Source organism: Perca flavescens, chromosome 2, assembly GCF_004354835.1.
Source record: "Perca flavescens isolate YP-PL-M2 chromosome 2, PFLA_1.0, whole genome shotgun sequence".
Classification (NCBI taxonomy): Eukaryota; Metazoa; Chordata; class Actinopteri; order Perciformes; family Percidae; genus Perca; species Perca flavescens.
The window spans coordinates 41,665,780-41,770,348 of NC_041332.1; the positions used below are offsets into that span (position 1 = coordinate 41,665,780).

General features: G+C 40.7%; 3 protein-coding genes across 4 annotated transcripts; all 3 read right to left on the bottom strand.

Annotated features, from left to right (window-relative positions):
• Positions 1–8,628: 8,628 nt before the first annotated feature.
• slc43a1b (solute carrier family 43 member 1b) lies at positions 8,629–47,720 on the bottom strand. The gene is made up of 15 exons (XM_028567320.1): positions 47,520–47,720; positions 39,160–39,318; positions 37,254–37,437; positions 37,077–37,132; positions 34,931–35,007; positions 17,141–17,233; positions 16,663–16,796; positions 16,149–16,291; positions 15,124–15,270; positions 14,860–14,895; positions 11,298–11,430; positions 10,854–10,983; positions 10,656–10,729; positions 9,561–9,684; positions 8,629–9,353 (listed from the first exon to the last, which is right to left on the bottom strand). The coding sequence occupies exons 2-15, from the start codon at positions 39,311–39,313 to the stop codon at positions 9,117–9,119; spliced, it is 1,722 nt and encodes a 573-aa protein (XP_028423121.1). The 5' UTR covers positions 39,314–39,318; positions 47,520–47,720; the 3' UTR covers positions 8,629–9,116.
• A 5,067-nt stretch (positions 47,721–52,787) lies between these two features.
• si:dkey-28b4.8 (sarcoplasmic/endoplasmic reticulum calcium ATPase 2) lies at positions 52,788–90,523 on the bottom strand. 2 transcript variants are annotated; one of them, XM_028567270.1, is made up of 24 exons: positions 90,357–90,523; positions 88,112–88,231; positions 87,138–87,155; positions 86,863–86,945; positions 86,518–86,622; positions 80,023–80,161; positions 74,743–74,909; positions 72,498–72,653; positions 72,103–72,244; positions 70,181–70,347; positions 66,916–67,004; positions 66,624–66,726; positions 66,174–66,305; positions 63,669–63,794; positions 63,364–63,585; positions 63,097–63,208; positions 60,348–60,586; positions 60,019–60,239; positions 57,944–58,146; positions 57,718–57,803; positions 56,793–56,926; positions 55,246–55,363; positions 55,020–55,154; positions 52,788–52,966 (listed from the first exon to the last, which is right to left on the bottom strand). In XM_028567270.1, exons 1-24 carry the CDS (start codon positions 90,385–90,387, stop codon positions 52,805–52,807), a joined length of 3,210 nt encoding a protein of 1,069 aa, XP_028423071.1. In that variant the 5' UTR covers positions 90,388–90,523; the 3' UTR covers positions 52,788–52,804. The 2 variants fall into 2 exon arrangements, with proteins under 2 accessions (XP_028423071.1, XP_028423081.1); XM_028567280.1 differs by lacking the exon at positions 90,357–90,523 and adding an exon at positions 89,661–89,900.
• A 1,825-nt stretch (positions 90,524–92,348) lies between these two features.
• pold4 (DNA polymerase delta 4, accessory subunit) lies at positions 92,349–99,895 on the bottom strand. Its single transcript, XM_028567395.1, has 5 exons — positions 99,768–99,895; positions 95,984–96,099; positions 95,481–95,564; positions 93,732–93,843; positions 92,349–92,578 (listed from the first exon to the last, which is right to left on the bottom strand). The coding sequence occupies exons 2-5, from the start codon at positions 96,087–96,089 to the stop codon at positions 92,554–92,556; spliced, it is 327 nt and encodes a 108-aa protein (XP_028423196.1). The 5' UTR covers positions 96,090–96,099; positions 99,768–99,895; the 3' UTR covers positions 92,349–92,553.
• Positions 99,896–104,569: the final 4,674 nt, after the last annotated feature.

The window sequence follows — 104,569 nt, forward strand, 5'->3', positions numbered from 1 at the left end:
ATGGTTTGGTCAGTCAGTCTGGTTTGCCAATATGCTAATGTGTGAAGAAGAAATATTTGAATGACATTACAGTGAGGAATCATGCAAACCGTTAGCCTGGAAATCCAGACCTAAATCCAAAAGATTAAGGGTCTGCTATTGAGTAATGAAAATGGCCCAACTCGAGGGGCGGCACCAAGCATGCATTTGAAAATCTCACTGCACGCAATTCAAGATTCACTGATTCTTGGGAATTGGGATAAAACAGGTTTTAATTTTGAAAATAAAAAGTTAGTTAAATTACAAATCTGAAGGTATATCATTATAGACCAAAGTGTTGGCTGTTCAGCAATGTACTGGTGCAACCTCCTCATTTTGTGTTTTTTTCATAAAATAGACGGTTTTCCAGTTATTACTTTGTTTTTGTCAACACCGTCAGACACAATAAAAGCATATTATGTTTTATTTATTTAGTCTAATATGTATTTAGAGTTTTTAAATCATTATCTGACATTTGTAGTACATAGATATGCTGTTAAATGTTGAATATTCACTTTTGTTGATTTTTTTATACTGTTTCACGTGTACTCCTTTAAAAGATCTAACATCATACAACGTTTACTTTAAGCCTAAATAGAAAAAAGTAATGTTTTTTATTTAACAAACATATATTTGTATTAAAAGAGACTTTTACTTTAATAACTCAACAGCACTGAAGAAACATATTGTAAGCATATTCATTTAAAACAAATAAAACTCCCTCTGACGGTGGTGACTTTAGAACTGACGGTGGTGACACTAATCTGGTGACAGTGGCCTCATAACAACATACAATTCCAAAATGTATACCACACAAGATGGCTTCTTGCTTAACAACTTCATTTAAATATTGGGTCCAAAAAATAACAATCCTGAGCATGCATATCATGTGAAAGAGTAGGTTTTTGTCACCACCGTCAGACATCACCACCGTCAGGTTTTTTGTGACGTCCAGTCTGACGGTGGTGACAAAAACCTCCAAATGGTCCTTAAAGGAGGCTCGAATATAATTGTTGATCACAGTAAATACGGGCTCACGGCTGTGGTTCGGCCGCAGCCTCGAGGCTGAACCACAGCCGTGAGGATATCCACCAAAACCCGACGGTGGTGACAAAAACCTACTCTTTCACATGATATGCATGAGTTGTTCACATTAGCCACTTCAGACCTCTTCTTACTTACTTTATACTTTATTAGTCCCATCACTGGGAAATTTGTCTTGGACACCGTGCATAGTCTAGTCATGCAAAGCAACACGATCAAAGTACATAAAAACACATGATCAAATACGTAAAAACACAATAATAATAAATCATTCACACAATACAGCGTCCATTAAAAAAAAAAAAAAAAAGCACAAGAAGGCAGTTCACAGTATTTCATTTCTATTTAGCGCCTTGATTGCATTAGGAACAAAAAGTATACATTTATGTCATAATCTAATCTAAGATTTTTTTTACAAAAGAGACGGTGTTGACATGTTATGGTGGCGACAGTAGCAGTGTCCAAAAATATGAACAAGTTTAAGAGAAAATAGCAAATTTAAGGGAGCTTGAGTGATCTTGAAGCATGCAGTAGAGCTGAAGGTTTGAAAATGGGGTCCTCAGGAATGTAGTTGACCTTTTAGTTGCCTGACTTTATTGCTTTTTATAAATATCTGACGGTGGTGACGAATATGTCGGACACATTTTGAGCAACCACAAAATAATAGTAAATATTGTTAAAATCTCACTGTTTGCAGTTTTTAAAACATATTACAATGTACTATTTCATGTGGTAAAGATATTATTCAATTAAATTATTACTTTATGTTTTTTTAATCAAGTTGAAATGATTATCTCCTATCCGAGGACAACTGATTTTGTAGGCAATGGGCCAGCAATTAATCATTAAATTAATAAAAATTAAAGATAAAACTATAAAAGAACCTTACATGTGTGTAAAGGACCCCCTGATTATAACCTAGATTCTTTTTATTCATGAAAATGTTATTAATTTCCAACAGAATTGGCACTTTTCTTAGTGGGACATGTTTTTGCCAAAGTTTCAAGAATCACTGGATTACAAGATTCAATACTTTATTGCCATACAACTCGGTGCAAGTTGCTAGGAATTTGCTTCAGTGTGCTCATGACAGGACATCAACACAATAAAAAAAAAAATAGAGAGCTAATATATACACATATGGTATCCCACATGGGATCACACTTAACACAGGCAGATAAAAAAAGGCAGATAAAAAAGGGGACACCGATCACTACATACCTGGATGAAAGTCCAGGAGGCTAAAATAACAGATGTCAAGTTTAAAGTGACAAATGCATAGCGCAAGGCCGCTGGCTACTTCCTCAACCCTTTCCTTCATCATCTGCAGCCCATTAACATGGCTACATTCTCTCTCTCAGTCACGATGAGATGATTATTTTATTTTCCACAACTTTGCAATAAACACATAAAATATTGCTAGTGGGTGGCATAAAAAGTAATATTAGAAAACTGGTGTGAAGAGATGTACAATTTATACAGGCACCTTAGGGGAACCTTTTTTTATGAGATGCTGGTATAGAGATGGAGAGCTGTTAAGAGATTTAATGGCTCTGCAGTATGTGCTGTTGAGAAAGCGGGAGGTTCTTGTCTTAATAGCTCTCAACCTTCTCCCTGATGGGAGGATGGGTGAAAAGGGAGTATAAAGGGTGAGTCTCATCTTGTAGGATATTTAGGCCTTTCCGGTGGACACGGGCCTCGTAGATCTCACAGATGGGGGAGAGTTTGCAGCCAATGATTTTTGAGGCTGTTTTGACTATCCTATCCAGCTGCAACCTCTGCTGGACAGTAGAGTTGCCATACAGACAGTAACAGAAAAAGTAAGGACACTCAAGATGGCGGCTCGGTAGAATTGTAACATCCCCTCACAGGCTACCCCAAATTTCCTCAACTGGCGAAGAAAAAAAAGCCTCTGATGGGCTTTTTTGGTAATGTTGGTAATGTTATCATCCCATTTTAAAGATAATGATATTGTTGTACCTAGAAACCTAAAACTGTCCACCCGCTCCACCACTTCTCCATTGATGTACAAGGGCTGGGACGGCTTCCCACTTCTGTGGAAGCCGACCAGTAGCTTATATACAGTAACACTACGACCAATCACAACAATACAAGGGGTGACGTATCCAGAGCCCCATACGCTTAGCTACCAGTGGAGCTAACTGGTAGATTAAACTCTTAGCTACCAGCGGAGCTAACTGGTAACTTTGCTGGCCCGCCTATAGCAGATACACCAATGTGATTGGTGCAGCTCGGCTCCAAGGGCATAGTTAATGAGCATCATTACTCAATGCCAGAGTGACTCGCTGAGCAAATTCAAATTGTGCTCTCGCAAGAACTCTGGATTTCCAGGGTAGCACACTGTAGCGTTGTGGGAAATGTATTTTAAACCTGAAATAATAACAGGGTTAGAGATTTTCACAATTTTATGAGATGCTCATGTTTCATTTAGCTATTTCAGTTATTGTTATTGTTCAGCGTTTAAGGCTTTGACTTAACAATATCAGTCAGTCAGCAAAAAAAACAAAAGCTGAGTTATAATTCTAAACCTTTATAGGTTTTTATGAGGCTATGTTTTTATTTATTAAATAATTCTTACATTTTTCTCAGCCATCCTTGTCACTTCCACAACATCATTATAGTGTGAGGTTTTACTGTTATCTGGTGTCAGGATTTGTGCAGGCTTGGACTCAAAAATGCAGAGTCAAGACGAGGAGGCAGCGTAAGGCTTTCAAGGTTTATTAAATTAAAATGGCCACAACAAAAAGTGTCCTGAAGCAAGCAGGAATATCCGAAAACTACGCAGGGAGGGAAGCAGAAAAAGACACACGTAATGAAACCAATCGGACAAAAGACAAAGAAAACAGAGACTAAATGCACCAGGTAATGAGGCTAACGAGGTACAGGTGACAACAGGGCTGATGAACAGGTGAAACACATTGGGAAGTAAAACAAGACATGGCACAGGAGAAACATGAGCCCTTTCTCAATTCCCAGTTTGTGCATCCCCGATTCCTCGATTCCTCTCCTCGCGTCTAGTCCCGCCCCCACAGGAGATCCGCACCGAGGAGTCGAGGAAGAGCCTCGAGGAGAGAGGAGTCGAGGAATCGAGGCATTTAACAAACACGAGACATCTCTGCCTCTGCGCCGTCATTAAAAGCCACGTCAATTAAATATGACGTGCAGCACCACGGCATCAGCTGTCTATCGTTTTGTCATACGCTGCATTTCATGACAACTTCTATATATGTACTTTCAGTTCAATTCACAACGTGGCAAAATGTGATAAGAATGTACGGGGGTCGTACATTTGTTGTAACACACACACACACACACACACACACACACACACACACACACACACACACACACACACACACACACACACACACACACACACACAGGCCTATATATTTATAATAGCCTATAGCCTACATACACAATGGCTATAGCCTTTATAGGCTATTTTAGTGTAAAACACTAGAAATGTTTGTATGAAAAGAACTATACAAATATAAAGGCCAGGCCTATATTATATACACACAAACGCACTCTATTAATAATGCGTGGATTGGCTCTTTATCCAAATCCGCCTGTAAGCTTAACACCTTCCACCTTCCACTCACCTGAATGAATTATTTTCTCAGATTTAATAACCCACATGGACGTTTAACTGGCCCTTCCGCAGTCCTTGCAGGCTCCGTTGCTTTTAAAATGATGTAGGCTATTGTATTGTATTGTGTGATGAGTGTTTTCTATAATGATTTAGCTTACTTTAATGATTAGAGATGCAGCTTGTAAACGTTTTTATGTGCACAGCTGCAGCTGATATCGTCCAATATTTAAGCAGCAAAACTAACTGTAGTGATGAACTGGACAGAGGAAACAGAAATAGACCTTTACATTCTGAAATAATCCTAATGAAGTTGCTGCTGTTTCTTTTTATTGTTTCTCAGACACACTTACTAATGCTGTCCGACAGCAGCTCTGCTACGTTCACCTTTTAGAGAACGTTAATAATATTTTCCACGTTGATTGTCTATTATTTCACCCAAACGCGTGATGGGACTGCCTCATAGGATTAGAGAAGGAAAAGGGAATGACATGTAGGAAAGGGCCACACGTCAGAATCAAACCCTTGCTGCTGCGGCAAGGACTGAGCCTTCAGTACATGGTGAGCATATCGCCGAGTACACACCCCAATACACTGGTAATAGTAAACAATTTTAATTTGCAGGGTGCAAATGTTCCACTTAAACAAGTTCCTTCCCAAGACCATGACGCAGAGCCACCGTCGCTGCGTCCGGAGTTTAAGCGCTGTCCAAGACGATTGTGATTGGTTTAAAGAACTATCCCAGAATGTATGTGTGGTGCAGCCAGATCTTACTCCACAGTGCTGTGGAGATAGGTCTGGCAATACGAGACTACATTCATCATCATAATTCAGGGAACATAAGAAATCTGTTTGGGCTTTCTCAGCAAATTCCTATTTTAAACATGTAAAATGTGGGAAAAAAAGAACAGAAACCCAATTTCACTTAACATTTTTAATGTTTTAGAATTCTTTACATTTCTCCACAACAAACCAAAGCAACATTGCAAATCTAGTCAGAAGCCAAATACATGTAACACAAAATATATCTTCCTCTTTTGAGTAAAGTTATTTACACTGAACATTTGTTTTTAATTATATTCTCTGTGGTCATTCAGTTTTTAAAGATGATAAACATATGTTACTACCAAAACATATAATTTTGTGATTAAACTTTAGCTCCCTCTTCATCACCAAAATAAGTGGTGATGATGATGAACGCTGTAATTCTGTTGAGACCAGAATCAACTTCAGCACCACTGATAAACAACGAAATACAAACAAACAGTAGGTGGACACAATACAAGCCACACCTGTACATTGCAATTGATGCAATCCAGTACAATGGATATAGAATAAATACTACCTGTCTGAAGCCTATAATGTCCAATATGGTGTTTCTGTATTGGATTGCAGTATATTTTAAGGTGCACCTGTCGTATTTTCTGCCTAGTCTGTCTATAGACAGCTATCAGATGAGCAGCATGTCACAAACATTGTTTTCTTTATTTGTGCGTATGCTGCCTTTAAATCAAGACACTTAAACATCAGCAGAGTGCACTTTGCAGGGGTCAACCCAAAGCACTTCCAAAGCAAATCCAAACACACATTTGAACTATTTTAAATATCATTATGTCATCTCTAAATAAAGCTTACCATTTAACTATTGTGACATGTTTGTATTAACACTGTACACGCCATGTTGTGTTTCAAATCTTGATTCATCATGGTGTGCTGGCTTTGCGACATTCAAGTGCTTATTAAATTGCTCATACAATATTTATTTTTGTGTCTATATAACACTTTATTTTTCTTATATGAACTCCTAAACTGTGTCTGCACAGGTGGGGTTGGAGGTTAAAAACCTTTAAATTATTCATTTAAATAGTCAACTTATTAAGTGACATTTGTATAATCAAAACCAAATATCTCAGAGATACTAAGAGAGTTGGTTGCCTCATGACACTGTAACAAACTGCCAAAGAGCACCATATATTATCATAACTGACAATTTGACAGGTGTCACACAGAAAGGCTGTTTGGTGCTGATGCTAATTTTCAGTCCAAGTCCAAAGACCTTTCGTGAGCTGTTGCTTAAACATAACCCTGTTAAATTGATGTTACAATCATAGTAATGTTACATCCTTTTTACAGTTAAAGAATGAATCACAACAAAGTAGCATCCTGGATACTGGTCATATCATTTCAAACAAATCAGCTAACTACAAACTAACTAATCAACTAAACTACATATTAAAGTGCTCATATTATGGTCTTTTTCAGGTTAATAATTGTATTTAGAGGTTGTACCAGAATAGATTTACATGGTTTAATTTTCAAAAAACTAATTTTGAGCTCTCTGTTTTAGCTACAGAGTGAGACATCTCACTTCTGTTCCATCTTTGTTGGGAGTCACACATGCGCAGTACCTAGGTAAGGACTACTAGCCAGTCAGAAGCAGAGTATGAGGGCGTGCCATGCTAGCAGCTAGGTGAGCATTATAACGTGTATTACAAAGTGACCACGTTTGTCTCTGAAGTAAAGGCTGGACTACAATAGAGCTGTTTGGAGCAGTTGGTGAACAGTGTTTTCTGTTGGAGATGGTAAGTCCCTTTGGGGGGGACTTTGGGCTTTTTCACTTTGTAAACCTATAACACGCACAACTAAGATATATAACACCAGAAAGGAAAGGGAAAAAGCCAAAAAGCATAATATGAGCCCTTTAACACACAGACATGAGAGTGACATGAATCTCCTATTCATTTATTCCTTTAGTAGCCACTGGTGGATTATTTGCAATACTACTTGTATGTTATTGATCACGTAAGTGTGCTGCATTCAGTAAGTAGCTACTTCAAGAGTAAAAACTACCAAGTCAAATTGTCACATATACCGTATTTATGTTTGCTATGTTAAATATGGAAGCACAAAGGCTGTGGTTGCTGCTTATGTTTAGGTCCATTATCTTAACACCACAAAGCTAGACTGTAATTGTTGGGAAATGGTAGCCACTGTTACCACAAATAGCAATTGCAAAATAATTGCACTTGGAGAAGAGTAAAGTCAATTAAGTGGCTTACCGATTATAAAGCAATATCCAGCAAAAGTCTGGAACATTAGCTAACATTGAGCAAGCCAAAGCTACTGGTCTTACCGGACCAAGTAAGGCAGGAGAAGCAAAACACCTGAATGTATTAAATGTAGCAAAAGTGTGTTTCAACATTTATGAATTCATCTTTCCATTTGTAGAGGAAGAATGTGTATTTCTTACATAGTCTCACTTTAAACATCACATTATCTTGAGATGAAAGTTTTTGTCATTATCATAATAGGTTTTGTCATTTGCAGTTATTAACCTTTAAGGGCAGGTTCACAATTGTTTAAGTCTGCTTTAAAATAATAGTGAGGTGCCCATATCAACATTGATTTCTGTAATCATACCTACTGTCTATAAAGAGATTTCTTCCTAATGCACTTATAAACACAATATGGTCCTTGAATTTGTATGTTCTTTTGTCACTTAAAGGAACACGCCGACTTATTGGGACCTTAGCTTATTCACTGTATTGGGGGATACAGTGAATCTAACTCTGGGGGGAGTTAGATAAGTCCATACATACCCTTCTCATCTCCGTGCGTGCCGTAACTCTGTAACCGGCCCCAACTAGCCTACTGCTTCCAATAAGTGAATAAATAACGGCAATATTTTCCTATTTACATGTTGTGATTTGTATAGTCACAGCGTGTACAAATAACAAGGTCACATGAGACACAGCCATCTTCTAACCGTATACATGCTGGGAACTATATTCTCAGAAAGGCAAAGCACTGCTACTTGGGCGGAGTGACTAGCTCAACACCTGAAAAGCACCGTTGTTACTCTGCTCCTCACCACGGGGCTTCTCAGGTGCATCTGTGCTAAGCTAGGCTAGCGGTGGGGATGTCAGACAGAGTTACAACACATACGGAGATTAGAAGGGGATGTATGGACTTATCTAACTCTGGGGGATACGTGATTAAGCTAAAGTCCCACTAAGTCGGCGTGTTCTTTTAATGCTTGGGTCAAGGGTTTGGGGACTGGAAACTTTCCCAGGACGCAGTTCCCTGTTCCATCACATGTACATGTACTCATTTAAGGGCAATTGATGGTGTTTGTGTGGAAAGTAAACTCCAATAAACAGCATGTAAACTATACTAACTAAAATCCATGTTGTGAACCACTAAGCCACCTTAACATATCATTTGTAAATGGAATCAGAGAAAAGTCAAAGAGTATTAAACTTTGCTGTGGTGTGGTACTATTGTTGGCTAAAACCTGTATGTACTTGTGTTTGTTTTAAATAAAGATAAAAGAAACTTTGCTCAATATGTTTGAATTTGGTATTGTTTTGTTTTTGCTAGATGTCATAGTTTTCAATATATATATAGTATATAACAGTAATCATAAAAAAAACCTGTTCGATCAATCATCTTGAACAGTATGCCCATTGTGTGTGTAATCATTAGCTGCATGCCCATTGGCTTGGCTCTTAGCAGTTCCACTATCTGATTGGGTTAGAGGAGCATTCTCTTTGTCAGATTGGCTGGCAGCCAACCTATCACGCTCTGCTTTTGCCCTGATCAGGTTTCTACGGTGATAGAACAGATAGGCTGGCAACAGGAAGCCAGCAAGGGAGCAGATGAGAAGGCCCAAATTGATCTGTTGTAAGGAGAGACATGTCAGTGCATGGAACAAACATGTTATCCTCCTGTCTTCTCTTTGATTTTGTGTGTGTGTGTGTGTGTGTGTGTGTGTGTGTGTGTGTGTGTGTGTGTGTGTGTGTGTGTGTGTGTGTGTGTGTGTGTGTGTCTGTGTGTGTGTGTGTGTGTGTGTGTGTGTGTGTGTGTGTGTGTGTGTGCTCCCTACCCAGTAAGGATCTCCACTGAGGTGTCCCACCATCAGTATGAACAGTGGTTGTTGAAGCAAAGCGAAAGCAGCACTGATCATTGACTGCATGCCTGTCAGTGTTCCAAAGTGGTTGGGTGGGTACCTAGGGAGATTGAAATGATTAACGCATCAGAATAATAACAAAAGAGAAAGAATGTCTATTCCCCAATCATTGTCTTTATTCACAATGAAAATACTGTAAACCTAGCACAATAGGACAAAAACAAAATGTGGCAAGTGACAATGGTATTAGCGGGTTAATGGCCGATGAGGTGTCCACCCACTTATACCATGGTCACTTTCAAAGACTAATTTATATTTTAATGCATTTTACAATCAAAATCTAAAGTTATTTCAAACAATAGCTCTTTTTCGCTGGTAACACCTAAGGATTTGACTAACGCTACTTTATATTTCTACTCCACTATAGTTGGTAGTGGTACAGTTGGTGTGAATGAGGCACACATGTAATGCCAAGTGAGGCTGATTACCTGTTGCCTTGCTGCAATTTGATTATCTATTTGCCAAGTATTTATTTTAAAGAAGATAACCGTCGTCACCATGAATGTTGTGGATTATCTTCTACAAAACATACAACATCTACAACATTTGATAGTTTGCCTTTTGAAAAAAGCAGCCATGGGATATTGTTATAAACCAAACATCTAGTAAAAACGATTTAACATGGAGTGGTTTTCCAGGAAGAATTGGCTAAGTGCTAGCTTGTCAGAGAAGACGCTTCCCGTTAGTTCTCTTCAGAGGGGATGGTACTGGTCAAGAACAGGCTTTCAGGGTTTTCAGGGTTTCCTTCAGGATCTCAAGTATCTTTCTGAGAGGATTACCAAACATAAACGCAGCAGAGCAAACATAGCTGCCCAAATTGACAGCGCATACTGTACAGATGGGGAATTGAGCAATATAACAGAAGATGTATGTGCTCAGTCATCATCTGTGTTAAACAGTGTAGGAAATGTGAAATAGCGCATTTTGTAAAACTGTGTAATTTTCTGGTTTCATAGTTTATTTAAAAATATCTATTAGTGCAGCTTTAATGATGCCAGTGGTGATACGTACACAGCAGCATAGAGACCTCCACAGCAGGAGTGAATAAATCCTCTCACTATGGTATGCAGAACAAATGACACCACCTAATAGAGAAGGAAAGAACAGATTAATAAATGATCGTTAAAAGTGTGACTTTGTCTTTTTTTTTTGTATCTGTGTCTGCATACATGTAAAATACGTTGTATTCCTGTACAGTATTTTTCTAACCTGTATGGGCAGGTTGTCAATCATGGAAATTATTCCAAAGGTGACCAATAGGAGGTTGGTGAAGGTAAAAGCTCTCATGGCATTGGTCAGTTTCTGGATCTTTCTGTCTCTCTTTGGGGATTCTGATTGGCTGAAGGGGACAAACGTCAAAAAAGGCTGACAGCTAAGGAGGATATGTGGATGTTACAGAGTCCAAGATGCAGAATTATGATGTGTTGTTTCCTTCATCTTTTACAGTGTAGGCAAGATAGGGCTCACTTCAGGGCCAGTATGAACAGCCACCAAAAACTCTTTCAATGTAAAAATGGCATATGAGTATTGAATTTCAAGATACACCTTCTAAGCCTAATCTATACAATACATGTTGCTGGCTGCTTTACAACAATGTAAACATAGCAACACAATGCCTAAACCCAAAGACACGTCACTGGACCTTCTTCATACCTATTCTCTGTTAGTGTGTTTGCATTTTCTTCTTCACACTCCTTCAACCTCCAGTCCATTATGTAGCCAATCATAGGACAGGTCACTAGACACAGCAGCTGCATTGTACCGAAGATCGATGAGTAGAAACCAACTGGGGAGGACACAGAGAGAGAGAAGTCCATAGCAACATGTGGAGAAAAGCAAATGGAAAACAGATTGAAACCACTACAAACAGTACTTAATATCTTATCTTAGAAATACTGATGTCAAGTATTTTTGAGATTTTATTTCCCAATATGAACGCTGAACAAGACATTTTTAGGCAACCAAAATGTTCCAATCAAGTGAAATTACACAGTGATTGTCCCCTGCTTTATAGTCTATTTTAAAATAAATGGGACCATCATTTACTAAATAAACCTCATGCTGTATTGAGAAGACTTGAAACTAACGACTGAGACCATAAACTCGTTAGGGAAATGTTTATTGAGGCAACTAATGGAGTCGCCCCCCTTGCTGGAAATGAAATAGAATGCAGGTTCAAGGCACTTTCGCATTGGCTTCACTTTTCAGACCCAGAAGCTTTGTCCATTATTTTTACAATCCATGGCAAGGACAATGACACCAAGAACATGACCTCAGCCACATGTTGCTTATTGTCAACTGATGAATATATCATAACAACAATAAGTGGTTTTCGTTGCAATATTTTGAACAGGTCAGCTCAAAATGCTTTATTATGTGTTTTAAAGGGCAACTATTATATACTGTAGCATTTTCAGGATAAGGCCGGTTACACACTGCCTGCGTGGCGTGGCATTTCTGTTGCATGCCAGCTGCGCGGCGGCTGCGTGGATGTCTTTACACACCAGGAACGTGTCTGACGTGGTGCTGCTGCTGCTAGCCTTGTCTGGACACATGTATGTTTCCCATTGATAAAATGAAATACCATGTTAAACATAAATATATACTGATTTGATTACAGCAAAGACAACGTCGGCAGGATTGATGGCAAAATAGGCTACAGAATATTTGGTTCTGTATTGACAGGTGCAATATTAGAAAATCAATTATTTTTTAAAAATTACATTTATATCTGCATTTATATCAAAACCTAGAGACTTTCAAACATCAACATGTCATTTATTAATAGTTATTCATGTCTAAACGACATATAAACATCTTTTCCTATTCTATTTTGCCTGGAAACGCTTCAAACACGCTACGTGAAAAATAGGCGTTGGTTCTATTTCTAACAGGCACGCGTTTTCGTCAAGGCTCAAGCCGCGTGTCACGCAGGCAGTGTGTAAGCTCTAACCTGTTAACATGGGAGCCGAATTATAAACGGACAGCTGACATGCTAGCGTGACGCATCCAGTGTGTAACCAGTGTGAGCCGAGGCTAGCTTGCAATGTTTTGGACTGTCTGCTTGACCTAATTGCATTTTAATATACTACATGTATACACCATGGTCTACAGTAGGCCTAGCTAGGCTACGTGCAGAACATTGTATGTTATTATGTTAAGTGAAAGAATGGCTTTTCTTGTGGTTTTCACCCGGACTCGAGGAGAGATTCACACACTCGTCTGCTAAAGCTCCACAACGTAGCCAGCTGATTTGCGCGATTGACTGACTCACGTGAGAACTCGTGAGTCATTGACAACTCATGAGTCATGATGACTCATGAGTTCTCGAGTGAGTCCCATGGTCTCAGAGCTTGCAATGTTTCCGGCTCTGAGTCTGCGGGTCAGGAAGTTCCTATAACCTGTCTCGGACTGTCTCTGCTCACTCACTCGCTTGAGTTGACTTGTGGAGTTGTGGTTGACTACGAAATTGTAAGTTCTAAAGCTTTTGGCAACTAAGATGGCTAGGACTAGTAGTAGCTAATGTTGCAAGAGGTTTGTGTGTGGCACTGTAATCATTTTAGATTGAATTGTAGTAGGACTCAACTGATCCGAGTTAATGATACTAGAGACTCTCGGTGAAAGATCCGAGTGAGTCCCAACTCAAACAGGTTTAAACACTAGTTGAAGCAGGAGCTACTGCAACGGAGTATAACGTTATAGCTGAGCTTAGAACTTTCTACCGTCAGACATCGCAGATAAAGGCTTCTGAACCAAACACTACCCAATCTGACATGTTTCAGCAGGAATGTGACCCGAAATTGGGGAGAATTTAACAAATTGGCAGCCCAGATTACATAGTTTACTGCCGTTAGCCATGTAGCTACTATAGTTAGCAGTGGACACTAATAGAATATAGCAGCACTTTCTACAGTCAATAATCACAGATAAAGGCTTTTTAACCAAATACTACATAACCGGGAATGTTTAGGAGTAATGTGATCCGGAATTTGGGAGAATTTAACAACACTGGCAGCCAAGATGACCTTTTACTGCCATGTAGTTACATGTGACAACGTTAACACCACCACAGTAGCGTGGTAAAAAAAAAAAAAAAACACTCCAGTCCTGCCTACCTGGAGCAGATAACCAATCATAGCAGGCCGGCTTAGAGTTGCGTAACACTTAGAACAGTTGGAAATCTGGATGTTTTAGCTCACGGGGGTTTCTCTAAAATACGTGTAGATGTGACAGAAAATAGCATAATATGTCCGCTTTAATAATAATTTCTAGTTTCCAATGGTCCAAATGCTCTCTCAAAGGTGTAAAGATTTAAAGATGTTACACAAACCACACAAAATACAAACATCAGTCAAAACATTGTAGTAACTTGTTGTGACCTGTCTCTCTTAGTTACGCTGTTATAGTTACGCTGTTATAGTTCTAGACTGCCGGGGGACTTCCTTCCTTTGACACACTCTCTCCTCTCCCTTTCTATTACTATTACTATTACTATTACTATTTGTGTGTATCCTGTCCCAGAAATGCTTGTTACTAATCCTAGCTTCTGGGGAGTTTACCCCGGAGTCCTTATGTTTTTTCCCCCAGCGTATTTCCTTGGAGAACGTTGACACCAAGATCCTGGTTCCAGCTGTCGCCGTGGTCCTGCTGCACTCCCTGCTGAGCTCAGCGGTGCCCTGCAATGTCATGCAGCTTCCTGCTGAACCCTGCAGCTTCCTGCTGAACCCTGCAGCTTCCTGCTGAACCCTGCAGCTTCCTGCTGAACCCTGCAGCTTCGTGCTGCTTCCTGCTGAACCCTGCTGCTTCCTGCTGAACCCTGCAGCTTCCTGCTGAACCCTGCTGCTTTCTGCTGAACCCTGCAGCTTCCCGCTACATCCAGTCACTGTTCCATTATTAATGTGACTATTATTGCGACTGTTCATCACACCCCCAACCGGCCCGTCAGACACCGCCTACCAAGAGCCTGGGTCTGTCCGAGGTTTCTTCCCAAGAGGGAGTTTTTCCTCGCCACTGTCGCACTGCTTGCTCTTGAGGGAATTACTGGAATTGTTGTAATTGTTGGGGCTTTGTAAATTATAGAGTGTGGTCTCGACCTACTCTATCTGTAAAGTGTCTTGAGATAACCTATGTTATGATTTGATGCTATAAATACAATTTATGCACTTAGCCCAGTGACAGGCTGTCCTCTCTTAATACTGAGCATCTTGCCTCATACCTTGTTCCTCCACCTCCTCCTGCAGCTCTTCAGAAGCTGAAACAGACAACAGCTTCAGGTCAGGGATCACCACGTATGCTTTAACACAATGTTAGTGGCAACATCACTCTTCAATCAGCTTTTGTCAATAGGAAATGATTCTAATTGCTTCACCTATAATGACAACTGAAACCATACAATGTTGATGCTCTTGTCATTGTTTGGTTCAACCAAGAGGTATTTCAATTTTTTAAAACAAATAGTCATGTAGGTTATTATTCTTACGGTTGGGGTCACCGTAGGTGACCAGGAACTCCAGCATCTTGTTCATTGCACCCATAAAGAAGATCAGCCTCAGCTGGGTCATTGCCATGGTGATGATACTCCACAGGAAGATGGGAGTGCACACAGAATGACAGAGTGGCACTGAGCCTGATGAAAGAGAGAGAGAGAGAGAGAGAGAGAGAGAGAGAGAGAGAGAGAGAGAGAGAGAGAGAGAGAGAGAGAATATGTTTCCAGGGACTCAAACAATTCAGCCCAATTGTTACAGTTCACTGGGAGTTCAGTTTCCAGAATGTTTCTCTTTTATTTTTTTATGGCACTTTTGTACCTAACCCTGGAGTTGGAGTTACATTATTACCATGCAGAACTTCAGAGGTTAATGGAGGGAACTCATACTGTACATCAGTGTCCTAATGTTCATCAGTATCCAAATTCACTGTACAGTTATTCACTACCAACAAGGAACCTGCTTGAAACACTCTCATTAAGTGGCTGAGACTAATGAAAGCATGACACAATGATTAGTGATTTTAATTAAAGCCTGAGGGAGTTTCACACCACACTGAAAGAACCTGTTTCACAAAAAATAGTAGAAGAATCATTTCTTATTGGTTTGTATTGGTTGTTGAGAGGCTTGTCCTCCTTAGCTGAGCTGTAACTCTGCCGCACTAACTTTAACATTATTTTAAAGAATCTGCCTCTGTGAATCCCTAACTTTATAGAAGTGCAATACTAAATTGCTCAATTCTTCTTTACATTTGCATGATCAAAGCACAAAATACACAGATCTTCTCACTCATTTTACCAAACCACAAAACTAGCAGCGGTCAGCACGACACAAATTGGAACTGGCTACTTTGCACCAGAAAACAGAGGATTTATGTCATATAATCATCTAGATGTGTTTCACACATTTCCATTCTGATGAGAAGTAAAAATTCTGGGAGAAACCTCCAGATTTGTTGTTTAACACAAATATATAAATGTAAATACAACAAGCGTTTAATGTCGACGACAGTGTTCCTTACCCTGGGTTGTGGTTGGGGAGTCTGTCTGCTGGGGTTCTGGCTGCTTAGGTCCCATCATGTCTTCCATGACAGTCACATGGGTGATGTACCTGTCCCCAGTCACCTTGTCCTCTGTCACAACTCCACTAAGCTTCACCTTTTTACTGCCAAGAAAAGACAAAGAGGTTGAATGTATAATACATCTAAAATAACTTCAGCCCTCACAAGCCCATGGCAAGACAAGTAATTATCTACACATGATTACTTTACTGAACATACGTGTTCAATTCATGGAGTGTCACATGGAAAGGGGTCAGCATTAAGGTGCTCAGTAAATTTCATGAACATTTCCTACACATTTTGTGTAAATAACAGCTTTTTAAATATTGTTTGAGTGTTAAATAGTTTTAATCATAATTGAATGTGCATACCCATATTTAACCTAAAAGAAAGGGTGGGGGGTGGGGGGGGATTCTTAGGGATGATTGTGTTTGGGTGTGTTTTCATGTGATTACAGGATGTAGAGTACACTGACGTGTATCTGATGTCTTCAGGTGCAGGGAATGATTCAGCAGGCCAGTTTAGGAAGCAGTTGATGAAGACCATGCAGGCCATACCAGACCAAACCCACATGATGACGCGGAACGACACGCCAAGGTCATATATCAACTGGAGGGGTAAGAGCAGTAAGATGGGAAGGAAGAGGAGGGTTTGGGAGGAAGACAGGTAAGGAGAGAGACACATAGAAAGGAAGATAATAGGAATGAGTAGAAGAGAGGGCGAGCCGGCATGTTGTAAACCTGACATGTGGCATCGTTGTATATGCAACAATTGCTTAGGTCATCACTGAAATCAAGCAAGTTGACGAAAACAATCCTAAATAATTATTTGTTGTGATGATTATGTTGAAAAGTTATTCTGTGCTGATTAAAATTTTATGTTCAAGTAGATTTGTGCATGCATGCATGCGTGTGTGTGTGTGTATGTGTGTGTGCGTGCATGCGTATGTGTACCTTGACACCAAGGAAGGTGACAGCTGAAGAAGCATAAGAGCCAATCATCAGGGAGAGGATGGTTGATCGTACATTCCCAAACATGTTAGGCAGCTAGATGACAGAGAAAAAAGGAACCTTCTATAATATCAAACGAATATATGAACCATCAGTCAGCAGTAAATGTGATCAAATAAGCTGCTGCAGCTGAAATCTATTAATCAGCTATGAAATTTGCACTCTTTCAGACATTTCTATGAAACAACATAGACCTACTCTATCTGTAAAGTGTCCTGAGATAGCTCCTGTTGTGATTTATCACTATAAATAAAATTGAATTTGAGATGAAATTAACCAGAAGGCGGTGCTATTGTATTCTTATACACACACACACACACACACACACACACACACACACACACACACACACACACACACACACACACACACACACACACACACACACACACACACATACATACACACACACAGCCCATCTGTGTGAATGTCACCCATCCTTGTGTTATGCCAACTTAGCGTGTGGGTATGTGCTTGTGAACATTCTCTGGCCATGTAGATTGGAGTGTGTGTGTGTGTGTGTGTGTGTGTGTGTGTGTGTGTGTGTGTGTGTGTGTGTGTGTGTGGGTGGGTGGGTGTGTGTGGGTGTGTTCCTACAGACTCTCACTCTAACTATAGACGCAGCTGAAGTGCTGTCAATCACAAAGCACACGCCACCCGGCCTTCATGTTCAGTTTAAACTTACTGTTCATATTAGATTTTATAGATGGCTGGTCATTTCTGTTCTAGAATGTCACCAATAGTAAATCCCAATCAATCAATCAATCAATCAATTTTATTTGTCACATGTAAGGTATAATTCGAGTGAATTAATAAGTATATGTCTAAGGCAGTGTCTTCATTTAGAATACTAGAAGGCCTGAGGTTACATTTGACTGAACTTTTTTTCAGTGGCGCCTTTTACGTTCAATTCAATTTGTTCAATAAAAGATTGTTGGAAAAAAAATTCTTTCTTTTTTTAAATTCAACAAGCAATTTATCAAATGTCTGTAGCGGAGCGCTTCCAGGACTCAAAAAAATAGCTTGAGATGCTCTGTGGATGGGATAGACATAATGTAGAAACCAATAAGGAAACTCCAAGGCACTCTCTTTTAGAAAAATACAAAGCCTTTATTTATGGCTTAGTCATCATAAATCTTAAAGTACTCCGACGCGTTTCGGCATACAAGCCTTCGTCAGGGAGTCAATCGATTTCCAAAACAGGAAGAGACCTTCTTATAAGCTTTCAAACAGACCAATCAAAAAACACAACCAATGAAAAGCCTTCATTTTGGTAGAAGGAGGTTCAGAGTTGTAGGATTATAGAAAGACCACTAGATGTTGTTGTATTTTAGCATAATACTGATTGTATTTAATAATACTGAAAGCAGCAGAAATGCAGAACGGAGTACATTTTAATATCTGTTTATTTATCACAAGTAATATCGTTATCGGGATATTCAACAACGTTATCGCATATTGCATATTTTCCTCATATCGTGCAGCTCTATTTGGTACCTTCTTCCAAACCTCAACAGGGAGAAAAGGCTGTTTCCTGGGTGGTTTGGATCTTTAATGATTCTACTAGCCATTTTCTTGCAGCGCCTGGTGTGAACATCCTTTAGGCAGAGTAGGGCACAGGCTATTCTATGTTTAGCCAAACACACCACTCTTTGCAGGGCCTTGCGGTCCTGTGCCGTTTCCAGTGATGTTCCTTGTCAGGATGCTCTCTGTGATGCAGGAGTAGAAATTCTTCAGTATTTGAGGGTGTTATGTAGTGACTGTTGGATGCTATTACATCCTAAGACCAGTAGGGGGCTCCATTGATTAAATGGCTGTGCTGAGCCAGTCTGTGCTGAGCCAGTCTGAAAAGGGGAGCGAGAGGAGCCAGTAGCGTACCAGAGCTAGTGGGCCAGTGGTGTTCTTTTTTGTTACACACATAAACATCCTTTAAGTTAACTTTGAAGCGTTTCCGCCTTTTCCCTGGTCCCCCCCCGGATTTATTATTTAATTGTTTGCATCCTCCAACCCTAGACACAGTAGGGACGTAACAGTTTTGGGGACTCGTCCGGGATCCTTTGAAAGTCAGGTTCGGTAGGTTCGTTGTCAAGTTTAAGATACTTTGTGATTGCACGTTTCATTGTCTGTTACGGTAAGCCTTTCTGTTGGATATTTCCCTGCGTGTTGCCTCCGTGGTTTTGCTTGTGTGTGACTGCGAAACTGCTTCCTCACTCTAGATAGGGTAGTGTCCAGCTGGGGTTAATCAGCCTTTCCTTTGGGCACTAATTTATTATTTTGCCTTTTTTATTAAGTTAAGTTAATTCTGGACAGAGGCATCGTTCTTCAAAGAGGACTGGCGTTTCAGGGTTTTGGCCGCTGATGTGTTGCCTGTAAGTTGCCTCAAGCCCGGAACGACTTCAGAAGATAGCCCACATAGGGGTTAGGGTTGGTTAGGCAGGTTCTGAGGAAGTTTTTGTTTCTGTGAGGCAAGGCTGATGCCTATTGTCATGGGCTTAATATCGAACATTAAACTTAGCGTTTAGCGTGATTGTGCTTATACTGTGAAGAGGATTCCAGCTTTTGATTTATAAATGCGTCTGTGTATGACCCGACTTTAGGTCAATTTGATAAATGTCCAAAAAATTATCTGCTTGAGATCGCGGAATATTACGGTATTTCTGTGTCCGTTTCCCTTCAAAAAGCTGAGCTAAAGGCTTTTCTGTATGATGGTCTCGTTAGCCAGGTTTTTTTCTCTCTGTCTGCACCTGTGAGTGGCCCTGATCCAGAGGTGAGTGCACATGATGTGACAGATCAGCCCGTTAATGTTACTCCTGTTGTCCGACATGCAAGTACCGAATGAAAGCCAGTCACATTACCATAGTATGAACCGATGTCTGTAGAGTCAACTCCTGGGTCTAAGTTGGATGCCAGGTTAAAGGTGCGCTTAATTCGCCTTCAGGTAGAGAGGGATGAGAAGGAACGGGATTTCAGCTCTGCAGAGAGTAAGAGTTGAAGAAGTTGGATGCGGAGACTGCATTAGAGATGCGTCAGTTAAAAATACAGGCGGGTTTAGGAGTTGCTCGTAATGTTACCACTGCTGGCGTGCATTCTCCCAGTTCTGCTGTCGTGGGTGAGCACATTTCACTGGTTCCTGTTTTCTGTGAGTCAGAGGTAGAAGTTTTTTCTGTGCATTTGAGCGTATTGCTGCTGCTTTACAGTGGCCTAAAGACGTGTGGGCTATCTTGTTAGTTAGTCTGTAAGGCTCAAGAGGCATGCTTGTCTTTGTCTGTGGAGGATGGTTTCCCGCTGTAGAGCGCGCCTGCACCATGCTACCCAGTTGGCCAAAGAGTCACTCTCTTCCTCTTAGGACAGCATGAAGAAACTGTGTAATAAGAAGGCTGTGGAGCGGCAGTTTCAAGCAGGTGATAAAGTGTTGGTCTTGCTGCCCATACTTGGCTCTGCTTTCACCGCCCGGTTCTCAGCTCCTTACGTGGTGAAAGGTAAAGTTTCAGACACCGATTATGTCATCCGTATTCCTGAACATATACAGAAAACCCGTTTGTGTCATATTAACATGCTGAAATCTTTTCATTCCCGAGGAGCTGACCTGACAGGGCCAGAGAAAACCTCTGACATTGCTGTGAGGGGCTTCTTCTCTCGTCAGTGTTCAATCTGAGTTGGAGACTGAGTTGGTCCCGTTGTGCTAAAGCCTGATTGAAAGCAGCGGGGATAAAGAGTTGGGCTCCAGTTAGTTTTTTCCTTACCCTGGTGATCGGCACATCTGGGTGATGCTGTGAAATGTGCGTTAGCATGTTGGCTGCGTTTCCAAGATACCCTACAAAAGGCCACCGACACCGTCGTTGTCTTATATCTCTCCGTTGCTAGCTGATCAGGAACCAGCAGGCTGGTCTTCCAGTTCCCCCATTTCATTAGCGCTAGACTGACTCGCACACCGATCCGCTTGTGGTGCAAACCTCAGCCCCATTGCCCTCCGCCTCGTCCGCCAACTTGTCCACTTCTGTGGCCAGCCTTCAGATACTTGCCCATTCTTCAGACATGCTAATGTTAGCTTGTTGGTAGCACGGTGTGAGACGTTTTATTTCCTTTCCTGACAACTGATTGATTTGCGCCCAAGCTTGGATTTCTGGCCTGAGCTTGCCCATGTTGCGCCGTTATTATTATACATCCATGTGTATAATAAATAATAATAAGCGTAAAGAAAAACGTAAACAGTACCTGTACTGTTGTATAACATCCAAGTCACACCCCTTAATACATCCATGGTCACACCAAACGGAGTAAAATGTAAAATCACACACACACAAAGCATTTATTTATGACTTTACGGTATGTATTTAATCCCATGAAAGGACAAGAAATAATTTGAAACGAAATCTAATACTTTGTGAACAAAATTAAAGGCTTTTAAGGCCTTATTTTGAGAATATAAAATCTAAGACTTTTAAGACCCTGCGAGTACGGTAAGATGTAGCACTGCTGCTTTACAACAGACTGAAAATAAAGTGGAAAAAAGTGTGTGATGGTGGGTGTTTCTCCTTCAGCAAGATCCAATGTAATAGGCACACAGTTAAAAGTCAGCATCAGCAGCAAAATCGGCATCGCTTTGCAATATTTATCCTTTTAAAGATACATTACCATTGGACATTTGTGCTCAGCTTGGAGGAGACACAACTGGGAAGTCATCGGCTCGTTGGGATATTGAAAAACATCTGAGCTCACCTGGTAGAGCAGGCGCCCATGTATAGAGGACCCTAACCTCTTTGCTGCATGTCATTCCCCCTCTCTCTCACCTTCCATGTCTTCATCTGTCCTATGAAATGAAAGGCCTAAAATGGCCAAAAAAATATTCTTAAAAAAAACAAAAAAAACATCTGAGCTTCCACAGATCTGACGCCTTGCAAGACCAAGATGGCGGAGGTACAATTGGATCTAGGAAGCTGCAGTCTCATAACATAGCGGATGACATTGGTAACATCTATGCTGCAAAGATCTCCCGGGACATTGAATGCCTGGCAGAACTTTGCCGTGCTACTGCTTCGGTGGAGACTAAACTTTCTGCCTTAATCACCAGAATAGATGAGGTCAAGAAGAGGAATATCTGGAAACAGCCGGGAAGGAAAGGAAAGCTAATCTACCAGCTAGCAAGAAAGAGATAGAGCTGCTATGTGAGAAAATAGAGAACATGGAGAATCGTTTGAGACACAATGTTCATTTTGTGGGAATTCCCAAGGGCAAAGAAGGAGGAGATGCAGTAAAGTTTTTAGAGTTTCAAACATGCTGAAAAAGAGATTAAGCGAAGTATGTTGCAGGATGGCCTAAGAAAACTGCAATACAATAATATTCTATCCCTAAAAGTTGAATTTAATTTATTCATTAAAATTATTTTCAAGAGACAAAGCAGAAAAACTACTCTCTAAACACATAAAACAGAGAGAATTGCCTTGCACTATTTCTTCAGTTAGATCTCAATCTGGAGATGTATTCACAGCAACTCTAGATATTAACACGATTTTTCAAGAATTATACACTGATCTCTATAGGTCATTATCTACCTCTGGTGATGATGAAAGTTATTCCTTCATAGAGTCACTAGTGCTTCCCAAACTGACAGAAGAGCAGAAAGAGGATGCACATTTAACTAGAATTATTTAAGAGTTTTGCAACTGAACTGGCTCCACTTCTGTTAGAGGTATATAGAGAGGCACTGGAGAAGGGCATCCTGTCAACAAGTCTTAGGCAGGCTTTGATAACTTTAGTTCCTAAGAAAGGTAAGGACCCACGAGACTGTAAGAATTACCGTCCAATTTCCATAATGCAGTAGACATTAAGATTATTTTAAAAAATAGGCAAACAGATTAAATAAGGTTATTACTTCTTTAATTCATCCTGATCAGGTTGGGTTTATTCATGGGCGTATCTCCTCAGATAATATTAGGCATCTTATTAATATTGCATGGTCTGTAGCTGACGGACAATCCCAGATAACTGCTAAAGCAAGGATTCCTGTTGGTTTGCATAAATGATATATTATTTTGTTACGTGCACTTTCAGCTTCATAAACAGGCAGCTCAACATAGAAATAATACAACCTTATTTGATTAAAACTATATACAATTATACAGCGTTTTACATTGGACCTCGCCCTTTCACGGATGCCAACTTCTCTGCTTAAAGGTCCCATGGCATGAAAATTTCACTTTATAAGGTTTTTTAACATTAATATGAGTTCCCCCAGCCTGCCTATGTTCCCCAATTGGCTGGAAATGGTGATAGGTGTAAACCGAGCCCTGGGAATCCTGCTCTGCCTTTGAGAAAATGAAAGCTCAGATGAGTCATTCTGGAAACTTGCTTGTTATGAGGTCATAACAAGCAAGATTACCTCCCCTTTCTCTGCTTTGCCCGCCCAGAGAATTTGGCCAACCCATGAGAGAGAGAGGCATCATGGCTTTCAAACGAGCAAAGTGGCAGTTGGTCAAGGCCACACCCCCACCCTCCACCTTGCCCCCCCCTCTCTCCTCCTCAATAGCTACAGACACAGAAATGGCACATCCTAAGGAAAGCTCATTGTGGGAATGGCTCTAGTGGCTGTAATTCTGCACCAAGGCTGAATTTCGGGAAAGAGACCTCAGATACAGTATTAGGGGACCACTAAGGTCTATATAAAAGAGACTTCAGATACAGTATTAGGGGACCACTAAGGTCTATATAAAAGAGACTTCAGATACAGTATTAGGGGACCACTAAGGTCTATATAAAAGAGACTTCAGATACAGTATTAGGGGACCACTAAGGTCTATATAAAAGAGACTTCAGATACAGTATTAGGGGACCACTAAGGTCTATATAAAAGAGACTTCAGATACAGTATTAGGGGACCACTAAGGTCTATATAAAAGAGACTTCAGATACAGTATTAGGGGACCACTAAGGTCTATATAAAAGAGACTTCAGATACAGTATTAGGGGACCACTAAGGCCTATATAAAAGAGACTTCAGATACAGTATTAGGGACCACTAAGGTCTATATAAAAGAGACTTCAGATACAGTATTAGGGGACCACTAAGGCCTATATAAAAGAGACTTCAGATACAGTATTAGGGACCACTAAGGTCTATATAAAAGAGACTTCAGATACAGTATTAGGGACCACTAAGGCCTATATAAAAGATACTTCAGATAGAGTATTAGGGGACCACTAAGGCCTATATAAAAGAGACTTCAGATACAGTATTAGGGGACTACTAAGTCCTATATAAAAGAGACTTCAGATACAGTATTAGGGACCACTAAGGTCTATATAAAAGATACTTCAGATACAGTATTAGGGGACCACTAAGGCCTATATAAAAAATACTTCAGATACAGTATTAGGGGACCACTAAGGTCTATATAAAAGAGACTTCAGATACAATATTAGGGGACCACTAAGGCATATATAAAAGAGACTTCAGATACAGTATTAGGGGACCACTAAGGCCTATATAAAAGAGACTTCAGATACAGTATTAGGGACCACTAAGGTCTATATAAAAGAGACTTCAGATACAGTATTAGGGGACCACTAAGGTATATATAAAAGAGACTTCAGATACAGTATTAGGGGACCACTAAGGTCTATATAAAAGAGACTTCAGATACAGTATTAGGGGACCACTAAGGTCTATATAAAAGAGACTTCAGATACAGTATTAGGGGACCACTAAGGTCTGTATAAAAGAGACTTCAGATACAGTATTAGGGGACCACTAAGGTCTATATAAAAGAGACTTCAGATACAGTATTAGGGGACCACTAAGGTCTATATAAAAGAGACTTCAGATACAGTATTAGGGGACCACTAAGGTCTATATAGAAGAGACTTCAGATACAGTATTAGGGACCACTAAGGTCTATATAAAAGAGACTTCAGATACAGTATTAGGGACCACTAAGGCCTATATAAAAGAGACTTCAGATACAGTATTAGGGGACCACTAAGGTCTGTATAAAAGAGACTTCAGATACAGTATTAGGGGACCACTAAGGTCTATATAAAAGAGACTTCAGATACAGTATTAGGGACCACTAAGGTCTATATAAAAGAGACTTCAGATACAGTATTAGGGGACCACTAAGGTCTATATAAAAGAGACTTCAGATACAGTATTAGGGGACCACTAAGGTCTATATAAAAGAGACTTCAGATACAGTATTAGGGGACCACTAAGGCCTATATAAAAGAGACTTCAGATACAGTATTAGGGGACCACTAAGGTCTATATAAAGAGACTTCAGATACAGTATTAGGGGACCACTAAGGCCTATATAAAAGAGTGGTCCCCTAATACTGTATCTGAAGTCTCTTTTATATAGGCGTTAGTGGTCCCCTAATACTGTATCTGAAGTCTCTTTTATATAGACCTTAGTGGATTCTTGTTCTACTAGATCTTAGTGCTGCATTTGACACTATTGACCATACTATCCTGTTACAGAGACTGGAACACTTAGTTGGCATTAAAGGAATCGCACTAAGCTGGTTTAAGTCCTATTTCTCTGAACGATCCCAGTTTGTTAATGTTAATGATAAACCCTCCAAGCACGCTAAAGTTAGCCATGGCGTTCCTCAAGGCTCAGTGCTTGGACCAATTCTATTTTCCTTATATATGCTTCCTCTAGGTAATATTATTAGGAAACACTCGATTAACTATCACTGTTACGCAGACGATACCCAATTATATCTGTCAATTAAGCCAGATGAAAGTGGTCAGTTAGCAAGACTTCAAACGTGTATTGAGGATAAAATCCTGGATGACCCACAATTTCCTGATGTTAAACTCAGACAAAACTGAAGTTATTGTGATAGGACCAACGCACCGCCGAACCGTTTTCGAAAGATATAGTTACTCTGGATGGTATTACCCTGGCCTCCAGCACTACTGTCAGAAATCTAGGAGTTATTTTTGATCAGGATATATCCTTCAACGCCCACTTAAAACAAACCTCAAGAATAGCGTTTTTCCATCTTCGTAACATTGCCAAAATTAGGAATATCCTGTCTCAAAACGATGCTGAAAAACTAGTCCATGCATTCGTTACTTCTAGACTAGATTACTGCAATTCTTTATTATCAGGTTGCCCAAATAAGTCCATTAAGACTCTCCAACTGATCCAGAATGCTGCAGCACGTGTTCTGACGAGAACTAAGAGAAGAGATCATATTTCTCCTGTATTAGCTTCTCTGCATTGGCTTCCAGTGAAATATAGGATTGAATTTAAAATCCTCCTCCTGACTTACAAAGCTCTAAATGGTCAAGCACCATCATACTTAGAAGAGCTCATAGTACCTTATTGTCCCACTAGAGCACTGCGCTCCCAGAATGCGGGCTACTTATGGTTCCTAGAGTCTCTGGAAGTAGACTGGGGGCCAGGGCCTTCAGCTATCAGGCTCCAGTATTATGGAACCAGCTCCCAGTCGGGGTTCGAGAGGCAGACACCGTTACAACATTTAGGAGTAAACTGAAAACCCTCCTCTTTGATAAAGCTTATAGTTAGGGGACGAGGAGTTGAAGCGTCCACCTAACCCGCCCACTGCTTCTCCTCGTAGTCATCAGTTTTTTTTTTTTTTTTTCTACACTGTATAATTAATAATCGAGCGAGAGTAGAGGGAGGCGGTCCAGTACAGCCCGACCGGTTGGGGGGAGTTCTAGCCCGACCAGGCACCTCTCTTTAACCTGCCTCTCTTAAGTTATGCTATTACAATTCTAGACTGCCGGGAGGCTGTTCCTCCCTAAGACACACTGAGCTGCTCTCTCATCTCTACTTGTTACTTTTGTATGCATCCTGTCCCAGAAATGCTTGTTACTAATCTAGCTCTGGGGAGTTTACTCCCCGGAGTCCTTATTTCTTCTTCGCAGAGCTATGCTCTGCGATTCTCTGCATTTCCGGCTGCATCCTGCTGCGTCCTGCTGCATCCGCAGCCTCCCCCGTGCTCTGCAGCGCCCACGTTACATCCCGCAACGCCCCTGCTGTGATGTTCATACGCACAGAGTAGTCAGGATCCGGTATAGGAGACTGCACTACTCAGTATGACACGATGTGCCCTGCTATGACATGAACTTCCACGATAACCTTCAAAGTCAATGTGACTTCTAATGTGACTGTTATCACCACTGTTCATCACGCCCCCAACCGGCCCGTCAGACACCGCCTACCAAGAGTCTGGGTCTGCCGAGGTTTCTTCCTAAAAGGGAGTTTTTTCTTGCCACTGTCGCAATAGCCACTGCTAATGCTTGCTCTTGAGGGAATTACTGTAATTGTTGGGCTTTTGGAATTTATAGAGTGTGGTCCAGACCTACTCTATCTGTAAAGTGTTTCGAGATAACTTTTGTTATGATTTGATACTATAAATAAAATTGAATTGAAAATTTAATTGAATTTTCCTCTTATAATTCTTTTCCTGCTCAAAATAACATTTTAATTTAACGGCAATAAACGGCAAAGGTATAAACACATAAACTACCGGTATTATACTTCAGATCGCTTAAGCTGTTCGCGGGGGTGGTAAACGACCAATAAGAGACGTCAGTTTTATGCTTAGGATTGTGGGTAGTGTAGTATTTCCAGAAGATCGCGAATAAAACACGTTTTTCTTAAAACAAGGTTGATTTCATACAGACTTGTGGCTTTTATAGGAGCAGAAACTTTTGTTTCACAACCTCGTAGCTCGTAGTCAGTCTACCTTGGATGGTTTAGACATTATGGCTGAAAATGAATATCCTACAGAGAAAATTAATGGGATTTTTGCCAGTCTGTTGATGGTTAAATGGGGCTATCTGTTAAAAAGCAGGCAAACTAATGGGTTAATTTTCAAATGACTTTCTTATTTGTTGCTATGTTTAGCCATAGCGCCCTTGGCAGCAGCCACAAGGGGGAGACTAATTTCCCAGGTGTTATGGTAGGACGCGTGGTGCATAAACCTATGCTTTATGCAGATGATATATTACTTTTTGTGTCCAAACCTAGCAGATCAATACCCTGTCTATTCGGGATCATTGACTCTTTGTCAGCGTTACCTTTAACAGCCCAGTTACAGCCTTCCAATCAGGTGCATTTCAGTGGCTCTTTTGATGTTAATAGATGTGCAACTTTCAATCTTTCAATGGCAGGCAAGGTCAATGTTTTAAAATGGTTTGTGTTCCCAAGCTGAATTACCTTATCCAATCTCTTTTTCTGGAGGTTTCCCCTGCCGTGTTTTAGATGGTTTGATGTAGTATGTATGTGTGTGTGTACGGGGCATGTATGATGCGTCAGTGCGGTAGTCTGGGTGTAGTAGAGCCTGTAGATAGTGTTTCTGATTGCTACTTTCTGCCATAAGCTATTACCGCCAGCTAGCCCTCTGAAAGAGGGGTGAAAAGAAGAGCCGAGTGAGTAAGTCTTCTCCTGCTGGTACATAGGTACATAGCCGCCAAGACTCCTGCAGTACCTCCTCGTGGCCACACACGGTAACTGGGTACCTTGCAGTCCCAAGCTAAACTGTGGGGATCTCTGAGCAGCAGTGGCCCCAGAGAGATCGGCTGCAGGCCCACCGGTGTGTGGATATGCCCTGACGTCTCTCAACCACTGTCCCAGCTATGGGCAAATAGCAATCCCTGGACTATTAAAACAATCCAGCCAAGACCTCAACGTTGAAACAGGCGTAAGATGATATCTGAAAAGGGTCCCCTGTCGTCTTGGACTACATGCTACTGGATTCTGGCCTAGATCTGTCAAGAACCGTGTGGTGGCTGTTTGTCACGCACAGGCGTCCTCTATAGAAGGGAATCCACCTAAACATCCCGTATCTAAGTCCTATGGTGACCAGCAAGTGGTGATTGGGGCAGAATTGTGAGATCTGGAAGCCCCTATTCATGAGTTGGCAAATCAGGCGGTGGGTGGGTGGCTTAAGTCGCTGTGTGGAATGAGGCATAAGAGCCCTTCGGTAGCTGCACCCACGACTGAGCAGCACTTTTTAGGATCCACTCTGCTCACCCCACCTTAGAGAAGGGGCTAGAAAAGGTGCCCTAAGAATAGCCTGCCTCAAACCTCCTGACTGGACTACCGCATCCAGAGGGATCACCATATTGCGGTTAGAAACACAGACATATGAACTTTGGAGCCTGGAATGTGCACACACTAATGGCTGGTGCAACCAGTGACAGACCAGAGAGGAGAACCGGATCATCGTTAGAGAACTAAGGAGATGCCAGATTGACATAGCTGCTCTCTCCAAAACACGACAGGCAGGCGAAGGACAACTAAAGGAGGAGAAGGTTGGCTACACTTTCTTCTGGAAAGAAAAAGCTACAAATGAGCCTGGGATCCATGGAGTTGGGTTTGCCATCAGAAACCACCTCATCTGTCACCTCTCTTAACTTCCTCTTGGGATTAGTGAGCGTCTCATGACCATGCGACAACCACATGGCAACTTTAGACTCTGAAGAAGAAGTGAAGGAGACCTTTTATGCTTGTCTTGATGAGACACTGTCAAGAATCCCCAAGGAGGATAAGATAATCCTACTAGGAGACTTCAACGCCAGGGTTGGCTGGGACCACCATCTTTGGAAAAGGACTATAGGGAAGGAAGGCATTGGGAACATCAACTCAAATGGAGCTCTGCTTCTCAGCAAATGTGCTCAGTATGACCTCACCATCACTAACACTTTCTTTCACCAGAAAAACAAACTTAAGGCATCATGGAGACACCTGCACTCCAAACAATGGCATCTTATTGGCTATGTCATTGTACGAGTCAGGGACCGTCGTGACATGACGATATAAGGTCCATGATCGAGATGACCATTGGACAGATCATCGTCTCATTTGCTCCAAGATGGCCATCAAACTCAAGAGGAAAAGGAGGGTTAAAAAAAAGCAGATTTTCACGCCAGGCAAAAAGATTGGCTCATTCCAGAGCCAAAGTGTATGAAAAAGCTCTGGAAATTCAGAGACTGGCAGACTCAAGTGACACCAGAGGCTTTTTTAACGTTACTAAGGCTGTCTATGGCCCAAGCCACCACGGCCTAAACCCTCTGCCCTTAAAGGACGGGGAGGAGCTGCTGAAGGACAATGAGACCATTAACGTCTGATGGAAAGAGCATTTCCAGGAACTCCTCAACCGCGACAGCATAGCTGAACAAGGTAGCATCAGCCACATCCCTCAGAGTCCCATCAGAGAAGACATGGGGGTACCACCCACCATAACTGAGGTCCAAAATGCCATTAGGAGCCTAAACAACAACAAAGCCACTGGTCCAGATGGTATACCAGCTGAGATCTTGAAGAGGTGGGCCAGAACTCACATCCATGCCTTACTCCTCAAGGTCTGAGAAAAAGAACTCCTGTCAGAGCTCAGGGATGCTCTAATCGTGACTATATTTAAGAAGGGGGACAAGGCTGAATGTGGAAACTACAGAGCAACCTCACTCTATCAACAACAGCCAGTGCTTGCTCATGTCCTTGCCAATCGACTGGTACCACTGTCTTAGGAAGTACTCCCTGAATCTCAGTGTGGCTTCCGCCCATCCAGAGGTACAGCAGACATGATGTTCACAGCATGACATCTACAGGAAAAATGCCGTGAACAAAAGCAGCCTTTGTACATGGCCTTCATAGACCTTACAAAGGCCATTGACTCGGTGGATTGCCAGGCTCTCTGGAGCATACTATCAAGGCATGGCTGCCATGATAAATACATCAGAATATTGAGGTTACTACATGATGGCATGTCAGCCACAGTTCTCAGCAACAGCGGCTTTGAGTCTGGGCCTTTTGCAGTAGCAACAGGGCTCAAACAGGGGGGTTACGCCCCCTCCCCGTCGCGATAATGCCGGCCGGCATTGTGGCCAGACCAGCTAATATATCACCTGAACTCTTGAGAAAAACACACCGGGGATGCAGAGGAGGGAAGCAACGTTGGGGGAATAAAGGATTGTCGAGACGGGATGGGCGTATAGAGAGGAGAAGATTTAAGCCGTCTTCCCTCTGTTGTTATGGGAGTTGTACGGTCCCTTACCAACAAAATGGATGAGCTAACGGCACTAACGCAGAGCCACCTGGAGTACCGTGAGTGCAGTCTGATGTTTTTCGCGGAGACATGGCTGCACAGGGAACGTCTCCGTGGATGGCTTCCACACTGTCCGGGCTGACCGGGATTGCACCGAGAGCAGTAAGTGGAGAGGCGGGGCGCTTGTCGTTCTAGTAAACAGCAGATGGTGTTATCATGATCATATCACGATTAAAGAACAGCTCTGTAGACCGGATGTTGAACTGCTGGCCGTTGGACTCCGTCCATACCATCTGCCTAGAGAGATTCCGCATGTCATCGTTGTCATGTACATCCCTCCCTCTGCAAACCCAACATCTGCCAGCAGCATCATTCACACCACCATCTCCAAACTACAGACTCAACACCCCAGTTCCCTCATCATCATGTCGGGAGACTTTAACCACGTCACCATGGATAGAGTTCTGCCGACGTCCAAACAATATGTGAGCTGTCCTACCAGAGAAGAGAGGACCCTGGACCTGATGTATGCTAACATTAAGGATGCATACATCTCCTCTTCTCTCCCCCCTCTTGGCAAGTCAGATCACAACCTGGTTCACCTCAAACCCTGCTATGTGCCTCTGGTGAAGAGGAAGCCTACAACCACAAGAACAGTGAGGAAGTGGTCGGAGGAGGCTTATGAGGCACTGCAGGGCTGCTTTGAAGTGACGGACTGGCCTGCACTCTGTGAGCCCCACGGGGAAGACATTGATGGGCTCACAGAATGCATCACTGACTACATTAATTTCTGTGTGGACTGCAATGTCCACACAGACTGCGGCCCTCAGGACTACAGATCGGTGGCTGTGACGTCCCACATGATGAAGACTTTCGAGAGGCTCGTCCTGGAGCAGCTAAGGCCTATGGTCAGGCCCTTCACTGATCCACTACAGTTCGCCTACCAGCCCAGCATGGGAGTTGAGGACAGCATCATCTATCTGCTGAACAGAGTCTACACTCATTTGGACAAGCCTGCGAGCACTGTGAGAATCATGTTCTTTGACTTCTCCAGTGCTTTTAACACCATCCATCCGGCTCTACTGGGTGAGAAGATGACTGCGATGCAGGTGGAGGCCCACATCGTGTCCTGGATTGTTGATTACCTGACGCGCAGACCACAGTACGTATGCCTAAAGAACTGTGTGTCTGACAGGGTGGTCAGCAACACTGGGGTCCCACAGGGGACTGTCCTGCCACCTTCACAAGTTTTCTGATGACTCAGCAATAGTTGGCTGCATTGAAAAGGGTGATGAGAATGAATACAGGACTGTTGTGGGCAACTTTGTCACTTGGAGTGAGCTGAACCATCTGCAGCTCAATGTGACAAAAACGAAGGAGCTCGTAGTGGATCTGAGGAGGGCGAAATCATCTGGGACCCCTGTTTCCATCCAGGGGGCCCCTGTGAACACTGTTGAGGAGTATAAGTGTCTGGAGATGTACTTAAATAATAAGCTGGACTGGACTACAAACGCAGAGGTTGTCTACAAAAAGGGCCAAAGTTGACTCTTTTTCCTCAGGAGGCTGAGGAATGTTAACATCTGCCGGACGATGCTGAGGATGTTCTGTTGTGGCCAGTGCTATCTTCTTCGCTGTCACATGCTGGGGCAGTGGAATGAAGGTCGCAGACACCAACAGACTAAACAAACTGATCAGGAGGGCTGGAGATGTTGTGGGGGAGGAGCTGGACACACTGACGATCGTGGCTGAGAGGAGGATGCTGTCCAAGTTTCAGTCCATCTTGGATAATGTCTCCCACCCTCTCTACGACACATTGGCCCAGCAGAGGAGCACCTTCAGCAGAAGACTCCTCTCACCCAGATGCACTACAGAGCGCCACAGGAAATCGTTCCTGCCTGTGGTCATTAAATTTACAACGCCTCCCTCGGAGAGTCGAACACCCCCTCTCTGTAATCTTCTCAAACATAGATAATTTTTTTTTGCACTCTTTGCACATAATACGGTACATTTGATCTTTTATATATTACTACTGTAAATTTGTTTTTAATATATATGTTGTCTGGATAATATATGATGTTTGTATATCTGGAGTTTGTAACCCCTGGGATTATTAAAGTATTTCTGATTCCGATTCTGATAAGATTTCAGAAGATTATAATAAAAGTGCTGGCTCTGGTCAGTTTATTATAGTACTGCCTAATCAAAGTTCACAGAGCATGTGTTTGTAGACACAAACAAACGCCAGACACAAACACACACGAGACCAGCAAAGCAGTAAGAATGGAATGACCCTGTCAAGTCCAGGACATGGTCCATGTCAGGCAGTGGGAAGAGAGAGAAAGAGAGAGTGGTGTTGACAAGGGGTGGGAGGGTGTGTTGGCTTCCCATGCTTTGGATTGGCTGAGAGGCCACAGCAGAATTTAGAACAAATGGAACAGCATGTGCTGCTTTACAACACACACACACACACACACACACACACACACACACACACACACACACACAAATGAACATGTGTTTATAATCCCAGGTACACTCAAAGCAGTCAAAAGCACACACACACACCCACACACACACACACACACACACACACACACACACACACACACACACACACACACACACACACGTTTGGAACAAAAATAGTAAACTTTTTGCTTGTAGATAGGTGTACTGGACCTAAAAGAGTCCACAGTGAATCCCCGGGGTCAGAGAACGCTGCTGCTCTGCTCTGTAGGTTGAAACCTTCAAGTGTTTACACCTCTGGCCACGCCCCAGTCTGTGATAGACAGATAGAAAAGTGGGCATTTGGGGCGTCCTGGTGACCTTGCAGTCTATGCAATGTACCATGTCACTGTGATGTCCCAGGTTCCAAACAGCAGGGACCTTTGTCCCATGTCTCTGTCCCCTCTCCTGCTGACTGAGGTTCATGACTTCACACTGGTTAGCGTCCCCTGCACTGATGTTGTACACAGATCAGATCAGTCTGTCAGACTTGAGATTGCCTCATTTAGTTCGACATAGAGACACTAAATATCTTGTGTTTCATCTGCATCAATTATAAAATGTCAAAGAGGACTGAAAGTAAATGTAGGTTTCTAGGCTGTCATCAGTTACAAATAAGAAAACTTAAAGAAGCAGTTTACATTGTTAATGCTGCATTCACTGACATACATTTTATGGACCTTTGTAAACGCAAAACATGTTATAGTGAAAAGTTTTGCAAACTATTTACACATCCGGCAGACACAGACCAGCTTTTAACTCTAGTTTGTTCTCCACCTAAGAAAAAAGAAATCTGTCTAGCTGCTAAATCTCCGCTATGTTCACCGTCTGGTCTCTCATTTCTTTAGTCTGCTATTTGGTGCTGGACAGTGTACAGTGGGTTAATGAGAACCTTTTTTGCTGACTACAGCTTCTGCTGGAACTGAGATGGATCAGTTTCAGGGTGTAAAAACAAAACAATATGTTGAAAAATGCTTTATAGAGCTGAACGGCAGATTGGGGTGAATATTGTGTTTTTGTCACTAAAGAGAGTAAGTTGTTATTTTCCAGTGTGAGGACCTATTTTTTAAAACTAACCATCAGCACTGGTTCACTTGTGAATACATTTGGACACTTCTCAGCAAGTTTGAAAAAATATGTGTAATAATAATCATGTTAAAAAAGATTGAAAAATATAGTGTGTGTATGTGTCAGTGCCAATCATACTGTAAGTGAGGTGAAGGTCAGGCAGATTCCTCCAAAGCCATTAAAGGAGACAGCGAGGAAGATGAGGCCAGACAGCACTGAAGGAACACATGGAAATGAAGGTCACCATAAACTATAATGAAACTTTAAAGGAGCTGTACTCTGCATTCAGAATATTAATATAACAGCTAACAAATATTTGCTATGTAAAGATATAGTGGAGTAATGGCGTCCTGACCAGATAATTGAGTCACACTTGCTCTGCGTGTGTTCTTATCTGAGTTTCTCTGTTCTTTGATTAGCTATCCGGTCAAGTCGCACGTGCATATAAGTGCATGTGTCCATAGTCTCGCATTGCCAGACCTATATCCACGGTGCTGTGAAGTAATGTCTGGCTACACCACAGATACATTCTGGGATAAGAGGAAAAAAATTGCTACGGGTTGTTCGCATTTCTTAAACCAATCACAATCGTCTTGGGTGGCGTTAAGCTCCGGACACAGCGACGGTGGCTCTGCGAAATAGTCTCGGGAAGGAACTTGTTTTTGTGGAACATTTGCACCCCGCAAAAGAAAACGCCACATAAAATAGGAAATGAAGCTAACTTACTAACTGTTCACACAATACAGTAACGTGAGCTATTTAAATTAGCTGATACATGGTTAAACGTCCTTTGCTCTTACCAGTGTATCTCTGTGTGTACTTTGTCCACAACAATCCCACCCATCAGACCCAAAACGTCCCAGTTAGAGAGGAAATGCCCTAAACATATTCTTTGTACATTTTCAGTGTGTACCTTGCTAGCTCAAACTTTTTTTGTTGTTCCTGAAATCGAAGGGATTTTGAGAACCGCAACACAGAGCAGACCGATGCATGTCAGGCAATTATCCTGGAAATGTAGCCACACTACTGTGGACAAAGTACACACGGCGATACACTGGTAAGAGCAAATTACGTTCAACCATGTATCCAGCTAATTTAAATAGCTCACGTTACTGTATTGTGTGAAGAGTTAACTTCATTTAATATTGTATGTGGCGTTTTCTTTTGCAGGTTGCAAATGTTCCACCAAATAGGCCTGGCAAACAGCTGATTGTTATTCTGATTCACTCACTAAACTGATCCAGGTTTTGCGAGTCACTTGAGTCACTTGAGTCAGAATTGATCTATAGGCGAGCCGAGGCGAGCTTGCAATGTTTTGGACTGTCTGCTTGACCTAATTACATTTTAATATACTACATTTATACACCAAACCTACAGTAAGCCTAGCTAGGCTACATGCAGAACATTGTATGTTATTTCAGAATTGAAAGAATGGCTTTTGTTGTGGATTTGCTTTTCACCTTGAGCTCGTCTGAATCAGATCCACTCATGACAACGTAGCCGACTGATTCGCGGGATTGACTGACTCCCGAGAGAACTCAGGAGTCATTGTCAACTCATGAGTTGTCTGCGAGGCGAGCCGAGGCGAGCTTGCAATGTTTCCGGCTCTGAGTCTGCGGGTCAGGAAGTTCCTATAACCTGTCTCGGACTGTCTCTGCTCACTCACTCGCTTGAGTTGACTTAAACGTAAATAATAAAGCTTTTTGCAGCTAAGATAGCTAGGACTAGTAGTAGCTAATGTTGCAAGAGGTTTGTGTGTGGCGCTGTTATCATTTTAGATTGAATTGTAGTAGGACTCAACTGATCCGAGTTAATGATACTAGAGACTCGCGACTCATGAGTTAATTTAAAGAGTTGGGTTAAAGATCAGAGTGAGTCACAACTCAAACAGTTTTTCCACCAAAACAAGTTCCTTCCCACGACCATTTTGCCAAGCCACTGGCGCTGTGTCCGGAGCTTTAATTTAATTTTTTATTATTATTTTTGTTTATATTATTTATTATCTTTTATTGATCCCCAGTGAGGAAATTACAATTTTTTCACAGCTTAGTGCCACCAAGGCACTCGTGATTGGTTTAAAGAAATAGAAACAACCCATAGCATTTTTTCTGCTATCCCAGAATATATCGGGGGTGTAGCCAGACTGTACTCCACAGGGCTGAGGAGATAGAGCTGGCAATGCGACAATGCGAGACTACGTATTGGGTAAGTGTCTGTGAAAGCCGAGTGGATCATTCCCAACAGGAAGTGAGTGTGCATTGATGGCGTATTGATTGAGTCTTACCTTCAGGGTCATATGCAGCGGCAGCTATCATTGCACAGGAGGCTGCAAAACATGAACTGGAATATACACAGGGTGTCAGAGCACATAACAGTGTGGTTTTAATGTCATTTTCATTCAATATGTCGAAACTCTCATCTTCAGATAAAAAGCAAATCATAGAAAGACTGTCTGTCACACCTGCCAATGAGCCTTATTGGGCGTGGCCCAAATCTGTCCATCAGGATCCCCAGGGGTAAAGTGGCTGCACTCAAGAGGAACGAGCCAATGGTAAAGCCAAGGTTCAATATCTCTTCCTGCTCCACACAACTTTGCCACTCCACACTCTTGATTGAAGTCACGTTAGTGTCGACAGTCTCATTTTCTGGATAAAGTCATGGAAAAAAACAAGTCAGAACAGGATAAACTGTTGAAAGTAGAGAACCAAACCATCTCTGGTGCACTGAGAAGAATAGACAAGACAATGTACTGTATGAACCAAAGTAAACACAGTATACTACTAAGACGATAGGATAGGACCCTGACACGATAGGCTCACAGACAGAAAATGGCAGATCATCTTAGATCTGTTTCTGGAGAGCAAAAGTAAAGCTGGAAATCTGGGTGTAATCATAGACAGATTATTACATAATCACAATATTTTTATGTAACTGTGGTTTATTTGTTTATCCGCAATTAATTGCTTACATTAACTGAGGTCCTAAGGGGTGTGGCTGTTGATGGTAACTGTTGATTTTGTTTGGATATGCTTACATTGTAATTATATAAAATATAAATGTTTCATTATATAATTATTGGTCGGACTGTTGAGCTAAAAAAAAAAACACAAGTTCAGAAGCAGTGATGACTATTTTGTCAATAGTGATGGCAATTTCTTTTACTCCTAATTTAATTTAAATTGATTTTGTTAATGATCAATGCTTTGTTGTTTATTGATGAGGATAAATGTTCTATCGTCAAATTTATGTTCATCTAAGACACAAAATACAATGTTTTATTATAATAAAGAGGTGTGGTTTACTTCATAGGCTGTCTAAAAGTTCTACAATCAGTATTTGAGTAAGACACTTTCATTTGAACTACTTTCAGCTAAAGAAATGGTACCACTGACAGCTGTGCGTCTTGTGAAAAATATGAGAGGAAACAAAAGAAATCGTTGTGGATCCTGGATGAAGGAAGAGCGAGTGTTCGGTATCTACAGATGACTAGAATAACTAATTGGATGGTGTTCTGACCAATGCAAAGGTGCGTAGAAGCTTCAGAGGTGTTAAAACCTTGGTACATTAATTCAAAACTATCTGCAATACAGATATCATTATCGTTTTGTTTTTTGAGTGAACTGTCCCTTTAAGGTATATTAAAAGAAGCATCCTGTCTCACGTCTGATCTCTACCGGTAACCAGCTGGCAAAACAGCCTCCATTCTCCTTATCTTGGAGGAAGTTTGAACATGAATTAACTTCAATACTTAATAGAAATAGTTAATAGAAAAAAAGGTCAGGGGCAATGCAAGACACAAAGACTGGAACAAAAAACTCTTTGCAGTCCTGTTGGCAGACAAATCAAAATAATTTTTTTCTATTACGGTCATGCTGTATCTAAAAAGAGCAATATTAAAGCAACACCAAAGATTCTTTTGTACCTTAAAATTATGTTTCCAAAATCATTTCAGTCGTTCATCAACTCGTAACAGGGTGAACAGCACTTCTTCATTCGCTTTGCGGCCCTCTACCGGCTATAACCGCACTATGCAAGTTTGCCAGATCGGGTAGCGGATCTGTAGTTTGAATGAGACATACGACAGTGGTAATGGACAATTCCACTTCCAACCTGTAGGGGGACCGAAGAGGAAAAGTGCTTTGGTGTAGCTTTAAGAAAGAACCAGAGACATCACCTTCACCATAGTCAGAGCATGTCTTCCCCAGCAGTCACAGACACCAAAACATGTACTGTAGTACCAGAAGTGCAGTCAAAATGTCAGTGTAAATGCATTTTTTGAAACTGCAGCTTTCAAACTATCCCAGAGAGGATAGAGTGTCTGACATATCTGACTGACTGACCATAAGCTGCTTGGATGGTGGTCTTACCGATACAGATGTGGGAATAGAAGCCTTCGTTCTTCAGCATGATGAGCAGTGAGCCCCAGCCCAGCAAAACAGCGGAGAAGAGCAGGTTCTCTATAATGGCTGTGATAGCCATCCACCACCTCCTCCTGTAGGCCTGGGCCAAGCTGGGAGCCATGACAGCTGCAGACACACAACAACAGGCAAATATTAGTCCACCAAACAGCTAGAAACAAGCAAGTTCAACAAATCTTTACTTGCACCACACTGTTTTACTATCTGAGTGTCACATTACAGTTTCCTTTTACATACCATTCAACTCCCTTGCACATATCTTGTACTATATTTACTTTATTTTAAGTAGGGCTGACCAGAATGCTTCAAAGTTTCAAGCATTGCAGTTCAAGATTATGCATATATTCTGTTGGACTCCCCTCCAGATTGTTTAGAATTGTTGCAAATTGTATTGTTTTATATGTTCATATAAATCAAAATTGTTAATCACAAAAAAATAATAATAAGTTGAAAGAAAAGTGCTCGAGGCATTGCAATTTGTTGTGTTTTCAACCCTTCCTATTGGGCTCACAAAATGAAGACCATGGTTCAGGAATTGTTTGGACATCACAAACAGCAAGTATAATGGGTCAAAATTGATCCAGGAAGTAGGTCTGTGAACTGTAATGGATGTTTAGGCAATCATTTCACTGTTTTCACTTCTTGTTCTCTGCCAAATATGTTTGCCTGGGGTTAGTCTGACTACAAAATGAAAACCCACAGTTTTCATTCCACTTGGTATATCAAAGTTAGCTAATATTTATAGGACATCTTAAAAATGTGCCATTATCACTGTGACTGAATATAATATGATTGAATACTAAAGAATGTAAAAAGTAAGTTTAACTGTAAAAATATATTTAAAATTTTAAATGTTGAGTATTAGGTCATCAGGTACACAAAATTAGTTTTAGTGAAAACACTGAATATGTGTGTGTGTGTGTGTGTGTGTGTGTGTGTGTGTGTGTGTGTATTTGTGTGTGTGTGAGTACTGTTTCTTCATTACAGTTTTTTCCAATTGCTAACACACTACAATGACATGCATAGCACAATTATTTAAACTGAGACAGAGAGCAAAACCTCTTCTCAATTCTCCAAATTTTCTGCTTTACACACATTTTGCAATTTAAAATGGCACTTTTTAAATGCACTGAACACGGTTCTCTGCATAAGACACAGCAATCTGACATGAAGTCACATGTTTGCCATTTCAAAACACTGCCTTTCAAAAAGACACTACATGAGCTAATTGGCCAAACACCTCAATGGTTAATGGTTACCACTTCAATCAGGAAGTAAGCACTATTAAAATTAAAATACCACAGGTGAGCACCTTTCTGCAACATTTCTGCACATTTTTTCAGCAATTTTCTTTTTCAGTTTACTGTTTTCTGTGAGCATATTTTTGTTCGGTCCAATGTAAATATATCTGCTGTGCATATGCTGCACTGACTTGTTTGGTGAAAAAGTAAAAAAAATAAATGTTTCAACAGCATGTGAACATATCTGCAAATAATTCTGTGCAACAATCTGAAGAATTTTCTATTATTTGAACTATTTTAGTATTATGGTAAAGCATACTAAAGATGAGAGTGCTTTTCATTATGCCCAACAGTGTGTAGTTGGTTAGACACAAATCTGGTAAAATGAATGAAGTGTGTGCCATTTGGTGCAAAAGTTTGATTTTGATAATGCTATATGCAGTTTTAGTTGCAGTGCTTCATTTTGCAGGATATATATGAGGTATTTTGCAGTTTGGGTGTGTGGTTTGGTGAATTGTGTGAAAAGTATTTTGATAAAACCAGCCTAGTTTGCAAAATTTTAGCAATTGGAAAAAAATGTAAACACCACCACTGTTGCATCAGAATGTCTCTGTTTGAGACCCAACTGGGAAGAGGTTGACCCCACTTGACCATCTGCTGGAGCTGGAGCTATCAGGTGTCATGCACTGATCTAACCCATGTGCCAACACCTACGTACGCACACAGAAACAGTCATGTTGAATGTTGAACTCCAAATCAATGGACGCTGTGTCCTTCCCAGCTGTGAGTGTGTAAATATTTGATTCTCAATTAAAAACTTCTGTGGTGTGTGTGTGTGTGTGCGTGTGTGTGCGCGCGTGTGTGCGCGTGTGTGCGCTTGTGTGCGCGTGTGCGTGTGTGCGTGTGTGTGTGTGTGTGTGTGTGAGAGAGAGAGAGAGAGAGATATGCGTTGGAAAGCAGTGACTCAACCTGTATAAGACACGTGTTCGCACACTGGGAGTCTGGTTGACCACAGAAATAGTAGTCTCCCCCCCTCCCCTCCCCTTTCTCTCTCTCTCACACACACACACACATACACACACACACACACGTGCACGCACACACATGTCAGCGGGAAACACTTTGTACACTATTCAGTGAATTGTAATAGTTCTGGGTTCCTGGGGTAGATGTCATCCAATGAGCTGTGTGTGTGCGTGTGTGTGTGTGTGTGTGTGTGTGTGTGTGTGTGTGTGTGTGTGTGTGTGTGTGTGTGTGTGTGTGCGCGTGTTTGTGTTTATATTTGTGTTTGGAGCTTTGTTTGTGTCAAAGTACCGTGAATGAAATAGAAACACTTTCTGTAGTTGCTTCACAATAAAAGAATAAACAGCAGTGCATATCACACTCTTAAAAACCTGACATGGGAACCCGGTGTGGATTTCCTTTGACTATAATTATATTTAACTCAGCATCACACAAATCTCACCTCACCAATATTACTGATGCCTGATAGATACAGTGCTGCTCATGAGTATAGGAACCCAATGCTAAAGTTGGCTAAAAAGAGGAATACAAACATTTTTTTTTGGAAATTGATCTTAATGCCTTAATTGAAAAAAATTGAAAAAATCCAAACTTTGAGATAACCAATTTTCTTTGTGAATAAATAATGTATTGTAAATAAATAAATGTTCTTCCTTAAAATACAGGGAGGGCATAAGTATAGACACCCCTATGTTAAATTCCCATAGAGGCAGGAAGATTTTTATTTTTAAAGGCCAGTTATTTCGTAGATCCAGGATACTATACATCCTGATAAAGTTCACACCTCACACACATCATCACATACCCTTCACCATACCTAGAGATTGGCATGGTTTTATTTCAGTTGGCCTAATAGCTGGTTTGATTTGCATTAAGAGATGATCTTATGGAAAGTACCCCATGCCAATCTCTAGGTATGGTGAAGGGAATGTGATGATGATGTGGGGCTATTTTAATTCCAAAGGCCAAGGGAACTTTATCAGTGGCCACACTACTGTTTGGTACAAGGCTCTAACAAGTGCTTAGAGCCTTGTTAGAGCCTTGTACCAAACAGTAGTTTGGCGTCACAGCCACCTGGTCAAACCTCTTCTCTGGAACCCAGATGAGTGACAGTGGTGTGTTGCAGTTGTAACATCATGGGGGGCTGACCACCCCAAAGTGGCCACTGGAGATGGCCTAACCCCCAGAATGGCTACCAAAAGCAGTTCATGTTCCAAATGGTTGCTGCTAGAAAAAAACAGCCTGAGAAGAGCTGGAGATTCAGTGAGGAGTGGGCTCATTCCCCCTCACAGTGTTTGTTTTGTTAGATTGCCATTTGTTTGATTTAAGACAGTCATTTAATTTGTATTGTGTTAAGTTATAGTTTTATTAAAAGGCTCATTAAGGTCAAACTGCAATCCTGACTCCTGGTCTCCTGTTTGTGCTATGGTCTTTGTTTCCATATGGACTGTATAGTACAAGGTGCCATATGAAATGTTTCATTATTAAATGTATCTTATATTTGAATTTCTCAACATTCTTCTCACCACTTATAATGAGCTTTGGACTTGAGAATAAATTATGTCAGTGTTCCATTTTCTTTCATTTTGGACACCTCATACGTAAGAACAACCTGACTTGTCATGCTATATTTATATATTTGGTATTGCTGGATTCAGCACAACCCCACCTTTCCAACAACATCCATCATATGTGTTTCTATGATAATCCCTGGCAAAGTAACCACAAAGTAAATGAAACCATTCTGCATAGATATTCATTTTTTGCATGTTCGCCTATTTTAGGTATGTGTTTATAGATCTCTATTTATTCCATACATCAAGATATTCACATCCAGTCTTTTCTAGTAGGTAAAGCAACTGCCTGACTACAACCAGGCAAAGTTTCAAAGCTCTCAGAACTTGTGTGATTGATCTGCATTAGTTTCTATGCCTTAACTACCATATATTTTAGTCCTTTTTTGGTTTTGGGGTGTATTACAATATCTGTTAATTTAACAATCTTAGTAGTAAAATATTTTTTGCCAAGAATCCATTTCATAGATGGGAGACCTTTGAGTCTCCCAACTAAACCCATTGTTGGGTTTAGTTCTACCTCCGGTAGGGGTATCTCAAAACTTTTGGGGCATTGTCACTAGCCTAAAAGGTCTATTCAATGAAGCAATATGATATTCAAACTTTGGACTGCTTTCTTTAATAACTACATTGTATATTTAGTAATAAACCAGAAAGAATAACTAAAACATTTAGTTTTCTAATAGGGCTATCGGATCATAATCTGACACTGGTATCAAGGAAACTAACAAAACAAAGGTTCATATACCAGCAAGAAAGTTAAAAAGGTCTTAAACATTATACCAAAGAGGTTTATCAATGAACTTGAAAGCCAGTTGAATCAACTAACTTGGAGTGAGATCCTGTCCACAGAGGACTTGGAGGTTGCTTCTAGGAGCTTAATGACCAAGGTTAATAGCGTTAAAAGCGAGTTTAGTAAAAGTGTTACACATTCTAGAAAAAAGCTAAATCTGCCCTGGCTTAATGAACAAGTATAGAATCTAATGAAGCAGAGGGATCATGCACTGAAAACTGCAATTAAGTCAGGGTTAGCCCATCATAGGAGAACTTTTCAACAGTTACGTAATAAAGAAATAAATGTAAATGAATTGAGAAAGGCAAAAGCAAAGCTTTTTATTGATATTATCAATGATTCTAAAGGGAACAGTAGGCAAACTTGGGAAAACATAAATAGAGCTTTAAAGAAGAACAACAAAAAAAAAGATAAAGATGTTGAATTACAAGTACAGGGAACCTTTACTAAAGTCAAAGACCAAATTTCTTCTGTGTTTAATAGTTATTTTATAGATTTGGTTCAAGATTTGGCACAAGGCTTTGGTCCAAGAGGGAAGATCATTACACCATCAAATGATAATCTTCCACTGTTTAGCATATCCAAAGTGCCAGAATCTTCCATAACTAAAATCTTAGGCAAGTTTAAGAACTCTAAGGCTAAAGATGTTTTTGATTGTGATTGTGCATTCCTGAAGAAGTATAAAAGCATCCTCTGTACTCCAATTGGTCATCTGCTAAATCTATCCATTAAACAAAGTTGTTTTCCCAATGCCTGGAAATCAGCAGTAATAACCCCTGTATTTAAAGCTGGAGATGCAACTAATACAACCAACTATAGACCTATTAGTATCCTCCCTGTTGTCTCCAAAGTGACGGAAAGGAGTCTTTGAGCAGTTGCTAGCCTATTTAAATCAAGGCCATTTTCCACTGCACCCTATGCAGTTTGGATTCAGGAAAGATCATGCCACAGAAACAACTACTTGTTACTTTATTGAGCAAATAAAATCCAGATTTGACAATGGAGGGGTTGTTGGGACTGTTTTCCTTGATTTTAGGAAGGCGTTTGATACAGTAAATCATAATGTTTTGTTATCCAAACTGTCAAAGATTAATTTCTCTCCCACATGAATGGAGTCTTATTTAGATTCTAGAAAGCAGTGCACCAGGATTAATGATAGATGCTCCTCCTTTGCTATCTGCACTACTGGAGTCCCTCAGGGATCTATTTTAGGACCAATTTTATTTAGTTTATATATTAATGACCTGCCTTTGATTTGCCCAGAAGTCCACATCCAAATGTACACAGACGATACAGTTATCTATACTTATGCAAAAACTAAAGAACAAGCTGTAGCAAAACTTACTGCAGCACTAAACAAAGTATCAGACTGGTTAACTCTCAGTTGTCTTACTCTTAATGTAAGCAAAACAGTGGGCATGCAATTCTCTATCAAGAGGAATGTTACACAACCTATTAACCTTTGACAGTTTTCTCTGTTTTGCAGACATGTGCCTGATGTATAAATTGACCCATGATCTTGCACCACCCGCACTCAATCAATGTGTGTCATTTTGCAGAAACAGTGTAAGGGTCTCTAGGGCTTCTGTAAGAGGTGACTGTTAAACAAATTTTAGGAAGACTAAATTTGGTCAATGAGCTTTTTCATTTACTGTAGTAAAAAAGTGGAACTTAATCCCACTTCACATTAGAGATTGTGCAAGTCTCAGCAGTTCTAAAATGTCCTTAAAGACTTGGCTGAAAGCGAATCAACTATGTGATCATTGATCTTTTTATAACATGGAATGTATATTTTGTATTCTGGTTTATATGTGATGTAATGCTTGTTATATGTTGTTTGTTGTTAAGTTTCTATCTGTTTTGATAGTATTGTCTGTATTGTCTATATTGTCTTTTTATCTCCCTTGCCCAGGGACCACAGATGTAAATTAGCTGTATAGCTAACTCTGGTACAGGGCCTGAACTGTGCATGGTCCCTGACAAATAAACTAATAAACTAAACTAAACATAACACAATACTTGTACTTTTACTTTCAGTACTTGAGTAGTACATTTTAAAATAAACTACTTGCAATACTTAATTACAAAAAATGTTGAATACTTTAGTACTTTCACTTAAGTGTGGTGCTTAAAGAGCACTTCAACTTCTACTCAAGTCACTGTTTTGATAGAGCACTTGTACTTTTACTCAAGTCTGGGTCTCTAGTACTTTATACATGTCTGATCACCGCATACTTTTGTTCGGTATATCGTTTAGATGTGACAGACCCTACGGTGGCTCACTCTGTTCTTTCTGCTGGGTCTACGATGCACTTAAGTGCTGTAGGTTTGACTCTGCTTTGGTGGCTGCTCTGCGGGGCGTAAATACACATCCCATACTATATGTGTTGTACCGTGTGAATCAACTGAAATGGAACGAAATTTCAGGACTATAACTTCTGTTCCCCGAAGGAGAGGAATGAGGTACAACTCTAGGTTGGCCCGCTGTGCAGCTGGGCTCGGTGAAGAGCGGCCATCGAACTGAAGGATGACTGTGGTCACCACACCTTATAAGCGTGAATAGAGGTGTCTTCAGTCAGGCCAAGCGGGGGCGTGATATCCCATACTATATGTAATCCTCTGTATCTCTGCTCGTAGAAAACAAGCAGAGAAAAGTGTGAGTATTAATCAAAATCATAATAGATATCCAAGGGGTGTAATACAATATATCCTGAAGAATTTATTGCCGACACAAAACAGCTTGTCACTCTTCATCAGTGTAACATCTCGTTTTGACATCTCGTGTGGTTGGACAACTTCAAGTTCTGCCCCTCTCTTGCAGTCCACAGATAAACCCACCTTCATTCACCCTTTGTCTGAAACGTTTTAGCGCCTGTCTCTTTAAGCCCCCTCCCGAAAAAGCCCAGTCTGCTCTGATTGATCATTGTTCTAGGGAACGACTGTAACGGCACTGGATCGGGCACTTTCTACCTATATATAGTATAGTTGTGACATCACAACCATACGGAAGTCCTTGAGCATTTTGATACTTTCACAGTATTTCATTCGACCTGCTTTAAAATGAAAAAAAGACATGGAAATCTCACTTTTTACAATATGGGACCTTTAAATTGTATGTTTAAGATCAACAAATAGATAGACAACAACATAGGTCACACCTTGTGAACTCAGAAATATCATAAAATGAATACCACTTCAGTTGGAAGGGACTCTTCTAATGTCAAAATAGCAAATGTCAAAAGCATATGCTTCTACGCTAATACCTTTTCTCAGTTGTGTTAATAAATGCCCATTTCCATGTCAAAGTGACACTCACCCATTGCCAGAAGTTGAATTATACAAAAGAAATATTTCATAGCTTCATGCTTCATTCATATCATTGCATCTCACCTTCACAATAATTTTTATAGCTCACATAGAGCTTTCAAATGTTGTTGGACAATATGACTCAGCCCAGTTAACAAACAATGACAAGATGGTCGTGGTTGACAGGAGAGGGAACAAAATTATCTCAGTGCAGTTCTGACAACATAACCCCACCTCAGCAGTACCTCCCAATCCCGTTCAGCAACAGCAGTCGAGTCAATGAATCCTCCCCCGCAGGGTTTATGAGTCACATTTGTCTACATGTGGCAAAATATGGAGGAACAACCATGCATCATGTTTAAAGTCACTTACTTTATAAGTTGAGATCCTCCAGGAGATGTGTGTCGATATAGTGATGATTCAACACGTTTTCTTCACTGCTGCTTCTGTTTCCCAATAGGAGAAAGTTCTAGATTCTGTTTTAGAGTTTAATCTTTCTCTCTTTCTTTTCCTTGTAGAATTAAAGTGTCTTATCCGTGTGGCAGCTGTATTCACTGGCACATGTGCCCTCACATTGACTCTCTCTCTCTCTCTCCAAGTACACTATGTCTATAAATGGAGCTCAAGTCTCGCCCGCCCACCACACTGACCTTAAAACACACACACACACACACACACACACACACACACACACACACACACACACACACACACACACACACAGGTTTGTGGCACTATCTTTGTGGGAACCCTTCATTGACATAATGCATTCCCTAGCCCCTTACCCTAACCTTAACCATCACAACTAAATGCCTAACCTTAACCCTTACCTGGTTTTTGGACCCCACGAATATAGTTAAACAAGCCCACACATACATACATACATACATACATACACACACACACACACACACACACACACACACACACACACACACACACACACACACACACACACACACACACACACACACACACACACACACACACACACACACACACACACACACACACACACACACCCCTTTAAGCTTTAAGGGACCAGAAGCCATGCAAAACTTGTGTCTAACATTCTGGACTCATACGGTCTGATGGTTTGATAGAAATACATTTCTCAGCCACCAACTCTTTGCTTGTAGTGTTTCTGTTCCTGAAGAGCTGAAGGTTTTTCACCTGGCACTAGTTCCACTGACATACTGGTAACTTGCTCACTGGCTCGATCATGTGGTCAGCTACAGTATGTCTCTAAACAGTTTTACACTAAGCGGGTCCTATCACCGAGCAGTAACGTCGTCCCACCCTCTGAGAACTCCACTGATCTGGCCTGCAGGGCGTGAACATGCTCCCACATGACGCATGAACCAAACAGCTGTGCTGAGTCATCACATACAGCAGCAATTAGTTATTGAACATGATTATTGAGATCTATGCTGGGAATCCTCCACCACCGCTGATATTTTCAATTCCTGTAACGTCAAAATAGTCAAAGTCCTGACCATAGAGTACGACTGTAACAGCAGCAGCAGCAGACATGATGGAAGTAGAATGAACAAGAAAAAAAAGATACAAATAAAATCTACAAAATGGTGAGGGAACAGAGAGGATGAGAGGGGAAGGAAGTATAGATAAAGAAAAGAGAAAACAGTCTTGCATAAGTTCTTCAATTCAACCTTTATTTTAAACAGGTGAGTCATGAACCACTTTTGATTCATTGTGACAGTCTGCAACATACACACCCTCCACTCATTTTTCTCTCATGGACATGGCTGTGAGCTAACAGAATAATAATAATAATGTCATGGCATAATAAACCCTTGCAGAAAAATAAAATATGAATAAATAATGACAATAGAAAGCAAATACTCAATACTAAGTGCATTTTCATCTACATGTTTCTTCTGCCTTAATGTTATCAAAACCAAAGTATTATATTGCAACAAACGTACTCCTTAGTCATTCTTGCAATTTCAAGCTATCATGTGAGAAACTGAGCAAAATCAAACAAACACCAAAAAGAGGCAGGACTGGCAAAGAAGCAAACATATTTCTATTGGTTTGGATAATTACTATAACAAGTGGTAGTAGTGACTAAAAATCAATTTCAAATAAAAGAAAAACAAAAAAAAACTGCCTGTTTTCACAACAGGTTAGTTGTTCTAACACCTCCAAAACACTTTAATCCTTTATGTTTTTTAATGATATCATAAAGTTCCTAAAGGCTATTTTTGGGCCACTTCTAGTAAAATAAATAAATCAGACATTTCGAGAATAAAGGCGCAATATTTTGAGAAAAAAAAATAACTATCATACTGTTGTGAGAATAAAGTCTAAATTCTGAATAAAGTAGCACTTTTATGAGATGAGGTGATAATATTACAGGAATAAAGTCAGATGAGAAATATGAAATTATGAGAAATAGACATTCTATTATGAGTAGTTATAATATTACAAGTCACACTTTTCCATATGTAAACGCTCTGCTAGTATCTGGCTAAGTGAGCTCAGTCTAAAATAAACATCTGTCGCCTATCCAGGGGAAACAGCTGTATAGCGCGTCGAGGAAAGTATAAATAGTAGTTGTACGTTTTGTGACTTTACCTGATAAAGACATGGCAATTTTTCTCATAAAAGTGTGATTTCATATAAAATAATTGTGACTTTTTTCTCGTAAAATTATGACTTTACTTTTGGAACACGATGGCTTTATTCTCTGAATCTCAGATTTTTTTTCCTAACAGGAGCCCAAATTAGATACATGACAAAAGTTATTATAACTACATCATTAAAAAATAAAAAAAACCCTCAATGGCAAACAGAGTGAGATGTCACAATGGCATCAGTGGAGAAATGGCAGACAGGTCACTGATTTGACAAAGAACACGTTTAAATTAAATACTGACTCACTGTCAGGCTGACATCAAGAATCTATCTATTACAAATTGAAATCCTGCATCTGAAATCATTTCAACACAGAGGCAGACTCACAGGTGTAAGCAACTAAACAAAGTCTGTATATTCAGCCCTAACATAAAGAACCATATTACTCCATTTAGCTGACATACATGTAGCAGTACTGTACCTGGGAGTTCACAACAACCTCTACTGTGTTTAAACATGACATAGAACCTTTTATTTCTCCGGTTGTGAAGGCTTAAAGTCAGCTTCAGTCGGTCTGTGAAGCCTCAGGGCATCAAGTCAAGTTAGCTTTAAGACAAAGAAACGACAAAGGATACTGAACTGTAGATCTAGCAGAATGACTGCACTTAAGATGCTATGATGAACTGTACTCCATGTGATCCCTTTACAAGCTGTAGACACCCAGCTTTACTGTACACCTGTCCCACTTCAAGCCCAGACTCTGCAAGAAGTGATGCGTTTCTGCACAATCCAATAGTCCCAGGATGGATTTGGGCTGAAATGTGTTACAAATTATGTGACGTGCGCTGACATGCATCCTGTTAATGGTCTGCTAACAGTCTTCCTTCACAGGATAAATGCTTGTATTAGTCTCATGTACAGTATCTACACGCAAGTTCTAACAATAACGCAACTGAATATTTTTGCATTGCAGCATGAAGACTGTTGTACATCTAGTCATCTGGCCTCATCACTTGTTACTGACCACAGATTATTACTACTGAATTACAGTGTGTATGTGTGTGTTTGTTTAATTCAAGACCACTCAGCACTTCTTTTAGTTTTTTATCTAATCCACACATTTTTCACTGCACATTTTCTTCTAAAAAGGTGCTATATGTAGCATTTTATCACCAACAAATCATCAACATGCTGTTAGAATGACTAAACAGATGACACCTCTGCAGCAGTGGTTACCAACCTGGAGGTCGGGACCACAGAGGGATTCTTAACAAGAAACATAAAAAAAGGAACTAACATATTTCTGCTAAACAAATTATTTTTATGACTTTCTGATCTTCATCTTTTTATTTCGAAGGAGTGTTTACGTTCAGCTCTCCCCGAGTTCAGTGTTAGCCTTGTTATAACCGATGTTTTCACCAAGCGGAGATCTATGCATCGCTAAATTAAAACAGGTTGAACTGAACAAAGAAGTTCTTATGTAGAGATAAGTTGTTACTAAATATTTACAGCCACTAACTGACTGAGCTAATATTGGACCCGTTTGGACTGAAAAGTAATAGAGGTAATGGGATATAGACGAAACAATGTTTAATTATTGAAAACTGAAAAAAAAGACTCACAAAAGCACACAATATATGTCACATTACAGAACGTCATGCCAATAATCGCACACAGAATATGGTTGGTTAGGTTAGCTTAAGCAGATATTACCCTCCCACTCTAAAGTACATGAATCCTGCTAACCCTGAACACGCCCATTTCTCACGCTATTCATATAGAACGTAAATGGTTGAGTAGTCATGTGACAGCTTGTGCTGCAACTTCCTGTTGATTGTATTTGATTGGACAGCGTTACAGATGTTTCCGAACAACAGGTTTACATATTATTAAAGTCTTTACTACCTAAGACATTTCTAAAGTTTTGTTGGTGCATTCTGATTTAGTTAAAGGACAATTACGGCACAAAATGAACCTAGGGGTTAATAACGTGTTTACCGTGTTAAGCGTTCTCTGGGACATGTTTCCATAGTAATCAAATGTGTATCTAGCTTCAGCGCGACCCGGTGATTAGCTTGCAACGCTTGTATTCGGGGCACTTGGAAAGTAAAAACAAGTCGCTATTTTATACCACTAACAAGGCTCAAAATATCAGTTTATTGATTTTTAAACTATCTTTTTAATAAACTGTCTGGACGCTTACAAAGTTCTGATTGCTTCGGTTTACATGTAGGGACCCTCATTATGCTACCGTTGAAGGGTGGTGCTATTTTGAGCCTTGTTAGTGGTATAAAATAGCAACTTGTTTTTACTTTCCAAGTGCCCCGAATACAAGCGTTGAAAGCTAATCACGGGTTCGCGCTAAAGCTAGCTGAAGCTAGATACACATTCGATTACTATGGAAACATGTCCCAGAGAACGCTTAACATGGTAAACACGTTATTAACCCCTAGGTTCATTTTGCGCCGGAATTGTCCTTTAATGACTAGTATTTTTATTTGAATGACTAGAAGCTAGTATTTACTGAGAACGGTACACAAAGTGTGTGAAGGTTTTCTGAATAGCTGCAACCCGAGTGAAACAATCTGAGAGGGAAACTCACCTGGGAACCATTGATGATCTACATCATGTCCCCCATCTGAATGCCTTACAACACAAAAACAGATTACAGCATGCTCACGTGCTAGTATTTATCATGTAACCTTTAGTATTTTAGAATGAGGTGAGCATGCTATGTTGGCATTAAAGTACAGCTTCAGAGATATCATGTCAGAGACATATTTCACTCTAAGTGCTGGACAGACAAACTGAGCAACTCATAAAGTACAGGCTAAGTAAGCTATGGGATTTAAATGAAATGCTGCACATAGCACCTTTTAGTATTAAGGACGAGATGCTCTTTCTTTGTTGTTGTTTTCTGATTGTCTGTTGGTTTAATATTTAACTCTTTTTCCCTTACAATCTCGTATCTCACCTCGCCTCACCCGTACACACCCAATCTTCATTTTGTTCCAACAGTCTTTGTTTAGATTCTCTCCCCCAATTCTCTCTGTTTCCCATCACTCCCAGAAGATGTTGGTGATGTCAGAGTCCAGGCTGAAGATCCAGATCACCAGTGGTGCAGAGATCAGGACAAAGGACCAGGACACGCCCTTCAGTGATTGACTGACCAATCCCCTGCTAGCCCCCGTCCTCTGCTGCTCCTCTTCCTCTTCCAGTGTCTTTTTGAGAGATTGATTGTAACAAAGGAGAGGGTTAGACACAGACCACTACCCTGCTGCACATTAAGGTGAGACACTGCAGGTGAATAGGGAAAATATTTGAACTAACAGATAACAACCATGAAACTTCCCAAGTTGATTACTTACATGAAGACATTGAGGGCCAGATGTACGTACATTTGCGAATGGAGCGTGATCAGCGCCATGGCCAACCCGCAGAAAGCGCACGCTGTGATACTTCAGCTTACGTCGTATTTACCAAACCTGCAGTTCATCGAGTAATCAGCGCCTTTCTCCGCCCACTATACCGTAAATTGAGCTGTAGCAAAGCGTTAAGTACTGGTGCTATGCTGAGTCAGAGATTCAATGTCATCTTTTATTTCTTCCAGTAACTGTAATATTGCATGGCTGCTTAATCTGTAACGCTTAATGATTTTGTGTTCACTCAACTGAAAAAGGGTGATCTTTTCAGCTTGTCTCCTTGACCTATGTCTTCGTCATGCTCGGATTATTGCTGCCATTTCACCAGGAAGCATATGCCAGGAAACCTGCTTGTGGCTGGTTTACACCTGCTTTTAAGAGGCGGAGAATTTTCACCGCAAAATAGAGACGCGCTTTCATGGGCGGTTTTTGTACATACCACGGAATACATAATTAGGCGCACTCTACGCTTTCCCTCCCATCTCTTTATGGGAAACTCCCACTGTCCCTTTGACCCTCCCCTTGGAAAAGCGCAATTTGCCATTTTCAGTCCCCGCGACAGGCAGTCTGCACTTTTACCTCGGTGCGGCCTGTTTGTACATACCTCATCATGCTTTTACGCACCCGTTGCGAAACAAATACGCCTGAAGTGGGCGCAAAAGCGTTAGTACATCTGGCCCTGTGTTTTCTGTATTAGTAGTACAAGTTGTCAGGAAATGTTATGTTTAAATATAAAAATGAGGCATTCATTTGTCAGATATGGACTAATTTGCATACATTTCCAGCACAGAAGTGTGAACATTGGCTAAAGCCAGGTTCGAAAACTTGTTTCATTTAGTTGACATATTACACTATACTCAAAGGTTTTTACAGAGGGAATTTTGGATATCTCTTTTTATCACTCCATATGATAGAAAATACTGTCAACAGCCATTACAAAATCCATTTTCTCCATGTATCCAGTTTTGGAGTATGTAAGTGCTACTGAAGTGGAGATTTTTGGCTCAGAGTCTGAGAAAAACTTTTGAACATTTTAATCAACAGATATGTATCAGATATGTTGTATCACAGGTTTTCTGACATTCTACTTTTTATATATGCAAATGAGACATTATCTAATGCTAACTTTTTGTGAATTTAGGAGAAATCTACAGACACAAATAGACAAAGTGTAGTAAAATAAATGTTTTCTTTCAACTAGTTTGAAAGAAAACATGTTATGGAAGCAAATAGCCCAAAGACTTTTTAAATTTTTGACTGTATTTTCTCCCCTTAAAGGGCAACTATACTACTATATATAGCATTTTCAGGATAATACTTGTATTTTGTGTTTGTACTGGTACATGTTCACATGTTTTAATGTTAAAAAAAACACTTTATTTTTCTCATACTGCCCATGGCTGCTGCACCTGTATTCACCTTCTTTATGAGATGCTCTGTAGGAGCGGTCTCTGTCGGTCTCTTTAAGCCCCCCTCCTGACAAAGCCCAGTCTGCTCTGATTGGCCTGAGGGTTTCCTGGAATCTACGCTCCAAGGATGGCTTCCAGACCACAAGACCCTTCAAGTTTTGACCCCTGCTTCAAGATCCGCCCTTTCAGATTACGCCCTTGCTTCAAGTTACGCCCCTTTCTAGCTGTGATTGGCTACTCGGCTACTAGCGGCAGTGCTGTGTCTAACGTTAGGCCTCCCTCTCTTTGTACTGATTTTGTGTGTTCTTGTGTTTAAGTGCATTTTAAGAGGAAATATTTGACTTAATTATTTGGTCACGTTTAACATGAAAATCCAACATTATATAGAAAAAAAGTATAACATGTCCACTTTAACAGAAACACTGTCGGGCATGTCTCCTGACCTGCATCTGGCTTCCTGGCTCAATATAGTTGCGGGCCAGGAACTTGAGAGCCTCGTCCATAAAGATGACAGGAAGTGACATCTTCAGCACCACCACCCACTGAGGCCACGACAGAGGGCGTATCTGGAAAATCACCTGAAGACACAGACAGAGCGCATGGAGAATTTTTAAGTCCTGGATAGATAAGGAGTGTCTGCGAACAGATATATGACATGTGCATGCTTACCGGCAGTGGGTCGACATATAGGATGAGGAAATGTAGAGCCATGGACAGACAGATGGCCCCGACCAGCCAGGGGTTTGACCAGGGAGGCATTTTCAGCAGGGACTGGTTCTCTGAAAGACTGGACAGCACAGTTTTACTGTTTACACTTTCTCTCTGCCACAGCTTCATCTTTATTCTGGATCTACAGCCTTCAAAAACCAAACCATTACAGACAATAGCCGCGTTTTCGACCACAGAAACTTTCCCTTTCTGAGGAACTGGTTGTGTTTCGACCAGGGTCTAAATTTTGTTCTGGAGGCATTATTTGTCCCCCCAAAAAGTCACTGTTTGGAGGGTAGTACTAAGTACAGAAGCCTTCGGTGTGGGGTTTTCAGGAATGACCATCACTGATTGGTCAAACACACATAGCACGGCTGCTTCAACTCACCGACAGCTTCATTTAATCCAACAAGGAAGTACTCTCATATCGATTACACATTAAAAGAGCATTAAAAGTATGTTATGTAGATTATGCTTTTGCTGTCAGCTTCCCGACTCATTTTGAAAGACAGGAAAAAAGAGTCAGAGAGAGAGAGAGAGAGAGCTGCGAGCCAATGCCGCACTGAACTGCAGGTTGCAGAGATGTGTCCCGGGCGGGCGAGAGAGAGAGCACAGCGGTGCTTTGAATGTTTGAATGAGAGAAATAAACCCTTATTTCCTAATGGTTTCTCAGCTGTTACCATCTTAAGCACAGTGAGACAAAATATATGTTGTTGGGCACACTGAAGTGCAGGGCGGCAGTGTGTTTACTAGTGATGTCCAAATAAAGCTTCATGAACTATTAGTAGTATTTGTGACCCCACTAGATGGCCTCTTTGTTTAAAGAAAAAGGGTCAAGGAATGGCAATTCCTTGTCTTTTCAGCACTTTGTTGAACAGAGAGATCCATCTTTTGGGCTCAGAAGACAAAGAAAATGCTTCACAAAGCTTCATTTGGACATCACATCACATAGTGTTTACCCCTGTGACCACCAGAAGCCTCTCATCCAGTCATGTTGCTTATACGTCAGTGGACTAATTTGCCTTATCTTCACAGGTTTTTTTAGACCAAAGTGGAAACACAGACAGCAATGGGCTGAGCAACCTTCAAGTTACTTCAAAATAGTCCTGGAGACCCGTAAGACCTCAGAACCTTTGGTCGAAATGTGGCTACTGACATGGCGACACAGAGCTGTTTCAAACAGGACAGCTCTGGACGATATTATATTATATAAAATGAGCTGAACAAAGTTATTCACTTATCAGTCAATGGGAATGTGCATTCATATGCTGTGCCAAGAGTGTTATGATTATTGAGTTGTTCAATTTTACTGATTTAACAGCTAACTCCACCATGCTTTTATGCTACACTGGCAATAGAAATAAGCTGAACAGCGGCAGTGCTGTGTCTAACGTTAGGCCTCTCTTTCTTTGTAGTGATTTTGTGTGTTCTTGTGTTTAAGTGCATTTTAAGAGGACATCTTTTACTTCCTGTGGTTTAGTGTGTATATATGTTTGTTTTATTTTTACCTGTTCAAGGCGTTGCACATTTCTATGGTAACAAGGACAGACAGAGCCATAGTCATGGGGTAAGGAGACTCAAAGACTGAACACTGGACACCAGCAAACTCAGCGTGGCCTTCACTGCACTGCAGGTAGTGGGACTGTGGAGGAAACAAACGGGGAAATAACATTATTGACACCTTCCTGTACATTATTGACACCTTGTTGTTCAGTGATTACCCTGCAGGTGCACATCTCTTAAACTGAGTCTGACCCATACATCCTCATGGCCAATATTATCAGTCAGTATTAGCTAATCACAGATCTATCACTATCAGCATAGATTTGTTTATTCAGTTGTTCAATGTTTACTTCATAAATATTCTTTTTCTGGCTAATTTCTCAGGTATTGTAGCGACACTGGAATTAAAAATGTTTGGGACAGAGCAGCTTAAAACTAGAAAGCAGAGCTTGGGCCATACAGCTCCTTTAAGTTTGACCTAGTCTGGATCAAGGAGAGTACATGTCCAGGATAAAGCCTTACATCCCGCGCCTTCCACTCTCTGTGTGCTGCCGATCTCAAAATCCCTTCGCTACGGGACACAACAACAAACTTTGAGCTAGCAAGTTAAAATGTTAAATGTATGTATGTTAAATTATTAACCTATTCTACTTAAAAACCTAAGTTATCAATAATAAACATAAGCTGTGAGTGTGTCAATAGGTTGCTTGATAGTTTGAAATGAACATGAAGCTAATCTCTTTTTTGCCTAATTTCTAATACTATTTTTAGCAACATGTAATACCATGTTTATGGTCACATGAAGGTTTTAACTGCTCACCCATGTTGTGTTACTGCTAGTGTATCCATTCTACTACAGTATTTAATGTAGACCAGAGCATGAGAAGCATGATAGAGGTGTAGTGATGGGGAGATACTGTGTGTGTTTACCAGTTGATAAAAGGTAAGTTTGGGTCCGTCGTGGGCTGCCATAAACCACCAGGCAGCAGCTCCGACAGTAGCAGCTCCCACATAACCTGCAGAGAAGGCTTGTAAGTATTCTGTGTAGCAGCAGGACATCTTGTCTAACAGGTAAGATGCTCTGATGATGAATACATAAATATAGAGATTTTTGTGTGTACAGTATGTGGTAGTATTAGTGATCATGATGACTCACATCCGATGATGAGGTAGCGACAGAACAGCCAGCTGGAGATCAGAGGCTCTTTGGAGGAGCGGGGAGGGCGGGACATAATGTCCAGGTCTGGAGGGTTGAAGCCCAGAGCTGTTGCTGGGAAACCATCGGTGACAAGGTTGACCCATAGCAGCTGGACTGGGATCAGCGCTTCAGGCATGCCCAGTGCGGCTGTCAGGAAAATACTGAGGAGGAAGGAAGGAAATATAGATGAGAAGGTAACAGTGAGAGGACCATATTATCCATAAACTAAAGCCTTATTTCCACCTGGTATTAAAATCTCAAGTGGACACCTCTGAGCACAGGTGGGAATGCACCCAGAACGCATTGAGATCCGTGCACTCAGACCAAATTCGAACTTGGTCTGGGCCACAATCCCAGCAGTGTGAAAGTGTCCTGAGCCTTATTAAAGACTGCCTACTTAACTGTGAGCTAAATACGTACTTATTGAAAGTATTTCTCATGTCACCGAAACCACTAAACATTAAATGTAAAATAAAGCAGATATAGAAACTAAACTTTAAACCACAGAAATTCAGTTAGAAGCTACAAACGTAGTAAGAGCTAAACACACTTTTAAAGGCTTTTAAAAACATATTTTTCTCCTGCACAGGTCCCGCCGCCCCTCATTTCATTAGACACACACACACACACACACACACACACACACAAATATAGTGTATTTATTTACATATACTGCAGGGAAGTGAGATCCGATCACAAGTGGCCCATGTGGAGACACATTCTCCTGCCAGGTGTAAATCACAGACTGTAAAAATGATGGACGAAACTTCCGGGCCTGAAAAGTGAAGCCAATGCAAAAGTGCCTTAAGTGCATTCTATCTCATTTCCAGCAGGGGGAGACTCCACTGTGTACATTAAAATAGCAGTGAACTTGTTTTTGGGTGTTGTCCATGTTTTCATCTTAAACGTTTGGCCCTCTCACTGTGTGTTTTCAATTCATTAAAGTTGATTGGATCATTTGGTCGCCTAAAAATTTCTTATTCAGCATTTTTCAAACCAAGCTAGCTAGCTACCGCTAGCTTTAGCTGGTATCTTAAGCGAAATTCTGCAGATGTTCTGCCGTACGTGCAGATGAACGGCGCAAAGACATGGAGGCCCCCACCGGTAAAATCTCCACTGGATGACGCGCTTCAGAAGGGTTGCAACTTTCCTCTTTAGCGTTTAGCTTAGCTCAGCGCCATTGCAACCATAAACATTACTGGCTGGGCCTCGTCATCCTCCCCAGCTCCCCTCTCTCTCCAAAAATCACATCCAGTTGCAAAAAAACAAGACTCAGGGCTTCAAAGAAGCAGGCCACATGCCAATAGGTGATGTCACTGATGCTACATCCCGTCTTTTTACAATCTACAGGAGTAAACGCACATAGTTGTCCACTTGTGATCGGATCACTTAGATCAGATTTTAATACCAGGTGGAAACAGGCCCTGAATGTATCTGTCAATCTTAAAGTTGGTGAACCACTTTCTCTGCAGACTAATCTCATAAAGTGGCGTATGTATGACAAGCCAATTTGTATATAATCGTATACCATTATTGGCGTGTTATCAAGACGCATAATCGCTTTGTAGCGTGTTTATCAACACCGTGTGGCCTCCATTGACTTACATTACCTTGCGACTGCGTGTCAATTTACGCCGTAGTGAGTAGTATGAAAGGCCGAAAAGTTGGTCGCGGTGGTGGATGGGTCAAACACAGGACTTTCACCCAGGAGACCGGGGATCGTGTCCCTTTCCTAAACCCAACTCTGATTTCCTAAACTCAATCCCGTTCTTCTTTTCCTAAATCCAACCGTCCCGTTGTTCTTTTCCTAAACCCAACCCGTCCGCTGAAAACGCGAATAGCTCCAAATGCAACGTCCCATTCTGGCGTAGACATACACGCGGTTAGCTCCAAATGCAACGTCCCGTTCTTCGGCGTAAACATAAACGCGGATAGCTCAAAATGCGTACAGATAACTGCGTAAGATGTATGTTTACGCAAAGTCATGATATCACGTTGTTCTCTGCATTCACTAATATCGGTCTTTTACTAACCAGACCACCTCTCCTATGTTGGATGATATCAGGTATCTGATGAACTGTTTCATGTTGTTGTAAATGGCTCTGCCCTCCTCCACTGCAGCCACAATGGTGGAGAAGTTGTCATCAGCCAGGATCATCTCAGAGGCTGACTTGGCCACCGCTGTGCCGCTGCCCATAGCAATGCCGATCTCCGCCTTCTTCAATGCAGGCGCGTCGTTTACCCCGTCACCTGTCTGAAACCATGTGAGAGAGAGGGAGGGATATTCAGTGATATCACAGGAGCAGTGGTGCTGTGTATAATGGTTATCGACACTACTTCAAGTACGTGACTGTTCTCTCACCATGGCAGTGATGTCATCGAGGCTCTGCAGGTACTCCACTATACGACTCTTGTGTGTCGGTTCCACCCGGGCGAAGCACCGGCACGTCCTGCAGGCCTCGCGCTGAAGGTGAGGGGGCAGCTCATCAAACTCCCGCCCTGTCAGGCCCCCGATGGCCCCTGTGCTCTCATGCTCCTCTTCCTGCTCCGTGATGATGCCCACCCTCCGACAGATAGACAGGGCTGTCCCTTTGTTGTCACCTTGAGAGAAAAAAGAAAGAGTGATTAATTGTTCAGTTAATGCTTGTATTGGTTAGCCACATAGATATATAAAAGGTAGATATTGCATTGGACGCGGCTGTTCATTGGAGCGATACGTCGACGCGGTCGCCATTCTGGGACGGGCATGTCGCGCCACCTTATGCATGTATGTCTATCGAGGCAGGAGGTTTAGCCACAATTAAAATAATAATTTCTCGCTGAATTTCCAACCCATTTTTAAGTGGTTTGCTTTGCTAAAGATGCTGGACATGTTTTTATGATAGAGGATGCTTGGTTAAATTAAAAATGCAGGTTTTCATACTAAAATACCTTATCTTGTGTAGACGTGTAGATTTTGCTGCTTTGCACTTTACTAATGTTTTGCACTGAGAGGACTGCAATTTCGTTGTACACGTACAATGACAATAAAGACTATTCTATTCTAATGAGATAGTAACAGCACCTGGCTTTAAGCCTTAATATAATTAAACTGTAATTTTTGTACCAGGCTATACAGGTTTATTTTTTCTGTAAAGTTTGGATTTTTTAACATGGGGGTCTATGGGGAATGACTCGCCTCAAGTGTTTACTCAAACAACATTTCAGCATCTTACTGATATATTACTAATTCATTATGTGTTAGCCAGGTAAGGTTTCTGAAAAAGTCAGATTATAGATTAAAGACATTACATTTCTTGCAGCCTGCAAATGGAATTTGAAGACTTTCCTATTCTTTTTTAATTTAAATTTTTAATTTTCATAGTATTGCATACATCCAGTTCTTTCTTGTTGTTGATTACAGAGTAATAACAATACACTTTATATGATTAATACTGTTCAAGACCAACATTACCTCAGTACTCCTCTTTCTATTTTTTTGTTATCCCCCCCATGAGATAAGAACAAATATTTATAAAAAAAAAAAAAAAATTAAATAAAATAAAAAATAAGACTTTCCTATTCTTTAAATAAAATTAAGATATTGGAAAAACAAAAAGTCTGGTCAGTCAGATGTTTGAAGGTGCTCTTTAGGGTCGGGAATTCAATTAAGTGTAGAAAAGAAGGAAAATCCAAGGCACTCTTCTAAAAAGCCTTTATTTTAAATAAAGGCTTTTTAAATAATTTTGAAGAAGAGTGCCTTGGATTTTCCTTTTTTCTACATAAAATTAAGATATTGTCTGGTTAATACACGTAGCATTTCGGTAGAGGGGGCTGTGTCTGTTTTCCTATAGCCTGGTACAACAGAAGTACATTGCCAGGATAAAGCCCTCATCTCTGCTCTCTGTATGTTGCTGTTCTCAAAATCCATTCGCTACGGGAAACAACACCAACAACCTTCAAATTTGAAGATAATTTCGATTGTGCAACAAGGCAGGCCTGCTTGGTTCTTTCGGGGAATGATTGTAAAGATTTACAAAGAATATTATTACATCATCTATCTATCTATCTATCTATCTATCTATCTATCTATCTAATCTTGGTACGTGCTAGCATGTTTGCACACGGTGGGCAGGATAAATACACGGACGAAAAACCTGCTGCTGTACAGTTTCCCATTGTATACCGCTCACCAGAAACATTCGTTGTCAACAATAGATGAAGAAGCAACCTGCCAATGTTCCGGGACTAATTGGATGGATTTGCTATGGATGAAGTGCACATTGCGATACACTTAACGTTTAACCATGTATCCAGCTAATTTAGATAGCTCACATTACTGTATTGTGTGAACAGCTAACTTCAGATAATATTGTATGGGGTGTTTTCTTTTGCGGGGTGCAAATATACTATACTATAAACGTCATTTAGCTGATGCTTTTATCCAAAGCGACTTACAATTGCTATATATCCTCTGGAGCAACTAGGGGTTAAGTGTCTTGCTCAGAGACACATTGGTTGATGTATCGCAGTGGGAATCGAACCCGGGTCTCCCAGACCAAAGGCATGTGTCATATCCACTGCGCCATCACCACCAAATGTTCCACCGAAACAAGTTCCTTCCTCCTTCCCAAGACTATTTTGAAGAGCCGGAAGTTAGCTTAACCAAGATGATTGTGATTGTTTTTTTTCCTATCCCAGAATGTATTTGAGTTGTAGCCAGGCCTTACTCCACAGCACTGTGGCGATAGGTCTGGTTAAGCAAGACTAGTTTTCCCCTAAAAAAGACCAACATAGTGGTGAGTCTTTATCTGCATAAACAATCTAGCTGATCACATCATTTTCAGACAGCAGCAGTAGCCGTTAGCTCGGTAGATTATGAACAGTAATCTCAAGATTAAACTCCTACACATCATACCATGATGTCACATAACACAAGCCTGCAAGTGTAAATAATACAAAATAATTGCAATTTAAATCAACAACATTATGCAAATCTCAACGTCTCTATCGTTTATCTGGTATATTTCTGAGATTTAACTGTACAGTATCGGTGTGGTTAAGCATATGTGTATTAAAGGTGTGCACTCATATAGTATACATTTAGACGTGTGCGTGGTTGTACACGTTACCTGTGATCATGATGACTCTTATGCCAGCCTGCCGACACATTCGGACTGCGCTGAGCACTTCTTTCCTGGGGGGGTCCAACATGCCCACACAGCCCACAAAGGTCAGGTCCGACTGGGGAGGGAGAAAGAGGAGAGCTTCCAATTCCCATTTAACAGACAGAGCAAGTTTTGACAATGCAAGTATTCTATATCTTAATTTCATACTTGTGAAAAATGATATGTTACAGTTGTTTTTTAAGAATGTTCTATTTCTGTTATCATCATCACCTCATAGTCAGCGAACTTAGCGGAGTTCTCTAGGTTGAGGCCATGGATGTCAGGGGGTGTGTCCCTGGTTGCCATGGCGAGGCAACGCAGCATGTCTCGGCCCGATCCCCATTCCCGCACAGTGGACAGGAGCTGCTCTCGGACCACCGGGCTCAAAGGCACACGAGTAGAACCGCTGACCCGGATATAATTACAACGCTCCAACACGCTCTCTGGAGCTCCCTGAGGAGAGAAGGGGGAAACAATTAGACACCGGAGGGAAGAGGAATGACCAATTGTATTATAGTGAGTAGTGTGGAACACACCTTGACAAACATCTTGGCTCCAGAGGCAGACCTGGTGAGTTTACTGGATGAACAGAAGACAGACATAGACTTCCTGTCTCTGGAAAACTCCAGGGTCAGCTCCTTCCTCATCAGCTGTTTAATCACCTGAAAATACACAGTCAAAACGTCAGTATATACAGTTCATTTTTAGTACAGAATAGAGCTGCAAAGATTAATTGATTAGTTATCAACTAATAACTTATTTTATCATTAAAGCTTTAGTGCGTAACTTTTTTATATTAACTAGTACAGTGCCCGTTGAAAATGTGCCTGTTTGGAATGGGTCGATTGCTTGAGAGAGAGAGAGAGAGAGAGAGAGAGAGAGAGAGAGAGAGAGAGAGAGAGAGAGAGAGAGAGAGAGAGAGAGAGAGAGAGAAAGAGAGAGAGACGGGAGGTTTGTATCATGTGGATGTGTCAACTAGGGTTGCACGATATTGACAAAATGTGATATTGCGATATCGATTTTAATTTAGATTTTTTTAAACATATGATATAATATTACAAAAGTTACGTGAAAACGCATCAAAACAGATTCATAACAAATACAACACAAAGTTTATTTCAACTGACTGTCATATTGGACTGGTACAACATGAATACATAAATAAGGACCATGTCTATAGAACAGGAAACGTTTTACTGGTTGGACAGTATAAAATATATAAATAAAGAGAACAGGACCCAACTTCCGTTTAGTTGCCTATCTATTTCTTCACTCACACTGCCACTCTGTCGAAATATGCACACACGTGGTACGCTCTGTAGTGTTTGTCACATAGTGGACCCGTGCGCTGACGTGCACTAACACGTTGCTTTTATAACCTCAACCCTGTTATGCAAAATCAAGTTAAAGACATAATTTTTCTATCAGGATATGTATGCTACAGGGATGTCACATTAATGTATACATTATTATATGACTATAAAGACAAAATAAAAGACTAAATGGAAAAAGAATCTCACAGAAATGTATTGAAATCACACAGAGAAAATAAACTCTGTAACTAAACACAAAAATAAATTTATTTAGGGTTTTTCCCAGAAAAGTCCATGTCTGTCTGCTGTCAGACATCTGAGGCAAAAATCACACTCATTTCAACCTCCAGGTGTCCTCCTGTCCTCTGTTTTCATCTTCCAATAGACACACACTGAATAGAAGTCCCTCCCGCTAGGCTTGTCTATTGGCTGAAAACGCCCTCTCAGCTGATAAAACTGCATGTTATTGGTCGATACAGCCATCAGTCAGCATCCATGGGTTCAAAGGTCATGGAGCAAATCGAAGATTACATGAGTTGATTTATTTATTTATTTAGCAAAGACACTGTAATTCCATGACGGATTAAAAAAGCTTCTGGATGGCCTACAATTGTTAGAGGACCTCGTTGAAATGGAGCATATCTCGGCTCCTAAACAAAAAACAAGTAAGTCTCTACACTGTACTGATTTCTAAGCTTCTACAAGTTAATTAAATCATGTCTGTCGGCTCTCCAAAAGGTAGGTAGGTTCTTTTGTCACACTGCAGGAAGAAACCTTTTGTGTATCTGTCTTGGAGCCGACCCCTGCTGGTGTGCCGACTAGATTAGAATAAAGAATGTTCATGTTGCAAGGTGGAGGGTGGGGGTGTGGCCTTGACCAACTGCCACTTTGCTCATTTGAAAGCCATGACGTCTCTCTCTCATGGGTGGGCCAAATTCTCTGGGTGGGCAAAGCAGAGAAAGGGGAGGTAACCTTGCTCCTTATGACCTCATAAGGAGAAGATTCCAGATCAGTCCATCTGAGCTTTCATTTTCTCAAAGGCAGAGCAGGATACCCAGGGCTCGGTTTACACCTATCACCGTTTCTAGCCACTGGGGGACCATAGGCAGGCTGGGGGAACTCATATTAATGTTAAAAAACCTCAAAGTGAAATTTTCATGCCATGGGACCTTTAAATCTTCATTGGACCAAGCCTCTCCTTTCTCAAAATCTGAAAAAGCAACAGACCTGTGTTGATCAATTTTCTGAGTCCCTAGCTCCGAGGCTGTGGAATGCTCTGCCTCCCCCGTTACGTTCTGCTGTGTTTGTGGACTCTTAAAATAAAAGTTTAAGACCTACTTTTTAAAACTTTTGGTTGACCGGTTGGCACTTTGTTTTTTATGTATTATTTTGAAATTTCAATTGTGTATTGTGTTTTAAATCTTGTATGTTTTATGTAAAACACTTTGTGATTTTTACCTGTGATAAGCACTCTATACATATATTTTACTTACTTATTTTAACACATAAAGTCTATTTGTGCTACATCAAGGGATTGAAGAACACACCAGGATGTGACACAAATGGGCCATTAAAAGTTACACTCCACAGTCGCACAACCTTGCGGCAAATGGTCGGGTCGCTTACTCTAATGGTCTCTTAGGTAGTGAGACATAATAGAGAAATTAAAGCATGGAAAAGGTTTCAGAATAATGGATCCCCCCCCCCCACACACACACACACACTTACGGAGCAGCACGCTGTAGCTCTCTCAACAGGGCTCAATCCTCTCAGGTCAGTGTCAAACACGTTCATTTTCTCCACCAGACAGCAAAGGGCAGTCTCTGTTGCCTCCCCAACCTTCTCATACACACCTTTTGTCTGGAAAAAACAAACACACACACACACACACACACACACACACACACACATACACACACACACATACACACACACACACACACACACACACACACACACACACACACACACACACACACACACACACACACACACACACACACACACACACACACACACACACACACACACACACACACACAGGTTAAAGTATGTATGCTGTTAACGTTACTAGTGGTAACACATGTTCAGAATCAGATTCCAGCGGTAAATGTTCCAGCACCATATATGGTAATCTGTGATGGTTGGAGCCGTCGCTGCAGTCATGTCTTACTGTACCTCATTGTAGTCCAGTGATGAGTCATTGCACAGGGCACAGATGGAGGCCATCTCCACCAGGCCTTCGTACTGACTGGACTTCACCACTGAGCCATCCTTATAACTATAAAGACAGAAGGACAGGCCATGACACAGGAAACAATAATACATAATAAAGAAATAAAGAGGGAAAAGGGAGGAAAATGTATAGAAATTGTAAGAAAAAGGAAGAAGATATACATTGTGGACTCTCATAATCCATATCCATCCACTATCCAAAGACTGTCAGGGGTTAAGGGTTAAAGACACTCACACTTCCCCTTCAGGGGCGTAAGTAGATCCAGTCACTGTGAAGTCACTCAGGCTGCAGCTCTCCCCTGACACACTGTCTGCTACAAACATCTAAACACACACACCCATGCACACACACATGGACAGACATTGCAGTAGTTGATTAGTTATTAGTTATAATAAAATTAGAAGATCACATTTGAGGTTAGTTCCACATTCCAACAGGCCATTCCACCTCATGAGTCTCAGGTTTTTATACCAGCCATCACTAAATTTAGGGCACCTTCCTGGTGATTAACATGGACATTCTAAAATGTATGTGGCAAAGTCCTGTACCTGATTGTGTCGCACCAATGCTAGAAAGATGAAACTGCACACAACAGATTCAGCCAACTGCATGGCCTATTTCTCACTTAAAATGTTTACAGAAACACGTTTCGGCGAACTATCTTCGTAAAATATGAGATCGGATTCTGAACAAGCCGCCATTATGGTCGGTTTTGAAATTCGGGAGCAGCCAGACCAACGTGATCAGCTGCCGGTTTTCATTTTTTGGGGCGACAATCAGAGATGTTCACAAGTCATTTTTTGGAAGTCCAAGTCGAGTCTCAAATCTTTGAAGGTCAAGTTCAAGTCAAGTCTCAAGTCTCTGGCCATCTGATCTGTCCCTAACACTGTATTGTTAAATCTTATGAATTCAAAGCATGTCCTGTAGCTACCATCCATACAGTACAGTATCAAAATCAGTTGTAGGATAACTTTATGGGGTCTACTTAAATGACCCACGGCATGAAAATTTCACTTTATGAGGTTTTTTAACATTAATATGAGTTCCCCCAGCCTGCCTATTGTCCCCCAGTGGCTAGAAATGGTGATAGGTGTAAACCGAGCCCTGGGTATCCTGCTCTGCCTTTGAGAAAATGAAAGCTCAGATGGACCAATCAGGAATCTTCTCCTTATGAGGTCATAAGGAACAAGGTTACCTCCCCTTTCTCTGCTTTGCCCGCCCAGAGAATTTGGCCCCCCCATGAGAGAGAGGCATCATGGCTTTCAAACGAGCAAAGTGGCAGTTGGTCAAGGCCACACCCCACCCTCCACCTTGCCCCCCCCCCTCTCCCTCCTCCTCAATAGCTACAGACACAGAAATTGCACATACTAAGGAAAGCTCATTGTGGGACTGGCTCTAGTGGCTGGAATTCTGCACCAAGGCTGAATTTCGGGAAAGAGACTTCAGATACAGTATTAGGGGACCACTAAGGTCTATATAAAAGAGACTTCAGATACAGTATTAGGGGACCACTAAGGTCTATATAAAAGAGACTTCAGATACAGTATTAGGGGACCACTAAGGTCTATATAAAAGAGACTTCAGATACAGTATTAGGGGACCACTAAGGTCTATATAAAAGAGACGTCAGGTACAGTATTAGAGGACCACTAAGGTCTATATAAAAGAGACTTCAGATACAGTATTAGGGGACCACTAAGGTCTATATAAAAGAGACTTCAGATACAGTATTAGGGGACCACTAAGGTCTATATAAAAGAGACTTCAGATACAGTATTAGGGGACCACTAAGGTCTATATAAAAGAGACTTCAGATACAGTATTAGGGGACCACTAAGGTCTATATAAAAGAGACTTCAGATACAGTATTAGGGGACCACTAAGGTCTATATAAAAGAGACTTCAGATACAGTATTAGGGGACCACTAAGGTCTATATAAAAGAGACTTCAGATACAGTATTAGGGGACCACTAAGGTCTATATAAAAGAGACTTCAGATACAGTATTAGGGGACCACTAAGGTCTATATAAAAGAGACTTCAGATACAGTATTAGGGGACCACTAAGGTCTATATAAAAGAGACTTCAGATACAGTATTAGGGGACCACTAAGGTCTATATAAAAGCATCCAAAGAGCACCATGTCATGGCACCTTTAACACATCCCTCTAGCCCTTGGACCTGGTGAAATATTAACCTAAGTCTGCCACATCATATGGATACAACTATAAAGATACAATTTGCCTGTTCCCAGCATTAGCACAACACTTTGCGATGGTTAGCTTGTTACCTGACAACGATATATGCTAAATGTAACGTCTTTCACATTAGCAAGTGACTGACCTATCTGGGTGTGTTTTCAGATGCCCGATGAAGTCCGACATTGATCCGCCATCATTTATCTTGGTGCCACACACCTTGCATGTATCTGTTTTCTTACTGCCACTGTTTACCAAGTTATTGAAAGCAAAACTAATGACAAAAGGCACAACTCTGGGAGGACTTGGTGTCGCCATCGGCAATGCATTTTTTGATATGTGAGTGTGCGCACATAAGGCATTAGCGCACGCATTACGTTGCACATTATGGCAAAGGGCAGGGGACATGCAGCTCGTCATATGTTTCCCCAAGGTATATGCGCCAATAAAAGGAAATAGAAATACATGAATCCATTTAGATTTCAAAAGCAATAATTGCATGTAAACAGGTTGTTGACAAATCTCGAAGCTAGAGACTTAAGTGCGACTTGAGTCCGAGTCTCAGACTCGAGTCCCTATCTCTGGCGACAATACAGATTAGTGCCGCCTGCTGTTATGGAGACGTATTACGTCTCGTGCAAGTGCAGAACGTACGCTCAAGTCGGCATCGCTTCGGTGTGTTCAGAGGCACTTTTTTTTGACCAACTCGGGGAGGCAGTCAGTCCGACTGCCTTTTCTGCCGAAGGTCGGGTTGGTGTGTCAGAGCCTTAACTTGCAAAGATACATTTAATAGCCTAGGTGACTGGTGCAGACCCACATTCACCTCCTACAAAAGATGGCTTCTCAGCATCTATTGTAATACCATTTGCCTGATGAAGGTCTAGTACTGAAACACTGCCAGCTATTAAATCTTTGCAAATGTGCGGAACAGTGTGCAGGAGTTTTTTTTGCAACTGCTGGCAGTCTGCCATAACTAAAATACTGGCTTTAACATGATCATTTACAGTACATCTATGTCTTGATAGAATGTTAGTAAACTTAACCCTTTGTTAATTTAATTTTAGTATGACAAGCCATTAGTTGTTGATTTCTATTAGCAAACTATAGATTTTCCAGTTACTGAAACTATGTGGCCTGCTTGTGGATGCTCACCTCATGTACTGTATTACTCTTCAATGCCATAATGACTGAGACATAATCAATAACACTATATCATATTAAGCATACAGTATAAGAGCTAAATATGGCTGACTGGCCCACACAGCAGTGGTGGATGTATCAGTCTGATGTTACATCTTACCCTGCAGACTGACATCTGGTTGGTGGTCAGAGTTCCTGTCTTGTCAGAGCAGATAACAGAGGTGCAACCCAGCGTCTCCACTGATGGCAGGCTGCGGACAATGGCGTTCTTCCTGGCCATCCTCCTGGTGCCCAGTGCCAGGCAGGTGGTGATGACTGCTGGTAGGCCTGGTTGAAAGCACGACAGGCAGACAATGGTAATGAGAACGCTTTTTAGGAGAAGGAAGGAGTTTTAACAGATTTTCCTTTTTTTCTGCCAGCAAGCGGTTTGGTTTCATGTGCCTTGCTCAAGGGCTCAAGTGTTATTTATAATAATAATAATAATAATAATAATAATAATAATAATAATAATAATAATAATATTCTTTATTTTTGGAGAACTTTTCAAAATCCACGTTACAAAGTCTAAGGACCACAGATGTAAATTAGCTGTATAGCTAACTGTGGTACAGAGCTTGAACTGTACATGGTCCCTAACAAATAAACTAATAAAATAAAATAAATAAAGTGCTTCACAAAAAAAGCTAAATAAAACTGACCAGTAATAAAACATCAGTTTAAAAAAAAAAATACCTGTACAGTACTACTTACTGTAGGTAAGAATAGTAAAAAATATTTTTAAAAGAAATAAAAGGAGGTTCAAGCTAAAACAAAATATGTTTTAAGAAGGGACCTAAAGGAGACCACAACCCAGCTGACCTGATATCTTCGTTCCAGAGCGCCCTAACGCTCTGACCTTTTTAAGTTTTCAGTGGAACAGACAAAAATACATACCGTTGTGTATGATACCAGGAGGTCAGGTGCGAGGCCATAAAGGGCCTTAAAAGTGATCAGTAAAATCTTAAAATCTATTCTAAAAACATACTGGGAGCCAGTGTAAAGAGGCTAAAACAGGAAGAATGTGATCACGTCTCTTGGTTCCAGTTAAAAGCCTAGCAGCTGAGTTCTGCACAGTCTGGACTTGATTCACAGATTTATTGGTTCACGGCTGTTGCAATAATCCAAGCGTAATGAGATGAAGGCATGTAAAATGGTCTATGTCTCTTTAAAGGTTAAGATGGATCGTGTTTTTTAAAATATATAAGATGATAAAAGCATGATTGCACCAGTTTTGTGGTGTGCCGCTCAAAACTTAAGATTTCTTGCAACAGGCTTGATGTTGACCAATAGGGGACCAGCCGAGGCCAGAGTTTGTATTGCTATGTGCTTGGACCCTATGACAAGGATCTCTGTTTTGTTAGAGTTCAGCTAAAGAAAATGTTGAGTTTTTTTTGTGATTGTTGCGGGCAAAAATCCTTGATTATGCTGCACGTTTTCTTAAAAAATGCGATGGAATATGTAGGATATTAATGCAATTTTATGCGATGAAATTGTGGGTACTTGCATTAACTGCGGTTTGATGAAAAAGAGAAAAAAGGTGATTCCCCCAACACCCTGCTTTTCGATGATGTTCACGTCGCGTAATTACGTCACTTCATAACGTTCCCATGGCAACAGGGGAAAAGGGAAAATGGCTGCTCTTGTGTGAAGTAAACGCAACATTTTTCAACTTGCTAAGATATATGTGACTTTTTTTAAACGAAAATGAGGGGATTATGAAATCATGCAAGCCCCACATATTTTGCGCGGAAATCTGCAATTTAGGCTGCGAAATTGCGGCGTATTTGAAAAAACGTGCATTAATATGCAGACTTTGGCTGATTATGCATTGAATTATGCGATTGCATAATCGCGTTTTTCTGGAGGGACTGGTTATTGTGTTTCCCTGCTCAAATTCTGCCAGCTTAGTGTCTTTAAAAATGACACACTTATATTTTGGTCCCTGCACTGACAAAACATATCCCTCCAATTATAAAAAAACATAGGAAATACACATCTGTAAGAAGTGATTTTTCTGCATATTAGATAGAGAAGATGTTTGACCTTCTGGTATGGCAGCTACAGCCAGTGCAACAGCGATCTTGAAATAGTAAACAGCTCCTCGCAGCCAGCTGCCTCCATGGACCGGGTCATTAAAGTGTCCCACATTGATGGCCCACACTGCCACACAGATCACACTGATGACCTGCAGGTTAAAACAAGTGGGAGGTAGTACCACATATACAGTATATTCATGTTAGATAGATTATAAAGTATCAAAAACAATGATCTCACACACACACACACACACACACACACACACACACACACACACACACACACACACACACACACACACACACACACACAAACACACAAACACACAAACACACAACACACACAACACACACACACACACACACACACACACACACACACACACACACACAGGTCCTTGCCTTAGACAGCTGTTCTCCAAATTGGTCTAGTTTCTGTTGTAGTGGGGTCCTCTCGGGTTCAGTGGAGGCCATCTCATCTCGGATTTTCCCAATCTCTGTCTGCACTCCTGTTGCCACGACAATCCCAATGGCACGGCCCGCTGCTATGTTGGTACCCTGGGCAAAGGTAATGAACTTTACTGTCAGACTTATTTTCATCATAACAAATATTGAGACATAGTTCTGTACTTCTCCATCATGGCACAGTGGAAGAGATGCTGAGTATAATCTGTATGCGTTTTCTTATGCTCTCACATTTCTGTTTTTTTATTATAAATTTTGTTCATAAGGACAACACACATTACAGTAATCAACTATTCTGTAAATGTGCAAATGTTAACTAGCTGGCTTATTTCCAACTGTAGCCCTTTGGCCAGATGTTTTGAGGCCAGATCACCACATAAAGCAGTCCAAGTGAAATATATATCTATTTATTTTATATATATCTATGTGTACAGATTTCTTTCTCTCCTGTAATTGGAGGTTCTAAAGTCTTTCCTCCACATCAGAGTGTGAAGTCACACTCAGTCCAGCAGCACTCAGATAACCATGCCAACAAAGACAACATGCAGATGTGTAGCCCGTCAGAGTGATGTTCATTAATAAAACATCTCTGGCAGTTCTTTGATCGCAGACCACCGAGTGACTCAGCTGTCTTTGAGGTCTGACAGAGATATAATACAACACACACACACGTTTGGATTTGATTACGCAAGGAACAGTACTGGGAAGCTACGGTAGCATATAAAACCTAAAAAAGGTGAGGGAGTCATAATTTAAGAGGAAAGTTCCATTTAAAAAAAAACTTTTGTTCGGGCACCTGGGAAGCTCACCTGGTAAAGTGTGTGCCCAGATACAGAGGCTTAGTCCTTGACGCAGCGGCCGCGGGTCCGATTCCGACCTGCGGCCCTTGCTGCATGTCGTTCCCCCCCTCTCTCTTTCATGTCTAACGCTGTCCTATCTAATAAAGGCCTAAAAACAATAAAAACAGCAAACCTTGTGTTCGAACCACTATTCAGATAGTGAATAGAACTTCAGCAAAGTCCAAATATAAATTTAAGATTTACAAAAACAATTATTTGTAAGAGGTACAGGGATGAGGAATGGTTGGTGGGATGAACATGTGGTAATTGTTTATGTTATATATGACTGGCGCTAACCAAAAGCCTGTCTGAAATGTGGTTGGCTGTTTCATAAAAACTTCACAGGAGTTTAGGGATCGCAATGATAAGGGGAGTGTTCCAAAGATTTTGGGTTAAGATTTATAGAGGGTTCGAGGGACATCCAGCAAATTTAGCTGAGATGATCTAAGAGCCTGATTTGGCATTTAAAGTGCCCATATTATGCTCATTTTCAGGTTCATAATTGTATTTAGAGGTTGTACAAGAATAGGTTTACATGGTTTAATTTTCAGAAAACACCATATTTTTGTTGTACTGCACATTGCTGCAGCTCCTCTTTTCACCCTGTGTGTTGAGCTCTCTGTTTTAGCTACAGAGTGAGGCATCGCACTTCTGTTCCATCTTTGTTGGGAGTCACACATGCGCAGTACCTAGGTAGGTACTGGACTACTAGCCAGTCAGAAGAAGAGTATGAGGGCGTGCCATGCTAGCAGCTAGGCGAGCATTATAACGTGTGTTACAAAGTGACGAGCGTTGGTCTCTGAAGTAAAGGCTGGACTACAACAGAGCTGTTTGGAGCAGTTTGTGAACAGTGTTTTCTGTTGGAGATGGTAAGGCCCTTTGGGGTGGACTTTGGGCTTTTTCACTTTGTAAACCTAGAATGTGCACAAAAGATATATAACACAATAAAGGAAAGGGGAAAAGCAAAAAAGCATAATATGAGCACTTTAAGGTTGGAGGATGTGATCTCTTGTTACTTCTAGTAAAAAGCCAAGCAGCAGTTTTAAGTGGGCTCAGGTTTGGTTTACATAATAGCATCAGGATAGGTTTTTTTGAGTTGTATACATCTTAATTATGATTTCATTGTTTGAGTTATGGAGAAGGGGTAGGACCAGATAATAAAAACTTCATCCTACTCCTTTTCGGACATGTAACATTTATTTATGTTGTTGGTAAGAATTTGTATATTAAAAGTTTGTTAAATGTTTTTTTTTATTATTATTACAACATGTATAAATGTAATAAATAAATAAAATAAAGTGTATGTGAATTAGGAAAAGACAGATATGGCTGTTGAGACTCACAGAGAAGAGCATGTTCTTCTTGTCCTGGTTGACAGCTCGGGGATCTGGTACAGGGTCTGTGTGTTTGAGCACCGACACAGACTCCCCCGTCAGAATGGACTGGTCCACTCTCAGAGTGGTGGAACGGATGGACGTAAGCCTGATGTCAGCTGGGACCTTATCACCAACTGTAGGGTGTTGGAGACAGAGACAGAAAAACAAATCTTAATTTCACTTTTTATCATGGCAAATTCAGCACCATATTCACATGTCCATGGCATATGAAGCTAACGCTGCCTGGCTTCCCTTCCCCCTTTCCTACCTTCACATTATTAAAGAACAAGCAAGGTAACAATCTGAAGATGATGATTAGACACATCAGCTAGGGTTAAAAGCACTCTCTCTGGATGATGAAGCAAAGCAAACAAGTTGAACTCCATTTAAGATCAAAACTACTTCAAATGTCCTGGACGTCAGACACTACAAGCAAAGCACTTCTTTTTTTCTCCCTCCTGTCCAAGCTGCAGGTTGTGAACTTGGCTTGCACATGATATTGCTATAGTAATTTTTTAAGTAGTTTTTCACTTTTGATTTGTTTCTGTTCTGTTATTCATGAGTACATGGACATGAGAGAGCACCTTATTAAAGGTAAACTGTCTTTCCTGAATACAATCTTAACCAGGATACTAGCCAAAACCTAGTCCCATACAGTATGTAAAAGAAGTGAAATAATCATTTAAAGAGACATGCCTGCTTTATGCAAATAAGGATATATTGCCACACATGAAAGGCATAGCATTCTTTGTCTTGGAGGAGCACAGCCTTTCATAAATTGTTTACAAGTGTTTACATATGTGAGTGAGTCAGAGAAACCCAGACAGGGCAGGGAGCGAAATGAAGAAAGAAAGGCTCCACTGACATATTAGCCTTTTGCTTTCTTTCAACATTGACTAGTAAGGAAAGGTTAACACTTACTATGAGATCTATCAGTAGGACAAGGAGATGTTTGTCAATTGTATTTTACTTCATGTAAAAGCATTGGTTGAAAAGCATAAACTAAGCCTATTGATGTCTTAATGGTTCCCTGCAACACAACACCGTATTTTTTGAAATATGTTAGGTCCATATATTAAGATCGGATATTGGCCCCGATATTGACAAAATAGCTGGATCGGAAAACTTAACAGATCCACAGGCCGATCCAGTTTGTTTTATTTTCCCCTCCGTTGCAGCACCGGGACCCCTGTTAACTGCGTACCCTTCTCACTCATGGTAGTAACTTTATAACCCAACAATTAATAACCCACAACTAACTCTCTTTAAAAGGATAAAACACCATAGCATATAACAATTTGTTACTGATTCTAACACTAATAATTTTACATTTACAAATGTAGCTACACCGCCGAACGGCATGTTGGGTAACATTATAGCTGCTAGCTAGCCAGGTAGCATAACAGTCTGTTAAGCTTGGAGAGGCTCCGGTCACTACTGTACGTTCAATTTACAGAGAAGAAAGTTAGCTAGAGGATGAAGAAAGAGCGGAGATACACCAGAACAACGTGTGCTCAAGAGAGGAGCCGTCTGTTGTTGCAAGGTTTTTTGTTTCTAAAAAGTCTGACATAATTTAGCCACTGTTGTTGCCCGTCGCTCTAATATTTCTCGGCCATGCTAACGTTACCGTGCTAACGTTACGGTGCTAACCTGAAAGACTTGTCACTTCAAGCATGCAGCGGAGCAACGTTATGAACGCAATCCACCTCCGGTCCCGCTACAGACCGTTGAGAAAGACGGGTTCAGAGCAGTGATTAAAACATGCCTCGCCTCGCCGAAATACGTCCGACGTCCTAGCTTACAACTATTTTGTTTTGAAAGGGAAACAACGTTAAAGTTGTTTGTATGTGTATTGATTCGATTTGAGTTTATTTTACTACTTTGCAGAAAAAAAAATTGTTTAGCTTCTGTAACTGTTTGATGGATTCTCCTTCATATAACGTTATTGTATAATGTCTTGGAGCCAAACCCTTTAGTAATCAAAGCTTTTAGTAAACATGATGACATTAACATGTTTTTGTGATATTCTATGTACTCCTGACAGTAGAATAAGCCATTATAAATTTATATAAAGGCAAATTATTGTTATTTATTTGTATTTATTTTAAGAAGTTTGATTACATTATATTTTTCGATTTGAATGCACAATTGTTTTTTAAATAACAAATAAATAAGAATTCAATACATTACATCCATGTTATTTTGTGTTAGTTAGGAAAGTAATGTTTAGTTAGGAAGGTCTGGTGCCTTTAGTCTCTTCCACATGGTGGAAGGAAGGTATAAGGTGGAAAAGGTATACAGTTTATTATTAATTCAACAATAGTATCTGATCGGTATCGGGTTATCGACAAAAAGCCCTGGCATCGGTATCAGGACTGAAAAAGTCGGATTGGTGCATCCCTAGTTTGAATTAAAATACATAAGGAACACTAGTGGGAAGCTACATAATGATACAAAAACCTTAAAGAATCAAAGAAATAATGGACTCACCCTTTAACAGCCTACAGAGTGGAGCAATATTAAAATTCTATAAGCGCGGTTCAATCAAGCGCAGCTCGGCTTGGCTGCGGCTCATCTACAGATTCGGCATGTCTCTTTTTTTTTTTTTTTTTTCTTCTGTCTAGCCGTCACACATCCAGGTAGCGATGTGGCCTGGGCGAGGGGAGCAGGGAGCCATGCTCAGCCCGCTGGGGAAGCCGCTACAGCATGCAGAACAGCCAGAGAAATGTGCACAACCGGCAACAAAACCACGTGCTGAAGAGCCCAGGATCCTGGGCGTTTATCTATCATGTGTTTGTGTAGGATTCATTTCGTCATTTGCATGTAGGGTAGATCAGCAATCAATTTTTGCCGGTTGATCACTTTTTGGCATGACACTTTTTTTCCTTTGGGGACATAATTTCACGTTGGAAAGAAGGTAATAAATCGCAATAATATCGTATTGTGACATAAGTCTCGTGATAGTATCGTATCGTGGGGCCTCTGGTGATTCCCACCCCTGACAGAAAGGTTATACTGTTTAAATCTCCTGGTCTCTAGAGGAACCTTTAGGGGGACAAGGATACATTGTTGGACCAAACAGTAGCCACATCAATTTGCCTTTTTTGTAATAATGATGGATACAGGTACTTAAAATCATCCCAAATTACTTACACAAACTACTGGCAGCTTCATTTAAAAAATGTAAGGCTGTAGCGAAGAAGTCATATTGGTCACTGTATTATGTTTGGCCACAAACGCCGGAAACATAATATAACCGTGATTTACATTACAGTAAACACAGCCTCCAGCTCTGATTAGTGTCACCGAGTTCCCATGCTCTGGAAGTTGAATACTTTTACCACAGACAAAAGGACACACACACAGACACACACACACACACACACACAAAGAAACACATATTTCTAACCCTGTTTCCTCTCTCTGAGCAGCCTGAAATAGCAGTGGGTATCTAGAGGATTGAACAGTTTTCTTAATAAGTCAAGATAAAATTGTGTGTGTGTGTGTGTGTGTGTGTGTGTGTGTGTGTGTGTGTGTGTATTGGTGTGTTTGTGCTGGTGTGTTACTACAGCTGACAATGTTCATACTGATTTTATCTGTGGATAAACGTGTTTATTTAAATACAAATAATTTTTCACATTAATCGTTTCAGCTGTTAAATGTTCAAAAAGCCAGTGGACCTTTACTATCGGCCCGAAGGCCATCTTTGACCGGGGGAAGGGCACTGACAGATGTTCAGGAAAACACTAGAGAAATGCTCAGAAGCACTTAGAGATGTTGCGAGCAGTGCTGCTAACCAGGTTAGATTTTCCACCTCCTCTAATATCACCGGTCACATTGGTGACAAATCAGTGGCTACACAACCTACACGACTGGCCCAAAAAAAAAGCCAGAGCACTGAATGTTAACAGTGGCAGTCACAAGCACCTTGAAACTCTACACGCACTCAAACGCGAGAAAATGGCAACAGACAAAAAGCACTTTAAGTGGATGAAAAAGCTTTACACAAAAGACCTTTGACTTGAATGTCTTATTTATCGTTACCATACTATTAAAAATAGGCCTTGTGTGCCTCACTGGGTTTCCATGACGATAAGAGCCAGAAGAGAGGGCAGAGATTAAGATGCCAGGAATGACTAAACAAAGATGCCACGGTGCTATTTCAACCATGTCTAAACAACATTGCAGTGGAAATGCATTGTACTTGAATACGAAGGTCTTTTATGTCGGAGAAGCACTTTGTAAACCTGTTTATAAAACGTGCTATATAAATAAAGTTTATTATTATTATTTCCAAGATCAATGCAGCTCTACAGACACACTGTTAGCATATCAAGCATGTGTGTAAAAACATGTTTGGGCTTCAATATTCCATGATTGATGGCTCCCATTTTTGCATACTGAGCGCCTTACCTTTCTTAAATACTAATGACAGGTTTCTGCAGGATTACATTTAAAGGGGTGATACAGTCGCACCTAACGAAACCCTTACAGTTAATTTTCGAAAAAGGGCCCATATTTGAGCTTTATATAATTGATTTCTCGCATAAAAAAGTCTCAGAAGTGAATTTGGTAATGAAACATTGCAGTGTTTGGAATATGAGATTCTGTGCCTTCTCTAATGTGTGTGTATGGGGGATTCGCTCAACTAATCAGCGTGCAGCTCATCTAAATATTCATGAGCATACCATATTTGGAAGAAAAGCTCTTGTTGCAAATAGGGCCAAAACACAGGGATGCATAAGGGCCAATAAAATATCAACCACCCCATCAATGTTACATACCCCATTAGGAGACATTAAGGAACAGTGGGAAATACCCTATATAATCATTCTATCACATTAATAGGCTGTATGTATTTAATCCGTACAGACGGCTGTCCAGGTTGTATATGTCTGGATTAGCAGCTTGACTAGAAGTGCTTATTATTTTTGCACCATGCAATGGTGTCTGTACGCTGATATTTTCACATTCAAAATACAAATGAATACAGTTTGACCGATATATGGCTGACGGATTATGCTGCAGGGCTGGTTGTAGAAGTTTCTACAACTTTTTGTTTTTACACTTTGACATGTCACCATTGGAATCCCCGAGATGTAAATCTGCTTTACTCCTTGAAGGAGGAAACCAACTTTTGCTTATACATAACAGCCTTCAATGGGTGAGTTTTTCACACTAAAGAGTTGTTGAATGAATTGGGTGAAGAGCATTTGTCACTTCTTGTTGTGTAATTTGTCTACTTACCAGCAACTTCCACAATGTCTCCAGGAACGATGTCTCGGGCTCGGACTCTCTGAACGCTCTTCTTGTCCTGTCGGTACACCTTGCCCATCTCTGGCTCGTACTCCTTCAGGGCCTCAATTGCATTCTCTGCGTTACGCTCCTGGAGGACACAGCAACATAGAGATGTTCTATGAGTTTCTTTCAATCGTTGATGTGGAAGCTACAATTGTTGATGGAAAATGTACTTCTAGCATGGTTGCCCTCATGTGAAGACAAAGACAGCAGGGAAGGAGAGACAGGACGTATTATAGAACGTGAGGTCAGTTCTCTGAGATATGGACACTTTCAGCAGTGATTTAAAAGTGGAGAATGGTAGAATTCATGAACAGAAACAGGAAACCCACATACACAGACCAGTTACTTCTGTTTGATTCTCTGTGAACATTTAAATGTTAGAATCCAAACATCACACCACCGAGCAGAGAAGATGACAAACACAGAAGTTAAACCCAACAAACAGAAGAACATCCGATGGACTTTAAAAACTTGTAGTTGCCTTGACTTGGTCTTTGTTAAAACCCAAACTAGGTCAACAGTTGTTTTTTTACTGTACAGTTTTTAAACCTCATAAGACAAGTATCCCAGAATAGATAAGCGGTGTATGCAAGACTAGATACAATAAGATGACAGGATAAAGGAACATAATGGTATGTGCTGATTTAGATAAACCTTCTGGACTCCACCTTCCCACCCAAAATATGACTTTATCATAGTCAACTTATTCTCATATTGACAGACCTTCCTCCACAGCGCTACAGAGGAGGGTCTGGCAATGTCAGACCATGGGCCCTATCTTGCTCCCAGCGCAATTGACTTTGTACACAGACGCATGTATCATTCCTATTTTGCACCCAACATACAGCAGACTTTTCCCTCCACAGACTCACGTCAATAAATTAAGGAATGAACTTGCGCTCCCGGGGGCGGTTCAGGAAAAAGAGGAGGCGTGTACCGACGCAAACGTTCCCTGTTTTTTTTTTTTGCAGTTTCCAAAAACAATTCCGCCACAGACCAGGAAAAACCTGGTCTAAAATCAGTGGCGCATTATTCAGATGCTATTTTAGGGGCACATGCTTGGCCATAATGTATCGTGTGCACACCGCGCATACACTTTGCTTCTCTTATCTACACAGACGCAGCAATTCCCATTTTTGCAAACCATACATAATTACAAGGAAAAATATTACTGAAAATGCGCTTCAGGTGTTTTATATAGGATAGACTTTACAGTACAGTCCTTAAAAAGTCGCGGTATTCTTTGTGGCTTGTTGTGTTTTACACAACATTTCCACAAATCATGGATGTTTTGATGACATAAATGAGGAAATATTAGAGGACTTAAGGAGACGTGATGTTGAACTGCATGTGCCGATGCCACTTAACCCAAATGCCCAACAGCAGCACGGGAGAGGAGAGACAGAAGAGCTGCATCGTCTATAGTGAGGTAAGCAAACTAATCTCGGTCTAATGTTAGACTACATTGTAGTAATGGCCGATAGAAACGATATGCAATATAAAAAGATACAAAATTGGCCTACAATAGCAATTTTAATTAAATTGCACTATCGTGATAATGCATGTTGATGACGCAATCTACCCGTGAAAGTTAGAGCCACGAGCTGCAACGCATCATCGTCATCTTGAGTAGACATGGCTGAAAGCGAAACGGAGGAGCTGGTCAAAAAGACCAGTGCAACATCCATTAATTGGACTTGGTTTGGATTTAAGCCCCTACAATGAAACTGTGGTTGAGCCGTACCATGGAGCCTTTTCTCAGCCTGACCATTCACTATATATAACGGACGATTGGAATCTTGGCAGCCGATGATGTGTGTGTGCGTGTGTACAAGTGTGCTCAAATGCGTTACATTAGGCTGCAAGTAAGAAACTTTGTTTGAAATATGTTTTTATTTAAAGTATTTGTGCATCTTTGCCTAATAATGGACGTATTTTCAGTACAGTGTTGGTTACTTAACTAAAAAGACACCAGTTTTTCCTGTTCTCTGCATCAGGGGTGGCATTTAAGAACCAAGGACTTAAACTAACTAAGTGTAGTGCCTTTTAGAATGGTTTGCACTGAAGGAAAGAAACCCAATACTTTAAACTTTTTCTTTGTTAAAGTCTCTGCAACTAGTGTACTTGAATTTTATTCATCTGCAACATTATGTTGTATAATTACAGTTTTGCACAATAAATGTTCTCAAAACTACATACTATCTTTCTTTCTCTTAAAAAAAATAAATACATTTAGCAGTTTGGCTTTCCTTAGGGTCTATGTAACCTGGTCTGAAATGGTTCTATTATAATTTATATATCGTGATATATATCGTTATCACAAAAGGCTGCAATGTATATCGCAATATGGATTTTAGGCCATATCATCCATCCCTACTACATTGCAAAAATATCACAATGCATTCATAACCTTGTGATTCAGTGAGAGTGAGCCCAAAACATCGGAAAGTATGTCTTTGTGACATTTCTTTATTTACATTTTGTCAAAAAGAAAAATCAATAGCAAACTGTAATAAAAAAAAAAAAAAAAAAAAAAAATACAAACGTAAAATGAAAAGATTTAAACAGAAGAACTAATTATTTTTCCCTCCTCTGCGCGCCATTATGTTTTTATTTAAAGTATCTGTGCATCTTTGCCTAATAATGGATGTATAATGGACGCCATTATTAATTATTTTTCCCTCCTCCGCCTCACACTTAAGGGTCCGGGAGTGGCAATGCGCAATGTGCTCCTGGTGGAGTGGGTGGGGGGGGAGGAGGAAGGGGCACAACAGGAGGAGGATTGGTTACAACAGGAGGAGGAAGGGGCACAACAGGAGCAGGTGGTGCGTTCGGAGGCCCACACTCCATGGCTGCAGCAATCCTCTCCAGACTTGAGGAGATGCGCCCGAGAGGCCGCAGCAACATCGCCATTGCGTCGGGCGCAAGAGTCATTTATCCCGCCGGTAAAATAGCAAGAGCACCTGAGATACACCCACAAAGCTACTTGCGTTTTGAGTTTGATACTTGGTTTCAGATCGTTAAAATAGGGCCCTAAGTTGACTATGATACACAGCCTCAACTTCCTGGAATCACACGGCATTCCGGGATGGGAGAAAAACGTGCTCTGGTTTATTGGCATTTCTTTAAACCAATGACAATCGTCTTGGGCGGTGGAGCCACGGTGCCTCTGCAAAATAGCCTCGGAAAGGAACTTGTTTTGGTGGAACGTGTGTACGTTCAAAAGTAGTTTTAGTCGTGCAACAGAAAACTCAGATTGGACAGATAGTCTAGCTAGCTGTCTGGATTTACCCTGCAGAGATCTGAGGAGCAGTTAGCCATAGTCCTCACAAATCCACCGGAGGTTAGAACGCCAACACAAAGAAAAGGTAAGGTGACAGACATCCGGAGGAATTTCCGGCGGTACCTGACCAATCCCGGAAATGAAACATCCTCGATATAGACTATGCTTATCCTAACGTTACTTGTCTTGGCAAGTTATTTATGTTGAACATGGCACTTGGGTGAGTAGTGTGCAGGCTGCAGCAGTTGTTTGCCATGTGTCCTCTGCTGTCTGCTGCAGCTACATTATTTTGCTTGTAAAGTATTAGGTAAATCTACTCTATTATCTGTCCAGATGCACTCAGGAAACACTTTCAGAAGCCCCTAGCAGCCTGTGGAGAGGGGCCTTCTACATTGCTCTCTGCAGCATGTAAGTTTCAGCAATAGTTTGTGGTCGCTGATGCATTGCTATGTTGCCTGAAGTAGGAGTTCTGTAATTGTATGTTACAGCTGCAGCCAGATTTTTGATATAATTCTATCCCAAATGCTATCCCAAATTTACATCAGTTATGAACATGTGCAACTCATCCTGGATCAGTCATTGCAGCACCTACAGATCCTGCTGACTGGCCAGCCCTTTTCTGATACAGTGAGGATGGAGTTAGTCAGCAGAGGGCACTTAGGGCACCAAAATGGCTAGGGCTGGCATTGCCGTCATGCTCTAAGACTTATAATTGCCCTTTTTTCTCCTTTGTAGTCCGTTATTGTCCTTATTTCTTGTCCATAAGCCTCTGGCGTCCAACTGCTTGAAAGTCCGGGTATCACCTCTTAGACTCCTTCACCGGTCTCCGTAGGACATCGGACACTCTCTCCATGTTCCCAGAAGCCAGCCCTGAGTTGTATGCAGCGGCGTGCCTCTTCAGTGCGTCACGGATGGTTTTATCCACCCACAGTTTATAACTTGGGAAGGTCTTGATAATTACTGTAGGCACAGAATCGTCCACCAGTTTGCCGTACAAAGAGCTGTACAAGTTCCAGTCCACATCAATCATCACATCCTGCAGCGTAGTTTCTGATTGGTCAGACCAGCATTTGACCTCTCATGTCAATCAGGCTTCCTGTCTGACTCTTTGTTTGTATTTTGAAATGAGGAAAATGGCAGCGTGATCCGATTTTCCAAATGGGGAATGGGGAATAGCCCTGTAGCCATCCTTAACCCTCTGGGTTATTTTCAGACACACACAGGATTTTGGCATGCTCTGATAGTGTCATCAATTTGAACAAATTGCAGTATTAACTTATTTTTTATAAATAACTAGTAAATAAACAAGTTGTAAAAAGTAGTTTTAGAAAAATGCAAAAACATTACCTTACTCACTGTGACAAATTTTTTTAGCTTTTGGAGGTATTTTTGTGTAAGTCGTAGGTAACGAGCACAAACCCTTTCATCTGCTCCACTGTATTGTACAACCTTTTTTCAATCTCCAAACAGTTTGCCTGTTGTTTTGTAACTAAGAGTTGGCAGTGGGAGAGGTAACGGCTCTTTTCATTGAATATGCTATGTTCACAGCTTGTCCCAGGAAAATGGGACTTCACAAAGCTTAGCAGGGCTATATTGTTGAGGATGACACTTTTTTCTGAAAGCTCAGTGCCCGGGGGCTGGACATTTCCCTGAGCTATTGTCAATAAAATAAATCATATTCCTGACATCAAAATACTGAGCGAAGTTTAGAAAGAATGAAGAACGCACACATCGTCCTCGAAGTCTAATGATGTCATTGCATAATAATTAGCCATATGGAGTTACCTCTGGTAGAGAGCAGAGGATGGTTTCTTGATGCCAGCTAAGTTTACAAGAATTTGTCCGAATTTCAAGCTTTGTGACAACTAAGATAAACAGTTAAACTACAAACCGACAGCTTTTGTATTAGCTTGATTGTAAAAATTAGCTATTTGCAGAGTAGCATGCTGTGGTTGTGTATAACAGCGCAATGGATGAGTCAGATTGGCGGGCATTTGCTAGGGACAAAATACACACGGTGATACACTGGTAAGAGCAAATAACGTTTAACCATGTATCCAGCTGATTTATATAGCTCACGTTGCTGTATTGTGTGAACAGTTAATTTCATTTAATATTAAATGTTCCACCAAAACAAGTTCCTTTTTTTCCGAGACCATTTTGCAGAGTAAGGCCGGCTACAAACTGGATGCGTAGCGTGAGCGTGTCAGCTGTGTGGCGTGTCTGTTTTTATTCGGCTCCCCTTCTCCTTGCACGTCTCAGGCGCGGCTCGAGCCACTCCGAAAACCTGTGCATGCTAGAAATAGTACCGACGCCTCTTTTTCACACGACACGCAAGCGTGTTGGAAGCGTTTCCAGGCAAAATAGAATAAAGATGTTTATATGTCGTTTGACACAAATACATTTCATAAATGACATTTTGATGTTTGAAAGTCTCTAGGTTTTGAAATAAATGAAGATATAAATGTAATTTAAAAAAATAATAATAAATAATTATCGATTTTCAAATATTGCACCTATCAATACAGAACGAAATATTCTGTAGCCTATTTTTCCGTCAATACTGCCGACATTGTCTTTGCTGTAATCAGATCAGTATATATTTATGTTTAACATGAAGTAAACTGCTTGAGTGCAGTAGTCAATGGGAAACATACATGTGTACAGACAAGGCTAGCAGCAGCAGCGCCGCGTCAGACTTGTTTCTGGTGTGAAAAGGCATAGAAAACACCACCGAACTGACACGCAACAGAAACGCCACGCTCACGCCACGCATCCAGTGTGTAGCCGGCGTTACCGTCTCTGCGACCAGATTGTGATTAGTTTAAAGTAATGCAAACAACCCAGAGTGTTTTTTCTCCTGTCCTGGAATGCATGTGCGGAGGAGCCAGACCTTACTCCGCAGCGCATATGACATACGTCTGGCAATGCGAGACTAATTGCAGTATAAATCCAGTTTTAGGCTATTTTGTATTACATCATAGTTGTCAAACGTAAAACACATATTTGGGAAATTAGAGGATTATTGCAGCAGAAGTTTTAAACAATTCATAACACCATTTTAAATATTCTTTAATAGTATGAAATGGTCTAAGAAATTGCCTTGATATGATGATATGATTGTCAATCCACAAAACCTGCTCACACACACTGTTTACCTGCCATACTCCCACAATAGCATTGGCGATGAGAATGAGGAGGATGACAAAGGGTTCAACAAAGGCTGTGATTGTCCCCTCTCCTTCTTCGAACCAAGCCAGGGTCTACGAGACAAGACAAGACGGAGAGAGAGGTGAAGATCTGTGTTGAATGTGGCTTTGTGTTATTAACACTCATTTAATTTGTGTGCGTGTAGAGCAGGGTTAAACTAATGTATTAGTTCACACAAATACACAGTCCATACAAACTCTATATATTTGAAAAGATTACCATTACTGGTATATGTGAGTGTGTGTGTGTGTGTGTGTGTTTGCTTGTGGTTGTGCACAGTTGTGTTTCCTTACAAAGGAGATGCACGCAGCCAGCAGCAAGATTCGAACCAACAGATCCTCAAACTGTTCCAGGACCAGCTCCCAAAGTGACTTCCCTGTATAAAGAGACACCAAGGACCACAATGAGCAGAGCAAAAGAAAGAAACAAAGACACTTTGATTTACATGAGATAATGACGATGAAAGAAAGACACCGTAAGAAGAGGAACAGAAAAGCATACAAGAAAACAGACAGACAGACAGACAGACAGACAGATAGATAGATAGATAGATAGATAGATAGCTTACCTTCTTCAGCTGGCAATTCTGCGAGTAAAGGCAGAGTTAAAACGTAGTTAGAAAGAAAGTGAAAAAGAATTACATCATCATCACCACTGTTATAAATTACAAGGTGCATATGATCTTTTTTTTTTGGCAGCAGGACTAGATTAATGTAGTGCTTGCTAATACTTGAACATGATGCAGAATATATATAATGGATATGATGCAGATTGACAGCACTGTCCAGTAAATGTGTATGCATGTACACATTTACTGAACATTTCATCAATACAATTGTAGCACATGTTAGGCCTTTAACCGGAATATAGTCTAATATGATCTTTTATGAATATGTTGTTTATTATAATGATGGTTGTCATTTTTAGTATTGGCGGTAGCAGTAATAAGTGTAGTAAGTCCATTATCAACAACACAGAGAGTGTCATTTAATATAGAGATACCAGTATCGGTATTAGCTCCGATACTGCCTAAAACGCTGGTATCGGGAAGTACTGGAGTTTATGCACCGATCCGATACCACGTAATAAAGCCCTAAAGAAAATCTATGTTAAAGTAGTTTATTTATGTTCTTTTTCCGTTATAACTGACTGTCAAACTTCATAATAACAGAAAGTTCTGTGGCACTCATTGTTTGTATTTGTTCATGTTTTACAAAGAGTTTAACCTGAGCCAGACTGAGAACAAAGATAGAAATAATATCATATCCATACAGGGATATTAGTAAACAGTTTTGTGTTAAAACATAATAAAATATATGACACACTGGTATTGGATCAGTACTCGGTAACGGCCGGTACGCAAGTTCTGGTATCAGAATTGGTATCGGGAAGCAAAACATGGTATCGGGCCATCTCTAATTTAAAAAACAAAAGATGGATGAAATCCACTGCACACTTACTCTTATGAGACTACAAATGTAAAGTGGATTTGTTTTAAAGACATTTAATGAGTGGAAAGAGAAAAAGGATTTCCATTTGTACCGTTGGGTCCCCATCTCTCCCTGTTCTTCTTCAGCTGCTCACAGCTCAGACCTGTAGACTCATTTACACTGAAGAAGCCCAAAACCTCCTCCACCGTCTTAGTATGGGCATTATCCATCACTGTGGAGGGAGGGAGGAGAGAGAACACAAGGCAACAGCAATATCAGCGATAAGATTCTACACTACAAAAATATCACGATCAGTCTTCAAAACCCTATTTTACAAACTTACAGAGGCAGTACTGAGGAAAGTAAGAAAATCAGTTGGATTAAACAAGTTTGTAGTGTCTATTATCATCATTCTATACACCAAAAATGAGATAATATGGCTTTAATTTAGCTGACAATATTTTAGATTGAACGTGCCAACAGAAAATAGGTTTTATTTTAATGTCCATCAATTTTTGTAGATTTTTACAATTGTCATGACACATTATAACATATTTCTGAAAGATTTAGTGTTTTCCTCAGACTAATGTTCTTTTCAGTCCTATTTATCATATCGGAGATCAAGCACAATTTAATCTATAAAATCTAATAAAAAGGCAGTATTTCAGTGATTTTCACACATGAAAATATGTTGTAATGCAATGTAAAAATGACACACAGTTACAGCATTAGTTGGCTTGGGAGTGAAATGTACTGTATAGCCAAGCAACCACACAAACTGGAAGCCGCAGAGACAAACAGGCCCAAGAGACATAAATCCCTATCCATAGGGTGTGAGCTGGCTCTGAAAACACATCCTCCTGTGTTGCATAAAATTGGACAACACGTAAATTCTAATGCATTCAGTATGCTAGTTTTGCCCATTTAAATGACATTGTAAAGGTAGGAAAGCCTTTGCCCGTTATCCCCTCCCACCAATGTGGCCGTGTGTAAGCAAGCAGCTTGGAATAATTCTAAAACTTTTAACATAACTGACCGGTAACGTGCTTCATTGCGGATGCTATATGCTGAAGAATCTATTCTCAGTGATTCGTAAAGGCCTGAAGTTAGGTTGTAAGAAGTGGGCCTGTGTTGAAGATAATTTACTCAAGAGGATCGCCCTAAAATCACTTAACGTTATGCCAATTTCTGCATCTGCGAAACAGAAGCGAGAGGCCGCCCCTGAATTCTGCACAGCAGCCACACTAATGTTATGGTAATACATTGGTTACCAACAGTAAACATGATGGCACTACCGGTCATTTGCTTAACGTTAGACATCAAATATTGGGTTAACGTTACAAACTTTGTCACCGTTATTACCAGAAGCCTCGCCTAAATTCTGAACATTCTGGTAATATGGATGACAGAAGATACTCAGAGACATGTTGCTTACGAATTAGCTAGGTTTGCCAGCAATTTTACATGGCTGCAATATACGCCATACGCCATATGTCAAATGACAGGTGAAAAATCACAACGGTACAACAAGGTAACGTTAAAGCCTTCGAGCCACAAGCTAGCAGATAGCTAATGAGTTACATGGATGTCTCTGTGGATGACTAGCTAGCTAGCTAGCTATGTTATAACGTTAATCCTCCGGAGATGAACAGGTTGCTTACCAGAGTGTGACGTCTGTCCACTATCCTACAGTTTTTAGTAAAACAGGATATATCACAGCACCATGCGGCCACGAAAAAAAGCAGCAACAAATAATTTGACAATTTGATTTTACAACAGGCTAACGTTATCTAGCTTAAGTTAACGTTAGTTAAGTTAGCTATAACGTTACTGTCACAGCCGCTCATGAGTGAAAACTCATCAAAACGATATTTCCATTGAAGCGGCGGTAAAAAAAAAAAAAAAAAAAAAAAAAAAAGCTGTCTTTTAAGGAAATGAAGGCTTATTTAAGGCAAATTACTGTCTAACTGTGGTTAAAGACTATTTTTTTTTTACAGACAGTGTGGTATTATTAATCCTTGTCCTGGCTGCAGTACTGTCTGTAGGTCACTACTCAGCCCACAGGCAACAACGCAACAGCCAATCAAATTAGCTAAGCTACCCAACAATCACAAAATACGACTTCCGGTCTTAACCTTCAAAGTAAAAGAATATGCTTAAGAAATAGTACATGGCGTGATATAATCTAAATGCACAGTTCATGACAATGGTTGTTTCAGTTTTTTTGAAAAGTCCCTTATTTATTGCACGACCAATTGGTAAATGCCAGCTGTATTTTTTCCAACACCAACAGACTTTAAAAAAAAAAAAAAAAGTCGTCTGTCTTCTTGTATTATCGAGGCTTATATTCTGTCTACCTTGACGCCGCTGCCCCGTAATGAACGTCATTAACGGTATTTGACAATGCAGAAATCCAACAGAGCTAAGAATAAATCAATGAGAGGCCCAGGAATCAGACTGACGCAACACATCAACCTGTAGAATCCTCTCAAATCCCGCCCACTAGAATCTTTACTACAGCAGCGCCCCGCCTCAGGTCCCAGTCACCGAGCTCTCGATCAATCAGCGGGCGGTGCGTCTGCTGTCGCTCAACTAATCGACATTCGAACCAATCAGCTTTAAGCTTTGAGTGTTTGACGACACTGCACACCAATCGAACAGCGTTGGTGTACATCTCTTAAAAAAAACATTGTGAACTGTATTTCTGAAAGGCTTTTTTTTTTTTTAAATGAAAGCTGCAAAGTTGATGCCAGTAACCTCCACAATTTATAAATTTATTAAACAGTGTCTAACTTTTTCACCTAGAAGTGAAAAGTGCATTCTCTTTTTTCAACTGCAATCTCAATAGATTAGATACAGTATATGAAGAGAGACCAACATATTACGAGAAGTCGTAAACATGTGTTTCTCTTTCCAATGTGACCATCTCTAGGTAGCATTGTGGAACACATTCACACACTCATTCTCTACCTCGTGTATCTAGTGGAGTTAAGAGTAAAACCGAGAGACTTAAGTTAAGTTAGGTCAGTTATAAAAAGACTGAGACAAATGTATGTCAGCGTGCAGACCACATGGGAGATACCAGAGGGTAGCAAATCGTGTGAATGTAGAACTCTTTGTCATTTATGTCTCCTTCACAATTTCATTTCTACAGTGTCAACAGAGAGGTAACAACCCCTCCATTTATATACAGCAAGACAGAAGAAGCCAGTAATTCGGTCAAATTCTTTTTTTATGAAATATTTTTTAATACAAACTGTGTGTAGAAGACAAGGTTGTACATCTGCAAGAAAAAAACACAACTGGATGTTCTGTCATTCTTCTTTCTCCATCCTGAAAGAGGGATTCCTCCTCCGTTACTCTTCTTACCATTTAAAGGGTAATTTCAGTATTTTTCAACCTGGACCCTCGAACCTGGAAAAGTGAAATCCTTTTTGTTTAAATGGAAACAGCCCCTAAAGCACCATCCCAAAACCCTCCAGACTCCATGTAAATAATCAGTACTTTTAGCGTGTAGAGAGCCAGCATATTTTCACATGTAAATGGGTGAATTAAAGGTTTATTTCAACCAAACCAGAGCAAGAGAGACAGACTACGACAGCTTTTGATTGTTTCATTTTGTTTTTGTCGACGATGATAAAATGACCGTTTATTTGAATGGAGTCTGGCAATTTTTAGGGGCTGTTTCATGTTAAACAAAAAGGATCTTACCCTTTAATAAAAAGGTTGACCTCCTTGGGGATCCTTTCCATAATGTTGTCAGACACTTAGAACAATAATGTGAGCACGTTAGTGGCAAAACGAGCACTTTTAGTGGACGTAAATTAAAGGTGTGTTACATTGCAGCTTGTTTCGCCGCTGCTGACTGCAGCGGTCTCGCTTAATACTGGACCGATGTCAAAGATTGTTGTTCCCATCAGTCATTTAGACACAAACACATAGGAACATAGGGTATCCAGGTTGAAATATCTTTCCCCTGTGAAATCTTTTTACTGAGGCTGGCTTCACACTGCCTGCGTGGCATGAGCATGTCAGCTGCGTGGCGTGTCCGTTTTTATTTCATCTCCCATGTTAACAGGTTAGAGCTTACACACCTTACACGCCTGCATGACACGTATGTCTCGGGCGTGGCTCGAGCCGCACAGCAAACGCGTGCCTGCTAGAAATAGGACCGACGCCTATTTTTCACGTGACACGCAAGCGTGTTGGAAGCGTTTCCATTCAAAATAGAATAGGAAAAAGATGTTTATATGTAATTTTGACACAAATACATTTAATAAATGACATTTTGATGTTTGAAAGTCTCTAGGTTTTGACATGCATTGCAGATATAAAGCGTCAGACACGTTTCTGGTGTGTAAAGACATAGAAAACGCCACGCAGCCGCCACGCAACAGAGACGCCACGCTCACGCCACGCAGCCAGCGTGAAGCCGGCCTTAAGAGTTTTTCGGGGCTTAAGGATAGAAGGTAAATCCCTCAGAGACATATGTGTTGATGACAAAATGACTTTTGTTGGAATCTGCATGCTTTTCTCTTTCTTACAATGTCTTCCTCACAAAGGATAGTCGCTCCATAGGCTGAAAAACAAAGAACACAATCATTACCAACAAATGATTGCAGACTTTGTTAATATGAATCGGTGTCTCCAAGAGTTAGGGCTGAAAATAATTCCACATTTTTCAGCAGTACATCAACGTTGCCTAAATTAAATGCAGACTAAAATGAATCATGATTATGATTTGCTGTAATTCTCTGAGACCATAGAATAATTAAAGAACAATATGAATCCAAGCAGGCTTTCTTTATGGACACTAACAACGTTTGATACTTAGGGCTATTGACACATTTTGGTCAGTACTAAGAAAGCATAGAGGTAATACTCAGCCTTAGTAAGAGTTGGATATCTTTTATTCATAGCATGATACATTCTCCATTTCATAGTGATAGTACTGACAGTAAGTGATGCGTGGCAACCTGTGTTAATGCATGTCAGCCATGGGTCTGAGCTTATAAATGAGGTCATTGATTTTATATCATATTGAAAGTATCTCAAAGAAGAGATCACCACCTTATCGTGGTGGGGCGGTCTCATCTCCCCTAGAGCAATGTCTCGTCTCCATGTACATACCATGACATACTACTTCTTCATTGCATTGGGCCTCAAACTCTGACCCTCTTGCTCATATATGCTGCGCAAAGGATTGTGGGCCAGAATAGCCAGAAAAGCATGCCTGCTTGCATGCTGCAAAATCCAAACTGACCACAGCCTGGTAGTTTTTGACATATTATGTACTGAGACATATACTACATCTTTTCTGGCATACTAAATAGTATGGGTATTGGGACACAGGGATTGTGATTTAATAGATGGTAGGAAGTAAAGAAATCTGGCTTCTTGGACTTGTATACAAGTAGGATGAAAGGACGTATAGTTATCAGGTCATAACCTGAGTTCTCCTAGGAACCTGCTTTTTGTGTGGATGTTAATATAGTGAGTATGGGAGGTAATACAAAGTAAGCATAGTGTGGAGTGAAAGTGAGCCAACAAAAAAAAAAAAAAATAACTAATTACTTGCACTGAGACAAAAAATGTGTTGGCCCACATATCTACAGCCAGGGAAGACCGTGATGAGCCCTATTTCAACAAACTGTGGCGTATTCCTTTAAATACTCTGGGGATACCACCAAAGGGAACGTATGTGTGTGTGTGTGTGTGTGTGTGTGTGTTACCTCCAGTTGTACTCGGGGTCAGTGTGTGTTTGCAGCAGCAGGTCTCTGATCTCCTTGGGTGGGCTCAGACCATTAAGCTTTGCTCTCTCCCATCTCTGCAACCTGCTGATGCCTGGACAGAGAGAGAGAGAATATGAGCGATTCTTCAGTGGTTTAAAGCTGTTTCTGCACACCTTCAACTATACCTTTCCCAAATAAAGCAGACCCAAAAACAATGCAGACTAGAAGGACACGCCGACCTCCACCAAGGCATGCCCTATTTTATGATGTTAATGCAGTGAGAATTGTCCCAGTTGGAAACTCATTTTGCCGATTACTCTGACGCCACATGAATGCAGCAGTAAAACGCCCTATCTCGCAATGTTAACAAAAGTGAAAAATAATTTGTTTTATCCGCCCCACGAGTCAGATCCGCCACAAAATTCCATAGGTTCTTCCTTGGCATATACTTCAACCTTTCACCAAGTTTCATGAAAATCAGGCCAGTAGCTACGTTAAGTGGCCTGGTGTTTATACTTGTGCGCTGGTGTGTGCGTCGAGCCGGCATGTGTGTGTGTGTGTGTGTGTGTGTGTGTGTGTGGGGGCAGTGGGTAATAGAGCGAGGGAGAAGTGAGAGAGTGACGGCGATTAGCTTCAGAGTGAGTAGCGACTCTAGAGTCACAGTGAGAGAACCAAAGTGTCTCCCCTGTTCTCTCTGACCACGGTGGGAGATCTGGAGCAGGAGAAGTGAACCCTCTCCTTGATTTCATGTTGTTTATGGAGAAGGAGAACCAGGACATGAGTCGGGGGGGAAATGCAACGCTACCAAGCCACGGCCGAGCAATGTGCGTCACTGCGACGCGTAGTTACATTTTTCGAGAGGTGCACGTCAGGCTACGGCATAGGGTCCGGCGTAGACGCAGAGGGGTCTACGGGAGAACGCCGTTGATTCGACGCAGAAGCATAAAACAGCCTTAACCCTTACCCTAACCATAACAATAACCATAACCATTGCCTAATCCTAGTTAGCTAACCCTAGAGACGTTGGGGGCTTAAAACACTGTTAAGCGTAATTCTGCCGACAGACAGACAGACAGACAGACAGACCAACAAGCAAACAAACAGACAACACTCTGAGACACATCTGATAAGTCCACTTCTGAGGGCTGGACAGTTGTCATTACACAAACAAAGTCACAAATATTGTTACTCTCAAATATTTTATTGTGATCTTCATTAATTCATTTTAGACACTGATATATACAATACACTACTGTGATATAATATAATAATACAATACTACACTATCATTATATTATAGTATTGAATTGTAGTATTGTATTATATACAACAATATTGTATTATATTATATTACTTGAATAAAATGTTTTAAAAGATTATTGGTAGAAGTTATGTTTATTGGTCAGTTAACCAAAGGATTTATCGACTATCAGAAAACAATCAATAGATTTATCGAAAAAATTATCGGTAGATTTATTGACGAATCGGACTAATCCTTGAGAGATCAACTGATGAAAAAAATGATTGTTAGTTTCAGCCTGAGTAATACATTGTATTCCTTTTTTTCATATGAAAAAACATGGTGTATAGTATCAACCACACTATATTTTGTATACATTTGTTAACGCATTTTGCCTACTCAAAGATTCTAATCATGTATACAAATTCAAAGTAGTAAATAATATCAAAGTTGAAACCCCTTTATCTTGTTCCAAAAGCAGATATTCTACACATACGTAGGTACGGTACCTGTGCAGGGCCCGAATCTCCAGTCCAGGTCAAACTGTCTGAGCCTCTGCATCTCCTCCTCTCGGACCGTTGGAGTCTCAGCCTCTGATTCAGAGAATTCAAGTCACTTCTATTGTATGTCCCAACAAAGTATCAGAGAACTCTAACACTGCTCTAACATTAATAATATCCAGCAATAAAAAAACCTACAAAAGAATCTAATGACCAATAATTTTCACCTTCAAGGTAAGTAAACACTGAATTATAACAGAAATTGGTGACATTGTGAATTTTACAGGGCACATAATATGTGTATGTATCAGTAGAACAATACCTTTAAAAAAGCTACCTGGAACTGAAGGTAACACAATTAAAATATAGAATGGAAAATGTGAAAATGAAAAGAAAGAAAATGAAGAATTGAACTAACTAACTTAACTGACTGTTTTTCAAAGTGATGTGTCAAACAAGTGCAGTACAATGACTGTGTGTTTGACTGATACAAACACTGCGCTGCTCTTTACCTTGCTGTGGCGGAGGAGGAGGAGAAGGCCTCTTCTCTCGTTTCACCCTCCGCGCTTTCTTCACCACCTTGAATGAATCAGTTATCAGTCCGCGCTTGGTTGTCATGGTGACTGATCTAAAACATACACACAGCCATACATGTTACTCTATGCTCTACATTACTGTTCAAAGTTTGGGGATTTTTTTCAAATCAAATAATAATCATTTTATTCTGAGAGGATGTTAACAACTTTGAATGGGAAAATATGCACAGCCCAAAGACAGCCTTACCACCTTTATTTTCTCTGGTAATAGCTGGCAACGTTCAGATGTTTGATGCACAACAATGGGGGGGATTGTAACGATGACTAGCAGAGGTGAGGGACTCGAGTCGCATGACTTGACTGAAGTCCGACTTAAAGGGAAATTTCACCGCTGGAAAGCTGAATATATCTTTAAATTGGGTCACTTATGTAGTAGAAATGTGAAAAGAAAATTGAAATTGGTGCCTTTTAGGCCGAGATAAGCCAGAAAATGTGTTTTTGGCTCATATGGATGAAAGACACCAAATCCCAGAATGCACTTGCTTTGCTGCTGTATGAGGCCACTCCCAAGCCACGCCTACCCTTTACAGACAGACAGTGAGACGATCAACTCAACAAGTGTGTTTTATTGTCATTTCAACCATATACACGAAAAAACGTGCTTTTACACATTTAAAACATATACTTTTTTGCCACAGCTGATACATTATCCGGACTTCTTTCAGCAGATTGATTGATAGCTCCAGAGTGAACAGAACTGTGTCCATGGCAACGCTCTGCTATGCATGGCAACGGTGTGTTATCCTTAGCAGCGGTCTGTTGTCAAGAAATAACAGATCGCATTCTAAATTAGAATTCAACCAAGCCATGTAATAAAAGAAGGCTAACACATAGCTACTAGCATTAGCTCTTGGTGGGCTGTGGTATAAACATCGAGTATAAACACAGCCGTACATTTGGGTGGGATGTAGCTAGAATTGTCGGCATTTTACAGTCACAGACTCCACCAGCAGTTAGCAGTTAGTTGGATACAAATCACCCCATTTCTGCAACAGGCAGTCCGGGGTAACACAGCCCACCTCCACTAGTAGTCATACCCGGTGACAGCAGGCTGGATTGTTCACAGCAATATTTCCACAACAACAAAAACACAGCACAGCAGTCTCTGAACTCGCGTTGGGAGTTTGGTTGAAGTTGGATGTAGTCCAGTTTGTTTAATGAGCGGACACTTGCAAGCAGGATTGGTGGAACAGGTGGCCGACTAGCGTTAGCTTTCCACCGGCACACTCGTTCAACGCTCCCCACTGATGAGGTCTCCTCACCGGCCAGAGGAATCAAGCACCACCGCTGGTCTCCGTGCAGGCAAAGCTCACGTAGTGTTTCGAGTATTGCGTCCGTAATAAAGTGTCCTGCATATTCTCCGATGTGTTCCAATGTATCCCGGTGGTACACATGTGTGGTAGTTTGAATGCACATAATTGTTGTTCTAAAATTTCCAAGACTGTATGGCTGCAGCCTGGAGCGTCCCATATCATGCCGTCCCGTCTACTTTTCAAAATAAAAGCTCGCGTCCCAAAATTTCCGTCGGGATGAACAGTTTCTGCTCCTGCTGAGAAGCTAAGCGAGGATTCAAGATGGCTGACATTTGTTTTTTCCTCGGCAATCTCCGGAAAAAGCCGACAGTCCAACCCCCTTTGGGCTATGCGGAAGTGGCAAAAAAGCCTCAGATGACGCAAAAATCGTCATTTTGCGTCATCTGAGGTTTTTTTCCAGACCCACAATACAGAGATCTCCCCTCTCAGGGGGACATGAGGGAGGGAAGCATGGTCATTCAAAAATACTACCAGGTTTCTACTGATACAAAGCTTAATGCTAATTGGTGAAGTTTCCCTTTAAGTCGCCAATTTGAGGACTTGAGACTTGCTTGACTTACATTGATAAATGACTTGACTTTGACTTGGTATTCAAGACTTGAGACTTGACTTTAACTTGAGACAGATGACTTGAAAGGACTTGACTTGATATTAATGTAATAGCCAGACCATATTCTTTTTTCAAGGTATTGAAATTAAGAAGCAAGCCCGAGATGAGCAGCAGTGGTTAGACGTGAGAAGAAACCACCGCTGCCTATCGTGGGCCAGTCTCCGTAGAGCTCAGCTAGCTTGATGTAAACCTTGTACCTTAACTGGATATATGTCTCTGTAAAGTAGTTTTTGCTGCAACAGTTTCGTTGCAATATTGAAATGACAAATGTTTTTTTAAACTGATTATGAATGTAAAAACTGGGGTAGATTTAAGAATTTTGTATGACTTGACTTGTGACTTGCTTGACTTATAGCAGGGACTCGACTTGACTTGCTTGATTCTCACCACAATGACTTGAGACTTGCTTGCAACTTGAAGGTTAAGACTTGAGACTTGCTGGTGACTTGCACATGTGTGGCTTACTCCCACTTCTGATGACTAGAGATGAGGGAGGGGACTGAGTACCCAGGGCCCTCATGTGAGGAGGGCCCAAAAAGATGCTAAAATGAATAGCTGTGGATGCAGGGAGGGGCCCATAGAGAATGCCTTTCTACAAGGCCAAGAATTTTGTGCTACGCCCCTGGAGATGACCATGCAATGATTTAGTATTATTTTCTTCCAAATTGTAAGAAGTAGCCTATTTGCCTTGATTTAACCCCATTTAAAATGAACTACTACGCAGGGTAAACCAACCTAAATCCAGTTGTAGCACCTGGTAATGCATGGAGACTAACTTGAATTATTCACATTTATTCAGCTAATTTAATTCCACATGAAAAGCATGTTTGGCTAGTTGTTGCTGCCCCATTATGGTCACCAGACCTTTTTTGAATTTAATTTGCATAGCAGTAGGTACTTGTCAATTATTAAGTTTTAATAATAAGTAACTATTAAGCAATAATTAAGTGAGAACATTTTGCCCATCATGCATTGCTTAATTAGCTGTTATTTGCTTCAAAACATTCACATTAACTTCTGGGCCATGTACAGTCTTTTGTCTGGGCAAAGGCTATACTACTTCTGGTTTCAATCTTAAAAACAAATCATATTAAAAAGTGTTATATTTGACATTTTGAGCTTGGGTCTGTCCCAGGTTTCCTAGACCTAATCCATCTGTAAAGTGTCTCGAGATAACTCTTGTTATGATATGATACTATAAATAAAATTGAATTTAATTGTAAACACGTTATGTTAGAAACCCAAAAAACAAGTATGAACCTGAAAAGTGAAACACACACATCTGGTCCCGAATTTGCACTCTCATAAGGTCACACCAAATTCAACTCAGAAATCTGCTTAATTATACATGTATTATGAATGTTTATAATGTATGAAATGCTCCTCGGCCTGCCGATCGGATCATTTATTAGAATGTTTACTGCCGTGTGAACCTTTCGATCGCCTCTACGGCCACGCCTTTCTTCTTCCACAAAGTCATGCACTTCTTCGGTTGGAAGAACGTGTAGTGTTATTACAACTTTACAATCATATAACGTTACCAATCTTTAAAACAGACAAAGGATCCACAGTATAACGTTAGGTTACTTAAGTAAATCGATAATCAGCTTCATCTGATCTGAGGCCGTATGTTTTGGACACTCGGGTGAAACAATCAGATCTCTCAATACGCTATCGTTATGCTAATAATATAGACGTGTTTCAGCGTGCGCAATTTAACGTTCAGCTAAAGGTTTCTGCGGCTGTGCAGGGTCCTCTTTTAGTCTATAGATCTTACCTGGTTATTTAAACTATCAAATGAGAAGTCTCGCCCTGGTCAAAATGTTCTCTCTTCATTCAGTCTGCAGCAAAACCAGTCGACCAAAACAATGAAGTCTTCTTCTTCTTCATCTTCTGTCTCTACGGACGACTCGAGACTATTGGGCCCCTCTGCTGCCGCCTGCCGGTATGTCTACCTAATTACACTCCATATACAGACTGACATATACATGGTATCCCTAGTAGATTACTGAAGTACATTTAAATAAAATCACTATTTCATACATAGGTTCGTATTTGTAGCATCTTAACCTTCCTTAGAGGTGTTCAGTTCATTTGTGGATATTCTGTTTAGTCAAAAGTACAATAAGACTGCAGAGCTACCTTCCGAGTCAGGGACAGATTCTATGAATATTTCAGTGCAGAGGGTTCAGTTTACTGGCAACCACAACCACAACCACAACCACAGTTCATGAAAACAAACAAAAGGCTCTTTTAAGAGCCACCTACGTTCATCATAAAAAAATATGATTTCCAAAACTGTAGTAGTGGTAAGTAGTACAACTAATGAGGAAACAGTAGTATTATAATAAAATAATTGTATACATTTATTTCATATTGATATTACATTACATGTTAAAGGAACACGCCGACTTATTGGGAATTTAGCTTATTCACCGTAACCCCCAGAGTTAGACAAGTCCATACATACCCTTCTCATCTCCGTGCGTGCTGTAACGCTGCCTGACGGTTCCAGCATTAGCTTAGCCTAGCACAGATCCTGCAGGTAACTGGTTCCAACTAGCCTACTGCTCCCAATTGTGACAAAATAACTCCAACATGTTCCTGTTTACATGTTGTGATTTGTATAGTCGCAGCATGTACAAAAAACAACGTAACATGAGACACAGCCGTCTTCTAACAGTAAACAATATATAGCATATCACTCCGCCCAAGTACTATATTCTTCCGCCTGAGAATATAGTTCCCGGTTTGTTTACAGTTAGAAGACGGCTGTGTCTCATGTTATGTTGTTTTTTGTACACGCTGTGACTCTATAAATCACAACATGTAAATAGGAACATGTTGGCATTATTTTGTCATTTATTTGGAGCAGTAGGATTACTGGAACCATTCACCTGCATGTTCTGTGCTGGCCTGATGCCGCTGGAGCCGTCAGACAGCATTACAGCACGTACGGAGATGGGAAGGGTATGTATCAATTTCTCGTCTCCCTGCTCTCCACGAAAGGTGCCAGGAAACCCATGATCATAAAATATTTATATATAATACATGCTCACTGTCCTTACAGGTCATTCATCCCCCTGAGCATGTACCTCGCATTTCCCATGAACATGATACATACATATATATACACACACATACATACACAACCTATGTTAAAGCAAATGCAACCTCTCACGGTTCAAAACGACAAAACGTAAACCCACCGGGAGCACCAACAATCGTAGCAACCTTCTTCCAAATTTCTTTCGGATCATAAAGAACTGGGAATGCAAACACAGCAGCAATAATTTTCTCCTCCATTTTTCAATGTCCCGGTCTGTCAGAAGACGTCACGGGGTGGTAAAAATTGTGTAAACTAACATCTACAGTGATCTATTTGGTGGTGTATTTGCCCTATTTAAGTTTGTGTGACATATAAACAACAATCCGTGTTGATACAAGCGTCAATGTTCGCCAACAAAACATGTAATTAAACAAATGCACAAGTAGCCTAGCTGCCTGGCTAGGCTTACAATGAAATCCAATGTCCGAACATGCTAGCGATTGGCCTGTCGGCTAGCTGAAAAGTTTGAGTGTTACAGTGGTCTATTTAGTGGTGTATGTGCCCTGACTAAGTTTGTGTGTCAAATAAATCACAATTAGTACCAACATTTTAATCACATACAAATTTTCATGACACAGCTCTGACCATCTTGTTCAGACTTTTTTTGTAACTCCCGCCTCCAAACACAAACCAAAGCTGATTGGTTCTCGAGTGGTCCTCATTTGAATAAAGTTAAACTTTTGTCAACTTTGTTTCACTTGCCTCTGCGATTTGCTCTCATTTCGGCCAATCAGGGCAATTTTTGTCTCCATTCATCCTTGATGAGAGCGAAGTGAAATTTTGCTGTGTGGAAACCTACCGTAAGGCCGGTTACACACTGGCTACGTGGCGTGAGCGTGGCGTTTCTGTTGCATGTCAACTGCGTGGATTTATGTCTTTACACACCAGAAAGGTGTCTGACGCGGTGCTGCTGCTGCTAGCCTTGTCTGGACACATGTATGTTTCCCATTGATAAAATGAAATACCATCTTAAACATAAATATATGCTGATTTGATTACAGCAAAGACAATGTCGGCAGTATTGATGGCAAAATAGGCTACAGAATATTTGGTTCTGTATTGATAGGTGCAATATCAGAAAATCGATTAATTTTTTTAAATTACATTTATGGCTTTCAAACATAAACATGTCATTTATTATTATGTATACGTGTCAAAAAAAAGACATATAAACATATTTTTCCTATTCTATTTTGCCTGGAAACGCTTCCAACACGCTTGCCTGTCACTTAAAAATAGGCATCGGTCCTATTTCTAGCATGCGCGCGTTTTCAGCACGGCTCGAGCATGTCACACAGCCAGTGTGTAAGCTCTAACCTGTTAACATGGGAGCCGAAATATAAACGGACACGCCACGCAGCTGACACGCTGCCGGATCGTTTGTGAACGCAGCCTAACTCTGCTTCTCTTCATAGTCGTCAGATTCATCTACCAACCCTTACAGAGCTGGCTCAGGTTTGCCTTAGACCAGCTCTTAGTTATGCTGCTATAGTTTTTGACTGCCGGGAGACTTCCTTTGACACACTGAGCTCCTATCTCTTTCCATCTGTGTGCATTCATTTCCCAGTAAGGTTTGTTACTTTTGGGGGGCATCTAAATCGTGGTTTAGCTGCTGCCATGGTCCTGCTTGACGCATTTGCCATTTTCAGCGTGTAGCTTGCTAGCTCGAAGTTTGTTGCTGTTTCCCGAAGCAAACGGATTTTGAAAACGGCATCACACAGAGCGGAAGGCGAGGGACAACCGGCACGTGAGACACGCAGGGTGTCAGGCAATTATCCTGGAAATGTACTGCTGTTGATCCAGACTACTAAATACTCATCTAATATTGTTAGTAGCTTATTCATATAATACTCTTATAGAGTTCTACAGTACAATTTTATATAGATAGATAGACATTTATTGATCCTTTCGGAAATTCATCTTGCACCATAAAGCTCATCACATGGACAGACAGAAGACAGACCACAGACAACAACAGGACCACTAAACCCTCCCTCCCCCCTGCACAACAATACTCAACACCAAATATCTCTACATTATAAAATATTAAATAGGGTTATCAATGGATCAGGAATGCTATAAATCCCCAAAGCAAACCTGACAAGCTACCAGCAGATCCTTTTTCAGTAGTTAATAGGTCATGGTACAGAAGGAAATGGGTCATTTAATGTTGTCATTGATTGACATTCAAATCGAAAGATCCTAATTAGGCAATGATGATCCAAATAACACTAATAGTAATTTTATCATGTTGCTATTATGTCGACCTATGTACTTTGTACAATATATACACTGTATATGTATATATACTGTTTATATACCACCAGCCCCAACTGTTGATACAAGGCAGGATGGATGCTTGCTTTCATGTTGTGTGTGCCACAACATGAGCATCCATCCTGCCTTGTATATCAACAGTTGAGGATGGCGGTGTAATGGTGTGGGGGATATTTTCTTGGCACACTTTGGGCTCCTTAGTATCCTTAGTACCAATTGAGCCTACCAATAATATATATTCATATATATATATATATATATATATATATATATATATATATATATATATATATATATATATATATATATATTTGGTTGTATGAATGCAGAGTTGGTCATGTGAGACTTAAAACTACTTTGTTTTGACAGAATTTGTATTTAATTAACAGACTAATTAATTAATGAATTACAGACATTGGCTAGTGTGAGGCAAACATATTTGTTTGGCAGAGCGTTTGCTAATGTTATGCTTAAAGCTGTGCTTATCTTCATGATACACTTTAAAATGTCTGTTGTGAAAAGGGTGTATATATAGTGACAGCTCTTAAAGGCAAAGTATACAGCTTCACTTCCCTTTTGTTCTCTCAGTTATTTTTCTCTGCTTCTGTTGCCTCTCTTTAGAGGACATTATCACTGTAAACAACGGCAATAACTTCCTAAGGCCATTATAGAATGTATGCCTGCTATGTATCAGTTTATCATATAGTATATGGGCAGTTTTAAAGGCTCCCCAATAGAAGACAAGTTGAAAATAACTTTCTTGCTATAGAGAGCTGAAGTGAAACCAGAAATGTTTCCGTTCCAGAATTAAGAAAATTCAAATTCACTGACATTCAAATCACACAGACATCTGTAAGAACACCAATTACAAAAAAATCCAGCCTTGAATATTAACCTTCTCAACAGTATGTCAGAAGTCTCCTGGTTCTGCTGAATGGCAGAGATCTCTTTAGACATGTAGAGAGGGATGTCTAAAGAGATCTTTTGAAATATGCCATAAGAAGAAAGTGTTGTTAGAAATCATAGACAAGAGCAAAATCAACATTTAAGAATGACTTATTACGCCGTGTTAAAGCTTCATGGGAACTAAAACATTTTTCGGGGTCTGGAAAAAAATATTTGATCCATAACCCATTATTCCCGATTTTAAACACAACCCATATCTGACCCAACCCAGTCAAGTTGTGTGTGTT

Excerpts from the sequence above, each read along its gene's own strand:
- slc43a1b (XM_028567320.1), bottom strand. The coding sequence starts at position 39,313 with ATGGCTCCCAGCTTGGCCCAGGCCTACAGGAGGAGGTGGTGGATGGCT. Across the intron at positions 14,896-15,123 it reads CACCTACGGTGACCCCAACC|CTTCTGAAGAGCTGCAGGAG; the intron begins GTAAGAATAATA and ends TGTCTGTTTCAG. Across the intron at positions 10,730-10,853 it reads TTGACAACCTGCCCATACAG|GTGGTGTCATTTGTTCTGCA; the intron begins GTTAGAAAAATA and ends CTTCTCTATTAG.
- si:dkey-28b4.8 (XM_028567270.1), bottom strand. The coding sequence starts at position 90,387 with ATGACGTTCATTACGGGGCAGCGGCGTCAAG. Across the intron at positions 72,245-72,497 it reads TTGGAGAACAGCTGTCTAAG|GTCATCAGTGTGATCTGTGT; the intron begins GCAAGGACCTGT and ends TTTAACCTGCAG. Across the intron at positions 66,727-66,915 it reads TACGCCCCTGAAGGGGAAGT|TTATAAGGATGGCTCAGTGG; the intron begins GTGAGTGTCTTT and ends CTGTCTTTATAG.
- pold4 (XM_028567395.1), bottom strand. The coding sequence starts at position 96,089 with ATGACAACCAAGCGCGGACTGATAACTGATTCATTCAAGGTGGTGAAG. Across the intron at positions 95,565-95,983 it reads TCCTCCTCCGCCACAGCAAG|AGGCTGAGACTCCAACGGTC; the intron begins GTAAAGAGCAGC and ends TCTCTGAATCAG. Across the intron at positions 92,579-93,731 it reads GACCCCGAGTACAACTGGAG|CCTATGGAGCGACTATCCTT; the intron begins GTAACACACACA and ends TTTGTTTTTCAG.